Source organism: Cupressus sempervirens, chromosome 3 (assembly GCF_028749045.1).
Source record: "Cupressus sempervirens isolate cs-2001-9-10 chromosome 3, ASM2874904v1, whole genome shotgun sequence".
Lineage (NCBI taxonomy): Eukaryota > Viridiplantae > Streptophyta > Pinopsida > Cupressales > Cupressaceae > Cupressus > Cupressus sempervirens.
In genome coordinates this window covers 558,733,099-558,877,277 of record NC_143120.1, presented here as the reverse complement: position 1 = coordinate 558,877,277, position 144,179 = coordinate 558,733,099, and the positions used below count along the sequence as shown (strand labels likewise).

Genomic DNA, 144,179 nt, shown 5'->3' with positions numbered 1-144,179 from the left:
GCATCAACATTTGATGGGTAGCAAAGTCAGAGCATCATTGTCAACCTTTAAGATCATTTGAGTTACACCTCCAATGATTTAAAATAAAGCTATAGTAATTATGTATAGGCTAGGACTTTTGGACAAGATTACCTATAATTGTTGTAAATGAACTCGATTGCAACTTCTAAAATAATGATCTTTTCTCAATGCAAATTGTTAACATGCTTGAATTACTCATGATATAGTCATATGTATAAAAATGTTGCAGTTAAAAAAAACTCTGTATTTCATCTCAACATTTGATGGCTAGGAAAGTTAAAGTATCATTATAAAAACCTTTTACTCTTTACTAATGAATATGTTTTCAATTGTAATTACAAGGTTAAAAGGTTTCTTATGCGATCTCACTTTGTTAAAGCTTAAAAATAGAGGTAAAGTAATTGTGTACAAACTATGTCTTTTGGACAAGATTAATTGTAATTTTTTTCCAATCAGCTAGACCACAACCTTTACAACAATACTCTTCTCTATATGTAAATTGGCAACATGCTTATTTTACTCATGATATATTCATATGTACAAAATTGCTCAAATTTACAAATATGTCTATGACAAATAAAATTGGCATTATTCTACTATGTTTCTAGATTAACTTCACCATTATATTAGTATTTATAAATTGGTATTATTTTACTATGTTTTAAAATCAATTGTACTCATATATAGTAGTATTTGTAAATTCCAAAACATACATTCCTCTCTTTCATGTACAATCTACTTCCATGTGGGTTCCAAAGTAGTATACTTAGCATTTCTCTGAACCCATTAAGTGTTATATTTTTACACACTTCACTTGTTCATATATCGGAGGTGCAAATGTCATCCTCAATATGACCATTATTGTATATAATCAAAAGAGTCAACTCAATGGTGCAAGTACACAATAATATTGATGAAGAGAGATGGGCTTGAAGAAATGAGTTGCAACACAAATGATATCGTGAAAGAGTAGAAACTACCAATAAGAGATGTCAAGCAACGTACAGAAGCCTACATTTCACAGGCCCAAATTTTACAATGACACAATCCCATAACCTCATTGTCCCACCAATATGTCCAACCCAATTCTACCATGAAATCCACCAATCCAAATCAACTTGTCCATCTGAGAACCCCATCTTGTCAGTAAAAATTCTGAATTTGACCCAACAAGGCCGATTTAGTTGAGGTCATGGAAAGGATACCACAATTTGGTGTAGATTATTATACTACCAAAAATGAATTCCACTCAAATTTAGATAGCCTATCAAAGATGCTAACATGCGTAATTTGCATGGAAAAGTAACTAGGTATCAAAATCAAACAACTCAATGGCACAAACACTTGTTTTCTAGATGTGCATTTGAAAAGGATGGTCACCAGTTCTCAAAATCCAAAAACATTGGCCCTAGAGAGAAACCTCCCTTCTTGCAAATTCTAAGACAAATAGAAGAGATGCTAATTGCAAGAGTTAGCCCTATACTTCAGGTGACCTATGCAAAAGGTGGCCAACTAAAATATGTTGCTACTCTATATCTTTCCCTCAAGATATTTATGCTATTGCATCTCGATTGCCAAGGTGCATAGGTGAATTGGATATAATAATTGTAAACAGGAAGAGTATAGGAAAATAAGAGTATAGTTTCTATGTTATCAAAGACCATGTATATGAGGTATTGAAGTACACAATCTAGAATGATCCATATTATTGAGATGTGCAACTCGATGAAGTTACACTAACATCATTTCCTATTACCTCTACTAATGTCTCAGACCTCCTATGTCAAAAAACATCGATTGTTGATCAGCAAGAATTGGGTTTTTCAAAGATAAGCTACAAAGGGTGAACTTCTCAAAGGTATTGTATAAGAACAATCCTACTTTGTAGAAAATTTGCAACTTGCATCCATTGAGGTCACAGAAGAAAGATCCCTACTACAAGTAGGAACAAGACAATCAATACCTAACATAAAATGGTCAGCCATTTCACCAGATCCCATAAACGAGTTTACTACAGAAGGCTTATTTTCGATGGAATTTCCTATACTGTTTCCTAAAGGCAATGCAAATCTCAAACAAAAACAACTAAAAAAGTACACCTCCATGAATATGCTCTGAATTTCATGAGGTACAATGATAATCAATTTTGGCATTACCCATGATTCAGATTCTTTATGTTGAACCTACTTATGAGGCATCAAACCCAGTTTACAACATCAATTTTCATCCAAAGACAATCTAATGAAACATTGCCTACAACTATTGCAAACCTTTTTTTGAAGGCTAAAGGACCTACCAGATGAAAAACTTGTAGAAAAACTCATGCATTTTGATGGAACTCTAGATTTTGGAAAATTTTATAGTCCCAGGCACCATGGCAAAGAGAAAATCTTTAGATCTTTCCCCCTACTTATATTCAAACACTATGTTTCAAAATTCTACAAGGAGCCATTGGACATAAAATATTTTTGAAATCAAATAGAGATGATCAATCAACGATGAGACATGATAACATGCAAAGATAAAGATGTTGGACAGGGGAAGATATATTAAGGTTGTAATTATGATGATAGGAAGAAGCAATCAAAATCAATTTTAAGTATAAATGGATTCAGGCAATAATGAATAAGTAGCAAAAAGAAGCATTGAGTCTCACTTTAACATAAAGGAATATTCAACACTAGTCATACATCAACTGTGATGAATTCCACACAAGCCTAACTTCTGAATATTGAGTGCCTTAATACTTTGGAAAATAAAAATACTTATGAAAGAGATAAAATATAAAATAATGATTTTATTGATTCATTTTTTTTGGATACATTCGGACACATAGAATTGATATTGAATTATTTCACATTGATATGTGAACAACTTTATATAACCTCATTTTCCCTTACAAAAACTACTTATAGGAATAACTTCTAAGATATATCTAACTAATTTATTTACTAAAACTAAACTTAGAAACTAACCTAATTAATGTAATAAATCTAACATTCCCCCTTATTATAAACTAACCTAATTAATGTAATAAGTCCAACATTCTCCCCTTATTGCATTAATCCAATAAAAGTGAAAGCCTTCCCCAATATTATTCCTCTAGAAACTTTGATGAAGCTCCTTCACCAATCTTTGAAAGTAGATTTTCTCTCTGCAACTTTAGATTGCAAATCCTAATCCTAAAGTTGCCCTCATATCTAAACTTCAGACTACAAATCTTGAAGTTGTCCTCATAATAAGGTTGTTTCCACCTCCCTTACACAATGAGACATAGTTCCTCCAAAATTTCACATCTCCATGGAGTGTGCCTAATGCCTCCTCTGGTGCTACACATGAGATGCCTTTCCTTCGAAAGTTCACATCTCCTCTGAGTGTGTCTAGCGCCTCCCCAAGTGCCATAGAAATAATCACCACTAATATGTCTGCACATGGATGCCTTTGCTCTGAAAGTCGACATCTCCTCCGAGTGTCTCTAATGTCATTCTTCAAATCCTGCCCCCCTTCACTCCATAGAAGGACAATCACACAGTCAAGCCCCCTCTTTTCTTTAAGGAAACAAATCTATCAAGTCCCCTTTTCTTGTCAAGGATGAATCTGCCAAGTCTTGGTTTTATAGGGACACAAATAGTTGCTTATTGTTGAGCGAGAAGCTAGCTTGAGATGATAAAAATCCTCCAACCTCCATTGCCTCCAGCCTCCTATTTTTTTTTACACTCTTATCATCCAAAATCCATCAAACACACTCTTCTCCCCATTGATCAACTGGCTCTGATACCAAATGAAAGAGCTAAAATATAAAATGTTGATTTTATTGATTCAAATTTTCTATATGCATTCTGATATATAGAATTGATACTGAATTATTTCATACTGATATGTGAACAACTTTATATAACTTTATTTTCTCTTACAAAAATTACTTACAGAAGTAACTTCCAAACAACTACATATCTAACTAATTTATTTATTTAAACTAAACTAGAAATTAACCTAATTAATATAATAAATCTAACTTAAACAAACAAACAAACTATATATATCATGAGTAGTTCCATAATTGCTGAGAATTAAAAGATGAGAATATTTAAACCTTCTCACAAATAACGTTGATGCAACTCAGGAGACTCACCCAGCCATTTTACAAATCATTTCATATTTCCTATCCGATCAATGTTGTATCAAAAAACAATGAGTAAAGAAGTATGTCCAGACTGATGAAATACGACGCCATAAGATTTACAAGGGGCCACCAAGGAGTTTGAAAATATGAAGATGACAAGGTATGTGGGGTAAACATCCATGTCAGAATAGTTTCAATCAAAAAGACAGAGATGATGAAACTTTAGTAGTATGACACGTGGAGTATCCGTAGAGAGAAAGGAAGAAAAATTTATAGACCAAGTTCTATCATTTATCCTATCCACTCACGGTGCTCAACAAAAAGGATATCTTTGGAAACTCTAATGAACCAAAAATCATATATGAAGGAAGTCATGTGCCGATAAAATTAAATTACTGGTCAGAGCCAATGTATCGGTTGTCTTCAACAATTATTTTAATGAGTTGAGGTAACAATAATTAAAATGTGCTTTGGCGATGAATAACGATGGGAGACACATATCATGAATGAAAGAAGCATAAGGCAAATATAATTTTCCATGTGAAACATCGCCACTTATGAATCATGAATCAGCGAATGAGCATAAAGCCCCAACTATAAATCGAAACATGTCATCGACTTTAATGGATACCGTTGGGTATGAGATGATTAGAAGAGACATCGACATGTGAGCAGTAGCCCGATATGTTGTTGGCCAGGTTCGACAAAGAAGCATTAGATAAGGCATCTGTCTCTCTTTTCAAGTTCCTTCATAACATATACCAAAGGTTGAATGATCGAGAAATATTATAAAGGATGTGTTTTCTGAATTCTACAAACTAATAATTACCATTTTATATTCCTTTAGTTTGTAATCATTAATTACAAATAATGTTCACTCAAGCGATGTATTATTAGTTCCTCTATGGATAGGAATACTTATGCATTTATGTTCATGTTAATTACAAATAATGTTCACTCAAGCGATGTATTATTAGTTCTTCTATGGATAGGAATACTTATGCATTTATGTTCATGTCAGTGCTAATATGACATTAACATGACCAATCAAATCAAATAATTTAAAAGATTATATGAAACTTCAAATATTTATATCTTTTTCTAATTATTCATTATTTTATAAATCACATTTTTCATTCAACTTGTTGGTCCATACTATTTTTGGTGGGGGAGAAAATTAATTTTCTTCAACAAAAATGTAAATATTTTTTAACAACTTAATCACGCATTAATGAATGCATTAATTACAACTTTATTTTTTTCACATTTGTGACAACTTGATAAGAATTTCCAATCATTTTATCTTCCACCTCACACAACATGTCTAATCAATATTAATTATCAATAGCAATATAATTTCAATACGTTATATCTTTGTATTTGAATTTCTAATATTTTTAAAACTTTGATTTTTTAATAAAAGTAGTTAAATTATTACTATTATTTTACTTTTATAAAAATAAATTAAACAATATTATTTTTTTAGTTATATTTTATAATAGTGCTTGTAATATGTATAATTTATAAGTGTTACAATTTATAATTTATATCATTTATTATTTTTAATATTTTTTATTTAAATAATTTATCATTTAGTTTAAAATTATTTAAAACTTAAATATATATTTTAATATTAAATTAATAATTATATTTTACATTAAAAAATACTAAAGGAAATAATCATAAAAAGAAATAATTCAATTCTAAAAGATATATAAATTATTATTAAGTTTTTATAAGCTATGTATTAAAATTAAATAGTTATATTCTATTTCTTATTTATTACTGTTGTCAATCAAGATTGCGCCTATAGCGAGATAAGAATCTAGCTATCCTTTTGGAACATGAAAATTTCTCTCGGATGGTGGGGCTAAGAACGAGAGAAGAATCTCCAGATTCTAGGCCGATTCCTATATGATATCACCTATAAAACTAACTTTGAACTCGAGAAAAGGGTTGAGAATGTATGTGAATAACTGGATACTAAAACTTAAAATGGGTGATACACCAATGGTTTTGAATGTAACTTTGATCAAATTAGCACAAATTACGAAAAGATAATTTATTCGCAATACTCAGACAAACACGTAACTGCAAAAGTGTTTCTATGCAAGGACCGAGATCTTCTGCTTTGAAAGGGATACCTAGGTTTCACCAATTTTTTACAAAAAGACAATAATCACAAACATAGACCTATAATCACATGTATCACGATTCAAGGCTGCAATAAGGAACGTAACTAAAAATGAAGGCGAACACAACATTAAAGTAAAAAATCCATAATATTGCACAAGAACCAATGAGAAGGAACCACTGAATCTCTATAATCAATGCTAAAAAATAATCTCTGCTACAAATGCCCTCACAATCAACTCAAAATTTGCAATGTGCAAAAATTTGAATCTGAAAGAAGGTCCTTTACCAATCAATGAATATACAATATATACAAAAATAACTCTAACTCGGATTCCAAGATCGTGCCTAGAAAAAATTATCCAGCAATGATGAAAACTATGAAGAAGCCTCTGAAAATTGCTCTCAACCATCTACTCAACTAATAGATAACTCAAAAAAACTACCTCTAGCTTTTCAAAATCATACATAGAAAACCCCAACTCAGATGTATTAAGTAACCCACAAATATAGCATCAAAAACTACTCCTAATATGCATAGAACAGGTTCTCAATGTGAACTGCATGCATAACTGCCCTTAACTACTCCATGAACTACTAAAAATAGCACTCTATAACCCCATCATTGCATGAGAAACTAGAACTGTCCTTAGCCTCCAAAAATAGCTCATTGGTTAAGTTTTAACTGAATGTCCTTTCTTAGAGTTCAAACACAACCTTCCACTATCCCCTCCTTGCATTTAGGCATAAAAAATGTTAAATCCACTTAATTCCCCTATTATTAATTAATAAAATCAAAGGTCTTATAATTATAACCACTTGATTTATTAATTTTACAATTACAAGTTCTTTTTATTATATTTAATATTAACGTGTTTATTTTTCATTTATTTTATCAATTTTATTTAAATATTAACACACTAGTATTAAATATAATAAGGGGAATTAAAAAATAAAAATGAATTTTTATAAGTATTATATATATTAAATAATTGATAATCATAATTATATTTAATATATATAGTATTTATAAAAAATATATTTATTAAATTATAAATTCTCTATATGCATTTGAATATAATTGTGATCATAATCATAATGCGTATAGCAAACTTATAACTATGGACTATGGAGTTCTAATAAAACACCTAACCCTATATGGCTAAGTGGACCCAAAATTTTATTAAATCTAATAGAGGGTAAATTATGACAATGCATGAAAGGCAAAGAAATTTGTTTTGTTGTCATTTTTTCCCTATTCTTACTCACGCATGAAGGAAGGAGAAGGGTTTTTGAAACCCTAGCCGTGGATGAATATCTACAATTTTCTTGCTTTGCTGGGCCCTTTTTTCCTGCTATTCGTTCATGGTTGTAGATGTTTTCATGATGAGCATGAATTTATCATGTTGTATGGCCACAAATTTTTCTTGTTGGACAACTTGTTGTGACGTCGTGTTCTTCTATTATCCTTTTCTTCCTTTTCTTCTATGTGGCTTGGTTTTGGATGTGGTCATTTTCTTCCTTTTCTTACTCACGCATGAAGGCAGTTTTGGACACCATATTATCCTTGTTGGGTGCTATTTGTTGTTGGTTTTTTTGGATTCCATACGACTTCATGATGGTCATTTTTTAGCCCTCCATGCATGAGTTTTCACTGCAGATTTTGACTTGTCATTTGTTATACATTTCTAGAGGCTTTATACTATTTGAACATGGAGATCTGGTGCATTTTTTTGCATTTTCCTCTAGTTGTAATACCAGATCTGGAGTTTCCCTTCTCATCATGACTGTATCTCTCCTTGGAGTTATCGTGACTTCATTTTCTTGCAACCATCAAGTCTCTTGGTCGGATGAAAAACCTTTGCAGATTTTAGCTTAACAGTGAGTACTATTTCTGCTGTTAAAATACCCATCCATTTGCAATTTTTTGAGGGTTTTGTATAAATGTCATCTTCTAGTTTTCTTTTATTTTCATAGCCATTAATTCTGAAGTTTTACATAGCTTTTCAATCATTCCTAATCAAAACCCGAAATGGGTTTTCTTTAAAAGTGATACTGCTGTTGTAGATGATCATATTTTCATTTTAATGAAACCCCCAGAAGTTGTCTTTGTGCGAAATGCTCAAGAAAATTGTAGTAGGTGGATTTTGTGATTATTTCTTCCTTTCTCAAAGTTCATTTTCTGCAAATGACGTTCCTGAATCTGATCTTTTATCTATTTTCCTATAGGAGAATAAGTTTTCTTTGAAGCTTCTTCAACTTTGTGTGACCATGCTTTATTAACAATCCCAGTAGATTGTATCCTTCTAAAAAAAATGTATAAAACATTGACTCCTTTGGGAATAAGCTTATGTTTGTATGGTGTACTTCATATTTCTAGCTGAACTTTTCCAATAGAGACTCTCTGACATATTTAACATCCATCTTTATTTATTTGCTTAAATTTGGTCCTTTGCTTTCCATGAACAGCGCATTGATAAACATAATTCATGCTTCAACATTTTATCCTGAAGATGCTAATGTTGATCTTGTAGCTATATGTTGTAAATATTTCTTTATTTTTAAAGCTACAGCTGTTGAGGAGCCATACTTTTATCACATGTTTTTTATGAAATATGATTTAGCAAGATTTCAGCAGTATGCATATAGATTGGATTATTTATCCAATGCCCAAACATAGTATAGTATAAGCAATTAGTCTTACCTCCTCGTATTCAACTCCTATGACTGGAACTTGATGCCTTATACACCTTTGGTAAGCTAAATGCTTACGACATTCCCTCTTAATATTTTATCAACTAGAACTCATTTTCATTAATGTATCTTTATATCTTTACCAATTTGTTCAACGGTTTGCATTAATTATTTTCTTGATGTTGATGCCCATGTTTATGCACATTATATTTTTTGTAGCAGATTTCTCCCTTTTCTTAGCATCTTTTTATAAGTAATCAGTCTCTTTATATTCTAAAAGTTGACTTTGTCATGTCGTGTTGGAAATACTTTAAATGCTCAGCCATCTTTATTCTTTTCTATATGCTGAAATTCCTCTATTGTAACTGGATTGCTTACGCTATGAATCATAAACTCTTTAATGGTAGCAAACAACTTATTTGCTGATTTAAACTTCTTTATGAAAATACCTGAAGTATACTTGCAAAGATCTTGAAATTCCTTCATCCTATAGACTAAAATAAATAAATAAATATGAGCCCTCCATGATTTGACCAAAAGGTTTCACACTTGTAGTTTATGCATGTCCCTTCGACAGTCTCCTCTCATCCTTTGCCTTTGCTGCTACATGATTCAACCAGAAGGTCTCACGCTTGTAGTGTATGTGTGTCCCTTCAATAATCTCCTCAAATCTTCAATCAGCTACATTGGTTCAACTAGAAGGTTCCATACCTAAAACTTATGTATGCCCCCTCAACAGTCTCCTCAATATCTTTTGTCTTTGCCCGAACAAACTAAGCCAAAAGGCTTCATGCATGTAACTTACGCATGATCCTTCAATAGCCTCAAGTCTTCGTACCTGTATCTGCACATGGAACAAATATGATTAGTATTAAAAATCTTTTGTTCTATTTCTCTTTTTCTCCTTCTTCTGGCACTTTCTTGGATGTTGATTTCTGAATTTTTGAATTTGCATGTTATGACTGAATGATATGAAGTAAAGGTACATAGGAATTTTTTCATTGCTCAGTTCATATGAATTGATTCCTTTCTTCATTATTTTTTGCAGTTTTTTCCTAAGCTGGATGCTAGCCCAGGTCTTCTTCAACTTCAACTGTCAACCTTTTGCTTAGGCAATGAAGGCTTCCATTCTATCTTTCCTTCATGTTATTTATTTGTAGCATGTTTTTATTCAGCATTGTAATTTTATTGCCTCGACAAGCTGTGTGGATTCTTGAATGCTATGTAAATTACTGTATATAAAATGTGAACACTTGTACATCAGCTGAAAATTTCATATTTTTTTATATATGTATATCAGCTCTAAAATGAAAGTGATAAAGTTTTCATTACATCAGTATTTCGTAATTTCTTTTCAGCATTCAGTTTACTCTGAAACATATGATATCTGCAATGTAAAACATAGAGTTTTAAATCCAATAGCAACTTGATAGTTAACCATTTAGGTGGTAGGCTAAATAGGTAACAATTACATCATATTTATTCATCAAAATCAAATTTATATGTATTACATCTATTTATTATTTACAAATGTAGCATTGCCCTACTATTCTAAGGGTTTGCACCCATATGATGTTTACGACATATCGAGATGCCCTTAGGGTGCCAAAGCGTTAGTCGGAGGGCAGCCACTCCTTCTTCGGTCCTGTCTCCCTCTGTCACTGCCTAGTTTCCTAGTAATAGGCTTGCAAGTGGTCTACTATTCCCTTCACAGTATGCACCTCCACTTTCTCCTCACATCCTTTTGTGCAACACTTTTCCTCTTTAGGGTCCCTACATGCAAAGGTCCCCCAACTTTATATTAAATTATATAGATATTATTTCATAACTAAAAATTACTTAATTTTATGAAAATTTTGGAAATACAAAACATTAACTAGTAAACCTTCTTTAATTGTGTAAAATTAAACAATTAGTTTTACTTATAAAATATTTTTATATTTCAATACATTTCATTTTTTCTTATACAAATGTGAGTTTTAATATAAAAATTAAATTCTTAGTTTCATTAATTAAAATATAATATATTTTAATTTTTTATTATAACCATGATTTTATTTTGACTATTTGTTTTATTAAGAAAAATCATTATATTTAATTCTCTCTCTCTCTCTCTCTCTCTCTCTCTCTCTCTCTCTCTCTCTCTCTCTCTCTCTCACACACACACACACACACACACACACACACACACACACACACACACACACACACACACACACACACACACACACGTGCGCGTGCACGCACAACTTATGTTGGTATCACTCTATCTTACTATTTTATCTCTCTTCCTCTTCCTCCTCTATATTATCTATCGATTTTTCCTCTGCATATATGTTTATTTTGTTATTGTTTTATACTGCTATTTATCTCTATCTAATGATTAAAAATAGTGTGACTTCTATTTGATAATCAAGATGAGAATAATACATAGTTGGGGGAGTTTTTCCAACTACTTATGGTTCTCTAGTAGCATGCATAACATGCTTAAACATATAACGTGATACTCTAAATGCTTCATGACTTCTTCAAGTTCTATAATTCAAATATTGGTATGGATATCTTTCCTCATTGCACATATTTTAAGTTGTCAATGTAGAAGGTGCAAATTTGTCTAAAGCATATGTATTGATCGTAGTATGATATTAAGTACTTAGTGCCATATTGGGGACTTTTGCCTCTTATTCTTGGGCTTAAATGCCCAAAGATATAATAATATAACATGAGAACTTAACAACAAAAATGAGCCATCCTGTCAGATCATAAGTGCATTTCTAGGATGAGAATTTAACAACAAAATATGAGCCATCCTATCATATCACAAGTGCATTTCTAGGCAAAAATTAATGCATTCACAATGTCAATTTAAAACTATTTAACCTTATTCTCACTCATCTACACCTCTACAACCATTATGTGTTAGGCAGGAACTATGACACATTGTGTCTCTTGTTTGAAAATAGTTTTCTTCGTTAGGTTATAAATATAGAATGCATATCCACAGAAGAGACATATTTATTTGCAATAAGGAATAAGGAGTTTTAAATATAACTTTTTAATATGAATTCAAATATATTATTTTAATAATAAATTAAAAGGTCTTTTGTTTATTCCTATTTAAGGCATAGAGATTTAAACTGCAGTTGATTCGTCCTTTATAACCATTTAAAAAAAAATGTAAACAATTTTGGTCAGATAAGTGGATGAGGTCATCTACGAAATTTTAAACTTGATGATTGCAGATATTGTGTCCAGTGTGCCTTTCTAACCTTAGGAGTTAAAGCACAATTTGGATTAGTTTAGAATTGAGTGTATATATTTGATTCATTGTGTCTTGATTATTAAACTGTTTATAGTTTAAGTGAATAGAAAATTATAAAGTTGTACATTATAATATTCATTATAGTTGACTCTATTGCTTGAATAAGCTAAAACATTGATCTTTTATCATTGAAGTATTGGATTTATATTTTTAAGGGTTTGGTAGGGTTTAGTGGCCTTTTAGACTAGTAAATAGTAAAAACACTCTTGCTCCTTTCCTAGGGATCTTGGAGACTTTCCCTTCAACATGAAGTGTCTCCACTCAATGATTTACTAGGTTCTAACACCCATTCAACCCAAATGGTTCTGCCCTTGCAAGTATATCACTTTCCTTGGCTTAATTTCTAGCCCAGTACCTCAAGGTCTCACCTAGGGCTTCCAAGGAATTGGCTTGGCCCTTCATTGTCGACTCCATGCTTTTTCCCACATAATATATAGGATGTCTACTAGAATTCCTCAAGGTTTCATGAGGTTTCAACCATGGGGAATGTTAGTAGACACCATTTTTCCCAGACTACTCAATACAAGCCAACAAGTAGTCTATTTAGCAAATCATTTATTGTGCACCCAAAATGGATTGAACAAAACTTCTAGCCAAAAAAAAAAATTAATAGAAACAATATAGAAAATATATTGCAACTAAAAACACTGATTCAAATCAATTAATAATACTCAAACCCAAACTATCATTCCTTCTGCCATTAAAATGTTGATCTCTGTAAGGTGTCATACAATCACAAACTTTTGAACCGTACAAAAATATCTCCCAGGGCCTTACATACCCATTCCACACCTATCTCAACAAACTTTCAATTTTTAGTAACCTTCCAATAACCATTAACTAACTTTATAACTTTTCTTGTAAAAAATTGCACTTTTTGCAAAATTGTCAATATGCATTTTTTGCAAAATTGACAATTTTTGCGTTTTAGCAACTTAGACTTGGTAGGACCATACCATATGACTCCAAAATATGAATGGAAGAAACTTAGGCTATATTTTGACCATTCTTATGTCTACCTATCCTACCTTGCTTATTTGGACCTCTAAAACAACTTTTTGCACTTTCCTCCTAGTTGAACAACAAATGCAACATTGCACCAACTTGCTCATCCCATGCATTACTGTCTGGTGTTTCACATGCATGACTCATGGCTAATCATGACCCTTTATTTCTATCTACTAGGTATTATGTATTATCCAAACTCCTAGACTGTTATTGCACTTTAAGAATTAGACCTAGGTGCTCCTGGACCATGATGAAACTCAAAATATGAGTGGGAAGGTCTATTTAGAGGGTGAGAATTCTTTCAATTCATCTTATGAGAAACAATTGTATCAAACATATGAAGTTGAGATGGAATCATCCAAGCATAATGAAGAGATTACATTTAAGGATAGTTCTAAAAATTATTTAAGTATCTCATCTAACCAAACTTTTGATGAAAAGGAAGTAATATATTGTGAATGTGAGCCATCTTTGAAAAGTGTTTGTAATGAGAAGCATCTAGAAGATGGGACAAAATGTGTAGAAAATAAAAAGAAAACTAAGGAGATGAAAGAAAGGCACATGTCATGTGATGGTTGTCTTTTGAAAGTTGCTAATGGATTAGATTGTACTAAGGAATGATGTGATAGCATATGCAGGAGATTCAAAATGTTACATGATCAGAACTGTGTTCGATAGAGGAAAGAATCAATGTTTATTTTTTGTAGGTCCTAGGGCCACCCAAATTCACCTTGCATGATGTTGAGCATAGATGCTTAGTCTTCTCCAATAGAGACAGCTGGAATCTGATTATGCCCTAAAGGGGCATATGTCCCCAACACTCTAAATTTTGGAAAATTTTAGTCCCAAGGACAACGCCAAAGAGAAAATTGTTAGATCGTGGCCACTAATTATATTCAAACAATACATTTCAAAATGCTAGAAGGAGCCATTAGACATCAATTTTTTTTGAAATCAATTAGAGATGATCTATCAGTGATGAGACAGATAAAATGGAAAGATAAAGATGTTGGACAGGGGAAGATATATTAAGGTAGAAATTCTAATAATAGGAAGTAGAAATTGAAATAAATTAAAGTACATATGGCTTCAAACAGTAGTGAATAAGTAGAAAAGTCAAGCACTAAGTCTAACTTTAACACAGAGGAATATTCAACAACAGTCATACATCAACTATGATGAACTGTTCAAGCCTATCTTTTGAATATCGAGCACCTTAATACTTTGAAAAATAAAAGTACTTAAACAAAAAAATTATTTATATCATGATTAGTTCCATAATTATTTTGGTTTTTTCATTCTACTATTTTGAATATGGTGATTGATCAAAATGGGGTCATAACTCCCTCTCCCACCGTAGGACTTGCACAAACTCTTGGGATATGGGAGGTGACTCCTTGTACATATTGTATAGCAAAGGAGGGTCCTTGGAATCAAGGCAATGTCTTTTATAATGATACCCTAGGTGAGCTAGAGTTGTGTGGCTAGGGATTACAGTCTATTATAGAAGTAATGGGAGTGATTGAATGTGTTCAATACTTAAACCAAAGCATGGAAAGTGCTGAAGGAAAGAGTGGTGAAGCCCCAAGTGAAATGGGAGCCTTTGGAAAAAGTTCCATGGAGGGTAAAGCCTTCTTATTTGTAGACAACGAGTAAAACCCTTGAAACTCTTGGTTTTAGGCTAAAATTGAGCTCATATTGTACAGACAAGTTGGGAACACTAGACCCTCAAAATCCTTTAGGTCTCTAAAAATGGTGTCAGGATCAGTGATTTGTTAGACCACTTATTAAGAACTTTTTTAGACTACTTATTAAGAACTTTTTCAAGTTAATTGAGTTTTGATTCATATGGAGGGCTAATTTCTTGTAGCTCTTTCTCAAGCAATTTGATGAAATCTTGCATGAACTTTGAAATTGAGTGGAATTTCAAGAGTGTTGATGCTTGTGGAATTTGTGGAGAATCCAAATACCTTATTAGGAGCCATCCATCCCTTTGTGGTGTCTTTGGGAATTTGGTGTTAGTTGGAATGAGGAGAGTAATTGATCTTACATTGGTATGCACCTAGTTGAATTTCCTAGGACCACATTGTTAGGTTCCTAAGGAAACTAGAGGAAGTTAGAAACCCTATTAGGTCTAGTAAGAGGCCTAAGGAGACCCTAAAGGAAACTAGGGAAAGATAAAGATTGGGTGCCACATCAGAGTGGTATCATTGCAAGTTAAAGACTTGGGAAAAGTGGTATATGTCTATAGCTACTAGAGAATCAGTGGGTGAGTCAAGATTGGTGACTAATGTAAAGCTAGCTAAGGAAGTTGATGAGTAGAAGGTAAAAAATAGACTCCTAGAAGTAACCTTGGAAAAGGCAAAGATAAAATTAGAGGAAGTTGTTGATGCATCTAAGAAGGACGAAGAAGATAATGAAAAGGGTAAGAAGGTAGCAATCAGTGGGTGAGTCAAGCATGGTGACTAATGCAAAGCTAGCTAAGGAAGTTGATGAGTAGAAGGTGAAAAATAGACTCTTGAAAGTATCCTTGGAAGAGGTGAAGATAAGTTATAGGAAGTTGTTGATGTAGCTAAGAAGGAGGAAGAATATAATTAGAAGGGTAAGAAGGTAGCAGAAGAGGATGTGGTACCTGAACTAGACCCTATCTTGAATGAGGAACCTTTTTTTGAAAGCTATTAAAGACCTGGGAGGGAAAGCTTTGGAAGGTGTGTCATTATTCAGTGAAAAGATGGATATAGATGCAGTAATAGATTGGTTGGATAGCATAGAGAACCAATATGAGCATGAAGGCGTATTAGAGGCACAAAAGGTCAAAGTGGTTGAGTCAAGACTTAAAGGCTCAGCTTTGACATGGTGGAAGTATGTACAACATGAAAGGATCAGCATGGGTAAGAATCCTATAGCCAATTAGAATGCCATGGTTACTAAGTTGAAGGAGAACTTCCTACGAGAAGACTTTGAAATCCAACTTCACAAAAGAAGATAAGAAGTGAAGCAAAAGGATATAAATGTGACCTCTTATATAGAAGAATTTTAGAGGCTATACCCTAGATCTAAGAAGCAAGAAGAGGAGCCAATAAAGATGGCTAGGTATTTGGGTGGTTTGAAATGGAATATCCAAGAGGAACTTAGTTTGTGGGAACCTACCACTATTCAAAGGTGTCATTAGCTAGCCCTAAAGGTGGAGGAAAAGAAAATGAAGAAATAAGACTCCAACTTCAAAGATAGAGGCAAAGGTATAAATCAAAGAGGAAAAAGGGGAGGTTAGCAAGGAAACAGAGGAATCAAAGTGAAAATAAGTTAACAGAAAAAATTGCTAAAAGCACTCCTAGAGGGGGTTATAGCATAGGGAGAGGTAACCAAAGAGGTTCTAATGGGGGTAGAGGATCAAGTAGAAGTAACTCATACTTTTCTAGAATGAAATGTTACAATTATGGTCAATTAGGCTACTTTGTTGATAAATGCCCTGATAAGCCTTCTTCCTCTAACCATGACAAGAGGGTAGCATATGTTCAAGAGGACAACTCCAACAAGGACTCTAAAATGGACCACACAAAATTATATAAGGATGAAAACCTTATGTTTAGGAGGGTAATAACTAAGCAGCTAGTTCTTGATGAACCTAAGCATAGGAGAGCACTATTTAAGATCATATGTAAAATCCTAGGGAAGGTATGCAAAGTGGTAGTAGATTCTGGATCTACTGATAATATAATACTAGAGGAGGTAGTGGAAAAGCATAAACTAGCTAAAGTGCCACATGTGAATCCCTACAAAGTGACTTGGCTCAATAAAGCACAAAGTATACTAGTTAATGAACAGACATGGGTGGATTTTTCTATAGTAGGTTATAAGGACAAATTTTTGTGTGACATCCTACCCATGGATTCTTGTCTTCTACTATTGAGAAGACCTTGGCAATTTGATAGAGATTTAGTATATGATGGAAGGGAAAATTCCATCTCATTTAAGAAAGGAGGCAAACCATTCAAAATCTGATCTTTATTGGAGGGAGAAGAGCCATAAACTAAAGTGCCAAGTGTCTTGTTGTGTAGTAGAAAGGAATTTGTCAAGGACCTTAAGGATGAGGAGGGTTAGGGTTATGTAATAGCATTGAAGTCCAAAGGAGAGGAGAATATAGTCAAAGAGTCATCACCCAAGAAGGTACAAGCATTGCTTGAGAAGTACAAGGACATAGTAAGTGATGGGACTCTTGCTACCCTACCTCCTAGAAGAGTCATAAGTCACCAAATTGATTTTGTTCCTTGTGCATCCCTATCTAACAAAGAAAAATACAAGCTTACTCCTGATCAAAACTTGGAAGTGGCAAGACAAGTGAAAGAATTGATAGACCAATGCCTAATTCAAAAGAGCATAAGCCCATGTGCAGTCCCTATTGTATTAGCATCCAAGAAAGGAAGGAAATGGAGATTGTGTACATAATCAAGAGCCATAAATAGGATCACAATAGGTATAGGTTTCCCATACATAGGATTGAGGATCTCACAAATTTCCTCAGAGGAGCAATGTACTTCACTAAATTGAACTTGAAGAGTGGATACCACAAAATTAGAATTAAGGAGGGAGATGAATGGAAGATAACATTTAAAACCACAGATGGGCTCTATGAATGGCTAGTGATACAATTTTCTCTCTCTAATTCTCCTAGCACATTCATGAGGCTCAAGAATGAAGTGCTTAAAGACTTTACATGAAGATTTGTCATGGTTTACTTGGATGATATACTCATCTTCAAAAAAACTAAGAAGGAACACATCAAACATGTGGAGGCAGTATTGAAGAGACTTTATGAGGAGAAGCTTGCTAACAACCTTGAGAAGTGTGACTTCTTCAAGTAATAGATTGTGTACTTAGGTTTTGTGGTTTCTAAGGGCACCTTAAAGATGGATCAAGAGAAGGTTGTTGCAATCCTAAACTAGCCACCACCTACTACTTCAACTAAGGTAAGGAGTTTTCATGGTCTTTCTCAATTCTATAGGAAGTTTATTAGAAATTTTAGTGGCATATGTGCACCTTTTCTAGAGACCATAAAGGGTGGGGTCAAGTCCAAATTTAGGTGGACCTTAGAAGCTGAAAGGTCATTTGAAATGCTCAAGAAGTAAGTGGCTACTCAACTTGCTTTGTAACTACCTAGCTTTGAAAAACTCTTCACCCTATAATGTGATGTAAGTGGCCTAGTAGTAGGGGGAGTGTTGAGTCAAGAAGGTAGGTTAGTAGACTTCTTTAGTGAAAATCTCAATGAAGCCAACAAGAAATACTCATCCTATGGCCTAGAGCTATATGCCCTTGTCTAGTCACTTAGGAAGTAGAGGCACTATTTATTTCCCAAGGAATTTGTTGTATTTACTAATAATCAGACCCTAAGCTACATCAACACTCAAGAAAAGTTGAGTAATAGACACTTAAAGTGGATGGAGTACTTGTAGGCATTCACTTTCACCATAAAGCACAAGAAGTGGTAGTTAAACAAGGTAGCAGATGCCTTGAGTAGGAGGTTATTAACTATCCAAGAAGTCCAACTACATAGCAATGGGATAGAGAGCTTTAAGATTCTCTAAAAGGAGGATGAAGACTTTGTAGAGACATACAAGGTATGTTTTAATTTTGAGAACCACATTCATAGAAAATTCTTTGAATTTACTTTACAAAATAGATTGCTCTTTAAAGGTAATTAGTTGTGTGTACCAAGGTGATCCATAAGAGAGAATCTAATATAGGAGAAATACGATGGGAGTCTAAGTGGACACTTTGGTGTAAGAAAGACTCTAGACTTGGTCCAAAGATTCTACTATTTTCCTAAATTGGTTAGAGATGTAACCAAGTATGTGGAACAATGCATAGTGTGTATAAAAGCTAAGTGAGGGATGAGTATTGTAGGTCTCTATCAGCCCTTACCAGTTCCAAACAAGCCATGGAAATGTGTGAGTAGGGATTCATTATAGTATACCAAAGACAAAATATGGCTATGGAAAAAATATATATGTAGTGGTTGATAGGTTTAGTAAAATGGGGCATTCTATTCCCTGTAAAACTACCACATCGCACATCCATTATCTAAAGAGGTTGTAAGGATTCATGGGCTTCCATTAAGCATAGTTTTAGACAAGGATGTTAAATTCATGAACCACCTTTGGAAGACTTTATGGAATGGGCCAAAGATGTCAAACTTAACCTAAACAACATCACCTTAGGACTAGACTAGCCCTATTATTCACCTAGTGGTGTGGCTAGCACCACTACAAGCCAAAATCATCAAAAGGGAGCCCTAGGTCTTCCTTTAGCCCACCTAGGTGTCCCTACACCATACTCCCCCATAGATAGCCCTAGGTCTTCCTTTAGCCACACCATTTAATGCCTTTGGCATGGTTTGACATCATGGTGCAAGTTTGAGAGTCAAATGCTCAAAATTACAAAAATTGCTCAAACTTTGTCAATGTTGTAAATCGAGAAACTTTTCAATTGAAGCCTTCTAACTATGTAAAGAAATTAGGATAGGTGTGGGGATGGGTATATAAGGTCATCCTTGACCTTTTGGTAGGGTTAAAACTTGCAAAGAATTTTGGGTGTACAGACTAAGTAGCAAGATAATTAATACAATTTTATGTTTTCAAGGTTGATTAAGTTTTAATGGATTAGATTGGGATATTTTGTGCTTGGAAGTGTTAGTTTAGATTTTTTTACAATATTGAATAGTGCTAAATTGAAGTTTTTTGAGTTCTTGTTACCTAAATAAATTATTTTGGTTTTGTCGTTCTATTGTTCTAAATCTAGTGAATGATCAAAACAAGGTCATAACTCCCTCTCCCACATAAGGAATAGTATGGAATCTTGGGATATGGGAGGTGACTCCTTGTACATATTGTACAAAAAAGGAAATCCCTTGGAAAGCAAGGTAATGACTTTTAAAGTGATGCCCTAAGCAAGTTGGAGTTGTATTGCTAGGGATCACAGTTTGTTGTAGAAGTGATGGGAGTGGTTGAATGTGTTCAATACTTAAACCAAAGCATGGAAGGAGTTGAAGGAAGGAATGGTGAAGCCCCAAGTGAAATGGGAGCCTTTGGAAAAATTTATATGGAGGGTAAATCCTTCTTGTTTGCAGACAGCCAGTAAAACCCTTGAAAGCCTTGGTTTTAAGCTAAAATTAAGGTCATACTATATAGACAAGTTGGGAACCCTAGACCCCCAAAGTCCTTTAGGTCTCTAAAAGGGGTGTCAGGATCAGTGATTTATTTGACCCCTTATTAAGAACTTTTGCAAGTTAATTGATTTTTGCCTCATATGGAGGGCTAATTGCTTGTAGCCCTTTTTCAAGTAATTTGAGGAAATCTTGTATGAACTTGAACTTGAGTGGGATTTCTAGAGTGTTAATGCTTATGGACTTTGTGGAGAACCCAACTAACTTATTAGGATCCATCCATCCCTTTGTGGTGCATTTGGGAATTTGGTGTTAGTTGGAATGAGGAGAGTAACTGATCTTACATTGGTGTGCACCTAGTTGAATTGCCTACGACCACATTGTTAGGCTCCTAAGGAAACTAGGGGAAGTTAGCAACCCTATTAGGTAAAGAAAGAGGCCTAAGCATACCCTAGAGGAAACTAGGGAAAGAACAAGATTGGATGTCACATCAATTGCCAAGAATTAAAAGAAGAGAATGTTTAAACCTTCTCACAAATAATGTTGCCACTACTCTAGAGATTGACCCAGTCATTTTACAAATTATGTCATATTGCCTATCAAATCAATGTTGTATCAGAAAACAATGAGTAGCATGTGAGTAAAGAAGTATGTCCATAATTATGAATTATGATGCAATAAGATTTATAGGCAACCACTGAGTGAGAAAATATGAAGAAGACAAGGTATCTAGGGAAAACATCCATGTTAGAATAGTTTCGATCAAAAAGAAAAAGTTAATAAAACTTCAGGAGTATGGCATGTGGAGTATCCGTAGAAAGAAGAGAAGCAAATTTTATAGAACAAGTTCTATCCAATCACGGTCTAGTCACTTTTCCTACCCACTCATGGTGCTCAACATAAAGGATATTGATGGCAACTCTAATGAACCCATAATCATATATGAAGGAAGTCATGTGCCCATAAAATTAAAATACTGGTCAAAGCTAATATATTGATTGTCTTCAATGATTATTTTAATGAGTTGAGGGAACAATAGTTAAAATATGCTTTGGCAATGAATCATGATGGGAGACACATGGTGAATGAAACAAGCATAAGGAAAATACAATTTTCCATGTGAAACAATGGTCTTCATATCACCACTTATGAATTAGAAAATGAGCAGTGTAAATAAGCTCCAACCATAAATTGAAACATGTCATCAAGTTTAATTGATACCGTTAAGTATGCAATGATTAGAAGAGACATCGAAATGTGCACAGTAGCCCAATTTGTGTTTGGGCAAGTTTGACAAAGAAGTATTAAACAAGGCATGTGAACAAGATTGTGTGTCTCTTTCAAGCTACTTCATAACCTATACCAAAGGTTGAATGATTGATAAATATTATAAAGGATGTGATTTTACACATTTTACAAACTAATGACCAATTTATATTCCTTTAGCTTGTAATCATTAATTACAAATAATGCTCACTCTATATGAATTAATGTATTATCTGAAAATAGTTTCACATTTCTTTGTTAGGCTATAAATATAGGATGCATATCCAAGGAAGAGGCATATTCGACATTCAAAAAGAAGAGAGATTCATATATTTGTTTGCAAGGAGGAATAAGGATTTTTAAATATGACTTTCTAATATAAATTAAAATATTTTATTTTAATAATAAAATAAAAGGCCCTTTGTTAATTTATGTTTGCAAGTCTTTGTTAGTGTCCTTATTCTTTTTGCAAAAAATGGTCAAGCTTAGGTTTTCCTTTCAAAACAAAAGATTTTGGGTCCTCGTATAGAATCCCTTTTGTAGTTGCATGTTTGTCTGGGTATTGTGAATCATTTATAACTTGGGTAATTGGTGATGATCAAATTGAAGTTGCATAAAAATCATTGGTGTATCGCCTCATTTAGGATTTATTATTCATTTTATCATCTCCTTATCCCTTTTCCCACATTCAAGCTAAGTTTTAGGTGATAACTATTTAGGAATCAGCCAAATTCAGAGATTCGTGTCTCATTTTAGGACAACCCACCACTTGAGAGAGTTTCCATGTTTCAATAGGATAGCAATATTTTGCATTTTTCTATAGACACAATCTTGATTGACAGCAAGTCCTTTCACACCTTTTTCATAGATGACTTCTTTAGATGCAATAAAGTTAAATTAAACTTGGAAAATCAATACAAGATGACCTTTAGCACCCTCTAGGGTACTTTTTTTATGTAATCATGGCATTTGGATTGAATAGTAATAGTGCTATGTATTGATAAGAATGACTCCAATATTTCATAATTTCATTCATAAGATCCTAGAAGATTATGTGGATATAACAAATTCAATCCTTCTCAATGATCATGTTGGTAGTCTTCATCTTATCTTTGAGAGGTTATGCTTCTAAAAATTGAGATTAAAACACTTTAAGGAAAATTTTTGGTGATGATGGTGAAAAACTACTAGGATTTATCATCTCTTTCAAAGGAATAGAAGTCGATAAAAAGAAGATTAACATTGTTTTCAACATGCTTTTGTCCAGGAACATCTCTCAAGTTCAGAAGATAAAATCCATGCCATAAGGAGATTTTCCTTTTAAGTAGATAATAAGATACTACACTTTACATGATTGTTGAAGAAGGATGTGCAATTAAAATAGGATGAGGAGTATCAAGCATCCCTTAGTTACATCAAAGACTATTTGGCTAACCCTCCCATCTTGATGCCAGCCATGCAAGATTACCTCTTTCATCTTTAATTCTCAACATCTTAGGATGCTCTAGCATCTTTATTAGCTCAATACAATGATGATGGTAAAGAAAGGGTTGTTTACTACATTAGTCATGTCTTGGTTGATAACAAAACTCAATATTCTACATAGAGAAGCAATGTTTATTTTTAGTGATTGCTACATAAAATTTGAGGCATTGCCTAACATGCATAAAAACCCAATTTTGTACCAAGAACAACCTTATAAAACACCTCTTTTTTGGAGTTGATCTTTTAGGATGACAAACTAAGTGGGTTATGTTACTCTCTAAGTTTGATCTAAAATTCATAACTCGAAATTAGCCAAAGGGAAGGTAGTTGTTGTTCAATTAGCAAAAGCACCATCCCTAAAAGCATTTTTCATGTTAGATTAATTTTTTGATGAAATTTTGTGTACCATTAAACATGATCCCATTTGGGATATATACTTTGATGGGTCTAGATGTCAAACAACTTCTAAAGTTGGTGTCATCTTGATATCCCTCAAAGGAAGGCTTGTTCCATTTTCCTTCCAATTGAAATCCATTGTAGGAACAAAATTATTGACTATGAATCTCTTATTAAGGTGTTATGTGTCGTTATGGTTGTTGAGGTTAAATTCCTCTATGTATATAGTTATTTTGATTTGACAATAAACAGATCACCAATCCAAGCTATCTTATCTTCTCACACATTACTCTTATCATGCTATACACAAAATTTCTAGGAGATAAAAGTAGCACACATGCATAATGACAAGTATAGCTTCATTGGTCTAACCTAATTTTGAGAAAAATGCATACCACTTTATGGTGCATGTTCTACGCTCTCATATAGTATCAAATCAAACCATCACACGTAATCCTTTATGTGCTATAAATAGATTCTAGAGAATGTTTTTCTAACATTTATACTTTTCTCACAAATGAAAATTTTCTTGACAATTCAAGTAAAAGTGTTCATGTTAGGATATGGAGAAGAGATTCTCATTTATCTAATCTTGTGTGATGTTCTATATCATGATTTATATAAAGGCATTTTGTTACACTATCAAACTAAAGTGAAAATACTAATTTCTCTTAGTAAATCCCATTCAAGGTCCATCAAAGGACATGTCAGTGATAAATCCTTAGTGAAAAAGTAGGATCATAGAGGATACTATTGGAAAACAATGGAACAAGATCCATTTTCCTTTGTCAAGAAATGTCCTCAATGTCAACAACATAGAAACCTAATAAAGGCTTTGTTGATCCTACCGGTCTCATTGTCATCACAAAGGGTAGCTAGTGTTGCAAATATTTTACACACTAAGTGTTTTCATTAATTAGAAACCAGTCAAGAGGAATATACCATCTCATCTACTAGTAGACATATACACAAATGTGCATTGGAGATGAAGACAAGACTAGAGCTATTACACTCAACATGAAGAGTTGTCACTATGATATGGTAGATGTGGACATGGCAAGCATTCAAATGGAATCAACATCTGACAGGATAATAGAAAGTAGAAAGGACAAAGGAGTCTAAGCTAGGGATAGATACTTCACTAGCAGAGCTCAGAGTCTAGATCCTATTATGCAGGTGACGTGGGTTTTTCGTGAACCTCCTAGTGGTGCAATTAAATTTTTTAATTCACTAGTTTGAGTGGGATAAATTTATAGGGTTTTGACAACCAAAAATTATAAGACTTCATGCATGTGATAATAGTGTAAATTTGGGTGAAAGAGGAGATAAGTGCAAAGATTTTATGTGTGAAAATAGATGTACAAATATGTGTAATAAAAATGTTGAGTGTAAAGATATTGAGATGAATTAGTTTGAAGGAAGAAGAGAATGATGAAAAAGGATTGTTGAACAAAGGATCGAGACGAAAGGCTACATCAACCCAAAAGTAGAGTTATGCACTACAAATGGGGGCAAGTAGATAAATAGAAGAATAGTGATATAAAGACTATCATGGATCTCACCCAAGTAGTAAGAGAAGATCAAGTTATCTTCTAAAGAAATACACTTGAGATCTATCGAGCAAGGTGTGCTGCATATGTTAGATCACTTTTGATTTCTTTCTAATAATTGTAATTACTTTGTAAGCTCTTAATTGAGCATACTTCAGTAGAAAGCATATGATAAATCCTCTAACTAGGTACCTTTTAGAAGGAGTGTTAAAAACCTTTAACAAGGTAGCCTTGACAAGTTGATTTTAATCCTAATAGGTTATAAACATTCTGAAGTGGATGTGTTCTCAAAAGGAACAAGTTGTAGCTCTTTACTAAGTAACCATGACTTTTATCCTCTCATTGAGGGTTTCTACACACAAATCCATCTGTCTATTAATAAATTATTTTGTGTGTGAGTTTATGTACTTCTACTTTACTACATTTATAATTATGTTGGTGTTCAAGAGGTTGTTGTTCAGTGTGTTTGAGACACTAAGAAGAATAACCAATTTTATACAAGCTTGAACTTGATGGAAGATCAAGAACTAGCCATGAAGTACAAAAATACTATTAGAGTAAATTTTCAACTTATACCAATTTGCAGTACATACACAATGTTAATGTGACCTTTTGGAGGTTTTTCACCAAAGATCATCTCGACCTTGTTCATTCTTTGAAACTTCTAAAGAATGACCTTCTCTAAAGGACTTACAAATTAATACTATAGAATGTTACCATATAGGATTTCAAAAGACTGTTAGGTTCACTTAGTTAAGAGATTTTAATGCTAAAATGAATAGAGAGTAACATTGAAATGATCTATTAGGTTTAGCATTATGTTGCTTGACTAGATCTCTCTTTATCTCAATTCCTTTCTTCTAATCTCTTACTAGCTAATTCACACATTTCATAAATTAGCTTAGCACTTCCTTTGCTTGATCTTAACAATGCAACTTTGATAAGTTCACTTTCTGGCTATCAATTTCTTCCTTTCACATGATTAGCAACAATAAACATCTTGTTCATCCATTAAATAGAAAATATTTTCATCCCTCTAGAATCTTCTAGGTTTTCCAGTTAATCATAATTATTAGATCTTCATTAGGTTTAGATTCATTGAATCTAGACACGAGAAATATATTTCCACCTTGAACTTTGTGTTCCATTTCCAATTGTTAAGCTTCCCTCATTAGATCATCTTTGAATTTCTCCATTCATTAATCTTATAAAAAACTTCATCCTTATCTTTGAAACTCCTCAAACATTCTTTATTTCCACCAAATGTTATCCTTGGATAACCATCTTTTATTTTGTTCCTTGCTTTGTCAACATTGGATCTTTTCCCAATCAACACTAGACTCAATTAACATTAAAATTGCTCGGTCGACACATCTTTCACTTCTTCATCAGGTACTTGATGAAAATTGTAGTAGCTCGATTAATACTATGATTCTCCATTCACTAACCAAACTACCTTGCCTCGACACTTAATCAAATAATCAAACTAACCTTATAGTATCAGAGTCTAACTCACTCAAGTGCCCATTGAATACCATACACTTATAAACACTTCATCATTATACTTTTTTCAAATCATATTCAGAAATCAAATGATATGATTCTCTACTGAACTAGAATAATGTCTAACCAACTAAGAATTGATTTTATTGAAAAAATAACAACTCATATGACTCTTTCATATAAATTATCAACATTATCAATTGGGGATAATAATCTCTACCTTTGGCATTGATGGCAACACATTCTTGAACATAATATATTACATTGTATTATGAAATAATAGACATCAAATTCCATCACATATTTTTATCTCTTTGTCTTCATTCAAGTTCTATGTAATAGGTTCAACATCAGAATCTTTAGTTTTACATTTTCTCCCCCTTTAGAGATCATCTCAATACATATTCCCTCTTGTGTGCATCTTCCTTCTTTCTCACTTATCTCCCCCTTTGCCAAAATATTATTCACAAACATACTTCCATGTTGGTTCTCTCCATTCTAATCATCTTTACTCTAATACAAATTATTTCCTTCTGATTCTCTTCCTTTCTTGCTTACTCATCTCACTTTATTTCTTGCTCATCTCCCCTTTCTTTCTCATCTCCCTTTGACAAAAATCTAAATGGTAACTATAGGTTTCAATTAGAAACCTATAAAATCTTATAGTAATACCTTGTACCTTGTATGTACTAATTTATTTAGTTTCATTATAATCACCTTCACAATTTCAAGAAATATTTTCTAAAGAGTGAACTATTGCATCAACTCCATAAAGATATTCTGATAATCCATGTAATTGATGCAACATGAATATTCTCCTAGTGAATCTTAGATAAGGGAAGGATCCCTAACTTACCTCTTAGATACTAAAAAGCATCTTTAGGCAATGGCTTTGAAAATATATCTGCAATTTTCTTCTTAGACTTCGCATACTCTAGTCTCACTTGTTTCTCTTGAACTTTTTCTCTTGAGTAATAATTCTTGATAGATATGTGCAACCTTTTGCACCATGCTCTCAGTGCTTGCTTCAATCTATATGGTACTTTGTTCAGTTTGCATACCAGGTGACTTTGATTTGGCTCCACAAATCCTTTAGGTTGTTCAATGTATACCTCTTCTTCCAGTATTCCAAATAAAAAAGTAGACTTAACATCCATTTGATAGATTTTAAATCTCTTGTAAGTTGAATAAGCCAACAAATTTTTGACTCCTTTCAATCTAGCTACAACTGCAAAGGTCTCACCATAATCAATTCCTTCTTCTTAGGTACAAGCTTTACAAACTAGTTTGTCTTGGTTCCTCACAACTTCACATTTCTCATTTAATTTGTTCCTAAATATCCACTTGGTTCCAATTAAATTTTGGTCCTTCAGTCTTGATATAAGTGTCCATGTATTATTCTTCTCAATTTCATTTATTTTCTTATTCATAGGAATGATCCATTAATCATTATCAAGTGCATATTTCATAGTTCTTGGCTCAATTCAATAATAAACCATGTATTATCCTTCACTTTACTTCTTGACATGATTCTAGCACTCTTATCTCCAATAATTTTATCTTGTGAATTATTCCTTCTCACATACCTTACTAAGATAGGTTCATCTCTATGATCTCCAACATTATCTTCACTTGGTTGGGGCTCAACATTCTTCTTGGGTTGTTCTATCTGTGGCTAACAAGTAATATAGGTTGTTAGTATCTTTTTTCTATTATTTTATGTAATATTGTAATGATTTAGTTTGGCACTTGAGTACAGTAGCAAGTACATCATCATAGATATTATTGGCAAAAAAATGTGTACGCCATTGACTACAAAGTACAAAATTATGACTTTAGGAAATATTCCATAAGATTTCTCTCTCCTCTCAGCAATAGGAGAGGCTTCCTTCTTATCTTAGGTGGCTTCAATAGAAATTTAACTAAAATTACAAAAAGGATGGATCCGTCGATCAATTCCTCTTTTTTTAGGAATGATTTGCATACAACTCTAACTTTCCAACTTAACAAAAAGTGCTTTATTGCTGCAATAATATCGATAACCTTGGAAGTGAGGTAAGAACAACACCATGGGAAGTAGTTTACTTTTTAGATTTTGTAAAACAAGAATAGGAACCCAAAGTCTCTTGCACTTGTCTCAAATGAAGATTCAAGCAGAATAAACAGTAAGGCACAAAGTATCTTACTAGATACTCCCAAATTTAATAAGAACACATACAATTGAAGCCCAAAGTATTTAACTCTAAGTCATTACAGGAACTACTATCTATTGTAATTTGTCCTCCTCTGGCAAAAATTCTGCAAGAGTTCAAATTGGCTTTGAATACAATAGGTAGCTCAAAGTTTGCACAATTAAATTCAAATCGCTCTTGATCAAAGCTCCAAAACTCACAATCAATAGCTAGAAAATGTCATCACATAATACCTTGAATCAACAAAAAAATTGAAAACAAGTTGCCTCTTTTATTGATAGTAATTTAGATTTACATCTAAGCACAAAGTCTTAGAGTGCACATATAAATTAGCAGAATTTTCTTGCCTTGCCAAAAGATGATTTTTTACAATGAGCTCTCTCCTTTATATAGAAAAAATAGGATAGAGAAAGGTGGAGGAAAAAGTGGAACAACCTCAACCACCTTGACTTATCTCTAACAAAGTACTTTGACTTTATTCAAAGCTGCATGCCTAATGTGATTGTAACTTAATTACATGAGCTAATTGTATAGGTGCACATTATCCTGTACTTACAATATAGATACTCTTTACATGTAGATTTCCTCCTATTATTCTACTTAAAACATATGAAAATATGATTTTAAGTATTCACATGGTATCAACTAGCTCTCCAAACTTTCACATGGACTCATGTATAACTACAACACATGGTTCATCGATTTGTTACAAGATCATTGCAACCTTCCTGAGTATGCTTGTTGCTCCAAATATCTCTTTGTCATAAATCTCCATTTGATTTTGTATATTCTTTAATGAATACTTCTATCTTACAAATGTATCCAACATACTAATGTTGAATTCATCCACTTCAAGCTATAAGAGGATGGCCATTGTGAACTCTGTGAGAATATCTTCTTGATTCTTCAGTTTGTTATCTTCAGTGATGATTTTGCATTATAGCCCTTTGAATGCCTCTCTGGTCATGCTTTCTTGGTTAGTTATCTTGGCTACTACTGCCTTTACATCTTTTACAAGTCCTTGTAAATCTTTCTCTTTATTGGTCATCACATATGTGTAATCATAGTACATCTCAACAGATGTGGTGACTTTGTACTGACACAAGACATCCAAAGCAATCTCCATAATGTTGTTCCAAGCACCAAGATTCCTATCTAGCAACTCGAGTAACTTTATAATATTATTCAATCCAATAGTAGTCTCTTTTCCTTTTGTTAATGTAACTTCTCTTGACATTTCTGAATGGTGTGCCTACAAAAATACCAAACGAAAGTTCCATAGTGTATAAACATCGTCATGTGAAGGGTCCATGGCAATATTTTGATGCAAAATCATGGATTTTAGACAAGGTATGGATAGGGAGAATGGATGAAATCATTGAGAACAACAAATGAACAAATCAATCAAGCTCAGAATGACTCAAATATGAGTAAAATAGCCAAAAATAGGTTTTTTGGAGTGACATGCATATATGGAAAGTGAATAAGGGGGGAAATGAGTAACAAATTTAGCATAGCACATTTTAATATGTGCAAAAAATGATACTCAATCTGGAAAGCATGTGGCAGAAACTTCAACCATAGAGTAGTTGTTTGGAGGTACATAGAATGCATGACGGTGGGGTTTTAACTTGCATTCACATGTGGAGGAAAAATGAACTTATCTTTCCTTTAAGAATGAGATTTTATGCTTGACTGTATATGCAAGTAATTTGAAACCTTGCACATGCAACTTGGAGAAGGAACAACTTCATGTACACAAAAAGAGATGTAAATCTAAAAATGGAAATGATAAAGATTTCCAAGGACAAACAGAGTAAAAATAACATCAATGCCTTAAAGGAAAATAACAAAGGAATTTTACCTCAACTCAACCAAGAATGAGAAAAACAAGTCTTTATCCAAAACCTGAACAAATATGGAATAAATTTTAGAGATTTAGGATTTTAGATTTGTCCAAAGCCAAAGACTTAAATAGATTTTGAAATCCAAACAACATGGTTTAATTTTGGACTTGTGGAGATAGTAGGGGAGATTAAATGCCCAAAACTTAGTACAAATTTTGACCAAATCAATGCTATTTGTAAATGCATTAAAAAATAATGTTTATGACATCATTTTAAGCTTGGAAATGATGAAGAACAAGCTAGAAATTGAAATGCATACCCTAGAATTCTTCTTGGAGTGATTGGAAGCTAAGAAACATGAAGAAATGTAATATTTTTGGGAAACAAATGTGCCCTAGATGGGTTGTTTTTTTATCAAATGCATGTGTTAAAGAACATACTTTTACTCTTAAATTTTCCACTCTTAAAAAATGCCCCAAAATGCCTTCTTTTTTGGTAAAAAAAAGACTTTTTTGAAGGAAAACACTTGCCAATATGTTATCAATACATAAATGCTCTTTTTTGGAATGTTTTCATGTAAAAAATGTGTCCAAAAACCCTCCAAATGTAGGTTGCAAGTTAAAAATGATATTTCTTTGTGCAAATGCATATATTATAATGCATGCAATGTGCTCTAAAATTGCCATTTTACCTTATATGGCTTTAAAAGTCACTTAAACACACTTTTTTTGACCAATTACATGTTTTTGAAAGACATGAAAATGGGGAAAAAAATCACCATTTTTCCTTGGTGGGGTTTTAAAATATGAAAACACATTTTAAAATGCATGTAGGTGGGCGAAAATACACCACTTTGGCTTATACTAAGTGAAATGGGCTTTTAAATATTACATACACATGCAGTTGTGTCCAAAATTGCCACCTGGTGCATTTACATGTAATTAAACCATGCATGAGATCTATTAGATTTCCACAATCCATGCCAATGAGCTTTCAATTTTTGGATTTGATTATGTATAGTTTTTTTATCATCAATGTTTCGAATCATACTACATGATCCATCTCATGTTCTTTGCTCTCTAACATCCTGATGATGGATCATGTAGTAATATGAAATGTTGATGATAAAAAAACTACACAAAATCAAATCTAGAAATTGAAAGTTCCTAAATTATGCATTTTAACTTAAAATGTCCATTAAGTCACAATTTTAAAAGATGTATATGTAATGGGTTAGAAAATCCCCGTTTAAATGCATTAATATAATCTAAAATAAACTTATACAGGCAACAACATATGCAAATGAGATAGATTTTCTCACTTAAATTAATTGAATAAACTTAAAATATGCAAATACATATTAAAACTCTAGTTAACACATTAAAACTTGTTATTGCATATAAAAAGTCCATTTAAATTAATGTTGGGACTCATAATTTATTGGGAGTGTATTTTCATGAATTATTTTGCATGTGGATGTATGCAATATGTAAAAATCCCACTTTTATGCACTTAAGTTGTCTGATGTATTTATATTAAATATCTAACTATAGTTTTTAACATAAAAATATGAAAATCAATCTTGAAATAGACTATTTTCATAAAACATAAAAAATTATGGTCAAATCAACTCAAACTGAGTTAAAATTTTAAAATGAACCACAAAATCCACTTTAAATATTAAATACAATTTAATATCATCATATTACCAATAAAAAGCCCACTTTTATGGAGTTTTTAATAAACATATATAGTTGACCTGAGAAACCCCACTTTTTCCCTTATAACTTGAGCTAGACAACTCCAATTTGGATCTAAGTTAGCTCAAATCATGTGGAATTCCAAGGGCTATTCATCTAAGGCAAAAAAATGACAAAAAACTATTTACATCATAAAGAAAAACAAATAAAAGATGCAAAATTTCACTAGAAATTGAGTGTTTAAAGTGCGAGAAGGAGAACTCTTACCAACAAATAACTGGGGATAATCTTGACACAAAATCTTCAAAAGAACACATGTACAAGTGCTTAAAAATCCATGAGAAAATTGCATATGGTTGCCTCAATTTTTTGATCTCAAAATCGAGGACAACAATTTTCTCTAACTGAGGAACATACCTCATTTGTTCTTGGAAACAATGAGGGATGTAGAAACCAAACCTTGAAGTGCCTTTATCTACTCCATTGGGCTATAGAGTCAGACGACTAAAAATAGAAAGACTCAAATATGACTAACACAATGTAAACCTAGCTTAAAATAAATAAACTTATGCAAGCACACTTACTAAAAACAAAGAAAAACCTACCTAATTAAAACTAGCTAACAATGCAACTTTTTTAGATGAAACCATTTATTGGCTCAACAAAATAGCTACCTTTTTTCAAGAGCTTGTAGTACTTGGCATATTCACAACCAAATTCATATAGATGGAACACAAACAACTAGAGCAATGATGTCAATGCTTGATGATGAATAAATTCACCTTTTTTAGATGAATCATATGTATTGCTTCTCCAATATAGGTCCAAGAATTCAAAGTAATCTTATTGAACCAACTATGCTTCTTTGGCTTCTTCTTCAATTTTATTTCCATGTTTAGGTACATGTGGAATATCTAGATTTTAGTTGGACCCCAACCAAGCTAGACGTCGAATTGGACATCCCCTTGATCAAAGAAATTATGGACTCTTCTTGCCAGTTGTAACTCACTTGATTGGTTCATCAATCACATGTACCTTAGGATGATTGGGAAAAACATGCTCATGTGTTTCTAGTAATGACATGACTATATTGCACACTTCAACATGTTGCTCACAAACTTCTGACTTAGGAAAGTCTTTATTATGTGTGAGATTTATTTGTTCAACCTACGAGGTAGGGCATTCACGCAAAGTACATCCAAATTCATGACCTTGAGGCAAAAATAAATATTTTTCATCTTGATAAAGACTTGTTTGCATGTCTTCTTTTATAACATGATTATTTTGAAAAGTGGAAGAAAAAAATTCCTTCCTCAACTTTTCATTACCCACCTTCTAAGACAGCGTGAACCAAATATGAGAGTCACCATCTATGTCTTCTTCCTTTTCTTGAAAGAGAATAAAAAGATCACTAGCTTCATATATAGGATGTTGGGTTTCTAACTTTATTGATGGTGCCTCAATTACAAGCTTCTTCAGTGGTGAAAGAAACTTTTGTTGATTCCTAACAATAGAACTATGAGCAACATTTGGAAGAGGCCTCCTTTATACATCTTCATGAGGAATGAAGAACATGCCTTCAACTATTTTCTTTTTTAGGGTAAGTAACTAATTTGATCTTTGAACTACATATTTTTTCCCTGTGATGGAAGAAAATGAATTAGAAAGAAGATAGCTTTCCTCAAACCTAATTTCCTCAATGTTTATCTTCTTAGCAAGAATAAGATCATCTTCAATTTCAATCACCAATATTTGTGCCACTGCAAGAGTAGTTGAGGTTTCTCTTCTTAATAGAAAATTAACTTTAGGAATTTGAGCATTCACAATGATACACTTCAAATTTCAATTGCAGGTTGAGAAAAAATTGGAATTCTTTGTGTTAATTTGTTGAAATAACCAACAAGCTCATGCATAGGCATGTGAGATACCTTCTTTAGTTGAGTGAGTTGAGCCAACAGTGCATGAGCATTTTTAGGAGGCTTAAAGCCTTCTTAAAACTTGGCTATGGGAGTAACCCAACTTGTGATAGTAAGTGGTGATAAGTGGTAAAACTAATCAACACCCATGCCTTGGAGAGTTTCCATGAACGACCTTATAGACATGTCCTCATCCAACACCATGAACATTGCATGTGATGTAGAAAGAAGCAATATATTCATTAGGATGGCATTGTCCATCATTGAAGAACTTGGGAAAATTATTTTGCAACCCATCAGGAAGAGCATGTAAAGGTAGAACTAAATTCAATGGACCAAAAGAATTTCCCCAAGGACCTTGAGCCATTTACATATCCTTGGTAAACAATGAAAAAGGACATAGGTATGCTTCAAATGAAAGCACAAGGCCCTCAAATGTGTATCATGTCCCTAGTGGAGTCACCAAAAACCATTGGTTAAATTTGTTGTACCTCACTGACTTTGACTTACAAAATTGTGACTTTAGTAAAAATTGCATAGAATTTCTCTCTCCTTTCAACAATAAGGGATGCTCCCTTTTTACTATAGGTGGCTTCAATGGGAACTTACCTAAAATTACAAAAAGGATGGTTCTCTTGATGAATTCCTATTTTTTCATGAATGATTTGCATACAACTATAACTTTCCAACTTAACAAAAAATCCTTATTGCTACGATAATACTGGTGACCCTAGAATTGACATAAGAACAACACTAGGGGCAATAGTCTAGTTTTTATATTTAGTAAAAAAAAATTAAGAACTCAAAGTCTCTTGCATTTGTCTTGAATGAAGACTCAAGTAGAATAACTAGTAAGGCACAAAGTCTCTTACTGGACACTCTCGAATTCAATCACAACACTTACAATTGAAGCCCAAAATCTTCAACTCTAAGTGATTGCAACCACTACTATCTATTATAATTTTTTCTCCTACAATTCAAAGTCTTCAAAAGTTCAAATTGGCTCTCAATACAATAGGCAACTCAAAGCCTAGACTATTAAATTCAAATCCCTCTTGATCAAAGCTGCAAAACTCACAATCAATATCCATCAAATGTCATCACATAACACCTTGAATCAACATAAAGTTTGAAAGAAAGTTGCCTCTTTTATTGATAACAATTTAGATTTACATCCAAGCATAAATTCTTAGAGTGCATAATACAAATTGGCAAAATTCTCTTGCCTTGCCAAATGATGATCATTTACAGTGAGTTCTTTCCTTTATATAAAAAAATAGGAGAGAGAAAGGTGAAGGAAAAAGTGGAATAAGCTCAACCACCTTGACTTATATCTAAGTAACTACTTTGACTTTATTCAAAGTTACATGCCTAATGCGATTGCAACTTAACTACATGAGTTGGTTGTACGGGTGCACATTATCCTATACTTACAACATAGATGCTCTTTATATATAACTTTCCTACTGCTATTCTACTTAAAGCATATGAAAATATGATTTTAAGTATTGACATGCTATCAACCAGCTCTCCAAACTTTCATAGGGACTTAGGTATAACAACAACATCTGGTTCACCGATGTGTTGCAAGATCATTGTAACCTTTTTGAGTATGCTTGTTGCTCCATATATATCTTTGTTACAAATCTCCATTTGATTTTGTAGATTCTTTAATGAACACTTCCAACATGCTAATGTATTCATCACACTGATGTTGAAGTCATCCACTTCAAGCTGTAAGTTGATGGCCTCTACAAACTCTATAAGAACATATTCTTGATTCTTGAGTTTGTTATTTTTTATGACGATTTCACATTATACCCCTTTGAATCCCTCTCTAGTCATGCTTTCTTGGTTAGTTATCTTGGCCACTATTGCCTTTGCATCTTTTACAAGTCCTTGTAAAATTTTCTCTTTGTTGGTCATCACAAGTTTGTAATCATGATACATCTCAACATACATGATGACGTCGTACTCACACAAGACATCCAAAGTAATCTCCATCATGTTGTTTACATGACCAAGATTCTCATCCATCAACTCGAGTTGATATTTGAATGACTTGACAATGTCATTCAGTCCAACAATAGTCTCTTTCTCTTTTGCTAGTGTAACTGCTCTTTATATTGTCGAATGGTGTGCCTGTGCAACTGTCACATGAAAATTCCATAGTGTATGAACATCTTCATGTGAAGGATCCATAACAAGATTTTGGATGTAAAAACATAGGTTTTGAACAAGATATGGATAGGAAAAATGAACGAAATGATGAAGGACAGAGAAAGAACAAATGAGTCATGCTTAGAAAGGCTGAAATATGAGTAAAATAGACAAAAATGGATTTTTTGGAATGAATTGCATACGTGACCAACAAGCTTGGAATTAAGTGAGCTAGGGAAAAAAATGAGCAACTCATTAAGCATCTCATGTCTTAATAAGTGCAACATGTGAAACTCTATTTGATAAGCATGTGGAAGAAACTTCAACCATAGGGTAGCCATATGGAAGTACATGGAATGCATAATGGTAGGGTTTTATCTTGCATTTGCATGTGAGGGAAAAATGAACTTCCTTTTCTTTTAAAAATGAGATTTTACACCCAACTGCATAAGCAAGTATGATGAGACCTTGCATATGCAACTTGGAGAAGAAGGAATATAGAAAGAGCAACTTCATACACACAAAAAGAGATGCAAATATGAAAATGGAAATGAAAAAGACTTGCAAGAACACTCAAAACAAATATATACAAATGCCCTTAGAAAAATAACCAAGAAAAAATTATCTTAACTCCATCAAGAATGAGAAAAATAAGTTTTTATCCAAAAACTTCAGCAAATCTAGAATAAATCCAAGAGATTTAGGATTTTAGATTTTCTAAAGCCAAATACTTATTTGAAATTTGGACATGTGGAGATTTTTGAGAAATGCAATGTCCAAAATGTGAAACAAACATTGACCTAGCAACTCCAAATGCAAAGACATATAAAAATGGCATCTAGGGCATAGTTTGGCTTGCTAAAATAATGAAAAACAAGCTAGAAATTAAAACCCTTACCTTAGAAAGCTCTTTGAAAGAATTTGAATGTAGAAAAAACTCACAAATGAGTCATTTTTGGCAAAAAAGTCCTAGATAGGTTGTGTATATTAACGTACATTCACTCCCAAATTCGCCACTCTTCAAAGATGCCAAAAAATGCCTCTTTTTGGTAAAAAATGAGACATTTTAACTAGAAAACACTTGCCAATATGTTGGCAATACATGGGCACAAATTTAGATGATGTTAACACATAAAAGTATGCAAAAAAACCTCTCAAAATAAGGCTAGAAATTGAAGCATGTTTTTTAGAGATGCAAAACACATTTTAAAATGGTATGCTTCTTCTCCAAAAATTGCCATTTAGCTTTGAAAGAGTCTTTGCTTCTTGAAAACACATTTTCGAGGAGCATTTGTATACACTGAAATTTATGCAAAGAGTTATAAAATCACCACTCAGCGTTCAAAAGGAAAACATGTTTTAAAAAGAGAAAACACATGCATTTGGACATAAAATTGCTATTTTCAGCCTTTTGGTCAATAACTTAGTGAATAATGCACTTTTGAAGTTCATTAACATGTTTGGAATAACATCCTGTTGAGTCAAAAATTGCCACCATGCTTTAGTAGAAATAAAAGTCATAAAAACCATATTTTTCATGATCATTTACATGTATTTTAAAAATATGTAGTTGGGCTAAAAATTGCCTCTTTAGCTTGGTGGGGATTTTAAAACATGAAAACACATTTTAAAATGCATGTAGTTGGGCCAAAAAATGCCACTTTGGCTTAGGCTAAGCAAAATGAGTTTTTAAATATTACATACAGATGCAATTGGGTCCAAAATTGCCATCTAATGCATTTACATGTTATTAAAACATGTCTTTTAACTTAAAAAGTCCATTAAGTAGCAATTTTAAAAGATGTATATGTAATGGGTTGGAAAATCTTCATTTAAATGCATTAATATAATTAAAATAAACTATACATGCAACAACATATGTATATGCAAGTCTGAAGACATTGGCATCAAAGAGATGGATCCTGAAAGAAACTCTATGGATTTGGATGAGGAAACCGCTAATAAGAGAAAAGACTATGAAGAATAGGGGTATAGGAAGGGGACAATAGGTAACCCAGGTGTGATGAAAAGGGATATTACTAGTATGAAGGAACATATACAAGATATCGGGAGGGATTTTGAGTAACTAAGTAGGACTACTAGAGGGGAGAGGACTCTTGGTCAACATCTTGATAGGCTCTCTGAGGTTATTGGTAATGTGAAAGAAGTGAAAATTTAATGAAGAGAATCCTACCCCTGGAAGTAAAGAATAGAGCTACTGAACAAATGTTGAAGGAGATGCAAAAAAAGATGGATGTCATGGGAAACATAGTCGATAACATGGAAAATGTTGTCAATAAACTTATTGATCAGAATTGTTCCATATTGGAGTTTGTTGTGGACAACATCAAAACTCTACTGGACAAACTAGATCATGGGAGAATTCATGGGTCTAAGGATAGGACTGAGGATCAAGGGCCTAGTAAACGCACCAAAGCTAATGCAAAGAAGACTGAGGTGTTGGAAGACAAAGAAAGTGATGAGTTGAAGGCCTCTACTATGAACATGAATATCCTTGTAGATCAAGTTGTTGATTTACTGAAGAATCTGTAGTTGTCCTAGTGTTGTCTTTTTGTTTTTTTTCCTATTTGTTGTGTTAAGGTTTTTTGTCTTAGTTTTCTTAGTTTTATGGTGTTGATGCATAGTTCCTTGTGGGCTTTCAATGCTTATTCTATCTGATACTATGTAAAAGGTTTCAAGTCTTTAAAAACTTGTTTTTACTTAATCAAAACATATGTAAATGAGTTAGATTTTTCCACTTACATTAATTAAATAAGTTTAAAATATGTAAATACATATTTAAAACTCACTTAATACATTTAAATGTGTTATTGCATATAATAAGTCCATTTAATTTAATGTTGGGACTTATAATTTATTGAAAGTGGGTTTTCACATAATGATTTACATGTTGATATATGCAGTATGTCATAAAAACCCCAATTTTATGCACTTAAGTTGTCTCATGTATTTATATTTAATATCTAACTATAGTATTTAATAAAGTAACATGAAAACAGTTTAGAAATAGGCCATTTTCATAAAACATAAAAAATTATGGTTAAATCAACTCATAATGAGTTGAAATTTTAAAAGAGACCACAAAATCTACTTTGAATATTAAATATAACTTTATATCATGCAATTTCCAATAAAAGCCCATTTTTATGAGGTTTTTAATAAAAATATGTAGTTGACCTAAAAAATCCCACTTTTTCCCTTATAACTTGAGCTAGACAACTTTGATTTGGACCTAAGTTGGCTTGAATTGAGCAAAATTATAAGGGCTATTCACCTAAGGAAAAAACAAGACTAAAAAGTATTTAAAACATAATTAAAAACAAAAAAAATGTGAAAGTTCACCAAAAATTGAGTGTTTGTAGTGCAAGAAGGAAAACTCTTACTAATAAACAATTAGGGATGATCTCGATGGAAAATATTCAATAGAACACCTAGACAAGACTGCATAGAGAACAATTTGGAGTAATAAATTGTTTACATGATGCCTCATCAATGTGTTGAATCAAAGATGATGCACCTACGAATCCATGAGAAATTTTTGTAGGGTTGCCTCAATTTTGACATTTCAAAATTGAGAACAACACATATATACAAATTTGTGTTAATCCTCAGGTTCCTTCTTTCTCTCCTCATAATTCTTATCTGAAAAAACTCATCAATTCTAATATTTGCAGCTTTAACCATTATGTAAGTCACTTTGTTCAAACATTTATAAGCCTTACTCCTAGTAGAGTAACCTAGGAATATTTTGAGATAACTTATATTTGTTGTATGATAATACCAAAATTCATATGGTGTCAACTAACTTGGTTGAGGGTGTAAATTGTAGTACTTACAACCTCTCTCCAAAAAATTTTTGCAACTCCTTTTTCAATCAACAATGTTCTAACACAATCAACAGTGGATCTATTCCTTGTCTTTGCAATCCCATTGGTGCAGATAATTGTCTCTTGATTCTGTGCTCAACACAAAACTTAGTGAATTAATCAGACATAAATTCACCACCCCTATTAAATCTTAACATTTCAACTATTTACTAGTTTCCTTTTCAACTCTAGCCTTATACCATTTGAACATTTGAAATGCATCAGACTTCACCTTTAGAAACATAATTGTCATCATTCTAGAATAATCATCATTAAATAGTATGGAATATCTATCTCTGTAATAGCTTTCAACTTTCATAGGACCACACAAATCACTATGAACTAACTCCATAATATCATTAGATGAATGCAACTTGAATAAAAAAGTACATTTGGTTATCTTACCAAGTTGACATAGTTTGCACATAGCATTATCAAGTTTATGCATGCTTGGTAAGCTTCTGACTTTCTTCCTTCTACTCACTTTGACCATATTCTTAATATTTACATGACACAACCTCTTATTCCATAAGCCCACATCTTCCATTCTAGCAAATAGACATGTATTGATAGTACGATTTAGGTAAAATATGTTAACTCTTGTTTTCTCTCTAGTACCAATCAAGTTTTCATCATCATCATCATAGATATTTACCTTTCTATTATGAAATTCCAATTTGTGACCTATATTATTCAACTGTGCAACATTCATACTATAGTCCTTGAACCCAATATACATAATCACATTTGATTTTATCATTTAGGATCAATGAACACCTACCTTTTAGTAGACATGGAGCATCATTCCCAAATTAAACAGTCCTACAATTATATTCTTCAAGTTTGTCAAACTTATTAATATCGTGAGTCATGTAATGTGAAGATCTACTATCAATAATACATGTATCACTTTTACTAATATGAGAAATAAGAGATTTTCCTTCCTCATACATTTCCCACTCCAGATCTTCTTTAACAACAACATATACAACTTCCTTAACCTCATTCTCATCATTAGAGTCTAACTCAATATGCTCCTGCCCAGTAATATAGCATAAGTTCTTCCCTTTGTCCTTATAGTCCTTGTAATCCTTGTTCTTTTTGTATTTTTTATCCTTCTTATCTTTCTTGTCACTCATATTCTTGTTAGGACATCTAGAAACAATAGGACTAACTTCATTGCATTTAAAACATATTAGGAATGCATGAAGCAATCCAATCCTTAAAGTTCCTCAGGGATTGGTTAATTAATTAAACACCCCCTGTTTTCTCCTCAAGGTTAGAGATAGAATCAAAATCACCACCCAAAATGAAATTTATGTCATGATGATTTGAGGGGAAATCTTTGATTTCTTCCCAAACCTTTTCCAAATGCTTAGTTTCCTTTCTAATCATGTCACATCATCTCTAGTTAGCTTGGTTTCTTGTAAAAGAATGATACCAAAGTCAAAGTTTTTAAGACAATGGTAAAGGATACATTATTTATTAGGGAAATTCAAACCCTTGAAATTCCATGTAGTAATCTTCATTATTGTTGGGGAATACACTTCTCCTTCCCTTTGTTAAGAATGACAATAAATTTGGGCTGATTCTTAGTGTATCCATATCTTTTCCTTAAATTAGAGTTTGATTTCTCTCCTCTCTTTTTAATAATCTTACCATGGTTAGGATAATTTTCCCCTTGCAAAGTTGTAGCGATCCCTAAGTTATTAGATATGCATTCATGATGTTATTAGGACTCAATGTTTCATGTTCCTATTTTGAGTTAGATTCCAGATCATTCACAATTGAGTTGGTGGACATTAAATTAGTAGGGGGAGGGGAGTTACTAAAAAGGGCATTCTCCTCTTCAAAGGCTCGATTAATGCCCATCATGTTATATACCGTCTCCAATTCCATAGAGGTTTTCTCCGATTTAGGATTTTCCTAGGATTGAAGAGATATGTAGTCATGCCCAGAGGTACTTGGCTTGGATGAGGAAAGGGCTAGCGTCCATCATGCCATTGAAGAAATTCCTTTTTTGAGTTCTTCTTGAGTATACATGAATTCTCTAGTTAAATCACTTAATTGTCCCATTCTAGTTTCCAAAACTCTTACCACCTTAGCTTGATCCGTGTTAGGAATGATTGAATGACTATCCTCAAAAGAGAATTATCCTCAGAAGAACACATTGGTGATGAGGGATTTTTTTGAAGGTCGCAGGGGGTGGAAAGATGATTTTTGAAGCATGTCAATATCTAATAATGATAAACCACAAGGAACTCTCTTATCCAGGTTGTTATTGAAAGATACTGGAACATTGCTATTGTCAAGATTAATGAGGGGAGGAGAAAAATAAAGATTAGCATTACAAACAATGATTGATCTGAGAGTGGGCTTGGGGGTGGGATTACTTACCTCAAAGGGAGAAGAGGAGATGAGAAGGGGGTTATTGTTGAAAAAAAATCCTCCATTATTCATGAATTTAACATTTAAGGCTTTCGAAGCAATTTCTTCTTCTTTGGGTACCAACTCTAAATAGGATAAAATTTGAAAGGGAGAGACAGAGGTGTCAAATAGAACAACTCTATTCATATCAATATAACCAAGGTAGGGTTTAGGGAGAATCTCAAAGCTACAAATATATGAAGATATGGACGTCCTTTGAGGTTTATAGATGAGATTTATATTAATTAAAAGTTTGCATTCTCCTAAGTCAAAATTAGGGTTTTCAAATTTGAGGAAAGAACCAAAACAATTACCTATACTAGCTAAAATATCCCACATAACCAATTCAATAGGCAAATGCCCTAGACAAAATTAGATAGGATGAGCCCTTGGTTTGAAGGAAAGGGGACTAAAATTCAATAACCAATCAGAAAAATGAAAAGCGTACCCATTAAACATCAATTTACATTATGAAAGGAAATAATTTTTAAGAGCTTCAGAGTGACATTCTAACAAAATGAATTTCTTGTCAAGATGAGATATACTTATTTGAACAAAAAATGAAGAGCTCCACCACTCATCTATACCAACCACATCAGGACAACACTACATGACATAGACCATTTGAAAGAATGTGACATGATAAACATGATTGGTTGAACATCTGATGCTACATTCGAAATCTTGGTGGGAGGAGGGGGGGCGTGGGGGGGGGGGTGTGGGTTTGGGTTTGGGGAGGAAATTCTTGAAATAAAGAAGAAGGGCGTTCCTATGAAACAAGCGAGGAATCATTGTTGGCTAGAGAGGGGGCATTTGAAGACTCAAGAGGGGCCCTATTATCTCCTAAAGCAAAGAGGGGGTTAAAAGTAGATAAAGGGATTATCCATAGTCTAACAACTCTATGCAATATGATTGGATTTAAAGGAGTTGGAAGAGTAGGTCTAGAGGATGAACGATTCCCTAGATATCAAGGTGATACCCTTCTCTTGAAAACTAGTTTATTTGCCACAAGAGGAGGGCTATGTCTTTTGCTATCCTAGCTTTGCAGAAGACCATTATTCGACATAGGGAACCAAATCTAGCTTCAAAACTTCTTTCTTTGGGATTACCAATTACTGTATGCCACTCACTAGTAAGATCATCTAGGGAGGGGCAAAACTTAGCAAGAGAGAATTTGAGGATCCTCATCCTCCATTTAAGATGAGGAGTTTACGTGAAGAGAAGGGAAAACAAAATATAGAAAGACCAAAACAAAAAACAAATCAAAGTTTGCAATTTTTTAACATACATTTCTAATCAAAATTTAATATTGATAACATTAATATATATGCATATACATTAACTTTTTAAGAATAATAAAATAAAGATCAATAAAATACTTCTAACACAAGTTAATGAAGAATTAATCATATATTTTTAATTATGAAATCTAGATCATTAAAAAGAATTAAGTAATTAAATATAATTGAATATGTGAATTACAAAAGTAAAAGTAGCTTTAAAAAATAATAAAATGATGCAAAAGAATAAAATAAAGGTCAATAGAGCACTTCCAATGGCAAGATAAAGGGCAAACTGATCATAAAATTAATTATATATATAAAATAAAACTTAAAATAAATTGAAACTTAAAATCACGATTATTTGTTATTCCTCATGGTCGATGGAAACAGAGCGAGGACAAGAAAACGAGAGGAGATAAAGCAGAATACGCAAGGGAAAAAAGTCAAAGTCTATTGCAGAAGAAAGTAGAATGTGTCCTCTCTGGACGGGTTAGCGCTTCAGGGACCAGCCGACTCCTAATGACATGACGGCATTTCTCTGCTGCTTTTGCATAGTTGATTCTGCCTCTTCATATGTTACTGCTACTCTCAGTTCGACACTATAATTCCTTCCATTAGGAAATGTTAGAAGAGTGAATTTGGAGAAACAAACTAGGATTTGACGGAACAAAACAGCATCGAATGAGGCCCTTTTGTTCTTTGGACACGAATGCAAAACTCCACACGTATCATATTCACATAATTGATTTTTTTCCCAAAACTGAAACGGATGGGACGAGCAAAGTTTACGAGGTTTCCTTTTGGTTTTGTTTTGTTAATTAGGATATGCTGGCATCAAATTTGTCCGGTGGCATTATTTATGGTCTGGAGGAGAGGAATCGGTTAAAATTGGCGAACGGAATTGCTTGAATAGTTATATTTGAAGGCATCTGAATGCCAAGGAGTGCCGACAGATTGTTTGAAGAAAGTTTGCACATATGAGGATTCTGAGAAGATAACACTTCACGAATTAGCGAACATTTTTGGATAAAACTGTGTAGACATTTTACATCAACATTTTGGATCACAGTGTGATCTATTATCAAGATGAGATAGGCAGAAATTTGTAGGAAAAGAGGTGAAAGCCATGGCTTTCCAAGTGTTTCGTGGGGGAGTTGGGAACGTTGTATTGGCTCCTGTGTCAGAGTTACTTTCAAGGCTTTTGGTGCTGGTGGCCGAGACGGCTTTAGCTGCAAAGGATGTCCTGATTGAAAAAGAGAGTTTTTCTGAACTTGCCAAATACTTGGAGAAGTTTTGGGCCATCTTGAAAGAGCTTAGAGATAAAAACACGAGAGACACGCCCCCAATGCGAGTTTCAGTTGAATCTTTAGAAAGAGAGCTCAAATTGGCAAAAGAACTTATAAGCACTTGTTCATCAAAAAGTAGGTTCTACTTGCTAATTAACTGTCGAAGTTTTGTCAAACAGATTGAGGATATCACGAATGAGATTGGACGATGTCTAAGCTTCATTCCAATTGCAAACCTGGATATATCCATGGATATCAGGGAGAAGACAGTTGCTCTGCAAAAAGCAATGGTGAATGCTCAGTTCAAGGCAGCGGTTAGAGAAGAAGAAATTATCGATAAAATCCATTCCAGTGTGAAAGATCACCGGATTGATAGTAATTATGCAAATGAAATGCTGTTGCTGATTGCAAGAGCTGTGGGTGTTCCAGTTGATCCAGTTTCTTTAAAACAAGAACTTGATGAATTCAAGAAAGAGAAAGAGACGGCACAGCTCCGTAAAAGTCAGGCAGAGGCCATGGAACTTCAGCAGATAATTGCATTTCTAAGCCAGGCTGATGCAGCACAGCCTGTAAATGAGAAAGGAAGCAATTATCAGAGGGAGAAGCCTAATGGGAGAAATCAAGCACTACCTCCTCTACAATCTTTCTTTTGTCCAATAACACAAGAAATAATGGAAGATCCAGTTGGACTAATTTCTGGGCAGACATTTGAACGCAGTGCAATTAAGAATTGGTTTTCTTCAGGAAATAGAATATGTCCGGTGACAAAGACACATATTTCAACTTTAGATTTGAAGCCTAATACATCTCTTCAAAACTCTATTCGTGAATGGAAAGACAGAAATACACTTTTCGATATAGCAGCAATTAATACGAAGCTTCGGAGTGGTTCTGACGATGAAATCGCAACTGCATTATTAGAACTGTATAACTTAAGTGAGGAAAAACCTGTCCACCGAGACTGGATAAGTGCTGAAGTTCTTGTTCCCGTTCTTGCCCAGCTGTTGAATTCTGACAAGCGTGACATCAGGAAGCGGACATTTGCAACAATGCGGAGCATTGCAATAAATAACAATGAAAACATGGTATTCCCTACAAAAATATGGATTGGTTTTGTCAATTTCTAAATTTCTTGATTCTTATCTAAACTACATCCTTGATTTCGCTCCAATCTTACAGTTTGGCTGTTGTTGAGTAGGAGAGAATAGCGGATGCAGGGGCAGTGCCTTGCGCAGTACGCTCATTAGCACGAGATATTGAGGAAGGAAAGCAAGCAGTGGCGCTGTTGTTAGAGTTATCTAGAAGTTCAAAAATATGTCAGCAGATTGGGAGAGTTCAAGGCTGCATTCTGCTACTAGTCACCATGCTTAATAGTGAAGATCCTTTTGCTGCTCAGGATGCTGGGGAGTTGCTGAACATCTTATCAAATGATAATCAGAATGTAGTCCAAATGGCAGAAGCTAATTATTTCAAGCCACTTCTATAATGCTTGTCTGAAGGTAATCTCTGATCTTTGTAGACAAATCTTAACAAAACCTCGAAGAAAGTTCCAACCGTGTATATTATTATTTGACTATTTTAAATTGTACAGACTAAGTTGCAGGAACTGTCAGTTGTGGGTTATGTTTCTGTGGTTTAGGAATGATACTTGAAAGGGAATCATCCTGAAAGCCTCTACAATGCCCAGAATTGGACATTATAGTTCTTGGAGTCACCTTTGTGAACATCCTGGTGTTTCCAGGGCATTTTAGCCATGGGCAACTTCTCTGCACGTGCACACACGCATTCTCTCTCTCTCTCTCTCACACACACACACACACTTACACACACACTCACACACAAGTTATATAGCAAATAAAATTCCCTAAGCGCAAATAAAATTCCCTAAACTATCTCACAGAAAGAACTATCAAATCAAAGGCGAAAGAACTAATTCTTGAAAATATAAAAGTAGCTTCAAATTGAGACCTCCTCCAAGCCAAAGGGACTTTCTACACAGGAGGGGTGGAGTAGTGGAAGTGGAGTTGCCACTTGTATATTTAGTTGTAATGATCCCAAGGTCAGTTATTATGCTTATGGAGGAGAGGCATATCTTGAGACGAGTTCTAGTTTCTAACTATTGAGAACCAATTCAAGACTATGATTTATTTTTGAACCTACAGTTATATTACTGATGCAGAGGTTATATTACTGATGCAGAGAATAAAACGACTTCCCTTCCTCTGCAACTTTAAACCCACAAAACCCACATCCATACACAAAGGAACCTAAAGAGATACATTCAAACATTCATAGGTTTTATTTAAATCCAATAAGAAAACAATTTAATTTAAAGTCTGCATCCATCAAAATGATTTTGGCATTCATCGCCTAACATTCATTTTACTAACAAAACAAACTCCAAGCTCACTCCGTGCTTTCTTCTCCCCCTTCTATCCTTGGAACCCTCTTAGATTAAGCCCATACCTCTGTGGAGCCACACGGTTGCTGCCCACTTTCCCTAGGTGGGCTGATTCCCTTATGCTATACATCTGAATTTCTAAGACTCTGATTACCTTGACAGCAAACCACACCCCAGCAGCCACACACCCACCAGTCTTCCTGCATTATACTTTTCCATTCACATTTTATACCTCTAGTATATTCTTCCACTCATATTATATGTAACCACCTCATCTCCTCTCTTTTATCTCTTCAAGTTTGCCATTGCATTTGCCTTTTGACCAAACAAGTGCCAAGCTGAATTGAATTTTGACTTTAATTTGATTCTTTGCCTAAACTGCCCCTGTTGTTTCAATTTACGCATTCCAAGTATGTCTTCCTGAATTCTTATCAGTAGATTCTCAACATTATAAAAATAAAAAAAACTTAAGTTATGTTCACCATCAGGATATCCATGTGCCTACAGGGATGCTGACAAAGTTGTGGAATGTTGCAAGGCAAGCAGGATGCTCCTGCATCAATTACTTTTGAAAGTTCTAGACTTCTGTCTTTACATTATAAATTCTTATGAATCCCATGTTATTTGTGTTTTAATCTTCTCATGCCCAACAAATGGAAATACTATGTAATCCTGAAAATCAGGGATTCCTATTTCTGTTACTTATTAGCCTAGATCAAAGCTATTGCATAAGCAGGTCTACTCACAGCAATTCGTACTATAAAGCTGGAATTTGTTCTCTTAACTTTACAGACCAATTTTTTTATTTAATAAATTATTGTTATATAAGCATTTTTCACATATAAGTTGATCCCTTTCTAATTCAACTTCTAAGCTTGCCATCTGACCAAACTGATTGCACCATTGTCATGGACGACTAATGGTTGTAAATTCAGTCCATGATCTGGAATTTTCCATTGATGTGAAGCCTCACAAGGTCATTGACATTTGAACAACTTAATTTTCTTCACCTGATGTGCCTTTTCCTTGTGCTCCACCAACCAGGTTTATACACTCTGTGGACATCATAGGAGTCAGAATCCTCCTTTAAGTGATGACTAAAAAAAGATTGCTTGATAATTTGTTTCAACCAGATTTTTGTATGCAAATGAGTTATGTTGGGAGCTTGTATGAACATATGATGAATGTTTATGCTTTTTGTGCATATGATTTGTTCATAGTAACAAGAATCACTGTGATTCACACGATTCAGTCATTCGATTCAAGCCAAACAATTTTTAATTTTTTTGTGAGTCGGTGAATCGAATCAGCAATAAAGGGTTTATGAAATAAGTTACTCACCAAATTTCAAGGGTTTTTTAAATTTACCAATTCATGGCCGATTCATTTCCGATTCATGGCTGATTCACGATTTGATTCAGCCTTTCTGATTCCGATCCGATTCCGATTCTCGTTACTTTGGATCATTTGTTGAATCCCTTGGTTATGTGCTGGTCTTGAGAAAGTAAATCTGACATCTCAAAAGATCTACAATTTTTCTATTGCTCTGCTGTAATATGTTTAACTTTCAGACCTTTGGTTGATGCTTATCTTCAGTATGTGCCAAATGTAGTGCCCTGCCAAGGAATCCTATGCTAGCAGAGATGGATGAACATTTTTGTGATCAATTGCATATGAACATATGATAATGAATGACATTTATACATATCAAATCGATAATCGATAGAACAATGTGCATTGACCATAACCAAATGACTAATGAGCACTTCCAAGGGTTCCACAATATCTAACATAATATTCATTATAAAAAGACCAATGCCAATTATTCCTTATGGCCAGATATGCCAATAACCATTTAAACAAATTATGAACAAGGCGAATTAACTAGCTAAACACCCAATATGCAAGCACCAATTATTCTACATCTTCAAACTGGTCAACAACCCCGTTTTCTGCAGATGCAGTCACCAATCTGCATTTTCTCTTGGCCTAGTGATTGATATGTCTTAGTCCAATGGGTTGGATACACTGGTCAGCAGGCAGAGATGCCAATCAGCGTAGACGTTGAAGGGCAGTCTTAGGTGTCGATTCATGAATCTGGCCCAAATACTAAGGGAACTTTACATGATATTTAACCAAATTTAAAACATAATAGTATTATCATCTAATGGAATGCACACTAAATTACATCATCTTGAGGCTCTATCCACTTGAGTTCAATACAATAGCCATGATAACAATATCCACTAATTACAGGAACCACACGTGCAATACAAAGATCATGAATACACAATGAAATGGTACAAGGTGAAAATGATTTAATCTCTACAACTGCTCAAATCTTGTACACTCAATGGTAGCTGGCCATGCCATGCGACCATGTCGTACCCATAGGTTCACTCCAATGTGCTCACAAAGATAATCATATGTCCCATACAGTCACTCAACCACAATGCAAAAGGGCTCTCAATCCCTTAAGCCATAAGTATGTAATATGACCACATGAACACATCAATATAGAAGTCAACAATGACATACAGAAGGGATTGATCACATACACAATTGCCATAGGTTCTTGTTGTGATGTAAACACACATCGCCCCATTGTAAATGGAGATCCCGAATATTTGTTTTTAGGGTTGTGTTTGGGTCTTAGTTTTAGTCTTTGGTCTCTTGCCTTTGCAAATGAGTCAAGTTCTTGGAGTTTTCATCGATTTCAAAAATGTCAAAAAGTAAAGGGAAGAAAGCATGACCAAAAGAGTATTTTGATGCTACATAAGTGTTCAGAGAGGCCAAGGGGTAAAGATTGTAATTCTCTGGGACCAATCCTGACAACTCCTGTTTTTCAAGGGAACTTAATTTTTTTTTGCTTTTTATCTTTTTTAAAAGTTGCTTTTTTGGCATTGATAGGCTGATCGGGGATTGTTCTTTTCTTGCCTGCTATTTTTTGCTTTTTTGCGCTTTTGAAATTTCTTTTGTTAGAAATTTCTATACTGGGAAGGCCAAGAGTTATGTTTGCAACTAAGAGTCATGGGAAATTGCCCAAGTGTTAAATTTCCTATTTTCATCATCAAGTTAATTTGGGATTTGATGGAAAAACATTGAGAGTTGTGAAAAATTCTTGATTTTAAACAATGAAAGTTGTGAAGATTCTCATCAAGCTATGAAGTTCACCTTAAATTTCACACAAAAGCATCAGAAGAAAGAAAAATCTCTAGTTCATCATGAAGTCTGCTTAAGCCTAGAATGTATTCAAAAATCGGGTCTTGTATCTCGTGTGTATTACCTAAGTTGAAGAGTTTATTAGCATCTATTATAATTTCCTCTAGAGTCACATTGCAAGGTTTGGATATAAAAAAATTGTTTTGGAGGGAAGTCATTTTTGTTGACCAAGTTGAGATGGATAGTGTTTCCTATTTTTCCTCTTCTCATGACAGGTTCAGGCATTCATGGTGGCAGCTACATCAGGTGTAAAGGCATCCAAGAAATTGCAAGGAAGGTTGATGACACATTGCAAATAGAATGGCTCTTTACTATCTGAAATTTTGTTCATGTTGCACACTCATGGAGCAGGTTAAAAAGATTTCATCACGTGGAAAGGTATAAGATGATTTATGGCAGTGTTATACCAGCGTGGGGGTGCAGGGGATGTCGGGACAAGTTTGGGGTGTAGGAAAAAAAAGGGCCTCAATTTGGAGATGGTAGGGGTATGGCGGTGGGGTGTGGAGGGGGCATGGAGGTTGCATAGTATACATATATGATTGAAAATGCTAATTATGAAATGATACTTTAATATAACATACCAAATATAGTTGGATATAGAAAATTGAAATGCGATTCACAAACTATAACTTGAAACTTGAAACTTCATAACCATTACCAATGACCATTGAATTTAGTAAAATTATAAATACTAAAACTTTTTAAACATGATAATGATATTGATAAATGAAAAATATAAACCATAGATAGTATGGTGTACCATGTAAGTCAACCATTGACTATCAATATATCAAATGACAAAGATGAAAGATTCAATTAATCAAATATGAATATCATATATCATAAAGATTCTCATGATGACAATGAGCCGAGTAGCATGAAACAATGAAATGAAATAATGTATCATGGCCATATCAAAGTGAGTACAATCAACAAAATGAAAAAAACAATAAAAACACCCACACTCAATTAGGGTTCCCATGCTTAGAAAAACACTAAAAAACAAAAGTAAATTTTTTTTTTTTTGACTTTTCATGCAACACCCTGGCCGCACCTCGCGTCCCACCTAGGCGCGCCAACTGGTGCGATTGTGTTTTGGCTGTGGTGGGGGTACTCTGGTGTGTGACGTGCCCGCACCGGGGATGTAGGCACACTTGGTATGTTGGGGTTTTTGACCCAGGTGCATCCACCTGGGTTACACTGGTTTATGGCATGTTTTAGGTCAATTTTCTCATGGTTTCACCATGTTGACAAGGTCCTCCATTTTAAGTTGAGTCAATATTTCATTACTTGGTTCGTTCCATGTTGCAAATGTTTGGGAGGAGGGTAGACAAATTGCAGGCATCAAAGGGGGGTTCATCCACATTTTAGATCACAGAAGAGGAGATTGAATGAATCAGCTGGATTGTTTCCATCATGTGGAGGCTACTGAACAAGAAATTGTGAGTCTTGCTACGATATAATGTGGAGTTTATTATGATAAAAGAATACATGGCATTTCTTTGAGTTTTGGGGAAGAAGTCAAATGTTAGGGTTTCTTTTAGATTGTTTTACCTTTTGTAATTGTTTTGCACAATCATGCATTTATTCTGAAAATCATAAAAGAAACAATCAGTGATAAGAAAACTTTGAGGGGTGTTATCTCAGAGAGAAAAGTTTAAAGATTTTTTAAAGCACAAAAAAAGTGAGTAGAGGCACTGTTATAAAGACGATTTTCAGATTCTCTAGAATATGTAAATACTAGCAAGCCTGGGTCTTGTCTTTCACTATTTGTTTTGGATTTGCATTTCATTAGCTGTGACAAGGAGTTGAACATGCATAATAGATCCGAAATTCCTTACAATAAGCTAATAGGAGGGCATATCTAAGTTGTAAAACTCATTAACAATGTCCACCATCAGTAATAGCAGTCAAATGAATGTGACACTGGCCTAAACTAAAGAGCAAAGTTGAGATGCAAATGAAGTGAACAGTATGAAGATTATTCACATAGCAAAGTCTCAGCATCAGCAAGTACCTTTGTGAAGGAAGTTAATGGACAGCATGGATCAAAGATGAGCATCTTTTGTAGAGTGCCTTAAGCATGAACATCAAAGGGCAGTCGAAGCTTGAAAGAAGACAAAAATGAAAAAGGAAAGTCATGACGGGTAAGAGTTGAAATATAAGAAACGGTACAATGTCAAATCACCATGGACAGTGGAAAAGGTCATTTTGCAGATTTGAGGATAGAACATTGTGACAGTGAACTTGCTAATAAGTAGCAATGCTAGTCTCTATATACATAGGGATGGGCAATGCATATCCGCATATGCACAAATTTTCAGACTAAAGGCAGGTCTTGCCTTAAGATAGAATGACATGTTGCAATAGTCATAACTTAGACATTAAAGACATGATCAACTTGAAAGAGCTTTTCAAGGTGATAGTCCTAAGGCATGTTTGACAAGAGAAAATAGTGATAGATAAGAAGAAAACATAATTATGAAATGGTAGAGGACTAAAAGTCAGTAATGGGCTTATTCAAAACATTGGTGTGATGGTGCAACATAGACAAGGTCAATTTGTGTTCTAAGATAGCATATTGTAAGAGCACAGTGATGAGTAATGTTCGAAAAGTAGTATAACAATCATTCTTTTAAATTAGAGTTTTGACCATTCTTGATGAAAAAATCATAGGCAAAACATTGAGTTACATTGTTAAAGCCAATGAGGGGATGAAAATCCAGAGGTCATAGATATATATCAAAATAAGTAATCAAAGAATGAGATAAAAGAAACGACCAAAAGTGTAGTGGGAGGAGTCTTAAACGCTATCAAAATCAATGGGGCAAAAAGAAGTGAGTTTTTTGTCAACAATGTTAAATAGTGGTGATAACCACTGTCAAAAATCAGTGCTATTTCATGAAGAGACAATCATGAACATAATAAAAGCATTCTTGAATAATCTGAAGGAGGCAATGTTCATTGGCATTGAAAGAAGCAGAGAAAAGGAAGAATTCCATTGTAGTTGTGAACAGTTGAGCATCAATGAATGTCAAGAGTGGTTAAGCAACACAATATGGATATTTGTTGACAATGGTAATATCCGCTCGTCCAAGTGATCACCTAGTCTATTCAAGGCAATAAATTAATCTATTAAATGTCAAATAGTCCTAAGTCCTATTGGATTATTTAAATTTAATTACCCAGACATGTTTTATTTAATGAAGTGACTTTATAATAATATCAATGCCAAATTATAATGTAAAGTCACTTTTAAGGGGAGATAAATAAATTAAGAGAAATAAAATAAAGTATTACTTTTGAAAAGGAAAAGCATTATAATAGGAGGAAAGGTTAGCGGATTTGTTCTGCAAGTGTTGATATTTCATGCTCGTTTACTTGGGGCAATGATTTGTCCTCCCAACCGTAGACAATCCCGGATTGTCTATAGCATAGTTACAGGACTCGACTAGTTGTTCAAGGACTCTATGAGTCTTGAGGTGAGGCTGCCTGCCTTTGACTCGAAAAAGTCTTGGGCGAGTCATCATGGACTTGCTGAGTCTTGGGACTCTCCAAACTTGCCGAGTCTTGTTGGCCTGACCTTGCATCAGCCAACATGTAAAAAATGATTTTTCCTTTCTTTTTTTTTTGGTATGTATTGCACATGTCTAAGATCTAAATAGTGACATTCTATCACTTGCAAACACAAACAATAGAGAAAGAAGGCTTTAGAGAAGAGTGTTGGGGTTTTAAAAGATAGATTTGCAAATCAGTTCTCTCATATATTAGTTGCTGATTGTTTGTGCCACTTTGTAGCTTGCATGTAAGCATTGAGAGGAGTTAAAAGAAGCATGTGCAGGAGGCTTCTACAAACTTGAGTTGCATTTCCATTTTTAGAGAATTATGAGAATGAGTATGACGATGAGGAAGATGTTCATGATGAGCATGTCACTTAGGTTCAGTCTCAGACTCGAGGAAAGAGGATGGCTCTAAAGTCTTCCATGATCGATCTTAGGCATACTTGTAGGAGGACCTAGGCTACTGTGAGCCTTTATTTTGATATACATTTTGAACTTTTGATTCCATGGATATTGTAGACATTTGCTAGTGACACTATATTTCTTTTGTGTTATTTAGTTAGGATGGCTCTAGAGTCTTCCATGACCCATCTTAGGCGTACTCGTAGGAACTAGGCTACTTGAGCCTTTATTTTGATATATGTTTTGAATTTTTGATTCCATGGGTACTGTAGACATTTGACAGTGACACTATATTTCTATTAGAATTTTGAGAATGAGTATGATGATGAGGAAGATGTTCATGATGAGCATGTCACTAAGGTTCAGTCTTAGACTTAAGGAGAGAGGATGGCTCTAGAGTCTTCCATGACCCATCTTAGGCGTACTCGTAGGAGGACCTAGGCTACTATGAGCCTTTATTTTGATATATGTTTTGAACTTTTGATTCCATGGATATTGTAGACATTTGACAGTGACACTATATTTCTATTATGTTATTTAGTTTAAGTAATTTCTTTCAAAAACTTGCATATACTTATGTGATCTATGCAAAGTAGCTTCTATATATCTCAATTATTGTGTAATTGATGTTAATTGGCTAAATACTCCACGAAAGAAACCATAAATCCTTTAAAGGCTTTGAATTTCATGGGTTTTTTATTGCCAAGTCCTTGACGAGTTTGAGTATGAGCCCAATTTGGGCTTTGTCGAGTCCAAGCCAAGTTAGAGGCCCATAACACTGCTACATACTAAGAGAGGGTGATTAATCTTCCTTTATACAAATCAAATGGTATACATGAAGGGACACCACCCTTCCAAAGTTTGGGCCATTAATTAATTAAATATTAATATAATAAAGTTGGGCCCTCTCAATAATATGATAATTTTATTATTATATAATAATAATATATTATAATATAATTACAAATCACATAATACAATAATACAATAATATATTATTGATATAGTTATTATACTATTAATCGTAATAATCAATTATCTTTTATGCTAAGATTGAAGGCCAACTAGCATATTGTAGTTCTAGGTCGACCCAAGAAGGGATCCGACCTAGCTACAACAATTAACACTCCCTCTTAGCTAGGCAGGATTCCTTCTGAACAACCATCATTGCTGCTCCTAGTGGATGGGTCCATTATGGCTACTACTATTGATGAGAATTAAACAAACCACAAGTGCTTATTGTCATCTTAACATGATGTTCACCATAGCTACTCCTAGAGGGTGAATAAGCACAAACATGAAATTTCTTCCATGAGATCTATTATACCTATTTGTAGAGGGTGGAAAAGGTCTTATACCTCAAACTTCTCCCAGAGAAGAGTGCATTACCATCTTGGCTGCTCACAAAGGGTGGTTCCACCATACCTACTCATAGAGGGTGGACAATGAGGGCTTCCACCTCAGACTTCTCCCTCTCAAAGAAGAACTCTTTAAGTACATAAAGATCATTTGAATGCTAAGATTCCCTCTAAATGGAGACTCCCTCTCAGTAGGGACAATATTCTCATTGCTTTGATTATCATAACAAAATAGAGTAGACTCTAATGTTGGCCAAACAAAGAGCTTTAGCAGTCACACTGCTACATGTGCTTGTTGATCTTCTTCAAAGGATTGGACACTCTCCCTTCGCAACTCAAGCTCCCTCTAAATCTTTAAGTGCTTGCATCAATCTCTTGACATCCTTGTCCAAGTCAGACTCCTTTTGGATCTGATATCAACCTTCTGACCTTCTTATCAAGGTTTTTGAATAGATTCTTCCTCTTTAATGATGTTATGTGACTTCAATTCAGCTCCAAATAGGGTATAATCTTCCAATGTTTACAAGTTCCATTATTTTAGGCCTAACCCAATTACAAGGGCTGATCAAATTATCATAATATAAGTTAAATTTTATTTGCCAAAGGCAATATTAAAATTTAATACTCTAGAATTTTATTAGCTAATTTCAACACTCCCTCTTAGCTAGGGACGATTCTAAAATAATCAAATTATATTGTGATCATTGCCATGACGCTCTCTGTAATATCCCTACCTTAGATAAAACCTAAATAATAAGAAAGAATAATATCTATAAATCTGTCCATATGAAAGATTATGATAGATCATAGACATATACAATCACCATCAATTCATATATAAATGAAAAACATAGATATTACAAAATAATTAAATAATATCAATTGATCACTTATTGAATCAATTAAATAGATTAGTAATTATTAATTTATAATCATTGAATAGTTAAACATCAATCATAATTAAAGTGCTAAATCATTCATTAAACTTATAAAAATGTCCTGTACTAGTTGGGCATAATAACCAACACCTTTAAATAAGAAATGCAGTCCAAACTAATATATATATATATATATATATATATATATATATATATATATATATATATATATATATATATATATGATGTTTGAAATAGCATATCGGGACACGGAGGGCTATGGTAAATAACTATGATGAGATAGGACAATTCATAGTAAAGTGAGTATGTAAGCTATATAGAGAGAAGATATATTAAAAGGAGCACAGTGGGAGATATAAGGGATACAATATATCTAAGGGAAAAAGTGTTTAATTAAAGGAAAAGAAAGACTATATGTGGAAGATAGTTCTTACTTGGAGAGAAATATATATATATTAAAAAAGACAAACTAGAAAATCCATGGAGAATAAAACAAAGGATATCCCACTTGAAAAGTTAAGACATATAAGGTAATTATATTTTTTTTCCAAAATTAATGGAAGCCCACTAGTTTCAAGGTTAAATAAAAAGATAAAAGAGGAGCAACTTTATAAGTAATCTTTTTCATATAACTAATTATGCACTCAAATACTATTGGGGATTAAACTAATTTTATAATTTGGAAATATATATTTGTGGGATATTATAATAAATCTGTTGATAAGGTAAGTATCTAATAAAAGTATATAAATGAAATATAACATATATACATTTATAAAATGTATATTATACGATTTGAAATTACAAGGAAATTAAATTATTTGGTTCAACATGGAAATTCCATCTCTTACTCCGTATTGGGGTATTCTTAGATAGGGAGTTTGTGGAATGTAAAGACAATATTTTTAGGCACATGGCAGATTATCCCAATATTAGTGTTAGGCCTTGAGGGATGCTACATGTAGTCTGTATCACATGACCTTTGTACACTAAATTTACCATCTTAGAATGAACTTAGTAATTAGAGGAAGTAATGAAATTTTTGCATAAGACAATTAAATGATAAAATTTAATTGATCGTAATTCAAAATTATATATTTAATGATTCCTTGACACAAATAACCCTAATTAGCAATTATTTTGATAATAGGTCAAACATATAAAACAATTGGTATTAGAGCTTATGATCTTGCCATCCTGTAGGGAAAATACAATTATAAATATTTCAATCAATAAAAGATCAAACTACAGAATACATGTGATAATGAAGCTTGGAAATATGATTTTAGAAATAATGCATTTGAGTTCATAACTACAAGTGATTTTTGTTGATTTGGGAGAGGCGGAGGTAAACCTCTCGAGATATTTTATATTCCAAGAGGGGTAAGGACATGGGTTCTAATGCGTTGAGGAAAGATTCCAAGATGGGTATGAAAATGCAGTCCCAATGCCTTGAGGGAGCCTACTCGTAGATATCTAGCACCCCACGACATTGAAATTTTCATCCTCTTAAGGAGGAAAAATGTAAGATTCGAAAAAGGACTTGAGCTTAATATGCTAACTATTAAATCCATTAGAGGTTATTCATCTTCCTCCTAAATTTCATTTCAAACACATATTGATGCACATAATCTTGCAACATAAATAATCTTTTTATATGAGACAATCATCAAAGAAACCCTAAAAAAAGATATTGAAACTATGAATATCCATCATAGCATATTTTTCAATTATGAAGATATCAACCAAATTATGTGTAGAACCCCTTTGAGGTAACTCACAAACCCCAACATTATGAAAAATATTAATCATATCATATCATTTGAGCATCAAACATGAATAAATAATATGTAAGTTGAATCTATCGCAAAATATACTTATCAATTTATCATGTAAACTCTTGGTTATGTTGACATCTGAAAATTGAACAAATAGTTGCTTGAGGACAAGCAATTTTGGGAGGCTAGGATTGTATATCCCTACCTTATATAAAATCTAAATAATAAGAAATTAGAATAATATACATAATTTTTCAAGATGAAAGATTATAATAGATCATAGACATACAATCATCAACTATCAATTCATATATAAATGAAAAAAATAGATATTACCAAATAATTAAATAATATCAATTGATCAATTGAATCAATTAAATAGATTAGTAATTATTAATCTACAATCATTGAATAATTAAATATCAATTATAATTAAAGTGCTAAATCATTTCATTAAAGTAATTAAATATCACCAACTAGTCAAGCATACTAATCGACACCTTTACATAAGAAATGCAGTCGAAACTTATATATATATATATATATATATATATATATATATATATATATATATATATATATATATATATATAATGTTTGAAATAGCATATTGGGACACAGAGGGATAAAGAAAATAATTATGTTGAGATAGGATAATTCACATTTAAAGGGAGTACGTAAGTTATAAGGAGAGAAGATAGATTAAAAGTGTAATATCCCCATTTTTAGCAGGTTCTTGCAGTTGGCTAGTTCAGTTCATCATCACGATCCTTGTGAGCTGACAGTAGGATTTGAGGGTCTTAGCTGTGTGGTTATAGGCTTTTCATCAACCTATGGTGTGTTTTGGCTCTGTTTGAGGGACCTACTATTTATAGTAAGTTAATTTGCTGGTTCTGATGAACTGAGTTGAGTCAGAGGAGTTGGAGGATTCTCCTAGTTTTAATTTCGAGCTTCCAGTTTGGGCTCCAAGAATCTTGGAGGGAGCATCTATTTATAGTAAGTCACCTCGTCAGGTTCATTCATCGTCTTTCATCATCAGGATCACTTTGGTGTTGTTAGATTTCAATTTTGATGCTTCTTCAGTTGTTTTCGCAAGACATGTGAACTATTATTATTCGTCTAAATACGCTAAGGTTGCTATTTTTGTTGGTGTTGTTGGTTGGTCACCTCAGTATCATAGCTCGTTGGAACTGGGACGAAAAGTTTGAAATCATGGGAACAAGAAACAGTGGCCTTATGTGTCAGAATTTGAAGTTATGGTGGAAAAGGTCATTTTCGAAGGCAAAAGCAATAAATAAATTAGTTTATAATGGCACTTTATTATGTTTTAATATTGCGTGTGGGAAGTTTCTTAAGTGAAGTTCATTTGAGAAACTTTGTGCCATTTGGAGGTTATAAATATGAGCCCATTTGATGAGTAAAGCATCCAATTATTTGATTATCTTATCTTTATTTGTTGTCTTTGTGACACTTTTGAAGTTTTGAAATTTTGTACCCTTGCTGAAGTATAAGGGTTTGGGATCTATAGCTGAAGTATTGTAGATTCAATTCTAGGATTGCTTGACAAATTTTGCTGAGATATATGATTTTTCATTTCTTCTACTGTATTAATTGTTGCTAAGAAGAAGTTTAATTTTTCTTACTGTTGGAGGTTGTTCTGGAATTTGTGAAGGGATTCACTGGAGTTGTTATATCAAATTGTGTGCTGGTTAATTTGGAGTTGGTTGAGTGCCAATTTATATCTGTTGTTGGGTGTTATTTTATTTCTGTACTTTAGGAGCAACATTTTCAAAATCTGCAATTGCTTTTGTTTGTCAAAGAATTCTTTGTTGTTGCTAGTCTTCATTTCAGAGGGTTTCAAGGCATGTCTTACCTGTAAGTTCATGGATTGTAACTTATAATTTTTTTGGGTATTGTTGATTTAGAGAATAGGGGATATTTTATCAACTGGGTTGTTGGTATTTTGTGAAATACTTAGTATCTGAGTTGATATTCAAATCTAGAATTTTTCAGCTGTATATTCCCTATGTAATATCTATATATTTGAATTGAAATTATTATTGTAAAATCTTCTAGTTTGCTGCTATATTGTTGTATCAAAATTGCAAAACCTCAAGAACAAAAAAAAGAAAAAGAAATCAATTCTTCAGCACAGATTGTTTGAGAGCCAGTTGGGTTATTACAGTGGTGTCAGAGCTTGCTTGCAAAGTGTTTGACATTTCGTCAAACAACTGAATTATAAAAGAATTTGGTGTTTGATGAAGTTATAATTGGTTGGGTTTTTTACAAAAAGGAGCATAGTGGGAGATATAAGGAATAAAATACATCTGAGGTAAAAAGTGTTTAATCAAAGAAAAGAAAGACTATACGTGGAAGATAATTCACACTTGTAGAGAAAAGTATAAATTAGGAAAAAAAAGCAAATCCACGAAGAAGAAAACAAAGTGTATCCAAGTTGGAAAAGTTAAGACATATAAGGTGATTATATATATTATTCCAAAATTAATGGAAGCCCACCAGTTTCAAGGTTAAATGAATAGATAGAAGAGGAGCAACTTTATATATAGTCTTTTTCATATAACTAATTATGCGCTCAATACTATTGGGAATTAAACTAATTTTATAATTTGGAAATATATATTTGTGGGATATTATTATAAATCTGTTGAGAAGGTAAGCATCTAATAAAAGTATATGAATGAAATATAACTTATATACATTTATAAAATGTATATAATATGGATTTGAAATTATAAGGAAATTAAATTATTTGTTTCAACATGGAAATTCCATCTCTTACTCCATACTAGTGTATTCTTAGATAGGGAGTTTGTGGAGGGTAAAGACAGTAATTTCAGGCACATGGCAGATTATCCAATATTAGTGTTAGGCCTTGAGGGACCCTACATGTAGTCTTTATCACACGACCTTCACACTAAATTTACCATCTGAGAATGACCTTAGTAATTAGAGGAAGTAATGGAATTTTATGCATAAGACAACTAAATTATAAAATGTAATTGATCATAATTCAAAATTATATATTTAATGATTCCCTGACATAAATAACCATAATTAGCAATTATTTTGATAATAGGTCAAACATATAAAACAGGTGTCATTACAATTGGTATTAGAGCTTATGATCTTGCCATCTTGTAGGGAAAATACAATTATAAATATTTCAATCAAACTATGGAATACATGTGATAATGAAGCCTAGAAATATGATTTTAGAAATAATGCATTTGAGTTCATAAATACAAGTGATTTTTGTCGATTTAGGAGAGGTGGAGATAAACCTCTTGAGATATTATATATTCCAAGATGGGTAAGGACATGGGTCCCAATGCCTTGAGGATATATTCCAAGTTGGGTATGAATATGCAGTCCTAATGCCTTGAGGGAACCTACGCGTAGATATCTAGCCGTTGGACATTGAAATTTTCATCCTCTTAAGGAGGGCATGTAAGAAGCGAAAAAGGACTTGACCTTAATATGCTAACTATTAAATCCATTAGAGGTTATTCATCCTCCTCTTAAATTTCATTTCTCCTCTTAAATTTCATTTCAAATACATCTTGCAAAGTAAATACTCTTCTTATTCGAGACAATCATCGAAGAAACCCTAAAAAAAGATATTGTAACTATGAATATCCATCATACCATATTTTGTTATTATGAAGATATCAACGAAATTATGTGTAGAGCTCTTTCAGGTAACTCACAAACCCCGATATTATGAAAAATATTAATCATCTCATATCATTCGATCATCAAACACAAATAAATAATAGAAGTTGAATCTCTCGCAAAATATACTTATCAATTTATCATGTAAACTCCTGGTTATGTTGACATCTGAAAATTGAACAAATAATTTCTTGAGGACAAGCAATTTTTGGGAGGGTAGGACTGTAATATCCCTAACTTATATAAAACCTAAATAATCTACCATGTCACTGTAAATGATTAGACGTGTAGATGTTTACTTCACGAAATTACTTGAGAGACATTTATATTTGATTCTGAATTCTTTTATGGGTTATTAAATATCGTTTCTACTACTTAGGATAATATGTATTTTGAAATTCATCATATGTTAATGTAGGGTTATGACACAATATCTCTATGCCCTTTTAAATTTTTTTTATTGTTATTGACTGCTTTCTCGATTTGATGGATAGAGTGTCAAAGGATAATGTTGTAGAAAGCAAGTCTCAAAATTAAGTTACTCTTTCTGATTTACACAAGTGGTAGAACCTAGCTTTGATACCATGTTGAATTTTCGTGCTCATTTACCATGGGCAATGATTTGCCATTCTAACCATAGACAGTCTCGAATTGTATCCTCCCAGAGCGCTGCTTCTTCTCAATAAAGTAGATTGTGTATTCTACATACTAAGAGAGGAAGATTAATCTTGCTTTATACCAATCGAATGGTACACATGAAGGGACACCATGCTTCCAAAGTTTGGGCTCTCAATTTAATTAATATTAATATATTAAAGTTTGGTCCTCTCAATAATATAATAGTTATTTAATTATATAGTAATATAATAATTATGTATTATAATATTACATAGTACAACAATATAATAATAATATTGTTGATATAATCATTATTTTATTAAACACAATTATCAATAATCTTTTATGCTAAGGCCGAAAGCCAATTAGCACATCGCAACTCCAGGTCAACTCAAGAAGGGATCCGATTTAGCTACAAAAATTAATAGCATGAAAATTTGGTAGATACCTATTAGGATTAAAAGACACATCTCATAGTTAATTACAAATTTGATCAATGAAGTAGAGAAATAAAATACACACAAAAATTGAAACAAGAAGACAAAATTTAATGTTGTTCACCCTATATCGAGCTACATCCACTAAACAAAGAGTCCAATATTATTATATAGCAATTTCAACAAGTTACAATCAACAATCCCTTGCAACTCAATACCAGTGCAAAATGATACAGAGTTACCATATGAAAAAAACCCTATCTTGGGGGCACTGCCCCCATACCTTGTTGAATAATTTTGTGGGAAATTGCACTGATAGCAATGGGGAAAAATCAATCTCTGAGTTTGATTAGGCTCCTATAACAACAACATTAAGATAGTCACATGTTACTTTTAAATTGGTTTAACAAAGTGGGTTTCTTTTGCATGTCACTATAGTTTTTTTGATTTGATTGCATGGCAGTTGTGATTAGTTCCAAAAGGTTGCTTTACTTTGCATGTAAGTATTTTGACTCACATGTGATAGTGAATGAACTCAAAGGTATTTATATTGCTAGGAACAAAGGAAAAAAAATCAGTGCTTATTTCAAATATCTATAAAATGGGTATAAAAGGTTACATCAATGGCTGAAATTAAAGATGAGAGACTATAACCTACTTTCCTTCCTGTCTCACCAGCTAGAGAAAGGGATAGAATTTTTTTTGTGAAAGTCCAGAAAGAAATAATCTACATATGAAAAAACTTATGAATGATGTGAATGACTTCTTTCAATCATTTCAAAAATATCAATCTGATATGTCATTATTATTAGAGAGATTTCTTTTGGAAGAAGCTAAAGAGATGGAAAAAGATGTTTGTTTGTGAGTAAATATGGGAAATTATCCACTCACGATATTACAGTGGTATCAGAGTATCAATTCTCCCATCTTGTGGAGTTTGTATAAAAGTAATAATTTTACAAAAAAAATTTTGGAGTTTTTGTTTAGAGACAAATTTTAAGTTTCAATTTCAGATAGTCAATAGTTGAGCCAGTTTAGTCAAAAGAAATATCTTGAGAAAATTGTTGTGTGCAATATTCGTAAGCACCTGTGCTTGATTCAAAAATTTCTAGTGAAGTGTATATTATTGCTTATTGCTGGAGATACATAATATTCTGAATATTGCACACAAAATATTAAAGAGGTGTAAACATAGTGGACATTTCATACTTCTGGTTTGGGTGCTAAAAGATTTATTTTCACAACACTCGGTTTTGAGTATTAACAAACATTCATAGGGCCCCATATTCCTATTACCATGGGCACTTGGTCTATGTTTAGCTATTCAAAATAGAGGAACCAATATTGAAACCTCAACCATTGGTAATAATCCTGTATTTAAAACTAAAGAAAGACCTTCACATGATTCAAAGTGACCAAGTTTTGGTTTCCTCACTTGTCAAGCAACACAATTTGGCATATCGACGATCAGTTTTTGATGGATAATAATCCCAGTCTAAGAGCAGTGAACGACATGTGTTTCTGAGCAAGACAATGCTATTAGAGGGGTGTGTCTAGAATTAGATGACTCAACATACTAGGTAATTTCTGGCAATTTGTTGGAGATAGTAAAATCAAGTTTAAGGCGTCGTAGTCATCATCGTTAGTTAGAGGAGTTAGTTGTAACAACCAAGACACAAAAAGTTGTAAAAATTTATATGTTCCCGTAACATATTATAGTAATTTTTAAAAATATTTATGTGAATGCCATTTTGTGCTTTCCTAGTGCTCCCGTAAATAGTTTGAGATTTGGCTGGAGCATTGTGAGAGTTCTTGGGTTTGAGGTTAGGTGCAAAAGATTTATAATTGTTTGAATTATTAGGAGCCTTCATCGGTATGATGTTTTCTATGTTGGGGCATTCAATCGCGAACGACATTTATTTGTTCGAACTAGAATCGTACGTTACTCTATACTCTTGCTAGCAGGTTGACAATTTCGAGTAGTGTTGCCTGGAGTTACAATTTTACTAGTGGCATGCCAAGAAGATAGTTTGACAGAATCCACTTAATCACATAAAATGCAGTGCATTGACAGTTTTTAGTAACTTTTGACAGAGGTTGATAATGTGGAAAGACGAGGGAACAAATGTATGGAAAATGATAGAAGCATTAAATTTCCAAGGAAATCCATGAATTGTGAAGGGATAGATGAACTTAGAACTTTGAAAGGTGCACAGGTGTATAATAATAATGTTTATTTTCACTATCTATTTTATGGTTGGTGCAACCCATTGAAATCTTTTGGAAGTATTTAGCTAGGTGTCACATATTAATATTTTAGTGACAAGTATGAATGGCACAGTTAGTAAGTTTTGTATGGGTGCAACAATAATCATATTTGTTGAGTGATAAATTATAGGAGTGCAATGTCGAGGGAATTACAGGAATGAATGAAGAGTCATTGGGAGTTGCTATTGAGCACTGCAGCTAATGAAGACCAGGTTGAAGCTTATTGGTGGAGTTGGTTTGTTTCTTGGAGAGACCGACACAGAGGGGTATACAAGAGCCATTGGTAACGTGAACTAAACTTCTGGACTTTTTGAACTAGCTGGAAGGATCGTGAGCACTGGTGAATAATAATATAGTTGGATATTCATTAAGAGGCATCAAGTGGAGCAAGAATTGTTGAGTGAACTCTTACTCAACATGAATTGCATACACGAGTAGGAAGTCTACGTTGGAGTCACAGTGGAAACTGTGATCATAGGATCTTTTACTATATAAAAGGGTCTAGAAACAACCACTTACACTGAGGGAACCAAAGTGTGGAAATCTAATACCTTCGTCAATGCATCATGTTGACAAGGAGGATATTAACAAAGTGTTGAAGTACTTTCCTTACGAACACCTTTATGTGATATACTGCAAATTTTGGGAGTTGTATACAGACCATGATATTTTGATCGATAGAGACAATCTTTTAAAATATGGGAACCATGCATTGACTTACCGATTCATGTGCAGGATAATTTTTGAGATTCCTAGAAAGTTTACTAGTAAAGTTAAAGGAAATATTAGTAAGTCTGTGGTGAAATAAGAATTATACATGTAATGAGGCCTGCTGGCTCTCAAATGATCTGTGTTGAACAATTGATTTCTTTTTTTTTGTTTTTGAGGTTTGGCAATTTTTGATACAACAATATAGCAACAAAATAGAAGATATTGCAATAATAAGTTCAACTCAAATATTTGGATATTATATAGGGAATATACAATTGAAAATTCCAGTTTTCAATATCAACTTAGATATTGAGTATTTTCACATAATACCAACCACCCAATTGATAAAATATTCCCTTATTATTAAAATTAACAATACCCAGAAAAATTATAAGTTACAATCGTGGAAGCAAACTCACTACAAACCACAATATGCAATTGAATAGGGTCAGGGGCTGGTGTCGATTATACCCACTCCAACTCCACAATAACCCCATCCAACCATATCTGCCTCTCAAAGCGCATGAACCTCTCTGCTAGGGAAAGACTATTATCATCGTGCTGAGTTGACATGGGAAAACTTCAATCATATGCAGCTAACATTTGGCGAATTGTATCATAATACTCAAAAGATGAAGAGATGTCGCTATCACTCATCTTTAGCTGACCAGTCACATGATGCATATGTAACCCCTGCCTCCTATGCAAGCTCACTGTCTCACTATCTACACTGTGATAGGAAACTAAATCAGAACTATTCACCACAAGATCGCTCACCACATGTGTGCTAGTGTCCTTGCACTCATTTGCTATTGAGATACAACCAGTCGGTACTTCATCCAACACTTCCTTTGGAGAAGTGGAAGCCCTTATTGTATCAAACTCTTCGCATGACTCTGCTTTGCCCTCAACAGAAATTCCTTGTAAATCCTGATCTTGAGACCCATCCAAAACCTCCTTCGAGTCATCATCCAATAAGTGGCAAGAGGTATCATACCAGTGTAACTCATAGCATTATCAAATGTGTCCATACTATGTGCATCCACATCTCCTAATAAGATCTCAATTGTTGACACTTGACTCTGCACACATGACTCTATGCCATGTTGTAAATCAACAATGCTAGAGCCTAAGCCAACATCCGTTGACTCCATTGTAACACCTAGATCACCAATAACACAATTGGGTGATATCATACGTGCATTTATCCCATCTGAGGGAGTAAATACCTTCTGCAAAGGAGCAACACTACGACAACTGGCATACAAATATCCAATAACAATCCCCTCAAGAGAGTCTGAACAATCATTGGTAACAATTGCCCCAATAGCCCTTGCTCCATATGTAGTGACAATTCTGGAATCTTGAACTTGTTGAAGCTCAGTGTCACTATCCACCAGTAGCACTGTCACATCCACACGTGTCTGTGTGGAAAGTCCATCATCAAAACTATAGATAGGACTAGTGGGTGCCCTATTGAACACAAGTACATCTGCCTTTTGAATGCCATCTAGAGAGAATTCAAGCTTTCTTCCCTGCATCCTCGGTGCCAGTCTCCTAAAAGTGGAAACCATATACCTGGCTGCCCTATCAACCATCTTTGGATCCGACAAGGTCTCCGCCAATCTCTGTTGATGAAGCTAAAGTTTCTCCATACTCTCCCACAAAGACATTCATTTTCCTACTAACTTCTTTATTGCTCCACCAGTTTCTAGAACTACCAATTCTCCTATGTCTATCCATGGCTAGAAAATGCTAGAGTGCTGGTCACTCCAAATGCAACAACAAATCTGAAATAATAAAATTTTTCTACCCCACAGGATGGTAGGATATCGCTTTGATACCACTGTAATGAGCCTTGCTAGCTCTCAAACAATTTGTGCTAAAGAATTGATTTCTTTTTTTTTTGTTTATGGGGTTTGACAATTTTGGATACAACAATATAGTAGCAAAATAGAGGATATTGCAATAATAATTTGAACTCAAATATTTGGGTATTACATAGGGAATATACAACTGAAAATTTCAGATTTTAAAATTAACTTAGATACTAAGTATTTTTACATAATACCAACAACCCAATTGATAAATATCCCCTATTATCTATATTAACAATACCCAAAAAAATAATAAGTTACAATTCATGAACTTATAGGTAAGATATGTCTTGAAACCCTCTGAAATGAAGATTAATAGCAACAAAAGAATTCTTCAACAAACAAATGTAACTGCAGATTTAGAAAATGTTGCTCTCAAAGTGTAGATAGAAAATAATGCCCAACAACAGATACAAATGGGTGCTCAACCAACTCCGAATTAACAAGCACACAACCGCTTCTTAGCAACAATAATAACAGTATGAGAAGACGCCAAAATCCAAATTCTCAACATCACAATATCTTCCGACCAAAGTGTATACAAAAATGGAGATAAAGATCAATTCTCAAAAAAACTAATTCGCAATACCTCAGATGTGAATTATTATGAACTTATTAGGAACAAACTCTTATACTTTAGCCAGGGTATAGAAAATCAGAACTTCAGGAAACGTCAAAAAGACAACAAAGCAAATTAAGATAATCAAATGATCGGATGTCTTTCCCATCAAATGGGTTCATATTTATAATCTCCAAATGGGACAAGTTTTCCAAATGAACTTCACTTAAGAAGCTTCCTCCACACAACATTAAAATATAATAAAGTGCTATTATAATATAATTTTTAAATTGCTTTTGGCTCAAAAAATGACCTTTTCGGCCATAACATAATATTCTGACAACAAGGCCACAATTTCTTGTGCCCATGATTTAAAATATTTTATCCCTGCTCGAACGAGTTATGATACTGAGGTGACCAACATACAACACCAACAAAATAAACCTCAACATATTTAGATGAATAATAATAATAAGTCACCTATTTTGCAAAAACAATTGAAGAAGCACCAGAATCAAAATTTGACAACACTAGAGTGATCCTAATGAGGAAGATGAATAAACGTGACAACCTGACTTACTATAAATTGACACTCTCTCCAAGATTTGTGGAGCCCAAATCAGAAGCCTGAAATAAAAATTGAGAGCATCACTCAACTCCTCTAATTCAACTAAGCTCAGCAGAACTAACAACTTGACTTACTATAAATTGTAATTCCCTCAAATGGAGCCAAAACACACCATAGGCTGTTGAAAAGCTTTTAACCCCATAAGCCCACAACTCAGACCTTCAAATCCCACAATTAGCTTACGAGGGTCGCGATGGCGAACTGACCAAGCCAATTGTAGGACCTCGCCAAAAATAAAGACATTACAATACAACCGTGTGAGAATCTTTGTAGACTGCTAAATTAGTTAGAGAATTGGGTAGACAAGAGATAGAGGTTAGGTTTACTTACAAATTCTTGCATTATCAGCTTAGTTACCGGATTCACGTGGTAGACACCAGACTCGGATTTAGGTCCGATCGGGGTCCTGATCTACATGTGGATCTGGGTAGGACCCGTGATCCTACTTGTGGATCCATCAGGATCCATGGCCCACGGGTCCTGACAGATCTAGAGGTAGGATCGAGGATCTTGCTCGAATCCTCGAGGATCCATTGCGGATCCGTGCGAATCCATGCGAACGAGAACATAAAATAGGTAAAAAAGTGGGCCCATTGAAATTTTTTAATATTTATTTTTGGTGCAAACCCTAAAAATGACCCGTTAAGTCATTATGCAAGTTTGTTTACACTCACATTTGCTCTCTATTTTGCTCTCTCATAGTTGCTAGTTTGAAGTAAAGTGCTTGGATTCAAAGGAGATTAGTTGTGGAGCTCCAAATACCTTGCAAGAAGTGTTTAAAGTATGCATTTCAATCATATTCTTGAGTTCTTTCATAGATTATTGATTTATTTCTAATTTTCCAAAATTTTAAGTTTTTGTGTAAGTGTGAAGCGTGGTTTTCTTTCATTTTTTTTTTTAGATTGCAAGAATAGAATAATGAGTAGTCAAGGTTGAGTGGGTGGCGCTGGATCACCAAGCTTCAAAATTGATAAGGGGTCTCCTTTATGGAGATACATAGCAAGAGTCACACAATGTCCTAGGGGTGGGGCATACATATGGAAATGTAATTATTGCAATATACAACATAGAAGTTCCTATTCCCGAGTGAAACTACATTTTTTAGGCCTTGTGGGTGACAAAATTAACATGTGTCAGGGTAGTGGGAAAGATAAGAAGGGATTATTAGCTACACAAATAACAATGTTAGCAAAGGAGCAAGAAGATGCTAGTAGAGAAGTTGCAAAAGAAAAATGTGGCGTTTCCAAAAGAACAAATACACTAGCACCACCATCCAATCAAACAAGCACAAGAACACATCCTTTTTTGCCTATACCAACTACAAATGATGAAGATGTAGATCCATCTCCACTCACCCGCAAGAGAGGCCCACTAGATAGAGCATTCCAAAATGAAGTAAGAGACATTGCTGATAAAATTGGACGTTGTTTAATTGCAAATGGTGTTTCATTTAATTTTGTGAGATCACCTTATTTTAGGGAGATGGTACAAGCAATAAATGAAGCACCTTGTGGTTACAAACCACTTGGTTATGAGAAGTTGCGTACTACCATATTACGTGATGAGAGGAAATCTATAGAGGCTGAACTTCAACCAATAAGAGATTCTTGGGTTCAGTTGGGTGTGTCTATTATTTCGGATTGGTGGAAAGATTGTAGAAACTGTCCATTGATCAATGTTATTACTGTATGCCCTAAGGGGGCGATGTTCTTGAAGGCAATTGATTGTGAAGGGCAAGTGAAAGATTCATAATTTATTTCATGATTTTCATTGATGCCATAGAGTTAGTGGCTCCTGATATTGTTGTCCAAGTGGTCACAGACAATGCAAAAGTTTGCAGAGCTGCAGGGATAATTGTAGTCTAGATATGATCATATCTTTTGGACACCATGCACCGTCCATTCTCTCAATTTGGCGATGAAATCAATTGGCATTGAAATAGATTGGGTGAAAAAGATATATGAGGAAGCTGAAGAGATTCAAATGTTTGTGACAAATCACCACATGTCACAAGCAATTTTTAGGAATTTCTTGGACTTGGAATTATTGAAGGTAAATTTGTATATTTATTATTTAGTATTCAATTATATATTATTAGATTCCATAATAATTTTTTTTGTTGTTGTTTACATTAATATGTTTTAATTTTTAAATGTGTTACTAACTTGAGTTTAACATGTTCTTAGGTTGTTGAAACCCGCTTTGCCTCTCACACAATCGTCTTGAGATGACTTGTGAAGGTAAAAGAAGCATTGAAACAGATGGTCATTAGCCCCCAATGGGGTGTTTGGAAGAATTCCAATATAACAAGGGCCTTAAATGTGAGAAGAATGATACTAGATGAGGATTGGTGGAGTCTTGGGACTTATGTGTTGGAAGTCACCGATCCAATAATGGCAATGCTTCGCTTTGTAGATAGTGATGAGCCATGCCTTGGGGATATTTATGATTCCATGGACACTATGTTGGAAAAAATTAAAATGGTAAGTTCTACACTCTTTTACAACAATTGTTTATTTGAGAGATATCTAGATTTTGATGTTTAAATTGACATAATCACTAATTATAATTATTATACATATCTCATATCCTAGGTCATACAGAGGAGGAAGAATGATCCTTAGGACACCCTTTACAACAAGGTGAAAATAATTGTTCATCATTGATGGAACAAGATGACCACACCTTTGCACCTCCTTGCATATGCTCTATCCCCGAGGTACTGTAGTGCTTATCAAATGCTTGTGCTTATGTTATCCCTAGGTTCTATAGTGCAGATGTACTTCGCCTTCCAGGTTGAGTGCCACCATTTAGAGATGCAGAGGTTGTAAATGGGTATAAGACGACACTAGCTAAAAGATTCCAAGATCTAGAGATTGGAGCAATTGTGAGAAGTGAATTTGCTGCCTTCATCTCAGGTGAGAATTTCCACCCTATTGCTATAGCAGACCAAAGCAGGATGGATGCCATCAAATGGTGGTACCTTCGTGGGCAAGCCTTCCTGTACCTCAGACCTCTTGCCATAAAAGTCCTATCCCAAGTAAGTTTGTAAAATTTAGCACATAAAGTTGATTTCTTAAGCTTAAAGTTAACACTCTCAATTCCTTGAATTTATCTTGATTGTTGTATTGATAATTTTTAATTTCTCTTGAGGTTGCCAACTCTTCTGCAGCTGAGCGGAATTGGAGTACTTACTCCTTTATCCACTTAGTCAAATGACTGGTTGGCTCCAAAAAAAGTAGAAAACCTTGTGTTCATTCACAACAATTTGCGCTTGTTGTCACAGAAGGATCCAATGTAGAAGAAGGGTCCCGAAAAGCTTTGGGATGTAGCATCGAAGACTCCTGATTTAGATATGACCATCTAGGATCTTGTTAGATCCACTTTGATTGATGTGGATGATGAGGAGGATTATGAGTTCACAATCCTCTCTACTATGAATGGTTTGGGTTCCTCCATTGATACAGATGCAACACTTGCAGCTCATCAATACCCCTTTGATGCGGCATTTTGATGATTAAATCAAAAACTTTAGTCTTGACTCTTGACTCTTTTATGAGTAAATCATGTTACAAACTTTTAAGTTTAATGACCTATATTTTGAATGTCACAAACTTTCACTATCAGTAATTCAATGTGAATGTGTTGATTTTCTTTATAATCGCGAAAATAGATTAATTATCAAGTATACTAGACTCATAGATTCATACTATGAAATGATTTAGTTTTAGAATTATGTATATTTCTTTTATATATATATATATATATATATATATATATATATATATATATGCACGAATCATAATTGGGAAGAAAAATCCTGAATCCACGGATCCGATTCATGTGCCCAAATCAAATTCCTGTCATGAATCGGCAACTAAGATTATCAGGGGGTGCAATTGAACCAACCAAAAAACAACCATTTTACAAAGTATCAGTCAAAGGATCTAAGAAAGTAGCATTGCTGCTGACTAGTAATAACTGTTGCTGATACAGTCTCCATGTGTGTTGATGCAAGCATTAAACTTTGCACTTGACTTTTGTTTGGCACAGAGAAGTTTGGTAAAACTGAAACATACGCTTAATTAGTAGTATATATGTTTGGACAAAACTGGGCAAGTATTTGTTGGGATTTGATTGCATGTTGTTCAACCGATTTGCTGTGGCCTGAAAGACAGATCAAAGCAGTAACAGTGCAGGAATTTTCAATGGAAGCCACAAGTGCAAAACTTTAGTTGTATTAGATTTGAAAATTTCAAAAATTGGCATCTAATAACAACTTGGCCAAAGTACTTTATGGAGTTGGTAGCAAGTTGGGGTTGGATTCGCAAACAAGTGAACATACCTTCATCACTTTGATTGAATTGGAAGGACATTTAAGCATAGTCGAGCAATCACCCTCTGACTTACTGCAGATTCCTCTTGTTCCTATAATCACTACAATAAATTCACACAAGTGGCTGAAGCATTCAATAGCAAGATAGGGTGGTTGGTTACTTCTTGTGTGATGGAGGTCATAATAATTTTAGTAGCACAGGAATCTTACAAAGAAGACACCATGAAAGAGGTAATTCAACTTATTGTTGACAGTTTTCAACATCTCAGGGACTGCAGTAGTCATCATTTCCCAAGGACAGTCATACTCAAATCTTTTGCAGAAATCAGATTGTGTAATCTACTACTTGACTCGGGATTGTATGATTTGATTCATAACATTTTTCACCTTTTTGTGAGCACAATTGGGAAGAGCACCATGTAGATATTTTTGCAGCGTTGGAAACTATTATGGTTATGACAATAAACAAGAGTGAAACTCATGTCTAACCTCTTATGCAATTTCAATAAGAAGCTTCAACTACTGCTTGTAAGTTGTTCAACAAAGTGTTGGAGCTACATGAGCCAAATATTGAGTAGTACCAATAATAGTGGGCTAGAAGAACTATATGCAAAGGAATTATAGATTGTAGGATCCCTAGAAATGAGTAAGAACCAAATGAGAAAGAGCAGATCTGTTTTACTTGCAAGCATTTTTGGTCACTTGGTCACACTTGTGAGGATAACAAGCAGGAAGAGTCCTCTTGAGAAGTGCAAATTAGAATTGAGAAAGTTGAGGATTCGTTAGTCTAGCTTCAAGATAGTGAAGATCATGAGAGTGCACCTGCTATGGATGATGGTAAGATTTGTACTAGCATCTTATTTGGTGATTACAAGATATGTCCAGAGATGAGAATGAGCCTCCCTATGAGAATGAAATGTTTAATAACCCATAATGCTATAGTGGATGAGACAATACATTTTGAGTTGGGGAACAATTCTGAAAAGAAAATTCTTCCAACCAAGAAGATATTGAATCTAGAATACAAGAGTTCGAGCAAAATGAAGCTACTATAGGGGCTGATTTGAAGGGCCAATTTTAAATTCCATTTTTAATTGATGATTTTTGAGCATGTAATTTGGAGGATAAGCTGAATGTAACAAATGATATGTTCATTGCAGCTTTTGCATATTTTGATAACACCCATAAAATCATTGAAGAAATCATTTGGGAAGTTAAAAAGTATTGAAAAGTAGAAGGGAATAATAAATGAAACCAATACTGCAAGCCTTTACACTCTTAAGAAGGCATTGGAAAGAATGAAATCAGACTACACCAAATTCCTCAAAGATAGGGATAGAGCCATCAAACTTACTAAAGATAAGGAGGGGGAAGATGAGTTATGTCTCCAACTAAGTATGACACAATACTCATTCTGTCAGGCTGAAAATCAGATTTCTAGGACACCCACTCACCAAGATAATGATCAAGAACCGAAGACTAAGGAGATTATACAAATAATAGAAGAAATTCACACCCTTGGTGAGAATGAAGGGGAGCTTAAAAAAATACACTTCACCTTATCAATATGAGGTTCATTATGCTGAACAAGACCTTAAGGACCAGCAAGTAGTCAACTACAAGAATCCTGATTTTTATATCAGTAGCCATATATTGGTCACCACATCATAAGGACAATGTTGGTTCAAGTGATATTAGTTCTGAAGTTTCTTGTGATGGTGATCATTTCATTAATGGAGATGTTGATTTGAGCAATGATACTTATGGTGATGCTGAAAACTCAGAATTATCCTTAACATATATTGATGGTTACCATAGGTTATCTAGAGATTTCTCATCGAGTCTTCATGAGATGGCAGCTATACACTTATTGGTGGTTGATTTTTTCTTCATCCATGCTACAATTATCAGTGGCTACCCTACTTCTACTATTAGTACATTTTGAGATTTGGCTTGGCCTACAAGGGTTAGTGAGTTGGAGACAAATGAGTAGGGAGAACACATGTTGTGGGAGAACACATGTTGTGGGACAACACACGACATGCGTTTCTGAGCAAGACAATGCTATCAGAGGGGTGTCACTAGAATTAGATGATTCAACATATTGAGTAAATTTTGGTGATTTCTAGGAGATAATAAAAACAAGTTTAAGGCATCACAATTATGATCCTTGGCTAGAGGAGTAAAGACACTAGAAGTTGAAAAACTTTATATCCTCCTATAACATGTTATAGTCAATTTTTTAAATATTTATGTGAATGCCATGTCATACTTTCCTAATGCTCCCATAAATAATCTAAGATTTTATTAGAGCGTTGTGAGAATTATTAGGTTTGACGCTACTTGTAGAAGATTTATAATTGTCTCGATCCTTCATTGGTACGTGTTTTCCAAGTTGGGACATTTCGCTGTGACGACATTCAACTATTCGAGCTGGAATCGTACATTACTTTGCGCTCTTGGTAACAAGAGGACAAATTTAGAAGAAACACTTGGAGATATGACTTCTATAGCGGCATGCCAAGAAGGGAGTTTGACAAAATCCACTTAATCGCATACAACACAGAGCATTGATAGTTTCTGGTAACTTTTGATTGAGGTTGATTGTGCAGAAAGGCAAGGGAACAAATGCCTAGAAAATGATCAAAGCACTAAATCTTTAAGGATGATAATTTGCGAACCGTGAAGAGATAGATGGACTTGGAACTTTCAAAGGTGCACGTGCTTGTAATAATAATATTTATTTTGGCCTATCTATTCTATGGTTGGTTCTGCTCATCGAAATCTTTTGGAAGTATTTAGCTTGGTGTCACATATTAATATTTTAGTGAGATGTATAAGTGGCATGAATAGTGAGTTTTGTATGGGTGCAACAATAATCATATTTGTTGAGTGATAAATAATAGGTGTACATTAATGCATCATGTTAACAAGGAAGAGGATATTAACAAAGTGTTGAAGTACTTTTCTTATGAACACTTTAATGTGATATACTGTAAATTTTGGGAGTTGGATACAAACCATAAATTTCTGATCGATAGAGTCTTTTAAAATATCAGAACCATCCACTGACTTACTGAATTGTTTATAGGATATTTTCTGAGATTCGTAGAAAGTTTACTAGTAAAGTTAAAGGAAAGAATAATAAGTCTGTGACGAAATAAGGATTATACATCTGTGTGAGAATCTCTATAGACTGCTAAACCACTTAGAGAACTGGGAAGACAAGAGATAGAGGTTGGGTTTACTTACAATTTAAGCATTATTTGGGGGTGCATTTGTGCCAACCAAAGAACAACCATTTGACAAAATATTAGTTAAAGGAACTAAGAAAGTAACGTTGCTGCTGACCGATAATAGCCATTGTTAATATACTCTCCATATGTTTTGATGCAAGCACTTAACTCTGCGCATGACTATTGTTTGGCATAGAGAAGTTTGGGAAAATTTGAAACATATACTTAATCAATAGTATGTGTGTTCAAGCGTTAAAAATATTTGGACAAAATTGGGCCTATATTTGTTGGGAGTTGATTGCATATTGTTCGACTGATTTTTGGTGGGCTGAAAGACAGTGTTGAGCAGTATTAGTGCAATAATTTTCACTGGAAGCCAAAAGTGCAGAACTTCAGTTGTATGAGATTTGCAAATTTCAAAAAATGCATCTAATAATAGGTCAGCCAAATTACTTCATGAAATAGGTAGCAGGTTGGGGTTGGATTCGCAAACAGGTGAACATACTCTCATCACTTTAATTAAATTGGAAGGATGTTTAAGCACGAAGTCACAATATACGCCGATGTTCATCCATGAAGTGTGAATTTCAACAAAGTTTTACACATCAATCATAAATCATCTTTTTGGCAACCTGAAGGTCAACAATGGTTGATGTAATAGGGGTCTTGTCTTGTTAGGCACTACGAATATTTTCATCATGCATTTGTAATTTGTAATTGACATATTAGATGTAATGGGAAGATAAGATGTGATTGCATGTAATAGTATCACATGCAAAACTATAACATTTAATCATGTTGAAGTGCTTAAAGATAGAATAATTCAAGGTGGTTAAGGGTTTCTCCCTTCTTTCTCCACTTTTCTCTCCACTCTTTTCCTATATAAAGGAGGGATATTGTTGTAAATAATCATCTTTTGGCAAGGCATGAAAATTCTCCCAGTTTGTATGTGCACTCTAAGACTTTATGCTTGGATGTAAATCAAATTGCTTTCAATAAAAGAGGCAAATTGTTTTGAGACTTTGTGCAAATTGAAATTATTATTTGACATTTTCTTGAGTTTATTGAGTTAAAATGCTTTGATTCAAGAGGAATTTGGATTCAATTATGTAGACTTTAAGCTACCTATTGTATTTGTAATGTTCCCGTCATTAAATAAATATTTAATCAAACCTTTGTTTGTTAATGGGCCGATTGATTTAATATATCTTGGACTCATTTTTATTTTTGTTTCCATAGGTAGATGTGGCCGTTGGCTATCTTTGTACACCCTTGGAAAGGTTTACCTGATGGGTATTTAAGTACGGCTTGTAGGTAGTTGGTATACGAATTTGATTATTTTCTTTGTACTACGAATTCCTATTGGAGTTCTTTGTTGTTTGCCATTTCGGAAGTGAAAGATCTTCCCTACTTGGCTAATTCCAATTTCGGTGGGATTCAACCCTCACCCTATTCTGTTGCCTGTAATACTTCGCTCGGATTTGGCAAATCAGAGCACCATCTTGTGGCAAATATTAATTGAAGGATTATTCATGTTCAATCTCTTGTTTGGCTTTATTTCATGAATTCAGATTTGTAAGTTTTTGGTTGCATGATTGAACCCACCTTTCATCCATACTCCATTCACTATCCGCAATCTGAAGCGCATCTTTCGTATTGTAGCATTACCATACCATATGACCATCTCTATCTGTGCTACAGTGTCACCATATGGTATGGCCATCTCTGTCCATACTGGAACATCATCATACCGTACAACCATCTAGGCCTACTTTATGACCAATCACTATTGTCTCCACTGTACGAAAATCAAACCACCACACCACCGTCCATACTCCCTCCCAAACTCCGTACGACCTACCTTATCCATATCGTATAGTCACCCTCTATCAACCATATGACCTTTGCCTTGCATGTATTCGACCTCCCTTCTACCGTACAGACACCAGAGACCACCCAAACACCTCGCCTTGCCAAGACCTCAACAATCATTTCTGTGCATTCTTCTCTCTCCGTACTTGGGAACATCACAGTGGTATCGGAGCTTTTGATTTTGCTAGCTTGTGGAAGTGAATGCAAGTTTATACTCGAAGGAGAAGGCGAAATAACCTTATTGGTAGAATGACAAATCATCAGGATCCTACGAAAAAACTCATGAATCTTTTAAGAGAGCTCAGTAGAAACCAAATGCAAATCAACGAAACCCAAAGGCTGATGTAGGAAAAACACTACAAAATTTATCCGAGGGAAAGACAACAGGAGAACAAAATGGGCATAGCAGCAACTCGGTTTCGAGGAGGACAAATTTTCAACCCTCTTGCTCTCGACCCTCGATACCCATCTTCCTTCCAAGGATGGAAGCACCATGCAAAGAAAGAGAGCCCACTTTTTAGGAAATGCAAGAAAAACTTCGGGAAGATTGGAGGAATGCGAATATGGAAGGTGATATATCTTACAGAGACTATGTTGATCTAAGAATGAGATATTCGGCTGGGGGAAATTGCAGTTCTTTTGATGATGATCTCAGGAGAAAGATCGGAAAGATAAACTTATAACCATTTCATGGATCTGGAGCCATTACCACACATGCATGGGTTCTGAAGGCAGACACCTATTTCCAACTCAATCCGATGCCCAAAGAGGAAGTAATCAAGTTCGCAACACTCCATCTAGAAGGATTGGCACAAGATTGGTGGTACCATGGATTGGTTACTCTTGGCCACGACCAACTAACCTATTATGTCGAGTTCATTGAGAGACTCATTGATCAGTTTGATGGGAAGGATCCTGAACTAAACTTCAAAGATCTAGCTTAGCGAAAGCAAACAAGTACGGTAGACAATTATATCACTTAGGTCCAAAGGCTGCCAATATTTGTCACAGACATCTCTGAAAGATACCGAATTGTGTTATTCATGGATGGGCTAAAAGAGCCTTTGAGAGGTTGGATCAAAGGGTTCAACCTGTGCGCACTCAACAAAGCTATTAAGGTGCATGACATGGCCGCATCTTCCTCCAAAAATCACGTAGCTACATCAACATCGACCCCACAGGAAGACAAAAACAAGTAGCAAATTCAAAAAAATCCTTCGTTGGATGAAGACTCTCAACAAGAGCTCCAGAGGAAAAAGCTTTGTTTCATGTGCAAGGAACCATGGGGACCTAGTCATCGCTACCTTGGAAAGGGAAAGATTTATTACATCGAGGTGTTGCTTGATGACGACGAAGAACGAGCACTTACAGTGACTGGAGAAGAAATCAACCAGTAGGAGAGAATAAATGCCTTGATGCAAAAAGGGGGTTCCATTTCTACCCTCACTACAATGGCTAGAAGTAGTATCTTCAAGGTTCGTGGCACACTTCAAGGGAAATGAGTCATAGTCACGATTGATAGTGGCACCACACTCAATTTCATCAATTCATCTCTAGTCACTAGTAAGGGATTACATGCAGTAGAGCATGGAGAATTTGAGGCTAAGGTTGTTGGAGGAACCTTGTTACCCTGCACTCATGTGATCCCACGGCTACAAATTTCCATGGGAAACTATGCCTTGACAAATGATTTCTTCATTATAGATTTGGCTGATACTGATATCATATTGAACATCTAGTAGATGGAAACGCTTGACTAGTACACCCAAATTTTCAAGTGGATGGACTTTTCATCCGAGACGAATGGCAAGAAGGTGCTACTAAGAGGAATGTCAAATAAGGATCGAGGGAAGTCACAATCAAGAAGATGGAGACCATTTTTAAACATGATATGATCCTAGATGCTGCAAATAAAAACATGACAGTCAACACTTTACCCTAGTCCTTGGATAATTGGTGGGCCCATCTATTGGTCGAGTACTCCAAGAACCATTTGGCATGTCAGTTGATGGATGGCTATATACATGATGAAAGTTACAAAGTTATTGAAGATATCATTTACTACGAAGTTAAGATCTACGTCTACGTGGTACCTGACTTGAAACTGAAGAAGCTGATTACAGATGGATTCCAAGAATTGCATGTGCATTTGCTTGATGACAAGAAAATTTTGGGACAAAAGGACTGTAATGTTCCTGTTATTAAATAAATATAAAATCAAACCTTTGTTTTGTTTGTTAATGGGTCGATTGATTTAATATATCTCAGACCCATTTTTATTTTTGTTTCCCTAGGTAGGTGTGGTCATTGGCTATCTTTGTACGGCTTGTAGGTAGTTGTTGGTATGTGAATTTGATTATTTTTTTTGTACCGCGAATTTCTGTTGGAGTTCTCTATTGTTTGCCATTTTGGAAGTGAAAGATCTTTCCTACTTGGCTAATTCCGGTTTTGATGGGATTCAACCCTCACCCTATTCTATCACCTATAATACTTTGCTCGGATTTGGCAAATCGGGGCACCATCTTGTGGAAAATATTAATTGAAGGATTATTCATGTTCAATCTCTTGTTTGGCTTTATTTCATGAATTTGGATTTGTAAGTTTTTGGTTGCATGATTGAACCCACCTTTCATCTGTACTCTTTCACTATTCGCAATTCGTAGCACATCGTCTGTACTATAGAATTACCATACCATACGACCATCTCTGCCCGTGCTACAACGTCACTATACCGTATGACCATCTCTGTCTATATTGCAACATCATCATATCGTATGACCATCTAGGCCTATTGTATGACCAATCACTGCTATCTCCACCATACAACAATCATACCATCACACCACCGTCCGTACTCCATTTCAAACTCCGTATGACCTATTGTATCCATACCGTACGAACACCCTCTATCAACCACACGACCTTTGCCTTGCGTGTATACGACCTTCCTTCTACCGTATGGACACTAGAGGCCACCTAAACACCTCGCCTTGCCAATACCTCAACAATCATTTCTGTACATTCTTCTTCCTCCATACTTGGGAACATTACAGTATTCAAATCCATTTTGAACTTTTGAAGACTTTTTGCCGTAGGACAAATTGTGACAAATAGTAGTGGCTGCAATCACTTAGAGTTGAAGACTTTGGGCTTCAGTTGGAAGTATTTTTATTAAATTTGAGAGTATCTAATAGGAGACTTTGTGCTTTATTGGTTATTTTGCTTGAATCCTCATTCAAGATAGCACATGAGACTTTGGGGTCTTGTTTTTGTTTCACAAAATATAAATACTAAACTAGAACCCCTGGTATTGTTCTTGCATCAATTCCAAGGTCACTAGTATTATGGTAGCAATAAGGCACTTTTTGTTAAGTTAGAAAGTAGTAATTGTATGCAATCATTCTTGAAAAAAGAGGAATTGATTAAGAGAACTACCTTTTTGTAATTTCAGCTAAGTTCTTGTTGAGACCACCTATAGTAAGAAGGGAGTCTCCCCAATCGCTAAGAGGAGACAGATTTCATGAGACGTTGCTTGAAGTCATAGTTTTGTAAGTTTTGGTCATAGTGACTTACAAAAATTGTAGCCAACAATATGTATGTATGTATGTTTGCATGTGTATATATATGTATACACACAACACGGATTCAAAAGGAGAAAAATGTGAGAGCATATGCCCCTATGTTTTCAAATATTTACGAGTTTGTTCTCATGGACGACATAGTAAAGTCAATATAAAAAAAGAATTCACAATACAAGGGTGAGGCTTACTATTTCAACTACTCTATATACAATATAGATTGTGCTTTAATCATTCAAGAATAACCCTAGATTGTTTTATGATTAAAGCGAGAGTTACTATATATAGATTCTTAGGTCATCTTCGTATTTATAAATAAAACTATATGTTGTGCAACTGATTACCTTTAAGTAATTTCATTTCTACCTATATTTTCAGACCAAGCTTAATCTTAGATATTCACCTAAAGATTTAACTAGGAGAAGTGGCCCTAGTAGGTATGTTGGAGATCCGAGTTCCTAAGAAATGGAGAGGAAAAGTACTGGTTTTGGTAACTAAAAGTGCACCTCCAACAAATAAACTAATTGTTCTTCGCAATGATGTAATTTTTTTTTCTCTAGGATCTTGTAAAATTGAATGCAATGCCTAAATTGTCACAAAGTGTGGAAGCATTATATTTTCAAGAAGCAAAATAATTGCTGCCACATAAGGCTTTATTCAGTAATCTACACTATTTACACTAGTGATTTATTTGAGCAATATTTAGTCGCTTGTTTAGTTGTTCATTGATTTGGAGACTTCCATTGTCTAATAAGTCAACAAATATTTAAGAACAAATGGATATACCTTTGTGCCCCCCCCATCCTAGACACGTACGTCCTTGTATCCATATCCAATACAATGAAGATACAAATTAGTTGCCATAGTTGCCCGGGTAGGCATGTTACGTATAGAATCCCCGACCCTGCATTTGCATGCTGGCATGCCCCCATAGAATAGTAGGGCCCAACTAGTGCTTCAAATGGTAGATCCAAAGTCAATTTGTACCCGCACGTGCCCAAAAAACCTTGATTTTTAAAATTTTAGAACTAGAAATATAAAAATACAATTGTTAAAATGAGAACTCAAAGACTAGGAAATACACATAATTTTTATCTCGGGAAAAAATCATTACAAGCAGGGTTGTCATTGCACCAAAAGATCGACTTGTCAATGCTCGACACAACCACTAGACTTATATAACACATGAGGCGGTTATGCCATGTCAAGAATCCCAAAGGAAAACATTGACAATTAGTCCAACAATCCCCCCTCAACTTTACCTGGGGAGATTTGAACTTGTGACCATGCTCCGATACTTGTTACAAGCTAGAGTTGCCATTGCACCAAACGATCGACCTATCAATGCCCGATCGAACCACTAGACTTATAGAAGATAGGGGGTGGTTAAGCTATGTCATGAATTCTGAAGGGGAACGTTTGCAATTAGTCCAACGAAATCCTCCACACCAAGGGAAACAACCTAGCCCACTAGAAATGATCCTTTATTATATATGCAAAAATCACATTACATAATTCTGCTCTCCGATTTGGGCTTTAATGCACAATGATCATTCAAAGATCATAACCAAAGAGGAAATTACCAAAATATCACTTACAAAAATCTTGATACTCAAAAAGCTTAACAAAATATAGTTATAAATCACTGCTCAATGATCGATCCTTACATCAATTTCTGAATGCTGAATGACGTATGCAATTATTTCAATTTCAATAACTTAGAAGATTATCACATAAAATTATATATGAACATTTGGAAAAGCTTCCCGCATGAATTTTTTCTTGATGTTCTAAAAACAAATGCTTCTAAGAACAACCACAAATTGACTTCAGCGATCTTTGTCTACAATCATAGAGAATTGACATCATAGAAATGGTAAAGACATAGAAGAGAGTTACGAGATCAATCAAACAACTTCAATTACAAGAATGTAATAAGGCTCGAATTAACATTACATGAGGTAGACTGCTAGTAAGGAGTCATGACGGATGTCAAGAACAAAATGACAGCAAAATAAATACACCAATATGAATACCAATGGTGGCATAAACAAGTCATCACCAATGTTGGACGCTAAGAAGAACAAGCCAAGAATGACACTATAACCCCATAGCAATGAACACATAAATGGCATCATTAGTGATGCTGAGTCAGCATTGGGGAGGAGACAAATAGGAATAAAAGAGTTTACCATATGTTGATGGATAAGACATGAGCCAGCAAACACAAGATGCCACAAACACACAATATCGATAATCCATAGCAAGGTTAACAATAAGGAATGTTGGAGGAGAGAGCAATGATAATGAATATCTTCCATTATACAGGAAAGAGACAACAACCAATATCTTGTAGCAGCATTAGAGGAGAAAAATATAAAGATGAAGATGTATCTAGCAACAATAAAATTCAAAACTCCCTCTTAGCAAGAGAGAGATCTTTAGATTGTCATCTCATGAAAAAAGGATATAGCTGTAACTAGAAATAATTACCAACACAAAATCTCATCATAGAATATATTTTTTAATAAAACTGTTATCTCAAGATAACAACATTCACCAAAGCTACTTCTACAAGGTGATACAGAAAATCTGAAAAATAAAGTCATGGATTCACACACGACTTTTGCCATGGGTTACTCCTAGAGGGTGGAACAAGGGATTTCACCTTGAAATTCTCTCACAGAGAACTCATTAACAAGTGATTTGACTTCAAACTTCTCTCGTAGAGAAGAACTCATAACAAGGGATTGCACCTTGAACTTGTCTTGTAGAGAACTCCTTAAAAAGGGATTATACTTCGAACTTCTCTCGCAGAGAACTCGTTAACATAAGAATAAACATAGAAGTCAAGACTCTCTCAGCAAGAGCATCATTCTCAACTATACCAAGCCTATCCTAGAAGTAACACAACTTTATTCTTGGAAGTGGCTTGGTGAGAATGTTCATAGTATGCTCCTTTGTAGAAATGTGCTTGAGTTCAACTATTATCCTTTGAACCATATCTCTCAAGTAGTGGTATTTAATTTCCACATGTTTGGTTCTGTCATGAAAAAATGGATTAACCAAAAGCTTCACACAACTTTTCTTATCATACATTCTCACTGTAGGTTCCAAGGGCTGCCCAAACAAACCCATAAGCAATTTTTGAAGCCACACAACTTCTCTTGCTGCCGCACATGTTGCAACATTTTCTGCTTCAGCTGTACTTTGAGTAACACAAGAATGTTTCCAGCTGCACCATGAAATCATTGTTCTCCTAGGTTGAAACAACATCCCAAAGTACTCTTCCTATTAGGCAGACACCCTACCCAATCTAAGTCAAAGAACCCCTACAAGTTCATGGCTACATATGAAGAATATTTCAAACCATTTCCACTGTCTCAGACATATCTTAACATGCGTTTGGCTTTAACAAGATGGATCTGCCTTAGTTCACACATGAGTTGACTCAGGGTGTTAATTGCACAACGTATGTCAGGCCTTGTGTTTACTAAATACAATGAAGAGTCAATTAACTGCCAATAGATGGCACGCTCAACTAAATCTGAAGTAGCTGCATCATCATGCAATTTTTTCAGATTTGCTTCCATAGGGGTCACCATACATTTACAGTCTTTATAGGCCAAATCTTTTCAAAATATCAATTGCATATTTACCTTGATTTAATAAGATTTCATTTGATCCTTGCCATACCTCAAGCCCAAGGAAATAGTGCAACAAACCGAGATCTTTCATTTCAAATTTAGAGGCTAACTCCTTACATTTGACAATGAGATCATCATTACCAATGAGTAACAAGTCATCAATGTAAAGCACAACACTTTGTCATCATTAACCTTGAAATATAAATTTTGATCTGCATCATTCTTTTGAAAATGCTAGCTTAGAAAGCAGTGATCAATTCTCTCATATGGGGAGTTTTCTTAAGGCCACGATGCCTTTTTCAGCCTGCACACATGAGATTCCCCATCATGAATAACAAAGCCCTTTGGCTGCTCAATGTATACTTCCTCTTCAATCACCCCATTTCACAAAGCTATTTTCACATCCATTCGATGAAGTTTCCAGCCATTCACTGCTGCAAAAGCTACGATGATTCTAATGCAAATAGAACAAGATATTGATGCAAGGGTTTCTTTTGAGTCTATGCCTTCCTTTTGTGAAAAACCTCTAGCTACAAATCTAGCTTTATGTTTTTATATACTTCCATCAGCTGCATGCTTAATTTTAAACAACCATTTAGATGAAATAATTGATTTACCTTTTGTCTTGGAACAATGTCCCATACATCATTTTTAATGATGAGTTGATATGCCTCCATCATGGCATCTTTCCACAGTTGCTGATTGGAAGCTTCTTCAACATTGGAAGGTTCAGATGCTATAATGTGACGCATCAAAGCTACATGACCAACATACTTATCAGCCTTTTACTTTCTCTGAAAGTGCCACAAGGGCATGCATATTGTTCAGGTTCTTCTAAAGTGTTCCTTTCCCATAACGGTCTTTTCTTGTTGGCAGAAGTATACTAGGATCTGTTGAAATAGCAAAAGGATCAACTGGTCCAGCTATAGCCTCTAAAGCTGAACTCTTCCTCTGACTCTCTAAAGGTGGATCTTGATCAGCCATAGCTATATCTTGAAAATGCTCATAGATTTCTCTATCAGATTCCATGTTAGATTCTTTTCAATTCCTATAAGTTACATCTTCGTCAAGTAACATCTCTTCTGATTTCAATTGCTTTTCATCTAGGATGTAGATTTTATATGCTTTTGAAGAATCACTATAGCCAACTGCAATGTCTTTTCTTTTGGAAGGTTCCTAATTTGTTCTCTTCTCTTTTAGAACATGAATATAGACAGGGCAACCAAAAGTTCTGACATAACTAATATCTGGTTTGATATATGTAAAAGCTTCGTTGAGAGTCATGTTTGGAATCGAATGAGGACTGCGATTCAGAATATGAATTGTGGTCCTGCAAGCCTCAACCCATAAGAAAGTTTGATTGCTTTGGTCATGAATCATAGCCTTCGTTGCCTCAACAATCATCTTGTTGTTTCTTTCAGCTACACTATTTTGTTGAGGATCATATGGGATATAAAACTCCCTCTTAATCTCATCTTTAACTCAAAAAAGATGAATACTAGAGACATTCTCCTCCATTGTTAGGCCTTAAAATATTAATCTTCTTGGTAGATACACTTTGAACAAGTGCTTTGAACTCTTTGAACCAAGATAACGCTTCATCAGATTCTTTAGACTTAAGAAAGTAAATCCAACATTATGACAAAAGTCATCTATGAAACTAACAGAGTACGAGGAACCACTAAGAGAATCGATAGAGACAGGATCACATAAATCAGAGTGAATCGATTCCAGGATATCTTTAGCTACAATGAAAAGTACTCTTAATGTTCTTTTCTAGAGTGCATCCTTGGCAAACTCCTCCTTGATTTTGGTTCATCTTTGGAAGATCAACCACAAACTTCTAAATAGAAGATAAAGGTATGAAATTTAAATGACCAAATCTCTTGTGCCAAAGATCACTTGAATTTGAAGGAATCATGAGCTAAGCCTTAAAAAGGATGTGCTGAAAGTTTGTAGAGGCTGTCATGATGAACTCCAATCTCATGAGCTGATTGAATGTTAAAGTTAAAGTTCCATGCAAGAACCTTTCCATCAGCAAATCCAATGTGATAATCTTTTTCTTCTAATGCTGATATAGAAATCACATTCTTCTTAATACCTGGGACAAAGAGGACATACTCAAGTGTAATGGAATTCTGGAATTCAAATGAAAAAATGTAGAACTAGTACCCTTAACTAAATAAATTGCATCATCACCAATGATAACTTGAAGATGAGAATCCTTTTGTTTCAAGTTGAAGAGGTGTTCTTGGTAACCAATAATATGATGAGATGCACCATTGTCAATCAACCATGTATCAATGCTTGTAGGTACATTGCAAGAGTATGTAGAAATAAATAAGAGTCCCTTAGAGTTATTACTTGACTCTCTTTGAGGAGAAGATTTTTCTACATTTGCAACAGCTGCTTGAGGTTTTGGTCTGGAGGTACAGTCTCTAGTGTCATGACCATATTTATCACATCTGAAATAGTGGATCCTAGAAAAATCTCTTTTCTTTTTCTTGGAGTTAGGAGCTGATTCAAAGTTATTATCTTTGAATATTTTGAAATTTCCTTTCTTTTTTCTTTTGAAGTGTGGGTAGAAAGAATTATAATCATCTTCATGATGACTTTTACCTCCATTTCCTCGGTCTATCAAATCTTGGAAGGTCATCTCTCCCACCAGAAGTCCATTTATAGAAAATGTAACTATATATGCAAAAGACTTTCCAATTGCACTAAGTTGGTCCTTCAACTTAGTAATCTTCATAAAGTATGAAACTACTGATGCACCTCTAGCCATTTTCACATGCACAGTTGACATCTTAGGGCTAGAGCTCTACTGGTATTTTTGAATTCATACAGGTTCTTGCGAGTCTAAAACACCTCTTTGGCTGATTTCAGTTTTGAGATAACGAGAATCAAATGATCCTTAATCGAATCAATTGTAATCTTCTTAGCTATCTTATTCTTTTTCCATCAAGCTCTTTCAACTTCATTAGATGGCTCTAGAACATTAGAATTAACATAATCTAGAAAGTCATTCTCTTCAAGTGCAATTAGAACTCTAGGCTTCCAAAGAGAAATTTGAAGAGCCATCTAATCTATCTTCAACTTTTAAACCATGCCATTGTCATACGCCAAGAAAAGAACGATTGAACAAGAATCAAATAACACAAGTAACTTGACACTTCTGGTTCTGGATCGAATTTCGTAGACCCACTTTGATACCATGTTAAGTTTAGAAATGCTACCATTAAAACAAGAACTCAGAGAACAACGAAATGCAAATCTTTATCCTGCGAAAAACCATCCTCATTGAGTGAAACAACCCAACCCACCAAAAATGATCCTTTAGTATTGTACTGTCTTAAATTAAAAGCACTTCAATTTAACGATGGTTTAACATCTATTTATTGTGAGATTTTCATATCCTTGCATCTCTCCTCCTTTCTTCCCCTTCTCATTTCTCCTAGGTGGAATTAGAGTAAGACTTAATTGATCCTCTTTAATGCTCCTATTTCATGGTGTAAAGATTGAGGTAGGATCTAACCACCTAGGTCCCTCCTCCCTTTTCGCCATCCAATCACTCAGAATCTCTTTTTCGCATTGTAAAGGTCATATCTCGAAATCTGTACCTGATTTTCGAGATCCAAGACCTTTTTTTGGGCCCTGAAGGAATACCCTGAGGGTTTTGTGCCATGGCTGATTGGGACGTAGTGCTACCTTGCTCAATTAGGGACATTGTGCGTCCCTTTGTGGGCCCTATTTTGGGACCTCCCCTCAAATCCTGTGTCTTGATTGATCCTTGGAGTCAATGCATTGTACTGTCGACCTTCTGGAGAAAGTTATTTCAGACCCCTTTATAAACCCATCCATTTGCTCCATTTCCCATGTCATCTCATACAGACACAAGCATTCATGTGCAATAACATTTAAGTGTTCAATTTCTCAAGCATTCTAGTGTTCAAGCCTTCTTCAAGAAAATTTGTCTATTAAAGATCAAGAATTCAAGCATTCAAGCAATTGAAGGAGTTTATTTTCAAGATCTGCCTCAATCTATTCCAGGTCCTTTGTTGCATCTTCTACATCCATTCATCCGCATTGTTGATCCAATCCAATTGGTAAAGAGAGCTCATTACATTTGATTGAAAAGATCCAATTATTCTAAGGTGAATTCGTACATTTACATGACATCTCCACCATTGAACTATTTTAGTTCAAGGTTAATTCCTAAACTAAGGTTTGACCAAGGCAAACCCCCCATCTATAAGCAAAAACCTTTTATTACAGTTTTCAGATCTTGGAATGGCGAATAGGTCGCAGATTTAGATACCCTTTTTGTCATTTGTCATAACCACGAAACTCGAATCGGGATCAGACATAGTTGAGCAAGAACCCACTGCTCCCTTCCTTTAGGAGAAAGTTGATATCGTGTCAAAGTTGACCTTGCCAGATCACCCAACAATTTTTGGATTTTGCAGATTTGGTAGTTTTAGGCTTTGATTCTAGCCCAACTTGTCTATTTTGAGCAACAAATCAAGCAAGAAATTTGATCCAAAGGCGAGTCAATTAGTTGCCTTTGTTATTTCAGCATATCTACTTATTATATCCTATCCCTTAATTTCATTTCCTGGCATTCATTTCAACTAGGGTTTTTCAAGGACTTTTGCACTTTTCTCCTTATTCTCCTTGCTAGGCTCTAGCTTGCATTAGTGCTCCTTTATTGCTTGGCTAGCACTAATCTTTCTAGATCTAGTCATTTTAGAGTTGGGATTGAAATGATCTATTTCCTTGACTCCCTCTTTGAGTTGTGTAAGTGTGGTTATGTGATGAACTTAGGTTTGCTTTCCTTGATTCATATTTCTCCCTTAACATCTTTGATGAACCTGACTTTTGACATTTCCTCTTTTGATTTTTGAGTTATGTTCTTGCATTTTGTTGTGTGCATCTTTGCATGATAAGGTTGCATTGTATGCTTTTTGATTTAGTTTGAAATTTTAAAGTTAGATTCCTTGTGTCTTCTTACCTTGCTTAGTGTAGGAGGCTTTATTACCTTAAGCCGTACTTATAGTATTCTTGTTAGGAGAAGTCGTAGATTCATGGTTCACTTTGATCCAGAATCCTCTTCCCCTCTCTTTAGGAACCTTAGTGATCCTATGATTTCTCATGATTGTAATCCTTCTATGGATCACAACTCTTCTCATTCATCTCACAATGAAGATGAGGCTTTAAAGGTTTCTCCTGAACAAGTTCATTAGCTTGCTATTGAGATTGATAAAATGCATGATTGGCTTCTTCTAGAGAATCAAAATACTGATACTATTGCTGCTTTTGACATGCTTAATAAAGTGATTCGTAATGATGAACATGGCATTAAGCTTTTTTGTGGTCCTACTCACTTTGTCCATTCTCATGTTAAGCCTTTGGCTTAAGCGATATCCGAAATAGTAATGGCTCCACCTGTCACTACTATTGAACCTACCTTGCCTATTTCCACACCTATCTCTTGCATTCCTACTATGTTTCTCCGATTGTGACCACTTCTATTCAACCATCTAATCCTCCTAGTAGTAGGTTTCTTTATTTCTTCCCTACCTGTGAGTGTTCCACCTGCTTCATTGCCTACCTCACAGCCTCCAGAGAATAGTGTTCCTTACACTTATCCTAATCCTCCTATTGCAGTTCCTAGTATAGTACCTTCTATTCCAGCCAATTTGCACACTCTTCCTAGTGTATTGAATGTGTCATTGCCACTATTTCCTCTAATTATTACACTATCATTAGCCTTGCTCAAATTGTTTCTTCCTCGCAACACTAACTTGCTTCCCTTACTCAATCCAAGTTTAATGTGCCCACGTGTGATATGGGTAGTCCTTTGTCTTTTGACATTATTCGTACCATTGCTCCTCAACAAGCTGATATGTCTCACCTTGTTACTTATAATGATAAGGGTGACCCTGTGACTCATCTTAAACCTTTCCAAGTTCTATGTAGAGATTATGCTCATGATCATTGGATTTAAGCTAAGTTGTTTGCCCATACCTTTCGTGACAAAGCTCTACAATGGTATTTCTCTTTGCACCTTATTCTATTGACTCCTTCCATAAACTTGCTAATGTTTTCATCCAACAATTTCAGAATAATATTGGTCCTCAAGTGTCTTTGACTAATTTGATGCATTGTAAACAAGGTCCTAAGGAACAAGTGATTGATTTTATTGGTAGATTTAAACATTTGCATGCTTAGATTTCTTATCCTCTACCTGTTGTTGATATTCAACATATGTTTATTTCGAATTCACAAAGAGACATTAGAGATAAAATTCTGCTTATTGAGTTTACTTCCATTTTACAACTTTGTGCATCGGTTCATCATTGTCAATTACAAGTGAGTCAGTTTGAGAGCACCACTCCAATGGCTCCTGTACACATTGATAAGAGTGATGCCGCACCTAGTCACAACAAATTCCATAAACCTAACAACTATCTCAAGATCAACAAAGCCACAAATATAGTAGATGAACAAGCAGCTGCCGTTTCCAAAAGTGCCACTGCTTCTTCCTCTATTTTTCAGATGAATTGTAGGTTTACTCCTCTTTCTAAGTCTTTACATTCCATATGGGAAGGTTGGTTAGTGCTAATATTATTACATTCCCTCTTATTAAACCACTTCTCCCGTCTACAACATCAAGTCCACACTTTGATTGAAAAGCCTTTTGTCAATATCATCGTCAGCCTGACCATGATACTGAGGTGTGTTATACTCTGAAACATAAGATTCAGGACTTGATTAATTCTAATGCTTTATTTGTTGATAGTCATGATAATAGAAAAAAAATTGTGGCGCCTCCTAAGAAAAACCTTCAAATCCATACCAATCCTTTACCTCAACACACTACTAATACAATTGTTCAACCTTCTTCTCATTTGGATGTTGCTCATGATTTCTTATGTGAAGAGAATGATTGTACTATTAACACTGTGGAAAGTATACCTCAATATCCACATCCACCTAAGAAGAAAGTTTCATTTAAATCTCATGATCAACCTATACCAAAAACTAATCTTAAGTTTGCTAGAGATCTTACAATTTCTTTTAATGATTCTGATTTTCTCAAGGCTCCTGTCTGTTCTCGTTATATTGCTACTCAGACTGCTAAGTATCCTTCTAATGGTTGTCTTGTTGATCCTACTTCCATGATTAATATTATCATTTAGGAACATTTGTTTGCTAAACAAATACATTGTGTTTTCTATGATTCAAATGGTACTTGGATTCAAACTTGTAATGGTTTCTTGTACCCCCCTCAAGGTTCCATCTCCTTGCGTGTTGAATTATGCGGTAAAGTGGTGAATCTTACCTTTTTTGTCATTCCTACTTTTGATCAATTCCAAGTGAAGCTTGGTTTACCTTCGTTGACTTCCTTGCAAGCCATTGCTTCTCCTATCCATCAATGCATTAAATTTCCTTATGAGGGTGAGATTAAGACGATCAATCATAGTCTTTAACATTCTTCTCAGTCTAGACATTGCTCTACCTTCGATTTCTTTTGGCCTTCTATTCTTACTACACCTCCTATGCATCCTGATTATCTCTTTCAATCCTATCAAGGTCATACATGTCGAAAGATTACTAAGTTGAGCATGCCTATGGATATCTCTCATGGTCTTTTGTCTACACCTTCTACCCCTATTTCTTCTAATTCTTCCATTTCTAATGGTCAACCACCTACTACATCAAATGATACTTCTATTGACGGTGTTTGCTTTTGCATATTGCCAATAGAGTAACAATTGTCACCACACTAGAATATTCGGCCAATATCACCTAAAAGAGCGGAAAGCAAAAACTCTCCAGTCCCAAGGTCCCTATAGACTGGGTCTTTATTGTGCAAGAATAGGTAAAGTTGGTGATAAAATCAGGGCCTCCATTTCAATAGCACTCTATTTACCCTTTTCTACTGATCTAGACTTTCATATTGGGATTTGCTGGATGAAGATGGCATTAGTGAAAAAATATTACTGATATCAAAGATACTTGCATATGTTGTCTACTCAACATGCTTGGGCTTTCTTTTTCTTTTCAATGCTCATTCGGTAATCTTTTCTTACATATTCTTAATTTGAAATTCAACTATAAGCAATTAAAGTGAAGGTATTGGTTATAGGAGCGAGAAAGTCATGCAATGTAACTTGAAGTAGTATCAGACAAATAGTGGAGAGGCAGTAATAAACAACATAAATACAAGAGCAAGGACATGACAGTTGAGGAACACAGGGATGCTATGAGATCAGTAGCAGATGGACATTTCAGAGCAGTTGATGCATAGGTGCTAAAAGGAGGTATTTGGAGGTGAAGAGACAGATTCTGAAAGTTGACTTGAAATAGTCACTTCACTATCATGGTAGGCGACAAACTTTGTCAAACCAGACACAAGCAACAGAGGATACAGTTACAAAAGAACTCGAAGAGGATAGTATCTATCATTTGGCAGAGAAAATGTGAGTTCTATACTTATAATGGGAATAAAGTTGGAGCAATTTATATTTGATACTTTTCCTTATGCTCTATCAATGTCTCTCTTTGAGATCCTACGGGAAGAAGAGTTTTGAATTTGTAAAAATGCAAATGGTCATGCAATTGACACACCTGCAACTTTAAGACTTCTTGTTGTTCTTCTACATACGTGCTGGAATACTATTGCTGGCAGCTTTGTTAGGCATTCGGTTTCTTTATACACAACTAGGGTAGAGGTATCACTGCTCTTTTCCTATGTAGGAGAGAACTTGGAAGACATTGGCCGTGGTCGAATTTTCCATGCTCCATACAAGATCATAACTTAGGAGGCGTTCACGATACATTGCATTTCAGCCTACCTGGAGTCAAGAGAAACATCATTGCATCACACCCACTTCAAATCCAACGCAAAAATGCTCAAAAACGACAGACGGAAATGAAGAGGATTATTCTTGTAAATACTTATGGGTCCGCATTTCCTTTAATGATGGAGCATCTCGAAATAATATATTTACAAAATGGTGGAGCATATTTTGGGAAATACTATCAAAACTATGATGAATACAAGCTGGTAAATTCAGTGTTCAAATTAGAGCACCTCATATTTGAGAATTTGCTTTTAAATAAAACGTGATGCTCTAAAGTTTAAGCAGGGTTGACTATTGATTTTCTTTTCTCTAGTAGATAGTGTATCTCGAATGGAGAATGCAAAGCTATACGAGTGTTTGTAGATTCCAGTCTATTCCGCAAACATGTGAAAACGCACGTCGGTTTTTTGAATAAGTCCATAGGAGCGTCAATAAACCGATTTGAAGCTTTGATCGTGCAATTATGTTTAATGTGGTAACATGGTTCTCCCTTACACAACGATAATAATCAAAATTAATCACATTAGTGGATGATGCAATTAGAGCAAAAAGTTGCAAATAAAATCAAGTTTAATTATCATCATAAAAGGTCGTGATCATCCATTGGAGACATTTTTTCTTATTATAAAAGGTCGTGATCTTTCATTAGAGACATTGTTTCTCTTAGAAGTGCAAGAATATATAAAAATAAGTCTATTATTTGAATAAAAAAATATAACAAGACTTATTCGATAAGGAAAAGCATTATAAGAAAGATGCAGATTTGTAAGGAAGAATAAGGAGTAAAAGATATGACTTGTAATGTAAAATCAAGTATTAGATTTTAATGATTAATAAAAGGCCCTTTTGTTTATTTTTACTTGAGGCAAAGGGATTACAATTAAAATGTTGATTCGTCCTTTATGATCAATATAGGGATTATTGAATTGTTCCGACAAGGCTTTCTTTTGCATTGGGTATTTTCTGCATTTTGTGTTCAATAAACAGGGATGGTGTGAAATATACATGTGTTTCCTCGTCTCTTGCTACTCAGACTTCCTACCTAAGAAGTTAAATTCCTTTTTGGCTAATATAGAATTGCATAGAAAAATTATCTTTTGCAGAGCTCAGGAGTAATTGATGATATTTTGGATAAATATTGTCTCATAAAGTTGTAAGTAATAGTCTTCATTGTGATTGACTTTTTTTCCGGAATGGGCGAAGACATTGGTCATTTAAATCTTTGGAATATAATTATCGTTTTTATAGTTGAAGTCAAAAATCTATATACTTCGTTCTTGCATCTAATCAATTATTGATAACCTTATAAATATTCAATCATTTCAAACACTTAACATTCAACATAAATGGATTACTTGAACCAGGTTGGGCAAATATCTTAGGACAGAAGCAAGGGGGCTACAAGGAAAACAAAAAACAAAAATAAAAGGGTCTATTGGGTTAGAGATTTAATCTACTTATAGTCTACTTTTGTACTATTATTATCAACAATACATGCTTGAATGGTAGGATAACTTAGATACATGCTCGGTCAATCAATCTAGCATACACAATTGCTACAAATGAAATGGTACCAAAGCAAACAAAATCATTTGGTTTTATTCAAGCCAAGGAAGACAATAGGAACAAAATAGAAAAGTCTCACTACTTTTGAAGATAAATGAATCCCATGGCAAGCACTCCAAGATTCTTTTATTCAAAACACAACTTATAAATACTAGAATGCACTAGGTAAAACAACAAATACTCTAGAAAAGATAGTATTGTTTTTATTCATAATAGTGATGTTACAATGAAATGGATGATAAAATCATGAACTTTACTGGCCCTAGAACAGTTGGCATTTTTTTTTTTATCTATAGGCGAGTATCTAAAATTTGGGTGAGAAACCAACTTGCTGCCCTAACTAACTCACCTACCATCTTTATTAGCAAAATTTAAGAACATCTACAGAATAGGGAAATCACACTTGAAATGCCATGAAAAGGGGTTGGAAAGAAGTGGGGAAATAGGAAGAGGGGATTTCCCAAGGAAAATCCAATTTGAATGGTGATCTTCACACGCTTTTCCATCAAATCTCTGCCAGTTATCTCATTGAGGCTCCCATTGATTGATATGAGCACTCCACTTCTCTGACAATCTTTAATGCATTGGGTATGCGGGGAAACACACATTTGACAAAAAGGAATTCTTTGTTTGCCATCATTAACTGCCCGCCACATCATTGATAAGTCTGTTAGCCAACAACAACATCGAATGGCGAGGTTCGAAAGGAATCCCAACACATCCACCCGTCGAAAGGACTTGAGTTCCAAGACTTCCAGGTGCGGAACGCTGAATGCCAGCTACCACGTAATGCACGCTCACCCAACCAGGATACCAAAAGGATCCCTCAATGCTGAAAATCATGCTTGTAGGAGGGTCCTTGTCGTGTATTCTACCATGTCATGATGCAAGGTGCATCTAACATAGACAGGGAGACCTCATTGAGCCAGGAAGATGAAGATTTCAGATCCGATGTCTTAGAGTGTCGATTGTGCAATAACCCTTCCATTTGCTCACTCATTGCTTCCAAAGCCTTCCTTTCTTGGAATCCTTGTCTCCCGTGTTGGCAACTGGGCCTTCTATGGTTTGGATCTCGGGACTCGGCCGATCTAGAACCCTTGGGGAATCCTCTTCCCATATTTTCTCAGAGATGCCTATTTTACAACGAAATAACCATCTTTTGGAATTTGCACCGGTTCTTCTCCTGCTACGATACCCAAACAATTTTGCTAGTCCTCCAAAGTTGGTACCCATTAGCACTTGCAGAGACTAGACATATGTTAATATCATGATCGTTTTTAAAATGCTTTATTTCTTTACCATACTTAAGATTTTAGGCTTCTCGTTGTCTTATGCCCTCGCATACTCTCTAAAGGAGAAATATGCCATGCAGGAAGGAACACAAGACCCAAAAGCTTAAGAAAGTGAAGCAATCTCTGATAAAAGACAAAAGAATGATATCTGAAAGCCATACCTTGAAATCAACACAACTATTTCTCACCAGTTGTAGGGGATAAACTTGCCAAATCTTGAGAACCTATAATTTCAAAACTTGTGAGTGCAAAATAAATAGTCTCAAACTTAGCAAACAACTACTTGCTCTTCATCGAAAACCAATAGTTCATTGCTCGAACCAATTTCTAGTGATGTGGCTTATAACACTGAGCTGTCCTTATGTGATTGACGAGACCCCTATTCAACATTTTCTCGTGTGACACATGAGATCAATAAATGCTAAGTACTTTTAGATGTGATAGCCATTTAAATTCAAAATACCAACCAACTTGTTGTTAATGACACAAGACACAACTCGAGGAGGGATATTGCATCTTGGTAGATGGTCAAAGGCGAAAAACCACTACTAGCAGTCACCCAAAAAAATACAATGGAACTACCAGCGCAACGTCTACAAGCCACCACTTAACTTACTAGGACTGAGGTTGCACATGTGCTTGTAATAGTGACAACATATCCTACACTTTCTATCTTTTAGAGCTAAAACCACCAACTAGACACTCCTGAAAGCATGCCTGTAACATCCTTGCTTGAGCCAAACAGACCAACTCGATCGGTGAGATCCTGCCTTACACACAAAACCAGGACAAAAGGGGATACTAGAGGGCACTGAGATGGTGAAACCACTCCTTCAACAGGGCAAACACCCAAGAAACCAGCAAGAAGTGAAACTGTACCACCAAGCCAAAGAACCCAAAAGGAAGACCTACCTTCCCCACAGTGGAATCTACTTTGCACCATGAGTTATAACGATCAACTAGTGGCCAAAACCTAGAGTACCAAGTCCATTTTGTCAGAAGAATGTTTGCTTGTTTTGCACACGAAGAGGGTGGAGTTGAAATAGCTCCGCCCTACGAAAAATGACCAAAAGAAACAACAAAAATAGAAAACATGACAAAAGAAAAGCTGAGCAATTGCCAAAACAACGCCCAAAAGCGGCAAAGGAAACAAGACAACCCAAAAAGAAAGAGGAAAGGACAAACCACATGATAACCAAAGGGAAAGAAGAAGAAAAGAGAAGAAAAACACCAACTTGGGGCACTAGAATGCAGAAATGTTGCAGCGTCAGGACTCATCCTCATCCAAACACGAACCAGAAAATAGCTCGACCCAAAAAGACATTTTGCAAACCTGCGAAATGTTTAGTTGCAGGTGAGGTGGCAACCCAAAACGATTATTTTTTCTTGCTGAGCAAAATTGTGATTATCGAACAAAGTGACAATTAATTCCTTCAAGCGTCTTAATTAACCTATCGATTATGGTAATTAAAATGGTGCATTAATTGTACTTGTCCTTTTATAAACTTTCCCACGTGTTCAACTCAAGACCACAAAAACCTTTTCCCATCGCCAAAGACATGCGGGAACAAGCTTCTTTCTGATCCAAAAGTTGTTTGCTTGAAGACCGTGGATCTTTACTTTCTTCTCCCACACAAGAGGGTCCAACATCCTAGACAGGGATGTGGGAATCTAAACATCGAAAACTGAAACAAAACAAAAGGCTTACCTCAAACTAGGCAAGGCAAAAAGGTAAGAAAGGGTACCCAACTTTTTGCTCACAAAACACAAGGATGGGTATGTAGGGCATAACAAATGGCAACTCAATTGGGCAAAATGCCTTGCATTTAAGACCTTCAGAATTTAGCTTTTGAAATCACCAATGCCTTATTAGTGCAAAACAAATCCTTTTAAGAATGAACTCCGGATCCGAACATCCTAACTTATCAGAACCATGAACTTTATTGATGTCCACCAATGAAGTGTGTGCTTTGAAAGGGGGTATATCATGTAATTCCTGAAGAAAATAGAGAAACCAAGCTCACTCAAGACTTCCTTTGTTTTTCTTTTATTAGATATCGTGCATTGTTTGCGAATTGGCAATCTTTGCCCTCAATCATTTTTTATTGTGCTTCTAAGGCCTGGGAAGTGGTACTTCTTTCCCTGGATAGAAAATTTAATTTGTTCATGTAGTGGTACTTATTTCTCCATCCCATCCTTGTATGTTTTCTATTCTAGGAGAAAAAAGACACCTGCTTCTCGAGATATCACTTGGCATTAAATTTTGATCAAGTTTGAGCCGAGTCAATCTATTCATTCCCTTCTTATCGTGATTCTTCTCCTCCCTTTTTCTTGCCAACTTAGTTGATCATTTTAATTAGCTTGAGATAGGAGAAGAATTGTACGAATTCAGTGAAGGTTGGTCATTTCCTGAGTTCATACTTATAGTTTTCAACTTACAACAATAGGGAAAGAGGGGATTCACAAGATGGGCAAAGGAGTATCTGAATACCACGAGGCAAATTCCATAAGTTACATAGTGTCATGCGAAGCATACCCGCCTACTTGGAGGAACAGAAAACAAAATCTCGAAATGGAAAAGAACCCAAAACTAAAACGAGAAACAAAGACCCGACCAAACTATATACAAGGGCCAATGAAGAAAAAGGCAAAGAAGCAAAAATGATTTTATAGGGTGAATCAGAAGGTGCAATAGAGCAATATTTACAAGCAATTATACATATGGTACAACAATAGGGGAATGGACACCCTTATCTCGTCAAACTATTCGAAGTAATGTTTGAGAAATTGTCCATTGGCAGGCAACGAAACATATTCTCGAGTTAGCGAATTGAATGCACATTTGTTAGAAAACTGCATAGTTAACTAATTTTGAAATTGAAATTTCTGTAATGTACATTTGTTTCATTAATTTTTTCCTATATGGACTACAAAGTAACCAACATAGATGCAACTTGTCCAAGGAAAAATTTACAAAACCATATAAACAAAATAGTAGAACATGTATTAATGAAATTGCATACATATCTGCAACTCATAAACATTATTGGCTCCAATCTCATTGAAATGGTCTACATCTTTAAGGCAGTGCACTTTTCATGCTAGATAGCCAACTTGTGGATTAATGAAACATCTAAAATCCAAAATTGGCATCATTGAGCTATTTGCCTTAAATTTATGGAGATAAAGAAACACTTAAACAACCTAATCTTAATTTATAGCATATTTAACCAGGATTGTAGCTGAGAACTAAAGTGCAAACATGCTTTAATGCTCAAGATTCTTGAACTTGTTTTTAATAACACCCATAATTCTCATTTTTTGTTGGAAGCTAGAATGGACAACATAGTCTTTTAGTTTTATGTCATTAATTCTAAATTTTTAAATTTTTTATAACTTTAATGATCAAAATTTTTTTTCCTTTATAAAGGTTTCTATACAAATCTATTGACACGATCTACCTATTACCTCTTATGGAAGCATAAGCACTACTTCATATGGAAGCGCATGCAATGGTTTAAAACTCCTAAGCTAAGAACTAGTTACAGGAGTATCCATTCTACCAAATTTAAGTGTATCACAAAGCCAGTCTCACCACTCCTCCCTTACAGTTTGGAGTCCATCCTCATTACCCATCCCTTACAATTTCAAAGATCCTACCAAAGCTAACTATTGTGGGGCTTTATTGTGAGATCGTTAAATAAGCTCATTTTCCCTTGATAGAGGTTTCTATACAAATCTATTAACAGGAGCTACCTGTTGATTTTTTCCCCCTTATAGAGGATTTGTTAATGTTTTTGAGATCTGCTGCAAATGTAGTAGTACTATCCTTGTATTTGGTGTGTACTTTCCAAATAGCAGCCATTTCTCTAATATAGGATGAAGTATGGATAGACATGTCTCTTCACGGGACATGTCTATTCATTAGAATGTAAATAATATAATAAATATCTCATATATTTAATATATTAATATATATATTATATCTCACACTTATATACATAATGTATAGATATAATATATATTTTCACTATAGTTTATCAAACTAAAGCTACCAATTATTAACTCCCTCTTAGCTTAGAGAGGATAAACAAGATTCATACATAGTATGAATAACATATTAACTCAATGTAAATAATGGTTTCTAGAATGTCAACTCATATGACATTTGATCGATGCTACAAACGTCAACACTCCCTCTTAGCTTAGGGAAGATAAATGATACAATCATATTAAATATCTTGTGATGACATAACATCTAACATATAATACCTAGTTGTACATATCGCCTAACATGTGATATGAGGAATCACCTATCACGTGATACTTAGTTTTACATATCACCTAACTCGTGATATGAGGAATCACCTAAAACGTGATACCTAGTTTTACATATCACCTAACACATGATATGAGGAATCACCTAACATGTGATACCTAGTGTTGGTTCCCAAAACCGTAGATTGGAATCCTATGAGTCTTACCAACTCGATGCTGGGATATACAACTGGTTATGGCCAACTTGACGGGATCTATCGATGCAATCCAAATCACCTGCACTTTTGGCTCTGCAAGGCCAAGGTGGGTGTACCTAATCCTGAACAAAACACTTGAGTCCAAGATACTTATAGCAGATCGATTAGAATGCGAATGTATTGAAAGTTTCCCAAAAAGCAAGGATTATAGAAAACTTCAAACTTGCAATTTATGAATTAAGAATAATAAATGAATATATGAATGTTTTCAAAATAAGAATAAGTATAGATTAATGCAGCAAATGAATATAGTAATTCTTCAAAGGAAACATATGAAATAATTGCCAGCGTATGGATTGCAAATTATGAAAAATATAAAGACCAGTGTTGAAGGGTGATAGAGTCAATATTATTTGTTTAAAACGTACAACTTTATAAAATTCTACGCACATAAATTATAAACAATTTAGTAATCTTGACGCAACAAATCAAATATATGGACACAAGTTTAAAATAGTCTAGAATGTATTTTAACTCCTGCGGTTTGGAGACAAACTAGACATAGATTTAGAAACAATTAAATATTTCTCAATATCTATGATGTTCTATTTTAAAATGCTTGTATGACTGATCAAGAGCACGACCCAAGGGATTTTTTGTCTAGTGAGCAATACAATGTACATGTGGATCTCTCAAAGGTTAAAGTAGAGTCATATGCTAAGGATTGCATTGATGAGGAAGACTTGGTAACTATTTCTCATAAGGATGATGTATTTGATACAAGTATAAAGTATGAGCACCATACCAAGGTAAGTATCCCTGAAGACTCTACGATAACATTTGTTAATAATATGCTTAAGGAATTGCTTTTAAGTTTTCATCATCCTTCTTTTGAGGATTTTTCTTCTATGTATACTAATCAAATCAATGAAGTAAGAGATCAGATTTTTGGATTAAATGATGATAAAAAAATTAATTCTTCTCAAATGATACTATTGGTAAGGCGAATGCAAATTTTAATCTTGAACAAGACATGCACATGTCATGTGATGATTGTTTTTTATTTTCTAACAAATCAGATTTTACTAGGGAACAACATGATGCATCTACTTCAGCAAGTTTTAAAGTCTTACATGATTAGAATTAGGTGTTCGATAGAGGAAAGAATCAGTTTTCACTTTTTTGAGGGCTGGGGGGCCACCCAATTTCACTGTGCATCATGCTCAACATGGGTGCTCGGTCTGTACTTCCAGAGATAGTTGGAATCTCATTATGCCTGCAAGAGGCATATCTCCCTAATAAGAGCCACTGATGGAGCCTAAATTTTTAAAATTAGAGCCTCCATTTTCTACTACCCATCTCTAATATAATAATGTTAGAAGATCATATATCATGATTCGAGGGTTATGATTTACCATATTTTATTGATTCATGCCAATTCAAAATCATATTTTTTACAAAAATTATAGGTTGGATGTTATTAATCTTATATATAATTTCAAAGCTTCCATTTGGCAATCAATGGCAACAATGATGGCTAGGCTCAAAAGGAGGAAAACAATTGGATACATTAGGGTTTACAAAGACAACAACAACATTTCTGACAGTATTGTTTAAGCCTGGGCCTAGTTATCAATGGGATGTGTTTTTCTAAAAGCATTAATGATAAAAAACATTTGTAAGAGCCATATTCAGAATACCCAGGATATTTTCAATGCTAGCATCAAAATTAGAATATGTACCCACACGAAACAAAGGATAATCTACAATAGTATAGAGATATGTATGGATTGATCTAATCCAAATTGCACATGATTAATGTCGGCAGTAGGAGCAAATTTAATCTTGGAAGAAGAGATAAAGCAAACAAAGATAATTTTCAATGTTGAGAGATATTTGATGATAGTTCGAGGGCAATAGAGGATTACTATCAGAAATGATATACAACAATATGTGACAAACTTATTTCACAAAGAAAGAAGTAACTTCTAGATTTCAAGTGCTGGAGATATTTCTGGAGAGGATATATGCGACTTTTGAGTCTTTCCTTATCCTTGGCATGTGAGATGCACGACAGAGCCATATGTGGAATTGCTCAGAGACCATTCATATTATTAAGACCCAAACTCGATACCTCATCAAATGATTTCAACAGTTCCCTTGTTTTTTTATTCTTCAATCCTAATGGCGATGATGGATATTCACCTGAACATGGAATTTATATTTCTTAAAATTCACATCTAACATTATTTCATACTTGTTGCAGGAGGAGTGGAATGACGGAGATGGAGTTTAATTGCACACATGCATTGATCCTTGATATGCCAGAGATGGTGAATATGTGTTTGGAGGAGGGATCGCATGTAATGAATCGTGAAGCCACCAAAGACCACTCGCAAGACACAAGTGTAGAAGGATTTAAGCCCAATGATTAACGGAGAGATCCAAGCGTCCAAGTCTCTATGCATTCCACCAGAAAATCTTCACTTTAGAGATTTCATTTTCTCGGACTATAGTCTTGGCTGGAGTTTGAGGACAATACAAGCCCGATAAAATACAAGGCCTAAAAATTATTAAACCATCGATTGTTTTAGTTAGGATTTTGTTTTTTATTGGTGGTTATTTCTTATAAACGTGTGTGATGTTTAATGAACACTTTTCAAAATTTATAAGTATAGGAGATGTAAATCAAGGGGACAATATAGATATACTCTTCCTAATTTTTGTATAATATGATGCACTTATGATGTATTATATTCTTTGATTGGCAAAGAAATGAATTCTTGAACAAAGCCTTTGAATTGACTTATTGGGTGAATTTTTTGTGATCCAAATAAATTCGCAATAGATGGATCATTTGTAAAGAGTGTCTTTATTGTGATTTTATTTTTTGGCATAATAATTTATTTGAAATTTCGGAGTTGAAATATTGTTAAGTTGTGTCCTTTATAAATATTTAATTTAATTTCTATAAACATTTTAAAATTCGGATAAGTGGACTGGGTCATTAATGCATTTAAAACTTGATAAACATAGATATTGTGAAATATTTAATTGTTTCTGTATTTATGTCTAGTTTGTCTCCATATCACAGGAGTTAAAGTGCATCCTAGACTAGTTTAAAATTGTGTTCATACAATTGATCCGTTGCGTCTGAAGTGTTAAAACTATTTATAGTTTAAGTACATTGAACTTTAAAAGTTGTACATTTCAACTTAAAATATTGACACTGTTTGCCCATTTAATTAAGCACTGGTCTTTATATTACTCTTGATTCATAATCCATACGTTGGCAACTGTTTCATTTCTTTCCTTTGAAGAATTAATATATTCATTTGTTGCATTAATCTATAATTATTCTTTGTTTAAAACATTTTTACATTTATTTATTAATTCATAATTTTCAATTTTAAAATTTTTCTATAATACATTCACGTTCTAATTAATCTTTTATAAGTGTCTTGGATTGTAATATCCCTTCTTTGGGGACATTAGAATTATTAAGAAGGAATGAATTGACAATATTAAATTTGACTATGTAAGCTGGAGATCTATTATTAAGGGTCAAATTAATATTCCATGTGGTCAGAAGAGGACAAGGAGGAATAAGACGATTTATTAGAGAGAAGTTGAAGAGTCACAAGGAATAGGACGAAGGCCAGAGGGGAGTCAAAGAGTCTCAGTTTGTGTATTAAAAGGGGAGAAAGACTCATGTTGGGCATGCTTGATTTTATTATTCAGTTCAGTTTCCTCTTTTGTAAGTCTTAGAAAGCTTCAGTTTTCAGCTAGTTGGAGGACGTAGCCCCTTGTGCTAGCAAACAATGGATGCAAACCCATTGTCTCGGGAAACATCATTTCAGGTGTTTCAGTAGCGCTTACAGGTTCTTATTCTAGTATTCCAATTTGACTGTTAATCTGTATTTAGGATTGGATTCGTAGAGCTTGTTATTGTATTGCTATTGTATGATATAGTAACGTAATTTAGGGAGTATAAGAGTTGTTGGTTTTACCTTATTAGTTTGTAATTCATGGTTTTATGTTTGACTTCTTGGATGCTATTGTGAAATAACAGGTTATATTCATCTAAAGAATCTTCTAGTCTTATTATAGCATTGTACTCCATTTTTGCTTACATCTGAGTTTGGATGTTGTATCTGAGAAAAGTGATTTAATTGGAATTTCTACTGGTTTTTCGAATGTGCTTGAAATTATTTGCAAGGTTTTATTTCTGAGTGTATTGTTGAAGGGAAAAATCAGCAAATATCTTATTCAGGATATTACAATGTTATCAGAGCTGGTTCTCCTGCCAGCCTATGAAGTTATATCAGAACCGTGTTTTCTGCTAGCCTATGTGGTTATTGGAAATCGATGGTAAATCTTTATCAAAATTTATCAAAGGAAAATTCTAAAGATATTCATGATGTTATGCGACACATTAAGTGAGCATTAATTACAGGACTGATGGAATTGGTCTTTCTACATTGCAAGTGGGAGTAAATGTTCAACTCATGGTGTTCAATCCTGTCAGTGAATGTGGCAAAGGAGAGGAGATTATTATTGTCAATCCAAAGATTTACAAGTTCTCTAGAAAAACAGAAGTTTTTACAAAAGGTTACTTATCATTTTCAGGAATTCAAGCTATTGTTCTCAAAGACCCTTATCTGTAAAAGTTGAAGCTCAAAATCTACAAGGAAGAAGTGCTTATTGAAGTCATAGAATCTATTGATATCTCCCAATCTTTTGGTTATGTCTTCATGTAGACAGCAGAGTTGCAGTGGGTGTGGCATTTTTGTCATCTGTATCAGCTCTCTGTAAAACCATATCATTGCAAGGATGGGAAGATTCAACAATTATTGTTTTAAAAAGCCATTCTCAAGATTCACTAGCAAAATCAAAATCAAACCAAGGTACAACACCACCCTCTGAACTCACAGAACATCAATATGAACTCCTAGGTCTTAGGAAGCGAAATACAGAACAGGGAGACACAGAATCAACTTCAGTGTTGGTATTAGACAAAAGCCACCTAGATCAGAACAAAAATCTAATTCAATCCCCACTCGAATTTCTTAGTGCCTGCTCTTCGAGAAGCTCTTATGGAATAGGACTTGGTCAATCTTAGTGGACTGATTTGGAGAGACGAGATGTGGGTGTTGGCAAAGCTTTGTCTTTCATTTATCCTTTAGCAAATAGATCATCGGAGTCTCAAAGTACCTCATATCTATCAGTATCACCTATTTCACAAGTAATAGGTCAAAGCTCAACCTCATGAGATAAGTATCTCACAATACCATGGTCCAAATGGAGGTCTTCTCTTACAAAGGAAGATATACACACAGAAGGGAGCTATGACAGTCAAGGGTCTGAATTACGGTAGGACATCCTAGGTTGCATAAAGGAAGGAGTAACACACACTCAAGCCCATGGTTGCTTCGAGCAAGTTTAGACAATACCCAGACATTGACCAACAACAGGTCACCAAAATATGAAGTGCTCTGATCTCAGGCTCTCGTAATACATTCTGCAGTGGGACTAGAAGGCTTTAAGCAAAAAACGTAGAGTGGAGATCATCGAGAATCGTGAATTTTTTGTGGACACTGCTAAACTCGGGCGACAAAAAAGAGCTGTTAAAACCTCCAGTAGTAACAACTAAGCGTTATGCTTGACCAAAGAGCTTCTCAAAATTTGAACCTATTGTCGTGCATTTTGTCACCACAAAATGTAGGTAATAGTACGAAACTTTTTCAAACTTAGTTTCACATTTCTCTGAGTTTAGTTCGTTATTTAATTGGTTAGTATTAATCAACCAATCACTACCAATTGATATAATGAATCCTTTTACTGAAGGCCTCATGAAGTCTTTTCCATTTTTCTTTCTATTGAGCCTTTGCTTGATTTTTGAAGCCTTCACAGTCCGTTCTTTGTTTTTGAGTTTGCTTTTGCTTGTTTTTAATCCTTTGGATTTGCTCATGTCATGCCTTTCGATTTCCCCTTCAATTCGGTCTAACCTAGAGGTCAATCGAAGTTGTCAATCAAGAGTTGTGCCCGTTTTAGTGCCTCAAAAGTGGATATTTTAGGTGCAACAACACGAATTAAAAAAATGATGTTATATTTTCATTTTGACACTCACTTTTTCAAAAATATAACATTTTACTCACTTTTTGTTATGTTTTTAAGTTACTTTTACTTTAAATTTATAACTTAAAGTGACTATAGTGCATTTTATTTTATAATTTTAAGTTGAGTTACTTTTTAATTTTTCACTTAAAGTGACTATATAACTATATAGTTACATTTTTAATTTTTGATTTTAAAATCAAATACTTATTTAAATGTCACTTTAACATAATGTTTATGTATTATATTGAATAATATGATGCATAAATGTTATTTTTGACCCATATTGATGACATTTTTATAAATTTAAGTGAAATACATAACTTAAATACCTCAAAGTGGACTTTTTATGTGCAAATGCATATAAAAATTTAAGAAAAGTGGAAAGTTTTCATGTTATTGCATATAAAAACTCATTTTGAGGATACTTTTCATGCTATTACATCAAAAACTTGTGAAAGTGGACCTTTTTGATGCAATGACACGAAAAGTAGAGTTTTTGTGCTTATGCATAAAAAATGTGAGACTTGTTTTAAAACATGTGAGTGGCCTCAAAAGGTCCGATTTTGCCTATCAACACATTTTAAAATATGCAATGCACTTCAAAAAGTGAGATTATGCATAAAGACATATTTTAAAACATGCAATAGACTCCAAAAGGTCCAATTTTACATGAATACATGTTTTAAACTATGCAATGACCATGAAAATGTCCTATTTTGAGAAGAAAATGTATTCTTGCTCCCCAAGAATCCGATTTTGGCCATAACTCAAGATTTTCTTCATGGATTTGAACGAAATCTTTTGATTCAAGGGGTTTTTGCTTGGTGATCATTTTGCTTCCATCAAAGATGAGTTTAATGTGCTGAAAACCATTTTTGGGAGTTCATATCTAGGACACGTTTTTGTGAAAACCTCCAAAATTCCTTCATTTTTGCTCATAACTTGAGTTTTTCTCAATGGATTTGCATGGGATTTGTTCCATTTGAAATGTTTTTACATGGCAATGAGTTTTCTTCTAAAATGGATTCATTTGCCTCAAAAACGTTTTTGAAACTTTCATGATGAATCACGTTTTTGCTTAAAATGTCCAGAAAATTGGGGTTTAAATCCACTTTTATGCATTTTGAAGCCACTTTTTTGCATTTGGATTCATGTATATCCATTTGGGAAAGTTGTTTTTGCATTCATAAGTCAAAAATGACTCAAAAACATACATTTTTTGGCCACATTTTTATAAAAACGGCCCATATTTTTGCACAAAAATTTCATGTTTTTGTTTAAAAAACTCAAAAAATTGCATTTCCAGCCCATACCTTTGATCAAGAGGGATTGTTTTTGAGTTTTAAATGCATGATATTGTCTTTAAAGACCACGTTTTTGGCCTTCTCAAGTCAAATTCGACCATTGAATGTCCATTACATGCATGTACGGAAAAAGTCAAAAGGTTGTTTGAAAATCCGGATTTAAAGGAGAATTGGTCTTAAATCTATAAAACTTGCTATTTTGGCTCTTTCTCCTTCATTTTTGGCACTTAATCTTCATGTAAGTGGAATCTTTCTAACTTGCTCATCAATTCATGCTCATCTTGTTATTTACATGCATATTATTGCTTGATGATTGCCATTTCTCCATATATATGCCATGAAAAGTGCATTTTGTCTTTAAAAATGATGAAAACTTTCATTTTCACACTTTTGGAATTTCCCCAAACTCCAAATTCGAAATTACATGTTAAAGTGCATTGCATCTTGACATGTTTGAGTCTTTTGCCAAAGGCATGTGCTTGTTTGTTTGCATTTCGGTTTTTTTTTTCCATTTTGGAAGAAATTGCAAGTTCTTTCCCAAGAATTTGAGCACGTTTCACTTCACTCCACTTTCCATTTCATATGAAAGCATCATCACATTCTACTTCTATTTTCCATGCCACAACACTTTACATCTCATCCGACAAATGCAATTACATGTTTTCCATCTCATTCGCCATCTGCATATGCATGTAATCCCATTTTCCACTTCCATTTTCACCCATCTCACTTTTTTCTTCCATTCGCATGACACGATAACACGAAATGTCTTACGTGTAATTGCATCTAAAAGGTCTGATTTTGATTAAAAGTCATTTTTTGAAAAGTCAAAAAGATGTCATGTGCATGTTTTCCATGTACTTTGACCTTACTTTTCCTCAAAGGCATCTATAAAGTTCATTTTCGCCTCTTCATATGCATTTGCGCCTCCATAAGCAAATACATGTGTCTGCATCTTTCCATGCTTTCCATCTCATCCTTTATCCCTTGTCACATGTTGCATTTACATGTAATCCATTTTTTCGTGCAATGACATCTTGAAAGCCCAAGTCACATTTTAAAATCAGCAATCTCCATTTGCACGCATTCCCATGCGCCAAGCACTTTACTTTAAAAAAAAAAAAAGAGAGTTAAAGGTGCTGATGGAAAGTTATTCCGAGTGTACATCCGAACATCGCCAAGAAGGTTTTCAACGTGTCAGAGACTCCAGTTTGTGCTGATCTACAAAGGAGAATTCATGACAACTTGAACAAGAAAAGTTTGATCACATCAAGTTTTCAAATAACAACGGACGATTCATCAAAGTCAGAGGTTACAGAAAGATGCAACACCATGGTTATAAAGGTGAATGTAGCGATACAAAATACAGGAACTCCCAATCCTGTGATCATCTGGGATTACATCATCAAGAACAATCCATAGAATTGTTTACTTCTCTTCTGTCTTCTATCTTCTTCTTTCATGTTTGTAGTTGGAGAGGATGCATTACATGTAGAAATGTAATTACATGTAATGCGAGTTACATGTACTTGAAAAGGTGTAATGCGAGTTGCATGTGCAGTTGCATGTAACCCTTTATTTTCTTCTGTAGTTAGATTAGGTCAAAGTTGGTTGAGTTGCTTCCACTTTTTCCTCCACCTTTTTCTCAACTCCTGTGCCTATATAAAGGAGTTCCTCCTCATTGTAAAAATCATCTTTTGTTGTATGCAAGAAAGCTCTACCACATTTGTGCAAGCATAACTTTGATTGTGTAGTACGAATTTGGGAGAAAAATGAATAAAAGAAGCAATTGGATTTGAAGCTTGGACTGGAAGCAATTGTGATAGAGAAAATTAGAAGCTTTGACTGTAATTTGTGCCTATTTTTTTGATTCATGTTATTATTGTGTGTTCAATAAAAGAGCATGGAAAAGAGTTAAGAAACAATTGAAGCCCAAGCTTTGACCAGGAGCAATTGTGGAAGTGTATAGCTAGAAGCTTTGTCTGTAGCTTATATTTTCTTCTTAATTCACAAAATAGTAGTATTATTATTTTTAGGAGTCTTTGAGCCCTAATTGTAAAGTTTTTCCATATACAAGGATGACCGAACTTAGAGCCAAACCAGTACAGTTTTAGCTAACCTTTGAGTTAGTGAAGGTTTATTGGTATCACTGTTTCTAGCTCTTGATAGAAGTGTAGTAAGAGATTTACCTTGCCCATTACTCGCTCCATGAGTAAGTGGATCCTTTCTTGAAAGTTAAGAAGAAAGGTGTCATGTCCCCACTCTAGCTCAGTCTAGCAGAGACATGTGAGTCAGCTTATTATGGGGTCTTGTAGGCTGACAGGGTTGGATAGAGACCTACTATGGTTATTCAGTGTTGGGGACTTGGTGTTCTGGCGGTTATTGATCAATTGGGAGATGTTCCTTGTTTTTAGGAGACAGTTCCTATATTTATGGGGTTCATTCCTACTTTTTAGGAGGTATGATCATGCTTAGGGTTGCGTTTCCATGAGTTTACTCTTTGGGTTCAGTTTCAGAGGGATAGAGCTTGTTTCCTAAAATTTAGGAGCATCCCTACATTTTAGGAATGAGACTGCCAGTGGATCTTTGATTTCCGACTTCAGTCACAGACAAGTGACAAGATGATTTTATAGTTTGTGATGTCAGTTGGGCATTTTGTAGCTATTTGGGTTATATTTTTAATATTTCCTAAGTTAGCATTTAATAATTAAATAAGGTTAAGTTAATAGCCATTTTGGAGTAATAAGGGGAATTTTGACCTCATCTGGATGCGTACCCCTTGGTGTGATAGCTCGTTGGAAAGGTCTTGAACTTTTCTAAATCTTTCTCTTTGGTCTCAGGGCGATTCAGTGAACGGATTTATGTCTATGGAGAAAAAGGGTCATTTTTAGTAACATTGCCACTTTAAAATAAGACTTAAATCACTTTTGTAACCCAACGCCTTTTGGAGTCACTTTAGGGTTCGATTTGCTTTGGAAGGGGTTATAAGGAGATGGAGGCGCCATTCCTCATTCATATTATGCATTTTAAACTTGTTTACAAATTTGCTCTGCTTGGGCAATTTTATTCTGGGACGCAAACCCCAGGGTATTTACTGGCTGGGATGTAACCCTCAACAGTATTTGGTCTTGGAATTTTCAGTGGTATCAGCTGTTATCAGGGAAGGAGGACACCATTTCAGCTTGGGTTTGCAGTATTGTTTAGCTGGGCACGATTATTGGTACATGGGAAAGTGAGCCTTGCAGTAGTAGCCACCATTTGCAACACTTTGAAATATAGAGAGTCAGATAATCAGTAGCAGACGTTTGCATGTTCACAGTCCTTTTCCATCAGCCAGTTTGGCGTCATTGTTAGGGAAAATGTACGGGATCCTTTATTTGGCTCTATAATTCAGAGATCTGCCTAGTACGATTTGTATCAACTCTGACTTTACTGCATATTGTTATTTATTTTCAGACTCTTTTCTTGCCATTTGCTACTTCTCATTTCTATGTTGAATAATCATCAAAAACACAAAAACAAACAAACTCTTCTGCATTTCCATCTAGTTCTACAAGAAAACATTAATAAACAGGAAAAAACAAAATAAAATAAATCTACAACAGATTTGCAGCAGAGATATATCAGGGATCTTTTAGTGGTATCAGAGCTTACATCCTGCTAGCCTGTAGGGTTTGTGAGAAATTGTTACAACAGTTTTTGGCATCTGGGCATTGGATAAAAAGTTTTGATAATTCATTTCACCATCTGGGTACTGGCTAAAAAGTTTTGATAATTCATATTGGCATCTGGGTATTCGATAAAAAGTTTTGATAATTCATTTCAGCATCTGGGTACTGGCTAAAAAGTTTTGATAATTCATATTGGCATCTGGGTAGTCACTAGTTGGTGGATTGAATACAAATCTATGCATCCTGGTGGAGAAATACACAGGTTCTACGAGTGCAGGAGAAACCAGTGGCAAGCAGAGGCCACCAGAGACACACAGATACCAACTATGGGTGAGGCACAGGGTGCTGCTGGCGACGGCATGCCTACAGAGGCAGAAGAAAGAGAGATGGTGCGGACCCTATTCACTACTCAGCCCAGGATTGCTCAGGCATTAGACAGATTACAAGATACCTTGGAGCGTTTGGAGATGGGTGGACACAGAGGCAGGCAAGGTAGATCAGTTTCAGTGGCTGGTAGTCAGCGCAGCCATCAGTCCCATTCTTCAGTTGGGAGCTCCCTTCATTCCAGTAGGAGGCATCGTCATCATACACTGACTACAAATAGGCCATTGCTTCCCCAATTCATACCAAATGAACGGCCAGCACAGGTGGAACCACCAGAAGTGGGGTTTCAGGAGTCAGTTTTGGTAGCCACAGCTGAGTGGAGAGCTCTACCTCCTGAGGTTAGGGACATCTTCCCTCTTCCCCAGTATTGTGCACAGCGTAGAGATACAAATAGGTTCAGGGGAGATCGTGGTAATAGACTACGACAATAGCAGCAGAATTATGACCTCAACAGAGCTACTGGGAAGATTACATTGGCCCCATATAATGGCTTAGGAGACACTAGCACAAGAGCTTGGGTCCACAAGCTAGACATATATCTTTCATTAAGGCCCATGCCTGAGCGTGAGGCTATTCAATTTGCTGTGTTGCATTTAGAGGGGATTGCCTATGATTGGTGGCACCATGGATTGGTCACCCAGGATCATGCCTTAGTTCACTCCTATGCTGTGTTCACCGAGCGACTCATTGCACAGTTTGACCGTAAGGATACAAAACTTTATTACAGAGAGTTGACTCACCTTAAACAAATTGGTCATGCAGAAGCCTATATTAATGAGTTCCAGGATATTGCTATTATGGTACCTGATATGCCCCAGAAACGCAGTGTGATGTTGTTCATTGAGGGTTTGCAAGATAGGTTAAAGGGGTTGGTACGTGCTTTCCAACCAGCTACTCTTAAGGAGGCTATTGATGTGACATTGAGACTGGATACTGTTCCCACTTCTTATCAGGCAGATAAGAAACCATTTAGAGATTCACGGCCTGCACAAAAGGCCAATACGTCACAGAACAAAGGAGGGACCTCATCTAAAACTCCTTGGATGAATCAGGAGACGAATGAATTGAGGAGGAAAAAGTTGTGTTTTTCTTGCAAAGAACCATGGGAACCAGGACACCGTTGTATGGGTAAAGGAAAGGTTCATTTGATTGAGGTGACTTTTGAGTTAGGGGATGAGGAGGTTCCTGATACTGATATTGAGGATAATACAGAGGATGTTGAGCAGTTTCAGACACAGTTGGAGTTAGACACCCTTGAGCCTGTGGCATCAGCTAAAGTAGCTATGGCTACCCTCTCCAGTTATCCTAAGTTTCATGCCTTTTGGTTGAAAGGTACACTTAAGGGTAAGCAGATCACCAGTTTGGTAGACACAGGTGCTACGCATAACTTTATTGATCAGAAATTAGTTTGAGAGGCGTGGCTTACAGTACGAGGAGTTTGGTGGTTTTGGAGTGAAGGTGGCTAATGGTGCTATCTTGGGTTGTACCAAGCGGATTCCACAACTTAGTATTTAGATGGGAGATTATACTTTGACTGATGACTTCTATGTGCTTCCCATAGAAGATTATGATGTGGTTTTGGGCATGCAGTGGTTACAAGGTATTGGGCGTTACATTATTGATCACCACCGTATGTAATTAGAGTTTCTTTCTAGTGGGCAGAAGGTGATTTTGAGGGCAGCATCAGATGGTGGACCTAGAGAGGTGACTTCTCGCAGGATGGAGACCATCCTTAGGCATAATGATGTGCTTTTGGGCTACACACTGTTTGGTTAAATCCAAAACACCCATATCTCAGGATGATCGTGTATTTCATGTGGACATTCAGTCAGTGATGGGTTGTCATGGTAGAGTGTTTGGTGATATACCTCCTGGAGTACCACCAGATAGAGGGTTTGAGCATGGTATAGAGTTGGAGGATGGAGCGAAGCCAGTGATTACTACCCCATACCGTCATCCTAGAGCCTATAAGGATGAAATTGAGAAGACTATTCATGAGCTATTGGACATGGGTTTCATTCGGCCTAGTTCCAGCCCCTTTGCTTCTTCTATAGTGCTGGTTAAGAAGAAGGATGGGACTCTACGGATGTGTGTAGACTATAGAGCTTTGAACAAGAAGACAATAAAAAATAGATATCCCATTCCGCGCATTGATGAGTTGTTAGATGAGTTACATGGGGCTGTCTACTTTTCTAAGATTGATCTTCGTTCAGGCTATCATCAGATATGGGTATGGGCAGAGGATGTACACAAGACTGCCTTCCGTTGTCACTACGGGCACTATGAGTTTCTGGTAATGCCTTTTGGCCTTACCAATGCACCAACGACTTTCCAGTCTTGTATGAATCATATCTTCAACAAGCTGTTGAGGAAATCGGTTCTAGTATTTTTTGACGACATATTGATTTACAGCAGTACTTGGGAGGACCATCTCAGACATCTCGAGGAGGTACTTAGCATAATGGAGAGTCAGTCTCTATTTGCTAAGCTCTCCAAATGTGAGTTTGGATTGAGGGAGGTGTTATATTTGGGTCATGTGATCAGTGCTGAGGGGGTGAAGGTGCATGAAGAGAAGATTCAGACGATTCAGAATTGGCCTATTCCTCGGAACATTATTGAGTTACGAGGATTCCTTCGATTGTGTGCTTATTATAGAAGATTTGTGAAGGGTTTCTCACAGTTAGCAGCACCTTTGACAGATCTCACTAAGAAAGGGGCTTTCAGATGGACAGAACAAGCACAGGGGGTCTTTGATAGACTCAAGGAGGTTATGAGTATTTGCCCCGTTTTGGCACTACCTGATTTCTTGCAGCCATTTGTCCTCGAGTGTGATGCTTCAGGTTTGGGTATAGGAGTAGTGTTGATGCAGAATAGACACCCCATTGCCTATGAGAGTAGGAAGCTGCAAAACAATGAAAAGTTGTACTCTACCTATGATAAGGAAATGTTGGCTATTATGCATGCGTTAGCTAAGTTTAGACAGTATCTTGTTGGCAGAAAATTTGTGGTGAGAACAGACCATAACAGTCTGAAGTATTTCCTAAATCAAACAGAGTTCAATGATCGACAACAAAAATGGGTTAGCAAAATTCAGGCTTATGACTTTGACATCGAATTCATAAAGGGGAAGAATAATACTGTGGCTGATGCACTCTCTAGGAAACCTTCATTGGCTGCCCTATGTTCATTGAGCGAGATTTCAGCGGATTGGAAGGCTCAACTTTTAGTTGAGTACTCCAAGGATCAATATGCTTGTGAGATCTTGGAAGGGTTGATAGTGGATGACAGATACAGTGTGGTAGATGATATTATCTACTACAAAGGCAGGGTTTACCTTGTTCCAGGTTCTCAGTTGAAGAAACAAATTTTGCATGCTCTCCATGATACTCCTACAGTAGGACACCCAGGATATGGTAAGACTTACAGGGAGGTTCGTGAGAGATTCTCTTGGAAGGGTCTCAAAGATGATGTTTTACGCCATGTCCGTGAGTGTATGACTTGTCAGTAGAACAAGTCGGAGCATACCTACCCAGCAGGATTATTGCAGCCATTACCTATATCGGAACAGAAGTGGATGGGGATCTCAATGGATTTCATTACAGGTCTTCCTAGGGTTCAGGGGAAAGATTGCATTTACGTTGTTGTGGATAGGCTAACAAAGTATGCCCACTTCTTTCCGATTGCGTTAGATTTTATAGCATCTCAGGTGGCTGAGTTATTCTTCAAAGAGGTGTTTAGACTTCATGGTCTTCCCAAGACCATTGTGAGTGATAGGGACAGCAGATTCATGAGTTCTTTCTGGCAGGAACTTTTTAGGCTAGCAGGTACTTTGTTGACACCTAGTACTAGTTACCACCCTCAAACTGATGGGCAGACATAAATAGTCAACAAGTGGGTTGAGGGATATTTGCCTAACTATGTGTCAGGACAGCAAAAAGCATGGGTGCGTTGGTTGCATCTGGGCGAGTATTTTTATAATACTACGCATCATATGTCCATTGGCATGATGCCTCTCAGAGCTCTCTATGGATATGAGGCATTATCTTTCACTGATTTGGCATTTAGTGACAGTAGAGTACCCTTGGCTCAAGATTGGTTACAGGAAAACTAGGATGTCATGAGATCTCTTAGGGAGAATTTACAGCAGGCCCAGAATCAACAAAAGATGTACGCTGACAGGCACAGGATTGAGAGAGCATTTGAGGTGGATGATATGGTCTTTCTGTGCTTACAACCATATCGGCAGAGCACCCTAAAAAGGGGGGGAGCTGAGAAGCTCAAACCACGTTTTTATGGTCCATACAGGATACTCAAGCGAGTGGGAGAGGTTGCATATGAGGTTGAGTTACCACTTGGCAGCAGAGTTCATAATGTATTTCATGTATCTTGCCTGAAAAAGGCCCTTGGACAACATATTACGGTTTCACCCGAGTTACCTCCTATGGATGAGGAAGGTAAATTGATTTTGGTCCCTGATGATATTCTTGAGGTGAGGGAACGACGGCTGAGAAGCCAGGTGATTTGAGAGTATTTGGTTCGATGGAGAGATCTTCCCATAGAGGATGCCACCTGGGAGGGTGAGAGCATTTTACAGCATCCAGCATTACAGTTGCTTGTGGGCAAGCATCTCCGAGAGGGGAGGACTGTCATGTCCCCACTCTAGCTCAGTCTAGCAAAGACATGTGAGTCAGCTTATTATGGGGTCTTGTAGGCTGACAGGGTTGGATAGAGACCCAGTATGGTTATTCAGTGTTGGGGACTTGGTGTTCTGGCGGTTATTAATCAGTTGGGAGATGTTCCTTGTTTTTAGGAGACAGTTCCTATATTTATGGGGTTCATTCCTACTTTTTAGGAGGTATGATCATGCACAGGGTTGGGTTTCCATGAGTTTACTATTTGGGTTCAGTTTCAGAGGGATAGAGCTTGTTTCCTAAAATTTAGGAGCATCCCTAGATTTTAGGGATGAGACTGCCAGTGGATCCTTGATTTCCGACTTCAGTCACAGACAGGTGACAAGATGATTTTATGGTTTGTGATGTCAGTTGGGCATTTTGTAGCTATTTGGGTTATATTTTTAATATTTCCTAAGTTAGCGTTTAATAATTAAATAAGGTTAAGTTAATAGCCATTTTGGAGTAATAAGGGGAATTTCGACCTCATCTGGATGCGTACCCCTTGGTGTGATAGCTCGTTGGAAAGGTCTTGAACTTTTCTAAATCTTTCTCTTTGGTCTCAGGGTGATTCAGTTAACGAATTTATGTCTATGGAGAAAAAGGGTCATTTTTAGTAACATTGCCACTTTAAAATAAGACTTAAATCACTTTTGTAACCCAATGCCTTTTGGAGTCACTTTAGGGTTCGATTTTCTTTGGAAGGGGTTATAAGGAGATGGAGGCGCCATTCCTCATTCATATTATGCATTTTAAACTTGTTTACAAATTTGCTCTGCTTGGGCAATTTTATTCTGGGACGCAAACCCCAGGGTATTTACTGGCTGGGACGTAACTCTCAGCAGTATTTGGTCTTGGAATTTTCAGTGGTATCAGCTATTATCAGGGAAGGAGGACACCATTTCAGCTTGGGTCTGTAGTATTGTTTAGCTGGGCACGATTATTGGTACATGGGATAGTGAGCCTTGCAGCAGTAGCCGCCATTTGCAGCACTTTGAAATATAGAGAGTCAGATAATCAGCAGCAGATGTTTGCATGTTCACAGTCCTTTTCCATCAGCCAGTTTGGCGTCATTGTTAGGAAAAATGTACTGGATCCTTTATTTGGCTCTATAATTCAAAGATCTGCCTGGTACGATTTGTATCAACTCTGACTTTACTGCATATTGTTATTTATTTTCAAACTCTTTTCTTGCCATTTGCTACTTCTCATTTCTATGTTGAATAATCATCAAAAACACAAAAACAAACAAACTCTTCTGCATTTCCATCTAGTTCTACAAGAAAACATTAATAAACAGGAAAAAACAAAATAAAATAAATCTACAGCAGAGATCCATCAGGGATCTTTCAAAAGGATATTAGTAACACCCCGTTTATGAAATCTCTCGACTTCTTGCTTACCTTGAGTTGATCCAAGGAACGGTGACAAGGGGGAGCCTTCCCTTAAGGTAGGAGAGACTTTGTCTCACACGCTGTGGCTGGTCATCCTATTTTGCAACTGGATTTTTACCCTAAACTATCAGTTGCAAAATATCCACCCAACAGAACTGACATCAATCATTTCTAAAGGCATTTGCTTCACTTCGGGACTGAACGGATAGCCGCTAAGAATAGTGGATTAAAGACGTACTAAGAGACCAGATAACCACTTCACTCGAACATTGTTGTGGCTGGATATTGGCATAGTGGGGTGCGTGGATGAAATTGATGGCAGAACGGAGCGAGAGTTATTCTAGACAGTTGTCTTTTGTGGAAAGGTTGTGTCTTTTACGAAAAGGTTGTGAATATGTGTCTCCATTGAATGACTAATAGCTTTGTTTTATTCACATGATGCTAAGCGTAAGTCTAATCATGCCTTTAATGCAAGAAATCTGGAGATGAAATGTTGAATACCAATTGATATGAAGTGTTGGTTTAAGGTATTTGTTGGCAGTGAATTAATTGGAGCCTTAGTTTGGGTTGGCATTATTCAAAGCCGCTAAATCAAAGCATGATTATTTGGGCATCACACCAACTATAGTTGGCTCTACCTATCACGATTGGCAGCTCGTTATCCTCTGGTCCAAGTTAAACAACTACCAAATCCTAGTGTAGTCTTCAAAATGGTATTGAGGTTGAGTGTTCGCTTGGCAAAACATAGATTCATTCACGGTGATTTCAATGAGTTTAATATAATGATAGACGATGATGAAAAGGTCACTATGATTGACTTTCCACAGATGGGTTTTGTTTCTCATCGCAATGCATAGATGTATTTTGATCATGATGAGGATTGCATATTTAAATTTTTTGAAGAGAGGTTCAATAATTTGCCCGATGTTGAATCTGGCATTGTTGAAAAATCGGACGCTGACTTGAGGATGAAAGAAGACCCTGCTTCAAAGTTGAGAGGAAAAATGTTGGATCTTTGGATAAGGCACTTGAAGCAAGTGGGTTTACATATCGGACCCAGGATGAATTAGAAAGATTTGTGTTTGACAAGGCACATAATGATGACTAGACAAGTTATGATAATGAGGATGCTTTGGAAGAAGAAAATTCTTGCCACAAATCTGAGTTTACTAGGGATATTATTGGTAGTATTGATAATCTTTCCGTAGATGATAATGGAGATAATCAGATTCTGGATGCATAGTTGCAAGGCTTGATACAAAGTATGACGATAGGAACTAGCATACAACGAAATAAATTTTTCAATGACTCAGAAAGGTATGAGGCTAAACAAGGTTTTCACACAACGAAGAAAGAACTCAGTATCAGAAAGATAGTTCCAAAAAATATAAGGGATGCTAGAAGACAACGGCTGGAACTAGCTGTAAATCAAGCTCTTAAATGGCTAGGAAATGAAGACCTTGATTTTAAAAATGTCAGCATAATATTAAAAGATCAACACTTCAGTAAATATGGAAAATTGGGAAGGTCGTCTTACAACTATCAAGGAGCAAGTACAGTTCGGTGGCTCACAACCTCAAGTATGGAGGAAATTCAGAATCGAATAGAACCTAATGCTCATGAGACATGCAACATAGAGAAAATGCGACACTCTAAGACAAAGCTAGAAAAGAGAGCAGCTTTCTTAAATTTGGAGAATATTTGGGATAAGAATGAAGATGCTTCATCAGTCATGTCAAGTGTTCAGCAAATCGAAAACCAGAAATGGTATTTCAAAATGGAGGTACTTGATATGTATGAGGAGTACAAAAACTCCCTCCGAAGATTAAAAAAGAATTAGCCTTTAGTGATTTCATGGATTTCCATGCAAAACTCCAAAATATGACTGATATGGCAAAACGAAAGTATTTGGAGTCGGCTCAGGATCTATTTGCAAACAAACAACACACAAGGGTGTACGAAGAAATTCCAATAGGCTAGAATTATCATTTGGATGATCTTGAAATAGAAAAGCAGACAACTACCAAAAATAAGCAACCTTCTTGCGATCACATAAAAGATGTTACATGAGGTTTAGGTTTCTTCATTGGTGACATGGAGGTGAGCTTTGCCAAGCAGAATAATTAAGTAGATTGCACACAAGGTAATAACAGTTTGGGACCTTGGCATCATGAACCATATATTCATAATACTCAGAATGTGAATTTAGAGGAACAACTTAGGATTACACTGCAAGACAATGAATAGTTTTAGCAAGGAGATATCGAACCACTTGCCTTACAGAATCAATTGAAGGTTAGTAAAGACATGGTCGTGGCATCCTTGGTGCAGTTTGACAGTACCCACGAGTTGGTTGAGGAGCTCTATAGGAAGATCCCAAGGGAAGGGGAAGATGACTGGCATGAGACCAATTTATAGAAGGTCAAAACAACCCTTGAATCTATGAAATCAGATTAGTTATATCTGCTATCTGACATGGATTATATTCTTAAGGTTACCAAGATTTATGTAGCACAATCAAATAGGGAAAAGGATGAGATTGAGGATCTCAACAAGATGCTTAAGTATGTTCAGGAGGCACTGAGTGAAACTCAATTATCTATACAGGGAGCAGAAAATCAAATCAAGCTCATGGAACACTCTAGGGAACATGAGAATAGAATGAGGCAGGAGTTCTTCCAGGAATTCATTGATGAACTTGAGAGCATTCAATAGATATATGACTTGGATAGCGGCTCCAAATAGTAGCAGAAAAATTTCAGAACATTTTCATCTTGTTGACAACCCGTTGTTTGAAGATGTTGCTGATTGGACGTCTGACAATCCTCATTTTGTGTTAAATGAGGGATCATCTATTGTTTTCCATGAAGAGGAAGTGTTTGATTTCATAAATTGGAATCCTGGCTTAGATGTTAACAGTGAATCCAATTCTCAACATGGGAATGATGAATCAACTTCTGTTGCTTATCATTTGATTAGCCCCAACATATTTTCCGATTTCACCCCATTTAGGAGTTGGTGAATTTTCTTCATCAGCCTCTAAACAGTTTTCAATGGAGTATTTATGTGAGGTTTATGGGTAGATTCTCAACATTCTTCATATTCATAGCTCCTATGCATTGGAAAATTCTCCAAGTTTATACAGACAGTATGAATTCTGATGTCCATGAGATGGTGGTTTTAGCTTTTGAGCAGCTCATTTCTCACATCATCCAAGTCAGGTCTTCACATTCTACTGGATTATACATGTACCCTGGATATATTTCTATATCATCATAGCATCAAGGCAGCATAATAGAGTTTGGGATCCAGGTGTTGGCAGGTTGTATTTATGGTTGGACAAGGATTTTATTGTGGTCCTATTCAGTTTGAGGCTGATTATAGTAATGATTAGTGTTGATCGGTTTAGAGACGCAGCGTTTCTTCAAAGAGTAATATGGGATCCAAGAATTCGGTTGACAGGTGTTTTGCAGAATGGTGTTGTGCTTCACAGTTTGGCTAGGTTTGTTGTTAGTTTGGGCTACTGGATTATCTACAGATTTATATGGGATCTTGGTACATATTGCTCGAGGGCAAGCAATCTCAAGGAGGGGAGGTTTGTAATGTCCCTTCTTTGGGGACATTAGAATTATTAAGAAGGAATGAATTTACAATATTAAATTTGACTATGTAAGCTAGAGATTTATTATTAAGGGTCAAATTAATATTCCATGTGGTCACAAGAGGACAAGGAGGAATAAGACGATTTATCAAAGAGAAGTTGAAGAGTCACAAGGAATAGGACGAAGGCCAGAGGGGAGTTGAAAAGTCTCTGTTTGTGTATTAAAAGGGGAGAAAGACTCATGCTTGATTTTATTATTCAGTTTAGTTTCCTCTCTTGTATGAGTCTTAGAAAGCTTCAGCTTTCAGCTAGTTGGAGGACGTAGCCCCTCATGCTAGCAGACAGTGGATGCAAACCCATTGTCCCGGGAAACATCATTTCAGGTGTTTCAGCAGCGCTTACAGGTTCTTATTCTAGTATTCCAATTTGATTGTTAATCTGTATTTAGGATTGGATTCGTAGTGTTGGTTACTGTATTGTTGTTGTATACTACAATAATGTAATTTAGGGAGTATAAGAGTTGCTGGTTTTACCTTATTAGTTTGTAATTCATGGTTTTATGTTCGACTTCTTGGATGCTATTGTGAAATAACAGGTTATATTCATTTGAAGAATCTTCTAGTCTTATTATAGCATTGTATTCCATTTTTGCTTACATCCGAGTCTGAATGTTGTATTTGAGAAAAGTGATTTAATTGGAATTTCTACTAGTTTTTCGAATGTGCTGGAAATTATCTGCAAGGTTTTATTTCTGAGGGTATTGTTGAAGGGAAAAATCAGCAAATATCTTGTTTGGGATATTATGTGGATCTAAGTGTTTTGTCCAGGATTAGGTGCACCCGCCTTGGCCTTGTAGAGCCAGAAGTGCAGGGGATTTGGATTGTATTGATCAATCCCATCAAGTTGGCCATAACCGGTTGGATATCCCAGCATCGAGCAGGCAAGGCTCTAGGATTCCAATCTGTGGTTTTGGGAACCAACAATACCTCTTCATAAAAGAAACTAATCTTATATCATTAAACTAAATCCTCAAAATTCCTATAAACCATCGGTTCTTTATGATAAACTCACTTGGATTAGGATAATGTAACTCTAGATTATTTTTTATGATGTTTGGAGTTTGAGAAAAGCATACAACAATTTAATCGACCAATAAACAATATCAAATTTCTTTATTTGCTTTCGATTTGAATTGTATGTATGGTACCACACCATAACTCCATTTGCAAGAGCCTTCTTTCCTCTCAGAATTGTAACCCTTGTCACCGTGTGTGATGAAGAATTATTTTTGGCAATGTAACCACTATCCTCATGCTCTTTTACTCGCATAAACTCCTCCTTTGCTTCGTTTCTCACCTGAACTCATCATAAAATGCTCTTGGCGGCACATATCATTTGAATAGTTTGCTCAAGATGTGATGCTTCAAATCTTCATAATTGCCTTTTGCTCCTTCAAACACATATTCACCATGTCTAGCATATCAAGGATCAATGCGTGTGTGCAGATAAACTCCATCATTCCACTCCTCCTTGAACAAGTATGAAATAACGTTAGATGCGAATTTATGAAATATAAATTCCATGTTTAGGTGAATATCCATCATCGCTATTAAGATTGAAGAATAAAAAACAGCAAGGGAACTATTGAAATCATTAGATAAGGCATTGAGTTTGGGTCTTAAAAATATGGATGGTCTTCGGGCAATTCCGCACATGCCTCTGCCGCGCATCTCACATGCCAAGGATATGGAATGACTCAGGAGTCACATATATCCTCTCCACAAATATCGCACTTGAAATCTAGAAGTCACTTCCTTATTTGTGAAATAAGTTTGGCACAATTGCTGTATATCATTTTTGATAGTAATCCTCTATTGCCCTTGAACTATCATCAAATATCTCTCAGCATTGAAAACGATCTTTTTTTGCTTTATCTCTTCTTCCGAGATTAATTTGCTCCTGCTGCCGGCATTAATCATGTACAATTTGGATCAGATTAATCCATACATATCTCTATACTATTGTAGATTATCCTTTGTTTCTAATCCTCAAACTTTTATACTGTTGCAAAGGATGAGTCACAGTAGTCGCTTAGTTATGCCACACGATGGAAGATGTGTCCCACATAGTGTGTGATTGCCACAGTTGCAGGTAGGTTGGACTTCTAACATCCTCATGGTGTACTGCTGCAGAAAATACTACTGAATGATCACGTCAATAATAACAAACTTTTAATATAACACCACCTTTGGCAGGCTGACAGTGCACAACTTTTACTTAATCTCTGCAACTGATGTTGTACCAAATCTTTGTCAACTCATAGTGAATTCAGGATCATTTAGTAAATAAGGTGACATGCTAAAGATTGAATGTCATATACTTTCATTGTTCTGATCATCGTTAACCTTAATTGGATTGCTGATACTGAATGCACCATATTGCAATAGCTTTATCTTTCCCACTTTTATTCCGCTACATATTTTGTATGATAACTCCATCTGTGCCATGTCATGCATTCTAACTTCATATTTGACCACTTCCTCTTTTGTATACCTGATGGTCTGACTGACTCATAAATATCATATATATGAATTGTGTGGATTATACACTTGAATGATTTGCGGTCAGCAGGTAATATAATGACCATTATTTCTGGATATGGAGTTTGACTTGGTCTATCAAGATCTTTGCCTCTATACAAATGCTTTACTATTTGCTGCAGATTATTAACAGGCCTGAACAATGACAAATTGAACTTAGTGGTTTTTGCTTTTCTCTTATCTATGCCTTCTCTTTATCTGCTATATCTTGGCAGAAACCTGGGCACCACAATCTGCCTACTCCAGATAGAGGCAACCTTCAAACATTCTCTTGAGGCTGGTATATCAACTCTGGTGATAAGGGTTTTCTCAGTTTCTGATCTTCCTCGTCTATGATAATCTTGACCAAAGATAACAATTAATACTCAGTTTTAATATAGCACTATGTGAGGAAGCTCTCTTTAAACGGATCATGGCTGATTGTTCACATTCTACTTCTTAACAACCCTGGTATTCATAAACGAGCATAAGATAGTTTTTCCCAGTGGATGCCACATTTCAAATTGTTTTGTGATATCCTTCTTGTAACCTAGGCTCCAATGCTACCTTTCCAGTTTTGCTAACTCTTCATAGTATAAAATGGAGACTAAAATTAAGGCTCCATTAGTGGCTCTTTCTGGGGAAATATGTTCCTTGGGAGCATAGTGAGAATTCCAGCTGTCTTTGGAGGAGCAGACCGAATATCCATGCTTAAGATGGTGCACGGTGAAATTGGGTGGCCCCCAGCCCCCCAAAAATGAACTTTGCTTCTTCCTTTGTCAAACACTCAATTTTGATCTCGTAATATCTCATTGCTTCTGATCATGGTATTATATCCTTGCTTTACCTGATTAGATGTTCTAGCAAAATTCAGACCACTGCATAATCTGTCATCTTCCTTCATCACTTGTCTCGGATTAGAATTTATCTTTGTCTTATCAACAAGATAATTAGAAAAGAAATAAATTTCATAATCAACTAATTCAACTATATGATTTCTTGCTTCACTCATTTGATTAATATATATTGGAGACAAATCTTCAAAAGGAATATGACAAAATCTTAAAAGCATTTCCTTAAGCATATTATTAACAAGTGTCATCACAGAGATTTCAAGGATACTTACCTTGGTATTTTGCTCATACTTCTTACTTGTATCACATGCATCACTTTTATGAGCAATAGTTATTGATTGTGCTTCCTCAATGCAATCTTTGGTATTTGACTTTTGTTTTGCTGTTGAGAAGTAATAAGTGTGTTGTGATCTTTGTGGAATGGAAGGTTCATATGTATGTAATCAATCATACTTGCATCAGAATGAGTCACCCTTGTCTGATTTTCCTTTTGCACACAATCTACCCCACATTCTGAATGATTCTCCTCACAAGAAAATTTTGAATATAACCTGGATTCAAGCACTAACTTCCAACATGTCCTCCTTATTATGTACATTTGATTCCATCTCATCTTCACATTTTAAATGCAAATATTGATCATAAGATGGATTGGAAAATGGCTCTTCCTTTGAATATATTTCTCCACTTATGCTATGATTTTCATTATTTTCAGAATCATCCTTAGAAATGTTATCATAGTGCTGATATATTTGCTATAAAAAATCTTCTTCAAACAATGGACTCAAGAATATAGAGTGCTTGGGAATATTTCCATGAGATGCTTCATCCGACATTTTATCATGCTGTTCTACTTCACTTTCACAAAATATCATGTCTGGATTCTCCATTGTTTCACTGCATAGGGTGTCTGAAATAATTTGAAAGTCCTTGGATGCATTTTCTTTCTTTTCATATATGTTCACATTGTTTTCAAAATCTCCTACTATTCCATCATATACAGGATCTGAAAACTCTTTGAAATTGTATCTAAATAGATCTCTTTCCATACTTGACCATAATGCACATCTTCAACAAATATGTCAACCTCCTGAGAGTTGTATACTCCTTTTGGTTCATTGGTTTCCTCCTCATGAAATATATATGAGATTTGACAAGATGAATGAATTTTCCTCTTTAGTGAATCTATCATAGGGCACATTTATTGTCTTATTAGTTTTCTTTTCTTAGTGTACTGGAAGAAAAATTTGACCACCCTTTTCAACATACTTTTGATATTCCATAGCTAACAATGTCAAAATCTCATCCACACTGAGAAAATCCTCTTCATCATTTCCATTTTCTTCACAATCTGATTCCTTACCGGTCTCATCATGATCGGATTCTTCTTCGATTTCTTCTACATTTGAATCTGAAACATCATTATGTTCTTGTATTACTTTGGTATCCTTTTCTTCATCTTTAATAGCTTCATCCCATATCTGAAGAAGAAGCTTTACATCAGGGTCCTTTGGCAAGATTCTCAACTTGACAATTTTGTTTAGAAATTCCTTGAGGCTTGAGGTTTGATGGAATCTCATGGTAAGCATTTAGCATCCTCAAAAACAAATGTGCTGAAGTCTCACCCCCATATCTTTCCAAATTGAAAAAAGGAATCAAGTGGAGACATGTCAGAATCCTCTTCCATTCTGCAATTCTGATCTTCATATAACATTCATAACACATCTCTTCTTCATGGCCCGCATCATGAAATACAGCAAGGAACCACTTCTTCAATTCCCTCCATGATGAAATACTTTGTGGCAGCAATAGGTCAAAGGAATCAGATGTGATGTGGCCCTCAATGTACTATTTATTAGAACACTCTACCAAGCTTATTTCAAATAATTAGTTCTTGAATTTGTAACTAAGCTTTAACCAATTTTCATTTAATATTGAGGTTTAGTTGGTAATTACTTCTTATAGAAACACAAGGATAAATAAAATTGTTAAGAAATACTATATTCTCGAGAGGCAACCCCAACTATATAATAACTTAACAGGTTTATTTATAAGCAAAGGAGGCCTACAAAGTGTTTGGCCAAATGTCTGTCCCGGAGATTTGTTTATCAAACTCCAATAACATTCTACCTCAATATTATTTATAAGGTTTCAATTAAGTCCAGATGCCCATTTTCCAAAGGATCACAATCTGATAAACAGTTTGAACGATATTGTTGCCTCATGAAATTCAAAAATTCCAGTTGAAATTAAGTGAAAATTCCTATTAATTTTTACATCATTGAATAAGTGAAAATAGGTGGGAACCCATCTGGTCTTGGGGCCTTATAGAATTTCATCAAAAACATCACCCTCCTTACTTCTTCCTTCATAACTAGAACTTATTGCTACATAAGAAACCATAAAGCATCTCCGCTCTTTGCTGAGATGGTTCCACTGCCTTATTGGTAGCATAACGTGAATATAGTTTGATCATTTCAAGGAAACAGTCCTGTGCGTGCCCTGAAGTTGTGAAGTCAGTGAGGCTCACCTCTTTGAGTTATTTTGTCAAATATTCACAGCACATGCTCATGTATGTTTAGTAGCTGCAATTTCTAAGCAAACAACATGGTTTTAGTTGGGTAGGATTCACTCTATTCACGTTTGTGAAACCTAAATGAAACAAAACAAACTAACTAACTATTTATAATCCATGGAATACATATTAGCAACCCATTCCAAAAACATACATCTAAAAAATAAATTCCAGTTTGAATCCTTGTGGAAAGAACAACACTATAAGATACAAAGATTTAGTCAAGCTAATTCTAAGTAAATTACCAGATACCCAGTCTGTGACAGAAACAGATCAAAATTTTCATACAGTAACCAGAGAAAGATCAAACTTCCGGCACCCACAACCAATGTAAAATAAAATGTTGGGAAGGCTGTAATACAAGGTGGATGTCATATAATTGATGCTTCCATCATGAGAATTATGAAGAAAAGAACAATAATTACCTCATACGGAGTTACTGATGGAATGTTTGAGCAGGTTAAAGAATGGATCAAGCTAGATGAAAAGAAAATAAAAATGAGAATTGCAAATCTGGTAAACAAAGAATATAATATATACAGAGAGAGAGATCCACAAAATCCTTGTGTGTACATATTCTTGTCATTACATTGGTTCAGAGAAGAGGCCAGTCAGATGATGTTTCTGGGTTTGATAGTTCACAATCAGTAGTATCAGTCAGAAACATGTGCCAATCAGCAAATTTTTATTCTTTTCATTTATCTGATGTTCAACATAACTATTGATAACAGCTTATTGCATTATAACTCGTGATTTGAAGTTTGTAAACTGGGAAAGAACTCCTATTCACAATTAATGCTTCTAACAATGCAAGTTGTCTGATTTCAATTCGTACTGGATTAAAGATTAGAAAATCAGCAATAAATCAGGATATGGGTACATAGTCATAGTCAGGCCCATAGCTGAAAATACTATTTATTATGATTTATTATTTATGTTGAATTTCAATTTTGCTAGAGAAGAATAGAAGTTGGACATGACGAGTCTTGAATTGCAGGTCTTATCATTATCTGGGAGTCTCCCTCTATTATATGTTTTCTAGATTCTTTGTTATTCCTAATTCAGAGATCTCGTGCTTTTGCTTCATTATTCATAACGACAGTAAGCTCCAGAAAATTATTCTTTATAAATTTAGGTGTAGCATAGATAGAAACAATGAAACAAAAGGCTTATCCATCTCTTATCAATCCACCTCTATAGGGATACTAGGAGTACGGATAGAGACAAGAAAATAAAAGACTTATCCATCTCCTATCAATCTATCAACATAATTTTTTCCGTAAAGACTTCAGAAATGTAAAGAACCCTCTTCCAACTAATTCCTTCTTCCCTCCATAGAAATCAAAGTCAGAGCGGAGACTAACTCTTGACAGCAAGAGTAAAAGAGTAGTAAAGGCATCACAAAGAGAATCAACTGTAGATATGGAGTCTAGATCTCAGACCTTCCCAATGCTTGAAGAAGAAAAAGGAAGCCAAAGAGTATCCTCCATCAAAGGGTCATCATTAGCAACAAGGTTTAAAACCCTGAACTCCAACCTTCAGCAAAATCAGGTCAAAAACACCCACATGGGTACCTATAGATCTAGATTTTATTATCTCTGATTTTTTCATTTGAAACTGATGCAGGTTGCGTATGTTGTTTACTATAAGTTTTGTACTACTATAATTTCAGTCACGGGTACCCCTGCAAGAAAATTGAGTCTTCAATCCCCATTTAGTGGTGTTGAGTCTTCCAGTACTCAATGGTTGAGGAAGAACAACAACGTGAAGATGATATGAGGTTGTTTTTTCTTACTCATTATGCAAAAAATCATAACCCCAATGCTGCTACTGTAAAATCTCCAAATGGGTCTCAACGTTGTTTAATTGGTGTGAAATAATAATATTTGAAGTCTCAGATTGATGTCAAAAGTCATCTGATATGCAGAGAACATTCTCTGATGAGTTTCATAAATTAGTTGATGCAAGTCAAGAAGATGTGAGGTTAATTACCCTGTGTATAAAAATGTCTTCATATATCTTAATTGCTCTTCTAAATGCAGGATATATTCTTTGCTATATATTCTCTCTTGTTTAGACACAGATCTGCTATTGAAACTATTGACTTGACTATATCTCCTATGCATGGAAAGGGAAAAGCCATCAATGGATTGTGACCTACTTGTGACCCTACTTTGGTCCACACTAAATAGTGTACCCGTCTTGAATGGGACATTGAAGAAGGGGCTGGGCGGATGGTAGTGCTATCAAGCAGCACATTGTCTTTTTTCCAGAAACCTCCTTTTCTTTCTCCACTGCACGAAGATATCTCAAATATAATTTCTCCCAGTTATTTAATGGCGAAGGGAAAGCGTTCACGGCGGTCATTATGTGCTTACCGTTGGTGGAACAAATCCTCATGCCACAAAGCATCTTTGTGGCTTCTCTCACGGCACGTTGGGCATACCTCTATAAGCAGCACTGTGGCTGGGCAACCTTAGATGCAGCTCGCTGTCCATTTCCACCAGATGGGTATTGTTAATCAGCTGCAATTCATTTAATCTCTTCCCTCAAATATTTTCGACTAGAACATAACATTTGTTGTCCAAAAATCTCCTCAGGGTGAACAGTTTGCTGGCCTGAACAGGTCACTTCCTGTCAAAGAATCCCATGGGAAGTAACCTATCGGTTAATTAAATATTTGACCAAAAGGAAATATGGTGAAAAGGTTGCAACCTATTCATCATCCCTTAGAGTGCTTAAATATATGCAATTATGAAGTAGTACATATAGTTAACATGCAGTAAATACATTTGTATGCGTTAAAGGGAAGATGACATTAGAAATATACAAATGCTTATATATGTATGAGATCCACAATTTTGATATGTTTGTTATGTATACAGACATTTTTGGGGATTTTAAATCTAAAGGGTTTTCTCTAAGTTATGGGTTTTGATATGACCATAGAATTCAATGTCTCTCACACCTTGACAAATCATCTTAAGACTTGTGTAGGATGCAAATTGAGTTTAAAACCCTAACATTGTGAAAAAAATTGTATGCCTCATCAACAATTAAAATTTAAAAAAAAATTTAAAAAATTAAAAGTGGTAAAATTACCATTTACTCCTGCTTGGAGAAGGTCTTGAAAGTGCCTTTTGATATATGACGATTAGTCACAAACATTTGTGTCTCCTCACCCTCCATGTAGATATGTTTGACTTACCCAGTTTGTGTCTGCTAATCTTTTGCAATATCAAATTGAGTGGACAACACATGGTGTTCAAAAAATGTGACCATATGTACCCTCCATTGTAGACCCAACTGCTCAAGATTTTTTACTATTGTCTGTTATGACTTAGATGACATTTTATAGGACCCACCATTTCAATGTATTCTTTGAGGATTTCACCCCCCACAATCCACTACCTTCAAAACCATTACCACTTTAAGAAACAATGATTAATGATCTACTTTTGCAAACTTTCCATCTATCAAAAATGATGGAAACACCTATTTCAGCCATGAATTCTTGATTGCTCTCAATGATGCCTTTATTGAAGCTTTCTCCTTTGTAGATAAGGTGTTTTGCACATTTTCATACCTAAGAATAGCATATTGAAATTGGCCATCATCATATCCCACCAATATGATCTAATGAGCTTGAAAGGATGCCTGGTGCTATAGATGCAACAAGCAATGTGTTTGAGTTGTAATCTCCCTCTTCATTTTAAAAGGCCTTCCAATGGTCCTCTTTTATGCAAAACCAAAACATCCTCAGCTTTAGAAGATGGTGACATTGGCATAAAAGAATGTGGAATAACTGGTTGTAATAATCCACAAGGAGGTTTTTGCAAGCTTTTCTTCTCAAGAGGACGTGGAAGAATTTCTTATTTAATTATTTTGTGTCATAATGATCTTGTCTTGTAATAAGTCAATATTTCATGCTCTGGCAACCCTATTTTGTCAGCCTTAGGACAAACTCTTTATCTTTGTATAGTAGTAGTGCACAAATGAGTGTTCATTCGATAATTCGAGCTCTTGTGCTCTTCTGCACTTTGGCAACAATGCCAAAGATACCCCCAGCATTAGGAAATTGTTCAATCATTGTCATATGTTGCATAAGAGGTGATAGTGCATCAAATTTCAAATGAACTCTACATTTGGAGCACCTGAATTAAAATTGCCAGCCTTTCTATATAAATGTAAAACAAAAATACCTTACAAATTTAAAAAAATCAGCATTACAAACCCTTATTTGCATAAAAAGCTCAAAAATGCATTCAAGACTGTAAAGTTTTTTTAAGACATTTTATTTAATTTAAAAAAAAAAACTTCAAAAAAAAATAATTCAAAAATTGAAATACCTTTGTTTATTCAATACAACTTTTGCGGCCCAAAAAATCTTGTCAAAAGCAAATTTTTTTCATTGGCTTTGGAAAGAGGGCATAACAAAAGTTTCACCTCATTTGAAATACCTTTGGTTATTCGATACAACTTTTGGGGCCCAAAAAATCTCATCAAAAGCAATTTTTTAAAATTAGCTTTGGAAAGAGGGCATAACAAAAGTTTCACCTCATTTGATAAACACAACAGACTAAAACTACGTTCTTTTCCTCCTTACTACCATTGCTGGCTTATGACTGTTCATTTATTTAATTAAAGATGAGGGCTCTAGGAGAGTTAAACCTGAACTAGCAGGGGAGAAGTGTGCATGGGTTTTCCTAGTTGCCCGGGGGAGAGCATAAGCACCCCAATGTGAAGGAACCAAAGGGGTTACCTTGAGCTTGAGGCTGTACCCTAACCAAACTGGGATTCCAATTCAGATCCATTTGGGGACAATACACTAAAATGATGGACCTGAGAAAATAGGTTTTCCTTTTGTACATATTGTGTATTGTGTTTTCTCTATGCTTTTTACAATTTTCATTTTAGTTATTCAGTGTAATGATTTGTTGCCTATTGATCCTATTTCCTATAGTTTCCTTTTCTTCCTTTCTTTTTCCAATTTAGCGCGTAAAGTGCTTATTTCTTGAACTTTGTAGACATTTTGTTTCGTGTTTTCCCTTACCTTATGGATATCTCTGTTTATACTTGTTTAGGCACATCTATATCCGTTGACACTAAAAGCTCCTTGTACTTGAATCTTGACAGAGTATCATTTACAGCTGTAGGTTTGCTTCTTCAAGGTCTAATTCAATCAATTTGCTATGAATTTTTCCCACGGTTGGCAATGCAAATAGCAAAGGTTGTATTCATTACGTAGCAGATATCCATTTCATTTAGTGGCTTTATATGCATGAAAAGAAAAATGTACTTGTTCAGCAGGTCATTTAGACAGAAATCTGCCATAATAAAGCAACTTATGGCTTGTGAATGCTAAACAATCTATTCCTTACATCACAGATATCTAATTCATTTAGTGGCCTTATAGCATATGCATTAAAAGAATGATAGATTTCCTTGTTCAGTAGGTATTTAGACATAAATTTGACCCAACGAAGCTACTTATGGCTTGTGAAAGTTAGATGATATATTGATTTTCTTCTATTAATGTTATCTATTGCATGCTGAAAATGGCGTTCAATATCTACTTATCTATCATTCATCTATATGTGTGTATACTGTATACTTACCCAGATGTGCAACTTTTTTTCTAATTTTTTTGTGCTAAATAATGAAATTGCAGTATAGGTATTTTATTGTTGCTTTTTGTTCTTGATGCTTCTTCATTTCTAGGTTCGGATATGACCAAGATTCTCATGGCAAGTGCACTGGCAAGAATGGAGCTGACAGATCAAAGTAAAGCTGCCTTGGGGCATGATGGGGCAATATCCCCTTTGGTGAAAATGTATATGTCAGGGAAACTTGAAGCAAAATTAGCTGCATAGAGGGCTTTGCAGAATTTATCTACTCTTTCCCAAAACACAGAATATATGATCAATGCTGGAATCATACCTCCCCTTCTCCAGCTTTTGTTTTCTGTTACCTCAGTTCTGATGAGTTTGAAAGAGCCAGCAGCAGCAATACTCGCAAATTTAGCTGTTGCCAACAGTAGTACTAGTCATGGATGGAAATGTGACTTATCAGATGGGGTGCTGGAAAATGATGACATAATTTGTCAGTTACTCTCACTTTTGAATCTTGTTGGGCCTGTTATTCAGGGTTGCCTACTTCAAGCTCTAAATGGTATGGCATGCCCACCAACGGCTTCTCAGGTTAGATTTAAAATGAGAGAAAGTGGTGCAGCACAGCTCCTCTTACCATTTTTTCATGCTAAAGACAAAGAACTTCGAATAAGTGCTTTAGAGTTACTTTACTCCCTGTCTCTAGATGGATCAGGAAGAGAACTAGCAGATCAGCTTGGAAAAACATACATTGTTTCTTTGGTGAAACTTCTTTCAGTATCACTAAGAGAGGATGAAAAGGCTGCTGTTTTGGGTATTGTCAGCAATTTCCTGGTAAATGATTGTATAGTTACAGAAATTCTTTTACAAGCCGATGCTCTGCAAGTAATAATTAGTTTACTTCACATAAATAACACTGGAACTGCTGTTCAGTCTGCACGGAATCATTTGGTAGAGAATGCTGCAGGAGCCTTGATTCGCTTTACAATTCCTTCAGATAAAAGACTACAACATCTAACTGTGGAGCATCATGCAATCCCATTACTTGTGCAATTACTTAATTGTGGGCCTTCAATTGCCAAGTCCAGAGCATCAACCTCACTGGCACAACTTTCTCAAAATTCACTATCATTGACTACACCAGTGTCCAAAAAACATAGTTGGTTCTGTATTTCTCCATCTTCAAATTTGACTTGTGAAGTCCATGGTGGTGGTTGTTCGGTGAAAACTTCATTTTGTCTGGTTGAGGCTGGAGCGCTTGTTCCACTACTACAGGTGTTGGACGATAAAGATAGACAAGCAGATGAAGCAGAACTGGATGCCTTGCCCACTTTGCTTAGTGATGAGATTTGGGAAAAGGGTGTCAATGCTATTGCAGGGGCATATGGTGTTAGACCTATTTTAAGGCTGCTTACTGTTGGAAGTACAGCAGCTCAAGAGAAAGCTGTATGGATCCTAGAAAAAAAATTCAGAAACGAAAGCTACAGATTAGAATATGGGAATCAAGCCCAAATGCCACTCATTGATCTCGCCCAGAAAGGAACTCCTGCAACAAGGTCTCTTGCAGCCAAAATCTTGGCATATTTCCAACTTCTTCAAAGCCAGTCAAGCTATTTCTGATCTTCCTTCAGCTTGAAGGACTTTTCAAACAAAATGGGCTGTTTCTCAATGGTGAACCCTAAAGTTATCCTGCTAGTCATTTCTACTTTTAAGATTCTTGTACCCTATTGGCCCTCACTCTAAAGAAATACTCTTTATATACATAAACTGCTTGTAATATTATTTAAACCATAATTTATCTTGGTATGACCAAATTATTATTGATTTTATGACTGAATGGTAATTGGTCAGTTGATGACTGGTCATCATAATGAATTTTTTTTATTGTGTTAGTACAGGTTTCAGCATGTGATACAAATCATTTAAAAACCTTGAAGTGCTGTGCAAGAATTTATCTATAAAAGTGGATTACAAATAAATTTTTAAACAAGTGAGAAGCAAATAGATGCACAGGGACATATTTTACCACCCACCTAAACTTGGATTTTTGGGTTGTGTAGTCAGGTGGGTGGGTGCTTGGAGATATTGAAGGTCAATTTTTTTAATAGATTTGTAACTCTTATAATGATAATTTATACAAATCTTCCATCAAAGTAGCACAGTCAAGCCTCAACATGGATTTGATTATCTGCAGATAAATTTCCAATAAAGTGGAGGTGGTAATCAAACCGCAAATGAAAGAACATAGGAAATCCACATCGGGGCTTTTGAACACCCATTGGCTCGTATCTGATGCATGCTAAGTTGGGTGTATGCTAGTATGAAATGATATGTGCATGAGTCAGTCAATGGTTGATGGGATTTTGTTTTACTACCTCTAAAATATATTGATACTCCCATTCAGTTTGAGAGCCATGTGCAAGTGGCATTTGAAGATTTAAAAGAGACTAGAACAGATTGTAGAATTAAAATGGGCGAAGTAGTAGCTGCACTTCCCCCAGAGGAGATGTAAAGGAAGTCCTTCAAGGAGGCCAAAGAAACTCTTATTGTACGAGGCAGATCTAAGGACAAAAGTAAGAAGAACAACACAAAGTCAAAGTCTCAGGAGAGAACCTCTACTCTTGGAAAGAAGTCCAAGGTGAAATGTTCAAATTGTGGGCAAAAAGGTCATATTTGGAATGATTGCAAAGAGGAGAAAAAGGAGAAGGAATATACTTTTGACACTAAATCTTCTTAGAGTGACACTCATGCCTTTGTAGTAGCCTTGGGAGTGCCTACATCTGACAATGTATGGTTGGTCGATTTAGGAACATCATTCATGATTTTTCATAAAGAGTGATTCTGAAAGCATGAACCATGTGATGGCAGAAAGGTGTTCCTGGTAAGTGACTCCAAACAAGATATCATAGAAAGAGGAAGAGTCAAAATCCAATTCCCTAATGACATAGTAAAGGGAATTGACAGATTACTTCATATGCCTGGTCTGGAAGGGAACTTACTCTTTGTCAACAAGATGAATGATGTTGGGGTTTAGGTAATATTTTTCCATGATGGCAAGATGACCAGAGGTTCTATTGTTTTAGCTAAGGGTGGATGCGTTGGAACATTGTATAGGTTAGATGTCAAACCTGTATGATGTAATAGTGTCTCTTTAAAGTGTGATAAAACTATTATAGCAACACATGGTGCAAACACTATGGAAGTTAAACTTCTTGTTGAGAAAATAATGCTTTGGCATTCTAGGCTTGGCCATATTGGCAAGAAAGGTTTAAAAAACTTGAAGAATAATAACCTAGTTGAGGGGTTGGTTGATTGTAAACTTGAATTTTATTTCTGCGAACATTGTATCTATGGAAAACCGTGTTCAATTTTGTTCCAATTCTAAAAAATGTTTTGGTTTGTTGGACTATATATACTTTGACGTATTTGGTCCTATGGATGTTTCTTCTTTGTCTATGTCAAGATATTATGTGTCAATTGTAGATGATTATTCAAGAACATTTGTTTATTTTTTGAAGAGTAAGTTAGAAGTGTTTAGTTGTTTTAAGGAATTTAAAAGACTTGTTGAAAATTAGACTGGGAGAAAGATTAAATATTTAAGAATGGATAATGGCGGTGAGTTTTTCAGTGTAGATTTTGGCAAATTCCGTGGAGATCATGAAATCAAGAGGCATAAGAGGATACTACTCTAAAACATAATGGAGTAGTGGAAAGGATAAATCGGTCTATGATGGAGAGAGAAAGGAGCATGTTGGGTAGGGCTGGTTTGGAGAATTTTTGGGTTGAAGTGGTGGCTACAACATGTTACTTGCTAAACAGTTCTACTACAATGCTAGTTGACAAAATGCCTATGGAAGCTTGGTTTGGTAAGAAGCCCTCATTAAGACATTTGTGCCGTTTCGACTGTCAGGCGTATGCTCATGTACTTGATGTGAGTAGGTCAAAGTTGTTGAGTAACATGGATCTTTTCTGCAAATGTAATAATATGGCTATTGTAATTGATATGTTCCAAATGCAAATTTGGATCTCATATAAGTATGAGAGGAGACATGTCTCCAAGGTTTGATCATCATTTAATTTATATAATTAAAAATAATAATTTGTATTATATATATATAAATATATGTACATGTATAATACATAGTAATATACTATAATAATATATATTATTATCACATGAATACATATATATATAGAAAATGATGATTTCCCAACAACAATAATGTATCTCAAATTGAATTTATCCTACTGGAGCTACAACTTTAACACTCCCTCTTAGCTAGGGAGGATTTGTAGAACACTTTGTGCTCTCAAGTATATGGAAAGATATTGTCCCCATATGATATCCCTGGAATGACATATATAAAAATATCAACATAAATCTGTCAACACACACACACACACACACACATACATATATACACATATATACATATATATCTATATATATACATATGTATGTACATATATATACATATATACATATATTTATATGTATACATATGTTTATATGTGTACATATATATACATATATACGTGTGTGTGTGTGTGTGTGTGTGTATTACATAGGGAATTTGAAATTTGTTTCAATTCACTAATTAGGGTAAATTTCTCAACACTCTCTCTTTAGCAAGAAGAGAATCACAACAATTATAATACAAGATTTGAAAACCACCTTAAGTGTGGTCTATGATAGATTTAAGTTATGGTGTTCAGTAAGATCTAGCCTGAAGAACCATAACAAATTGACTTTGATGGTGTCCGGCCCAACCTGAAGAACCATGATGAGTTGGTTATCAAGATGTCCAGTAAAATCTAGCCCGAAGAAGCATGATAACACTTGCTCCAACACATTTTGGTATTAGGAGATAGGTCAACTATTGATAAGGTCATCACCTTACAATGTTACCTTCTGGTTGATACGTTCGTTATCATGACTTCCTACACTATGGGACAACAACTTAATGAAGTCTGTCATGATAACAGGTCTACCATGTCATAAGATCGTCACCTTACAATGGTTAACTTTTGTTTATATATGTCAATGAAAGATTGTCACCTTTCATTACATATCATATGTGAAATAGTAATCACCATGAGCCAAGTTAGAGGGTGGTACAAAGACTTTCACCTCAATTTTATCTCATAGAGAAGAATACATTACAATAAATTTTACTTAGAACTCCTCAAAGAGAAGATATCATTTACAAAGGATTGCACCTCAAAATTTTCCCTCTAAACATCGCTCCAGGGTAGTCAAGTCCTCTAGTTACTTCCTCAGAAGCTCTCTTCACCTAAGGATGTCTGTCAAACTCCCTCTAAATCTGATATCAATCTTCCAACTTTCTATTGATAAGTCAATATTTTCTCATGATACACTCAAGAGTAGGCCCATCAAAATCATGCTGAACACATGTATTTCTAGACTCTCTTTGAGTATTAATCTTCTAAGCTCCCGCGTTGCCTACGAAGAAATGTCATACTCCCTCTTAATGAAGAAGGATACTCATAATTTCAACCATCAAAGATATTTTCTTTAAGAGCCTCCCTTTATCTAGCCTAATCACAACTTCTTTTAAGCTGCTGTCATAAGTTGCCTAATTTGTCATTCTTCTTTTCCTACAAGATCAACTTTAGATACAAAGGAAATGATCAAGGCAAATAACTCTTATTGTATGAATGTATAATTACAAATAAAAGAGAGGCTACAATAAGTAAGTAAATATAATACTCAAAGATTATAGAGACGTATCTCTGCATTAACATTCTTGATACAAGTTGCTCCAATGAAGGTCCATGCGTCAAATAATGGGAATGAAACATTGGTTAAATTATTCCTCCCTAAAATGTAAAATTCTCGCTCATTCCAAAAACATTGTTGGGTGATAGTATCTATTTAGAGATACTTAGTTCTCATGAGCGAAAATTTCATTCTATGCAATTCGTATCTTGAGGAAATGTATTGAAGTTCTATTCCCGTAAATGATTCATCATCGCTATTATTCCTCATATCATCATCTCCTTTGGTGTGGGAAATCCAATGGAATTTACAACACCATATATGTTGGTCAACTAATAATTGATACTTGTGTATCCATTTTGTTGTGGATTTTCTCTACAAATATTCTAAAATATTCCTAGTTCTTTGCTCTGTCGAGTGTTTTATTGTTTGTGTTTGTATGTCTCTTAATGATATATTTATTTATCACCCCTCGCTTGGGTTATCGGTTCATATAGTTATCTTTAATTACTTACCACTTCAATGGCACATTTAATATGAAAACCGTAGTACTTATTAAATCTCCAACTTGCTTCATAATCCTCAAGCCATTTTTTTAATTTCTGTAATGTCCCCTACATGGTCCCATAAGAATTTGGGCTTGGTTTTATATTACAAGAGGCTTCTCTTCATATATAATTTGTACACAACTCTTTATCTGTCATAGTTTATTGTTTGTTATGGCATTGATATCTTTGTTTTAATATATCAGATACTGTAGAAGTTGATTGTGATGTGTGTAGAAGTTGTTTTAAAATAAACCTACAACAAACCAAAACAAAACTGATAAAAAGAAGTGTCACTTCTTGATGACAAAGAGCTAAATTGAATCTCTTAAAGAAAAACTATAATAAGAATCTAAATGAAATAGAAAGCATGAAATTTTAGTCTATAACATAATATTGTATGAATTAAATAATGTTGTGGCTTCACAACACGCCCCATTTTCGACACGAAAATGGGCACCCCCTTTTTTTCTTTTATGGCGAGGTAGTCCGCTCTCTAGAAAGGGCATCTAATTAGGCGCCTTAGAAGGTGGGTGCCCTTGTGGGTCTAGGTGAGTCTAAGATGTCTAGTCGGTTAGTGTCGTTCAAGGTTGGGAAGCTAGAAAGCCAGGTTTTGTTAAGGAAAAGAAAAGTACGCACATGTGCACTCTTAAAAGGTGTGTCATGTGCATGCAATACCATCAACCCAAGGGGTGCACTTGTGTTATAGCGCACCTTGTGCACCCTTAGGGTGCGCTAGGTGCACACCTCGAGACCTTTTGCATCTATAAATAGGGGCCAAACCTCCCTCATTCCATTCATTTGCATTCAAGATCAACAGAGTGCCACACCTCCGCACTCGTCAACCTGCACCAAATTCGCTCGAGCACCCAAGGTAAAATTGGGGTGCACATCCACAACCTTGTAGGTGCTCATGGTGCAAAATGTGTGCCACATGCACTCTTATAACTCAAGGCACTCCACATCTAGAGCATGCAACCAAGTAGAAATTGCACATTCAGGATAACATTAGCTCATTAAGCGCACTATGCACACCTTACACACATGCACAAGTGCACTTGGTATGCTAGTGTGCTAGAATTGGTTTAAGGATCTTTTTCATTTGTTTCTTCTCTATTTCATCAAGTTTTTTCCAATCTGATTGTGTCAATAAGTCTCTTCAATCTTCCAATGTGCAAGTTAAAATGACATCTTCATCATCATCCATGGTAGCAAAGATCACACCAAAACTGGTGACATTCAAATTTCAAGGTGCATCGAAGAAATCTTGATTTGTGGACAAAGACTTTGAGGTTCAAGACATGAAGTTGGGACATGGATTGGAACACGTTCTTGGTCCTGTGCAACAAGCCAAGGGAGAGACCATAGATGATCTCCTCATTGATTCTAAGTGGGTTGGTGAATGCAACATTGCACCTCATATTTGTTCAGTCCTCCGAGTTGATAAAAATGGATAAATTCAATGACTAGGAATCCTTGTGTGCAAATGAACATAAGAACACATACCTTGAATTGGTTGAGGTCTCACATGTGGAGATTTACTACAAGGGCCAATGAAATAATTAATGAGGCTTTATTGGAAATTAGCCAAGAACCACAAAATTAGAGGGCTTTCCCCCCAACTTAACTTCATGCTACAAGGTATTAAGAAAATCCAAAGAATAAAGTAAAGCGAGTAACACATTCTTAAAATTTCTTGAGCCTTATTAAATGATTGATAGATAAAATATTTCAAATTTTTAATAGATGTACTCCCAAATTAATTTCACATTACAAAAGCATGGGGCATCCAAATTATCCAAGGAATCAAGAAATTGATTTAACACCTGTTATCAATGAATGATTATCTTAAGATACACGGACCACAAATGAGAAACATATAGATATTATTAGTTTGATCCTTGTTAAATAGATGAATCATCCATATGTAAAACAATTTATTTGGTCATTAATGCATTCAAATCTTTCAATCTCTTTTTAATTAGTTGGACCTAGATCAATAAGTGTGTGAGGAATACACCATTTTGTTATAGGCCTCCCACGATCTAGATGTTTGAATATTGAAACATTGTTAAAGGATAAATCCTATAAGATATGATTTGGTATCACACAGAAATCTTGAATGATTAAGGTACACAATAAATCATCTTTTAGTGAATGGTTAATATCAACACACATATATATCTTTTCAATGATGAAATCATAATGTATTGCTTCCTTATGTGTGTGAAATATATCTAAGATTTGTGATTCAAGATGTAGATAAGAAGAACTAAATTTATGATTGACGATTTGATCAATAAGTTCCTCTAGTGCTTTGAAACAAAAATCATATTCTTTCATCATTATATGTAGTTTGAACCACCTTGTTATGTAATGCTTACCTAGGAGTTGTAATTTCTCTTGGTGGATAGGTTGAAGTGGAAAGGGTTGTATTGGATGTAGAGTAGGTGAATTTGGGTAAAATGAGAGTAATGAAGATGGTAGAATAT

The 144,179-nt window shown here is 35.0% G+C and overlaps 2 protein-coding genes across 2 annotated transcripts; both read left to right on the top strand.

Annotated features, from left to right (window-relative positions):
• Positions 1-44,706: 44,706 nt before the first annotated feature.
• Positions 44,707-137,231, top strand: LOC149567643 (U-box domain-containing protein 15-like). The gene is made up of 3 exons (XM_089820897.1): positions 44,707-46,443; positions 46,557-46,857; positions 135,515-137,231. The coding sequence occupies exons 1-2, from the start codon at positions 45,199-45,201 to the stop codon at positions 46,842-46,844; spliced, it is 1,533 nt and encodes a 510-aa protein (XP_089677023.1). The 5' UTR covers positions 44,707-45,198; the 3' UTR covers positions 46,845-46,857; positions 135,515-137,231.
• On the top strand, positions 135,712-137,231 carry LOC149567644 (U-box domain-containing protein 44-like). Its single transcript, XM_089820898.1, has one exon. The coding sequence runs from the start codon at positions 135,712-135,714 to the stop codon at positions 137,020-137,022; it is 1,311 nt and encodes a 436-aa protein (XP_089677024.1). The 3' UTR covers positions 137,023-137,231.
• Positions 137,232-144,179: the final 6,948 nt, after the last annotated feature.

Coding starts and splice junctions, on each gene's coding strand:
- LOC149567643 (XM_089820897.1), top strand. CDS start 45,199: ATGGCTTTCCAAGTGTTTCGTGGGGGAGTTGGGAACGTTGTATTGGCT. Junction 46,444..46,556: donor TAAATAACAATGAAAACATG/GTATTCCCTACA, acceptor GTTGTTGAGTAG/GAGAGAATAGCGGATGCAGG.
- LOC149567644 (XM_089820898.1), top strand. CDS start 135,712: ATGATCAATGCTGGAATCATACCTCCCCTTCTCCAGCTTTTGTTTTCT.